This window comes from Lemur catta, chromosome 7, assembly GCF_020740605.2.
Source record: "Lemur catta isolate mLemCat1 chromosome 7, mLemCat1.pri, whole genome shotgun sequence".
In the NCBI taxonomy this organism is placed as follows: domain Eukaryota; kingdom Metazoa; phylum Chordata; class Mammalia; order Primates; family Lemuridae; genus Lemur; species Lemur catta.
Genome location: NC_059134.1, coordinates 96,643,874 through 96,783,989, shown reverse-complemented (window position 1 = coordinate 96,783,989; position 140,116 = coordinate 96,643,874). Strand labels below are relative to the sequence as shown.

Genomic DNA, 140,116 nt, shown 5'->3' with positions numbered 1-140,116 from the left:
TGCTCCCTGCTCCTCCATGCCCAGGAGGCTCTCCTCGGGGATTGAGGCTGGGGCTGGGATGTAAAGTGGGCCCCCCAAGTCTGGCACACATGTCCAGAGGATGGTATGCATGTACTTTTGTACATGTATGTGATTATGAGTATATATATTTGAAATGCCTCTATCAGTGTGCGTGTACATATGTGTACATATGTCTGTTGTGTATACTTACATGTCTGAGTGCGCCTGTGTGCTAAATTGCTAGTGAAGAGAAAGACTAAATAGGGTATGAAATGAGAATACTTAACATGCTAGACTTTTGTCTAGGTCACTTGAGGCAGACTCTCAGTTTCTGAGAAGTCGCTTGACTAGCCCCTCTCAGTTATGCAAATGGTAGGCAGCCCCTGCTCTGGGAGAGGAATAATAGAAGCCTCCATGCTTCCGTGGAAGCTGCCACTCCCTGAGGTCCCTGGTAGCCTAAGCAGATCAGGAGTGAGGAGAAGAGTTTTTGGTTTTTTTTTTATACCTTTTGGAATGAGGGCAATCCATATTTCCCCAACATTTCTTACTAAAATTCAAAATTATGGGGTGTTTTTTGGACCAATGAGTGTAATTTCAACCAAGGCTTAGGACAGGAAACATCAGTAAGTTCTCTAAAGTAAAATCACCTTGTGAGAAATGGAATCCTGGTTGCTGAGCACAAATTCTTGAGCCAGACACTGTGGTCTACTCCCAACTCCACTGCTTATCAGCTCTGAGACCTTGAATAAGTAGACTAATTGCTTTCTAAGGCTTCATTTTGCACCTATAAGAAGGGAATAATAATGGCATTGTGCTATTGTATATTATGTAAACTTGAATTAGATAAATTTGAAAAACTATACGTCTCTCTAAATTAAAAAAAATCAAGGGTTGCATAATTCCAAAACTGATCCTCTGAGTTGATTGTAAACTGTACTCATAACTAATGCTACAAGACGGTGGTACTTGAGCTGGTAAAAGTAAATAACTGCCACCAATGAGCATATTATATGAATTAGCTGTTGTTTCTGTATGTCATAACTTCTAATAGTGACATTAATGACTAATGTGCTGTTATTTTAACGCTCAGCATTATAATTTAAAATATTTTCTGTATCCTAGAATGATGTTATCTCAGAGTTCATTAAGTGATGGCATTAGTGCTAAAAACACTCTCCAAAATCAATAACTTTATAATGGAAGTTAGATATGATAAAATGCTATGACAAAAGCCCAAATAACTGTCATGACATGACAAGCAGTTAATTTAGGAGTGCTTGCTCTGCGAAACGTTAGAGATTTTGTGTTTAGTAAATAAAAAACAGCAAGAAGACAAAACTGTTCTATAACAGTTGGAGATTTCTCTCCCTACCTGTTACAGTTATTCTTCTGGAAAGCATAGTGTCAAATTATCTAAGTTTTGAATTATCCAGTGTCTTCAGTTACATATCCTATTCATAAGGTGTGATCTCCCCTTAAATAAAATGATGTAATCCATGTAAAATTCTTAGCACAGTGCCTGACAGCATGGTAAATGCTTATTACTTGTTATGGAGTTGTGCTTCTATTGAGGGTATAAACCATGGCAAAAGACAAAGCCCTAAAGATTTGTAGGGACCAGGCTGGTTCTGACACAGCCTATGGGTTCAGGTAAGAAGCCATCCAGAATCCAGGCAGAATCTCAAAGTATTGGTCTTTGAGAAACAGTGGCTGAGTGCAAACGTTAACTTTAGAATCAAAGTTTAAGTCCCCACGTTAGCTGATTAAGAATCTGGAATAGCAAAAACACTGGCACTTGAAAAGGCAAGTGTCCACGAGGCTGTGCAGGACAAAGCTTCAACAGGGCCACCAACTGGAAGCAGATCACTGGAACTGTGGCACTGGGTCTGTGGTCGAACAGGCCTTTGCCTATTCCAGAGTGGAACTGCAGGGCAGGGCGGGAGGGCGGGAGTCTTAGTGCATGTCTGTGAGCGTCTGACCCTCTGTCCGTCCTTCTGTCCTTCTCGAGTAACACATGCAGGCAGAGGGGCGGGGGTTGTTAAATATGCCACAGAGATAGCAATAGAAGAAGAGTAAATTTATATGCAAGCAACTTGAAACGTCATGTAATAAATTGTTTCTAACATTATAATGTTATCAACAAGAAGCACTTGATTCTTTAGGGAAAAACTCAGAGCAGCAAGCTGCTGAGGAAAGTTGCTGATAGTTTCTTTGAGACTATGTAAGACCACTTATGGTAGATTTGGAAAAGTGGCTAGAATTATTCATGCCTTCTTAAATCCAAGCCCTTGGCACAATGACTTTGCAGGTTTTTTCTTTAAGAGGAGGAGATTCTTTCCTCACTCCTTGAATCGGAGCTGGTCTGGTGACTTGCTTTGGCCAATAGAATGAGGCAAAAGTGATGTTATATCATTTCCTACCTTCAGATTCAGAGGCCTCTGCTGGCTTTCTTCAATTTTTGCGATCTCCATGGTGAATAATGCCAGACCAGCCTCCTGGAAGCTGAGAGATCAAATGGAGTAGAGTTGGTCAGCTGACTTATCCCAGCCGAGGTCTAAGACATGCGAAAATTGCCTATACAAGCTCAGCAAAGTCAAACCTTCCAGCCACCCCCAGATGACTGCAGCAGGTACATAACCGAGGCTACCCTGGGCCTCCCAGGCCCACAGTGACTCAATGTCTCATTAGCTAAATAAATGTTTATTGTTTTAAGGTGACACACACCCTCTTATAAGAAAAGCCTCAGAACATAAAATATTTAAATTCTCTTCACTTTCAGATTTTCTATGGTTTCCAGATGAGTAAGAATATCCTCTTTCCCCCTACCTGGATGTGATGATTCATTCATTTGTTTAGTAGATTTTTTTTTTAATAGTATAAGGTACTTTGATAGACTCTTTGGAGGCACATAGCTCTGGGCTTAAGCAGACACAGATCTGATTTACCTCTATCTTTTTATGCCCTGCATCATGCCATAGGTTTGGGCAGAAAGGAAATAAGTCTGGGCAAATAAGTCACTTACTGCATTCGAATGCAGACAACATGGGATCAATTTATGGCTGTGTGACCTTTGGATAGTTAACGTCTCTAAGTCTTGGCTTCCTCATTTCACAAACAGTAATAATATTCCCTGGCTCTCAGCATGATTGGGAGGGTCAAAGAGATTTGCAAAGTACTGGGCCCACCATGGGTCAGAATCACGTTCCATTTCCTGACTTTGATTGTTCACATTTCAGATTGGCGCTGGGCATCGTCTTCATTTTGTCAGAATCTTCCCAAGGAGGGGGAGTGTTTCTGAATTGGGAGATGGCTTTGCTTTCAACAGTTCCTCACATAAGGATCAGAGTAGGATATGCCCAGACAGGAATTTGGGATCTTCCCAGCAGCCAGAGAGATTGACTTTTGGGAGGCTGTGAAGGGAAGGTTTGACAGTTAAATTTATGTGTCGACTTGACTGGGCTAAGGTATGCCCAGATAGCTGGTAAACATTATTTCTGGGTGTATCTGTGACGGAGTTTCCATAAGAGATTGGCTCTTGAATTAGTAGACTGAGTAATGAAGATTGCTCTCACCTGTGTGGGTGCACACCGTCCAATCTGTCGAGGGCCTGAAGAGAACAAAAAGGTGCAGGATGGGCAAATTTGCTCTCTTTGCTTGAGCTGAGACATCCATCTGCTCCTGTCCTGGGATGTCAGTATTCCTGGTTCTTGGGCCCTTGGACTCAGAACAGAACTTATTGGCTGGTTCTCAGGCCTTCAGGCTCGGACTGGAACTACACCACTGGCTTTCCTGGGCCTCTAGCTTGCAGACAGCAGAGCATGGGACTTATCTCCCATAACTGCACAAGCTAATCTCTCATAATAAATCTCCTTCTATATATATAGATATATAGAAAGAGATTTCTTAGTTTGGTGTCTCTGGAGAACCCTGACTTATCAGAAGGGCATGCAGAGATCACTCCGCAAATCAAGACTGGTGTGGAGCAGTGATCTCTCCATGGCCTCAGAGCTACAATCAAGTCTGGGTAACTCTTTTTTGGTTCTCGGCCTCCGCTGGGAGACTGAGCTGCAAAGAAGGCCTGTGACCCAGGACTGGCATCCTGAGGTTTTGCCCAGCTAGCTTGTCCTGGAACCGTCCACACAGGGAGCCAGGACCTGAAGACAGTCTGAGAACCGGGAACAAGCAGCAATATGTAAATGACAAGGTAAGGGGTAAGCCATGAATACCCTCTAGGTCATCTTTCTTCCTCCTTCAGAACCCCCTGACTTCAATCAGAACATGCATGAAGCAGAAAGAACACCAGGACCAAAGTTTGGGCTATGGGGGATGAACCTGCTCAGTGACCAGAATCTATGATGCACCCACCTTGCCAAGGCTTATTAGAAGCCTAAGGGACCTCAGACCCTGCATTCAGCCCTGAGCTTGGCAGCCCTGGCCCAGGGCCATAGAGAATGGGACCAACCCAAAGCGCTGAGAGCTGCAGGCCTGGCTGTGGTGCCCGTTTAGGTCAGTTACCACACTGCCCCCCATCAGGGCATTCTGCGAGAGAGGGCTGGGGACGCCAGGTTTTGACGCCGCAGGAGTTCCTAGGGTATGGGGCAGCAGTGACATGAGCATATATCCTATTGGCTTTCATGGCCTTAAGGGAAACACCGACCCTACAGAAACATCTCAGGCAGGACTAGCTTGACGTGAATTGAAACCTTATTTGAAAATCAGATCTTCTCCATGTCAGGCAGATGCTCAGTCAATGTGTGTGGACCGATGGCTGAATCTCCGTGTGCAGCCACGGGGGAGTACACATAGCTCTGGGCTGTTTGTGGTTGGGAACCTGAATGTCTGAAGTGTGGTCACGTGAGAGAGCTAGGGGAAGGGCAAGGATGACAGGACGAGAGGGTCTGACCTGTTACCTTATCAGCTCGAGAAGCCAAAGGGCTAAATCCAGAAATGACAGTTCGCTTGTTTGGGCTGACAATGCTACAACAAGGAGAGAAGGGAAGGAAGAGAGAGGAGACCAAGAGACACAGTGAGGGGATGGACAGAAATAGGGACAGAGAGGTGAGGACAGAGACATAGGGATGGGATGAGGAGGCAGAAAGGGACAGAGGGAGATAGGAGAGAGGGATAAAAGCTGGAGTATTAGCCAGGCCTATTGGTGCACGCCTGTAATACCAGTTACTTGGGAGGCTGAGGCATGAGAAGGATCACTGGAACCCAGGGGTTTGAGGCTAGCCTGGGCAACATAGCAAGATCCTTTCTCTAAAAAAAAAAAAGCTGGAGTATCAGGGATTCTAAACTAGAAATGAGAAAAACACATTCAGAGACATCTTCAGACATGAAAAAAACTCTGTGTTAGAATTTATCTTCCTGTCTGCCTCTCCCATCAGGAGGTAAGTTTTGAAAGCAGGCAGTAGGTTTAAGTCATGTTTACATTGTCAGTGCTTAGCACAGTGCCTGAATGCTAGGCACTCGATAGCAAGTTTTTTAAACAAGCCAGGCATGGTGGCACACACTTGTAGTCCCAGCTACTCAGGAGGCTGAGGCAAGAGGATTGCTTGAGGCCAGGAATTCGAGGCTGCAGTGTGCTATGATTGGGCCTATGAATAGCCGCTGCACTTGCCTGAGCAAAGTGGCCAGACTCCGTTTCTTAAAAAAAAAGTTTTTTAAACAAATAACATATTAATAAAAGGCATAATTTTAAGATAAAAGAATGGTAAAGACATAGAAGATAGCAGCTATGAGCTTAGACTTAGGAGTCATGGAGAGGTGCAATCAAACCCGATTTCCATCATTTCCTAACTACAGGCCTTTGAACAGGATTGAGCCTCTCGAAGTTTACCATACAAAGTTGTTGTGAGGATTAAATGTTTGCAAAGCTCTTAGCAGACTGCCTGCGTAAGTTCCCAACAGTGTTGGCTACCGTTATTAGTGCCGTCACAGTTGTTGCAGGCAAGTAAGCAAGGTAGGGACTGCGATAAATGGATTGCATAAACAGCCCCCAATTAATGGCTCTCTGCCCCATAACTTCATAGTGCCTCTCCCTCTAAGTCTAGGTTTGGCTGTGTGACTTGCTTTGGCCGAGGGGACAACGGTAAACTTGATGCAAGCAGAGATGTGAAAAAGAGACTGCCCGTTTATGACTTCTTTCCACTACAGGCTAGCCTGCTGGGAGGATGTGGGGGACCCGTGGAGGACCAAGGTGTCCCAGCTGAGGCCATCGAAGACCAGTCATCCCCCAACCAACCCACCAATTATTACAGATGTATGAGTGAGCCAGGCAAGACCAGCCAGGCCCAGCCCAGATCACCCAGCCAACCTTGAGACTTAGGTGAAGTAACAAACGGCTGCTGTTTTAAGCCACCAAGTTCAAGTGAGCTATTACACAGCAGCAGCTAGCTGGTATAGGAGCCATGGTAGGTCTTGTCCTCTAATATTGAAGCAGCTGATAACAAAAGGCAAAGGACAGAGGAAGTCATGGTCTGCCAGGTTTTATTTTGTAGAGTCTGATGAACTTGAGCCAGAGAAAGCTGCAAAAAGTGGCTTGGAGAGCGTGGCAGAGCCATGGGGAAGGGCTGATAGAAGCAGGTCCCTTTGTCAGACCCTCAGGGAGCCCTTTAGGTGGAGGGCAGAGGACACTGGAGGCAGGAGGTAGCCGGGGGCAGGTCCAGGCAGGCAGCAGCAGGGCTGCCACTGGGAGAGCTGAGGCTCACCCTAACCTGGCCCCTGCGGCCATCAAGCCCTGGGGTCATATATCCGCCCCATGAAGACAGGGAACTTGTGCTGCTGGTCCCAGAGCAGGAAGAGGAAGGGCTGCTGCACGTCAAAGACCAGCAAGGTGCGGGCCACGGAGACGGCAGAGGCTGCAGCCGCCTCCACCCCGGTCTCTGTCAGCTCCAGCACCGTCTGGTGCTGCATCGCAGAAACTGCAAGATCCGGGTCCTTCGTCAGCCCACACAGGTCGAGGTCATAAGAAAAGTCGAAGAATTCTAGGGCAAAACCAGGGGAAAACAGAGTCAGAGACCACTACAAAACCCTTAGCTGACAGAGACCTTTGTCCTGAATTTTCTGGGTTTGTCCTGAGTCCCAGTACTCTCTTCCTCCTCCTCCCTTGTCAGATTATATACCGGATCTTCTGGCCCAGTGCGTAGGATACTCTACTAGTGGGCCCAACTGCCTCTACCTCTCAAGAGGGGAGAAGCCTTGCCCCCAACCCTAAGAAAAGCCGGAAAAATAATGTCATTGCTTCCTTGCTTACTGGGGCCTTGGAGACAGATCATGTATTATAAAATGAGATTATATAGAAGGCTGTTATGCTGTGAAGTAAAGAGAAATGAATATATCCGTCTCTGTCCCAATTCTAGAGCTCCTAAAACCCTCGTAATTTCCTGAGCAATGGGGCTGCTAGGAGTATCTTTTGTTCTAATATTTGGTTTTTGATCCCCGTTCCTGACACAGAGCTCCTAAAACACTTGTAATTTTCAAAGAGCTAGGGGTCCTGAGAGCATCTTTTGCTCTAATATTTGGTCTTTTACCCCAGTTCTTGACACAGAGCTCCTAAATCCCTGGGAATTACCTGGATGATAGGAGCACCTTTTGTGCTAATGAGTTGACTCCTGCTGGCTCCTGGATGGGGGCTGGTCACCACAAAGACCAAGCCACGGTTAGAAGCTTGGAACTTTTAGCCCCACCTCCTATCCTCTGGGGAGGAGAGAGGAGCTGGAGATTGAGTTAATAATCCGTCATGCCTACAAGATGCAGCCGCCATATAAATCCCTAACATACAGGCTTCTGAGAGCTTCTGGGTTGGTCAACACAGACACATGACAGGAGGGTGGCACATCCCCACTCCACAGGACAGAAGCTCCTGTGCCCAGCTTCCTTCCAGTGTATCTCTTCATCTGGCTGTTCATCTGTGTCTTTTATCACATTCTTTATATAATAAACCAATAAACGTAAGTATTCCTTGAGTTTTGTCAGCCATTGTAGCAAACAGTCACGCCCCAGCAGGGAGTTGTGGGGACCTCTGATTTATAGCCCATTGGTCAGAAGCGCAGGTGACAACCTGGTCTTGTAACTGATTCTGAAGTGGGGGGCAGCCTTGTGGGACTGAGCTCTTGACCTGTGGGATCTGATGCTATCGGGGGAGACGGTGTCAGAACGGAATTGAACTGTAGGGCACCCAGTTGGTGTCCACAGAAAACTGGAGAACTGTTCGGTGTGGAGAAAACACCCCACATATTTTGGTGGCCAGAAATGTTGAATGAAATATAGAGAAAAACAGTCTGTTCTTCCTCCTCAGATGCCATTATACTGGGAAATGAGGTCATGCGTTAGGGGGTCAAGTTCTCTAACAGGACATTAAGTGGCAAAGCTGGACGTGAGGTTGGTGGTTAGGAAATGGAGTCTCTGTGGCCTCTCAACTCAGAAGCCTCCAGACATTCAGATCCAGATAGCTTCTTGCATATTCCATGGGGTGGCTGACGGTTGTGAAACATCGCTGGGGAAGGAGTATCCATAACTGTAACCGACCTTGGTCACTTGTCCCACTGCCTGCGTCACCATGAACCACAGTGGAAACCGTCGAGAGAGCTGGAGACCTGGACTGGTATTTTGGTTTGCCTCTAACTAGCTTAAGGGTAAGTCACAGAAACTTTGGGTAAATCATATAAAGTTTCCAAGTCTTGGTTTCCTCAGTGTTCCAACAGGATAATAGCACTTGCCCGTCTAACTCACAGGGTTGAAGAACAACCTGAGATTATGGATGTAAAAAATACTCTAGAGAATGCTGACCACATTTTAGGGGGCCCCCCCTCTCTTTTTTTCTCCTCTGATGGCCTGAGAGTAACCCCACGCTGCTGGAGCTCACCCAGTTTCTCCATGATTGACAGCATGTCCTGGCTGGTCTTCACTTTGATGCGGGGCATCATTAGGAGAGTGGGATTGAATTTGGACATCTCCAGCTTCTTCATGGTGGCCCTGAAGACAGTGGGGCTGAGAGCCTGCTCCACATCTTCGAGACGGTGTTTCAGGGTCTGGGGCACCAGGATCACCAAGCTCAGGTTGTGGGAGAGCTGCAGCTGCCCCACCTAGAGAATAAGAGATGCACCTTATCAGTCTTCCCGCCCCAGCTGTCTCCTGGCTCCCATCCTTTGTGTCCCAAGGCTGTCCTCCAGTCTGCTGTGACAGTCTGTACTATTTCAACAAGCAGCAGGCAGACCTAGGCTCCCAGGCTTTGCCAGCAAATGGGGACACCCAACTGGGTGAACAGTGCTGGTCTGCCTCCGTGCTGGTGAGGGGCAGAGGAGGGAGCACAAGTTTCTGATTACACCCTGACTCTACCACTGACTAATTATGTAATGTGGACAAGTGCTCTGATTTCTCTGAGCCCTGTTCCTTCCCTCCCAAGTGTGTTGCACAGACAGTATATAACATGCACGATGCACCACCAGAGTTAACAGGTCAGTCCCTTTAAAGACTATAGATGGCTCTTCGCTACCTATGAGATTAAGTACAAGTTTCTTAGCGTGGCATTGAAGATTGTTCACAAGCTGGTCTTAGCTACCCTTCCATATTGCTATTATTAATAGAAGGTCTTTCAACTGAAGACCAGACAAAAGTATGTGAGAAGTGCAAGACCCACAAGTTGAATACAGGGGTTCTCAACTCAGGGACATTTGGCAGCGGACATTTGGTAACATCTAGGGACATTTTGGTTGTCACAGCTGGGTGGTGGGTAGGGTGGATGTGCACACAGTGCTGCCGGCTTCTATCAAGTAGACGCCAAGAATAATGCTAAATCCTACAGTGCACAGGACAGCCCCCCCACCCAAAATGTCAACAGTGCCAAGGCTTAGAAACCCTAATAGGATATGAGACTATCATTAAATGGCATTATGGTTGGGGTTGAAAGATGAACAAGAAGAATCTAGAAGAATGCAGAATTCAATTGGACAATAAAGAAAGTTAACTGAAAGCAATCAATTGTTGAAACCCGAAAAAATCGCCCAGAAGAAGGAGGCTGCAAACCAGTATCAACAGAAGAGGGTGGACATGGGGTCCCTGTTGACATAGGCCCCAAAAACAAAGTGCTTGTCTGGCAGCATGTGCCCCTCATGTCCTATGTATGGACCTTGACTCTCTGACCATAAATTTACCATAATGTGGTCTTGAATTTTCAAGCCATTAACCTCAGCATATGTGAGCTGGTAAATCTAACTCCCTTACTAAGGTAAATACCCTTAAGTCCCAGGAAGATTTAGAATTTAGTATGGGAATGACAAAGTAAACTAACACCATAATATTAACACCAAGCATTAAGTTCAGGGTAATCCATGTGTTTGTTATTTAAAATAGTGTGTGTAATTTTTAAGAGAATCTGACATGCTGGTTTTATGTTTTTAAGCAAAAAGTTATAGGATAACTTAATTAAGTGTGAGAATGATATTAGAATGTTGGCTAGAAGTTGATTGACTCTTCAAATTTAATTTTTAGTTCACAAACAGGCTTTAGGTGCTAGGATGATATGGCCAGAGTTGTAATTCCGTCCTGTAAGGTATTTGACATGTTTTTTTGTTTTGGTTTAGTTTGGGGGGTGTTTTTAGATATAGGGTCTTGCTCTGTCTCCCAGGCTAGAGTGCAGTAGTGCGATCATAGCTCACTGTAACCTTGAACTCCTGGGCTCAAGTGGTCCTCCTGCCTCAGCCTCCCAAATAGCTAGGACTACAGGCACATGCCACCACACCTGCCTATTTTTTTTATTTTTTTGTAGAGATGGGGTCTCACTTAGGTTGCCCAGTCTGGTCTCGAACTCCTGGCCACAAGTGATCCTCCCACCTTGGCCTCCCAAAGTGCTGGGATTATAGGTGCGAGCCACCACACCTGGCCTTTGACATGTTTAAAAAGAAAATCAAGTATGTTAAATTTATAAAGGGAGCTTGAAATGTTTATGGGAATATTAACTATGTTTGTAAACAAGACAAATGATTTAAAGGAGTTTAATCTGTTCAATATGGCTTCATTAATTAAAGAACAAATGAAAGTTAGCTTAGTTTTTTATATAAAAATTATTATAAATAATGTAGCAAGTTCAGCTTAAAATTAAAAAGGACTAAGTAAAACTTTGATTTTACATTTATAATGTGAATACATTAAATTAAGTATCTCTTTAAAACCCAAGGAATTGTAAATAATGGTTTTTGTGTACAAAACTCCTCCTCCTCCTCTGGCATTAAAAAAAAACTTATGTTGATGCCTCCCCCATATATCCTGACTCAGAGTGATGCTCTAAATGCGTCGTATCTATTCACTCTTCTGTGTCTTACACATGCTGTTCTGGTTCTGTTAAACGAGTCATGAATGGTCAAATACGTTGGACAGGGACGGATGGATGGGTGGATAAGTGCATGAGTGGATAAGTAAATGAGCAAAGAATGGTTAAAGTAACCTCCATGAAGTCTTCTAGCCACTCACACTAAGTGAGCAGCTCCCTTTGGCACCCTCTGTTTCATTCATTCATGTATTCAGCAAGCACTGAATGAGCACCTATTATACATGGCGTTGTTCTAGGTGCTGCACATATAGAAGGAACAAGACAGGTTCTTTACCCAAGGAGAGAGACAATATCTCAGGGAGATAGACAATACTGTCATCCAATAAGCAAATAGATGGCAATTTCAGATGATGATGAGTATCATGAATATCATAAAATAAGGCAATGGTACAGGGTAAGGAGGAAGCGACTTTAAGGGGGAGAAGACCTCTCCACCAAGGTAATCTTTGAGCTGATACCCACATGACCAGTAGGAACAAGCTATGAGATGATCTGAGTGAAGAAGGATCCAGGCTAAGGAGAACTCCAGGGTGGAAACAAGCCTGGCATGTTCCAGGAGCAGAGTGTTTACGTGTCAGCTCGGTAATGAGATCCCTTGTTTCCCATCTCATAGGTCTATGTCTTGCTGTCCTAACAAAGGAGAACTATCTGATCACTGGGCACAAAATAGTTTACTAATTAGAATACTCTGGGCTCCCTATTCTATGTGCCCTCCGTCTCCACTCATTCAAATTATATTTGTTCAATTTCTCCTAAGGAATGTAAGCCATTTAACATGTGTGCAACTCACGCACTTATCACATGTATGCATATACACGAATATAGCTGCACACATGTACATGTGTATGCATGCTGTACACAGGTACACACAAACACGCAGGACTTGCTAAGCCACCAGGGTCTCCTGGTGGGTTTACTAGAAACAGAAACAGATGCACCGAATAGGAACATGACTCACTTTTTGCCATTTGATGCAGTAGAGATGCATGAAAAAACTTTAGAATCCTGTCTTCCAGCCTAAAACACACAATGCCTGCCTCGGCCAAGGCTGGAGAAAGGAGAAGGAGAAGAGAGACAGGGTGGAAATACATATGGGAGGAGTAGAAACGATGAATTCATAAAGAGTTTTCCCAAAAATGATGGGACCATAACAGAAAAGAAATCAGGAGACTCAGGTGGGTCTGAAACAGGAGTGGGAAGTGCCAAAAACTTACCTTGGCCTTCAAAGTTGGGTCAATGAAATGGGCCACAGGGTACTTCTTGCTAGTCATCATGGGCACTTTTATAACAGAGTCTTGGAAGTAAAAGGGCTCCACCCTGGTTTTACTGCGAGAAAATGCTGTCTTCCACTTGGCTGGAAGGAAGAAGTGGGGAGAGGATTGCTCGAGAAAGGATGAAGAAGAGCTAAAAGCCCTGTTAGCAAAGGGGGCACAGATATACTGGGATCTGGTGGTGGAACTTTGAAGCCAGGAGGGAAGGAAGAACCCAGAATGGGAGGGAAGACCACCTAGTCAAGGGCCCCCTTACCACTCAGGTAGATAGCATTGAGGAGGACAAGGCGGGTGTCCGAAGGCAGGCTGTCTAGCAGGTCCTTGATCTTCTGGTTGGTGTTCTCGGCCACCCAGGTGTTGATGAGCTTCAAATTGGCATCACTGTTATTGCCCAGGACTCTGGGGCTGCTGCCATACAGGCTCTGAGAGGTGTTCACAAAGGTGTCCCTTATGGCCAGGTCTGGGGGAGGTAGGTTGAGAGAGGGAGGCATGAGTTCCCTGAACACCTCATCCCCTTCCACAAGCAAGCATTGAGAGTGAGCATGCCTCCCGGGGCTCTTTCCGCTCACTCGACTGCACACAGCATGTCGCAGCAAGGGGCCAGTCCACTCCTCTTCCAGGTGCGGCACAGGAGGCCCAAAAAAGGCAAACCCCGAACTAAGAGCAGGTGAAATAGTCCTAGGGCCTCGCTGCCTCTGCTTGCCACGTGGCCATGGCTTGGAGAGATAACACTTCTGCGATATTAACTTCCATTTGCCTGTATTTTCCCTCTTTCTTCCCTTAATTCAGCAGAGAACAGACTTTGCTTCCTGGCCTCAGTAGAAGCTTGTGACAAAACTTCCTGGCTTTTGCTCTCCAAGAGACTTCAGTCCCCTCAAGAAAATAGTATTTGAAAGAAAAATCTGTCCTGTACTAAATAGATTAAAGGTATTTCCCCAGGCTTTGCTGATGATGCTTAGGTACAGCATGAGACCAAGAACTCTGGCACAAGCCCAGGGTAGGCCTGAGAGGGGGACAAAAGCCCTAATACATTGAATGCAAGTGGTATTTTCCACCGACCTAGTAAGGCAGAGGATAAGGCAGACTTACAGCTGTATATGTAATAAGTAAATGCAACATTTCTTGAGCACATCTGAGCTGTATTTTCTCTATATCTAAAAAGAGACTGTTTCTTAGATGATGGGACAATAGGTGATTTTTCTTGCTTTTCTCGTTTTTTTTTTTCTTTTTCTCTGTGTTTTCTCAGTTTTCTACAATGACTGAGAATTGCTTTTATAGTCTTAAAAAAAACCTGATGGGAAAAAGTTTTGCTTTTTTTAAAAAGGGGGTTAGGCAGGGTGTGGCTCACACCGGTAATCAGTAATCCTAGCACTGTGGGAGGCCAAGGCGGGAGGATTGCTTGAGGTCAGGAGTTTGAGTTCAGCCTGAGCAAGAGCGAGACCCTGTCTCTACTAAAAATAGAAAAATTAGCCAGGCATGGTGATGCGTGCCTGTAGTCCCAGCTACTCGGGAGGCTGAGGCAGGAGAATCGCTTGAGTCCAGGAGTTTGAGGTTGCTGTGGGCTAGGCTGATGCCACAGCACTCTAGCCTAGGTGACAGAGCAAGACTCTGTCTCAGAAAAAAAAAAGGGGGTGTGGTGGTTAGACTAGAACTGTGATTTTTAACCTTTTAAAGCAGCAGAACTATGTTTTCAAATAAAGTCACGTCTGAAGCCCACAGTATGAAAAGGCCTTGGTTGAGGGTAGGTGAGCAGTCCGAGCCCAGCCGGCCACTCTCCCTCCCACAGGAAGTGGTGTCCCACTCCGTACCTCTCAGCCCCCCCAACACCCCAATCCCACCCTGACTCCTGAAGCAGCTCTGCAGAACCCTGGGGCTCTGAGGAACAAAGTTTGGAAACAACTGCATTAGATCATTTTGTAAATTTATTATTACGATTTATTGCCATTATTACCTAGGTTATGACATAACACATGTCAACGATAACAAATTCACATAACACAAAAATACAAAGAACAGGAGTCCCAAGATTCCTTTGACCCAAAAATTAGCAAAAAAGAATATTAATGGCTATTTTATGTCTATAGTTCTCTAGCTCTCTAGCCCTATTTATTAATGCATAAGGATAGTTTTATTCTAAAAGGAGCTGATGAATGCAAATGGTGTGACTAAGGAATAGTCCAGCCCTTGGGGTGACCCTCACCTGCTCTGCTCTCCCTCCCTGATGTTCTAGCTCCAACATTCCCTCCCCAGTGCTGGGTCCCCCTGCCCCAGAATCCCTTCAGGACCCTTCTCTGCAGCTGCTGCTCCTCCCTGGGCACTCACCTGGGCTGTGGAAGATCTGAGAGACCGAGGTGACTCCTTTGGACGTGAAGGCCTTCAGCGCCTGGTGGACACAGGCAAAGTCCTCGGGGTAGGAGAGGACACTCTCCAGGTTCCTTCTGGTGATGTTCCCAGCCCCTACAACAAAGGCACTTGCAGGCAGAGTGGGGGACCCACCATTTGGGACTGGAGTTGAGGGACCAGGCTGGAATGGAAGGTGTTCCTGGCTATGCAGGGGGTCAAAGGTGGAAGCCATTCTTTTGGAAGACAATACAAATGTCAGAAAGGTAGGGAGGTAGGCATTATGAATAATCACAGAGTTAGGCTTCTGCAGGGCTTTGAATACTCTCCTCCCCCTTTTCTCTACCTATTTAAATCCTACTCATCCTTCAAAGCCACGTCCAACCAATCACTGGCTGTTCCACATTCACTATTATTTAGTTGGTTTGGGTTTACAAAGATGCACCCTAAGGCCAGGGGCACTAGACTACTATTTGGAGAAGAAATCAGAAAATCATAAAAGAGGATGGATGTTCAATATCCCTTCAGTTATTGGTCATTATTAAATATTTATTGTACATGTCTTCTGCCCAATCATAGCTAAAATCTGTTGAGCACTTACTTGGTTCCAGGTCTCCTAAGTGCTTCTCCCAGACTATCTCATTGAATCTTCACCGTAACCTTTTACATAAGGACACTTACTATTCTGTTATACAGGTGAGGATACTGAGGTTTAAGAGATAGGCCGGGCGAGGTGGCTCACGCTTGTAATCCTAGCACTCTGGGAGGCCGAGGCGGGCGGATCGTTTGAGCTCAGGAGTTCGAGACCAGCCTGAGCAACAGCGAGACTCCGTCTCTACTAAAAATAGAAAGAAATTATCTGGCCAACTAAAATATATATAGAAAAAAAATTAGCCGGGCATGGTGGCGCATGCCTGTAGTCCCAGCTACTCGGGAGGCTGAGGCAGGAGGATTGCTTAAGCCCAGGAGTTTGAGGTTGCTGTGAGCTAGGCTGATGCCATGGCACTCACTCTAGCCGGGCAACAGAGTGAGACTCTGTCTCAAAAAAAAAAAAAAAAAAAAGAGATGAAGCACTCCATTCATTTAAGGGCACAGAGCTAATAAGTGGAGGATGGAGGCAGGATTTAAGCTGTATTTTGGGGGGCAATAAAGAAAGTAACTGAGATCAGTTAACCGGAATGTGTCTCCCAGGAGACATTTGGCAACATCTGGAGATAATTTGGTTTCCATAACGGGGGAGTAGGGTACCACTGGCATCTCGTGGAATACTGGGATTCTGGGACTCTAGAATAATGGTTCTGATATGCTCACAGTATTGTCTCCAGGAGCCTTCTTTGAATCCCCTTTGGGAATGACAGCACTGTCTCCACTGCTTGTAGTAATTTGTTTGTGCCATTCCTGGAGTAATTACCACATGGGACTTGACAGTAACCTCTCAAGATGACAGAGGAATTAACAATTTTTTGACCACCCACCAAGTCAGGCACTAGGCTACCTACTTCTTAATCTTTTGCGGTAGATATCACCTTCACCACTTTACACATGAGGACTCAAGGCTCAGAGAGTTTAAGTGATCTGCCTAAGGACACAGCTAGAAAGCAGCATTACCATGATCCACTCTAGGTCTATCTCTGATGATTTCATGTCCCTTATCACCTTACCTTGCCTTGAACCATGCCTGGTGGCTGAGACCTTGTTTTATATGTTCTTGTATAAGCTACAGGGTTTTACAAACAATCACGCATTTGATCATTGTTAAATAAAGGAATGTTCAAGAATGAGAAGATATAGCCCCTCCCTCTCCCTCTCCCCAAATATAGCCCACATTTACAGCTTCCTCACAGAGGCCTAGCCTTGTACAAAGTGTCTGGGTTGGTGACCCTCACAGGAGTGCCCAACATGTGACACAGAGAGAATTCAATCAGGGCCTTACCAAGCAGGACATGGGTGAGGAGGCTGGCAATGCTGAATGGGGAAAAGGCCATGTTGGTCTCAGCCTCCTTCACTGCTGAGAAGGCATGGTAGAGCTTCAGGGAGAAATCGATCAACGCGTCCCCCAGCACAGCTTCTGCTAAGTGACTCTCCAGGTCAGAGCAGGGAGTGGCAGGCCCTGGGCAGAAGGGCTCAGAAGTGGGCTGGGTAGGAGGATCTGTCAGGGACTGGGTAGTTGGTTGGGTGGTGGGCTCATCAGCGGTACTAGCTGTTACTTGGGTGGCTGAGTTGGTTGTTGAGTTGGTTGCTGGGTTGGAAGTTGGCAACGAAGACTCTTCAACGTGCTGAACGGTTGGAATCTCGGGGCTATCTCCCTCCACGATGTTCCCTTGGCTTTTCCCTTGCAAACTCTTTGGATCCCTGGAGCTGGAGCTGGCAGTATTTGGATTTGAGGAGGCTCCATTCTGTGGTTCAAGAAACTGAGTTTCATTTTTCTTACTATGAGGCACAGTCCCCTCAAACACTCAAAGCAGGAAGAGAAGGTGGGGATGTGGAAAACATGGTGCAGTACCAGGGAGTTATTTCTGAAACAGCCTGGTGGGTAAGGAACCCGCCCTGGAGCCACCACCACTAACTCCTTCAGAGGGGGCGATGCAGGGTGGGGCAGAGTGCGGCAGGAATGTTCCCTGCAGACCACGAGGGGTCATCAAGGACTCTGTTCTCGCTGATCAATTACTGCCATGTAGGAAACTGTTTTCCAAAAACTGAAGCTGAGTGTCAACTGTCATTTATCTGTGTTCTCACAATTTGTTATTAATATCTGCCTGTCTTGACTCACTTGCCTGGCCAACACAGACATTTGAACTTTTGTGGCCCTTGCTTTAAAAGAGTGGATTTTCAAATTGTGGGTTGTAATCCTTTAGTTCAGCATTCTGGCAGGAAGGAACAAAGGGAAGGAGGAAGAGAAGAAAGGAGGAGATGGGAAGAGAGGGAAGGAGGGAGAGAGGGAGAGAGAAATAGTATAAATCAATAGCTCTGTGACAATTTTGACTCCCAAGGGATATTTAGCAAAGTCTGAAAGCATTTTTGGTTGTCATAAGGGAGGAAGCGGGAAAGATGCTATTGGAATCCAGTGGACAGAGGCTAGAGATACAGCAAAACATCCTACAATGCACAGGACAGCACCTGAACAATGAATTATCCAGCCCAAATGTCAGTAGGTGCTCAGCTGAAAAACCATATATTGTCCCCATTTCACAGATACAGAAACTGATGCTGACACATATTAAGTGACTAGCCCAAGGTCTCACAAGAGTCACAACAAGTTCTCTGAAGTTCTCTGATTCTAAATTCCTTGCCTCATCATCTGCTGAGTCTCAAAGGGCACTGTGGATGCCAACTTCCACACACACAACACACACACACATGGACACCCATGTACACATACCCCAAAGTAAGCAGTCACCTTTCTCCTGGGCTCCCCCACTTCCTGAGCTCATTTCCCCAGGCCACTGGGACCTCCCACTGCTGTTAACCCCCACCCAGGCCCACATATGTTTGCTACTCTTCCTCCCCGTTTCCACAGGCCCCAGCCTGGGACAGCCTGTGACATGTCCCAGCAGCCAGACCCCCACTCCGCAGAGGTTTTCTGCAACCACCTCCTGCTTTGATATCACAAAATGCTCCCCATCTCCTTGTACTCTGTGACCCTCCTACCAAGCCTGCCTGGTGGACAGAGTGGGGTCTATTTATTCAACATTTTATAAATCAGGACTGAGCAGGCAGGGAGAAGTGACTTGCTCAAGGCCATCCGGCTAGTGAGCGCATAGCCCGCCAAGGCTGCGTCTGTCGGTGTCCCCAGCTCTTCCCCCACTGATACCACGGGGGGTGCCAGGATCACACTTGCTGATCCAAGAGGAGCTCCCCTCATTCCCTGGAGCCTGAAGGGTTAATCCTCAGCCCCCCCACCCCCACCCCACCCCGGCCCTGTCCCACCCCCCATCCCTGGCAGGGGCCACGTACCCCAGCCAGCAGCAGCAGCAGCAGGAGGGTCAGCGGGGTCAGCCCTGAGGCCATCTGGGCGGAGATGTCAGCCGGACCTGCAGAGCCAGCCAGCATCAGAGCCAGCCCCGAGCCTGGGAGCCCAGGGGGCTCCCACCCCACCCCAGGGCCCCGCCCCCCTTCCGTCGTCCCAGGCTCCAGCCCCTCTCTGTGAGTTCCCTCCTCCTCCCTCCCGGGGCCAACCTCTCCCTAGCTCCTCCCTCTGTTTTGTTTTCCCCAAACCGCTTTCCATTCCCGGCACCAGCTGGCCCTTCCTCTCCCCCGGGCCGGGTCTCCGTCCATCTGTTCAACTGGGGGGTTTGGAGGGGGAGAGTCCTGCTTTAGCCAAACAATGGGGCCAGAGGCAGGGGATGGAGGGAGGTGGGGGCGGGGGGAGCTGGGCACAGCAGTCCTGGGCAGGAGGGGGTAGGGGTGAGGAGCAGGAGGAGGCAGAAGTCTCCAGTGGAAGCCTGTGGAGACCGCAGAGATAAAAGGGGCAGGAAGCCCGGGGAGGGACGGACAGAGGTGAGAACACCCCCCTCCCCAGACCTCTTCACTCCATACTCCCACCCCACCTCCCCACCCCCGCCCAGCGGCAAACCTGCTCCAAACTCCTGGTCACTGGGCAGCTTCCGTGCAGACTGAGTGGAGAGTCCCGCAGGGTCAGGGAGGGGGCGTGGGGGGGTTAGCCTTAGCTATTGGCTGGCCCAGGACACTGCCCAGTTACAAATTAAGGATGATTGATCGCCGGTATGATTTCCCGTAAATCAGGGTGGGACGGACCACTTGGTCCGCCTTGTGGGCCCGGCCAGGAATTTAGTCTGGAGCCCCTTGGGGGTGGCGGGTGAAGTTGGGTGCAGCTATCAGCTCTACACAACCAAAGCTTCCTCCTCCATCTTCACGGGTCATGATAAAAACAGCATGTGCACAAACTTTTCATGTGAGTTTGAAAGGAATGAGCTTTTCAGAAATTGCTCATCTCAGTCGATCCTTAAAGTGACCCTTTGGCACTAAGCCCGGTTGTTCCTATTTGATAGTTAGGAAACTGAGCCTTAGAGCAGTTAAATGTCTGGCCCATGGTCACCGTCACTTGGAGAAGTGTCCTAACCACCACTCCCACCTCCCCTGTGCTCTGCGGCTGTTCTTCTGTTTTTGCTCTTAGAGACCCATAATCAGTGGTTCTGCCTTTGTATAACAGCCAAGGCATGAGGCACCCAGCTCAGCAAGCATTCACCTTAATTAAAAAACTGAAAAATCGGAAAGCTGGGGTGTATGTGTTTGTGGCTGGGGCAACACAATAGACCTGGCTGGCTGTGTGACCCCAGCAGGTTGCTTTTCCCCTTGGCACCTAGCTGTCCTCTCAGAGTTGCCAGATAAAATACAGAAAGCCACGTTAAATTTGAATTTCTGATAAACAAATAAAAAAACATTTCTTATAAGTATATCCCGTGCAGTATTGGGACATACTTAATGCTAAAAAAATTGTTTTCGTTGTGTATCTGAAATTCAGATTTAACTGGGCATGGTATATTTTACTTGCTAACTCTGGCAACCCCACCTCCTCTGCAAATCAAGGTTGTTTCTGATGACCTAATCCAGCACTAATGTTCTGTGATCACCTCACTGCAGGCCTGGTCCTCTAGTTGTGTTTGGGACATTCAGGAAAGTTCACTGCTAGCACTAGAACCACTACTCTAAGGGACTGACCAAGGACAGAAACACAACAATTTTGTACCTCCTTGGAGGTCCTTGGAAAAGACCCAGAAAGAGTTTTCCCCAGCTTTGCATTTCGTTCCCTGCAGCTGCTTAGGAGCCTCCTAAACCATGGGGAAATTATACAACATCAGAACCATCATTTGAACAGCTACACACAAAACACCACTTCTCCATCCCCAGTGCTCAAGCTGGTGGCCTCAAAAGGCACCATGAGCTTGTGGATTCTGGGAAATGGGTCAGCCAGACGGAAAGACAGTGGCGGAAAGCAGTCTCATTCACTGAGTTCTTACCATGCATCTACATTCATCCTCTCATTAACTGTCATGGCACCTAGGAAGTGGGCGTTAATATTTATCCCATCTTAAAGGAGTAAAAAAAAAAATAATAAGGCTCAGAGAAATCAACTGATCCACTGAAGATCACACAGCTGGTAAGTCACAGAACCAGGATGTGGACCAAGTCTATTCAACACCGAAATTCTTTATTAACCCTTATACATTACCGACACACACCAGGGGCTAATCTGAAACGGGTGGCAAAGTGAGCTTTCTGGGCCCCGCTGCAGAAGTCCGACGCTTTGTGGGCTGAAGTTACAGGGTGGACGAGGCCCAGTGGAGAGGTTTTCCCAACCTGTTAGTTTACCTCCTCCAGCATTTTGGCTCTCTGGCCAAAGCCATCGCTGCACTCTGGATATGTAGAGGGTGTTTGCTTTGTGGAGACCCCCCTGCCTGATGAAGCTGGAGCTAAAACTGACTTCATCGTGGTGTTTGCAGAATTTGTCGCTTTGTGGGGACTGAGATATTCGATCAGTACAGGGTTGCGAATTCAGTCTTTCTCCCACTGGGGGCAGGTCTAGGGTTTCTCTGCTATGAGGACCTTTCCTTGCGGTGGGTGAGGAGGCGTGAGCCCACAGAAACCCTCTTCTTATATGTTTAGGCTCACATGGCTTCCTTCCCCTGTGGGTTTCCTGGTGTTGGATGAGGTTCATGTTCTCACTAAAGTTCTTTCTGTACTCGGAGCATTTTATCAGATTTTTCTTCCAGGTGGGTCCTCACATACTGAAGGGTACAACTTGCTGCAGTTAAACTCTTTCTCACACCCTATACACTTTTAGTTTCTCCTCTTAAGAAAAATTATCCAAAACTCGGAAACTGGGCAGAATAATCTGAGTCACCTGATTCTCTGAACGCAGAAAATCGTTTGAGTGACAATTTTCTCAGTTCTCCCGTAGATAGTACATAACTAGCACCAGCACTGCTCTAGCTGCAGAGAAGAGTTGGTGGATTACCCACAAACAATGCCTTGGACACTAGGGCGCAATCGTCTCTTTGGAACCCTTGTTGAGAAATACCATTTTAGGGGAATAAAGTCTTCTTTGACTTTTTATTTACTATGGATCAGGGCCCAGAGTTTGTAATGTCAGATGTTGACCTGCCAAAAATGGATAAGATGCAAATAGTTTTTGTCTGGTGGAGATATGAGTGAAATGGAAACATTTGGAAGAGATGATAATGATAAGGTAACGGTCTTATTGCCCTGTAGGGCAGTAGCCAGTTTTGTAGCTAACTTAGCTATGTTATTCCAGCATTCTCTTTTTCACTGAGTACACACACACACTCGCACACACTCCAGTTTCTCCCATCATTCTTTGAACCCACTTTGTTATTCTGATGGTTGTCGCATGAATGTTCTCATCGTGTAGTTGTACAAGAATGATGTGTCTACCTTTTTGAGAATTATGTGTTGGCACGCCCTTTTGTGGGGCTATTGATGCTCTGTACGTAAAGGTGGACCACTGACTGAACTTGGTCTTTTTTTCCTACAATGTAATAGTTCTCTCTGGGGAAGGGCACAGGTTTGGCAGCCATGGGTGAGGGGGCAGTGGGGGCTTCTACTTCCACTTGTACCTCCAATATCTTCACCCATTGCCTTGTCACCAGCCGTGACTCACATGGGCTCTTTCCTGCTCAACTCTCCAGGGACAGAACCTTCCTGGGAACCTCATGAGAGAGTGCTCATTCATAGCATTCTTCTGCTAAGGACCTTCTCTTTATCTTCCCAAAGACGTGGATGGGAATGAGAGACAAAGACAGGAATCATATCCAAATAAGTGTTGAGGCACAAACACTCGAGCCCCAGACTCACACTCCCTTTAAAGACCCTGGAAGACCTAGGAATACAAAGCTTTTCAGAGTAACAGACATATTTGATGACTTCTTATAGATGTTCTAAATTGGTTCCTGTAGTTATTTATCTAAGGACATCATAAATTATTCTTTCACAGTTATCACTACAATGTCAAACTTTGTAAAATTATAAAATTTTATAAGCTTTGTAAAATTTTTCAAACAATTACAACATTTACAACATTAAGTTACTGCAGACACAACTGTTGTTAATAATCCCAAGTGTGTGCTTCCAGATTCTCTTTTCTATTTATAAAATCATATATACCTTACCCCCAGCCCACACATAATTATTACTCTTCCATAATATATTTTCTTACTTAATAAATTATCACAAACATTGTTCCATGTCATTGCAAGCAGCCCTGTCTCATTCTTCCTAACAGCTGCATGGTATTCCACTGTATGGATGTATCACAAACTATTTCTTTGATCTCACACTGAAAGGCATTTGGGTTGATTCCCAAACCAACCTCCCTTACTGCATGCTGGTTCCAGAAGTTTCCCTCTTGCTTGCCCACTTGTACTCTCTTTGCATGGCAGCTTACCTGTTTTCTCTGCCACCTTTACATTTCTAACCTTTGTCTCCAGCTCTCTGTTGCTACCTCTTTGGATAGAAAACCAGCTGCGATTTGGTCCCCTTCAGATGGTGATCTCTTGTTTCCACCGGCTGCTTCCGCATCCATGGGCTGCTCCGGAGGGTAAAAGTGCCTGCCCCACTTCCAGGAAAGCCAACTAACCTGATTCATCCTTCATTCATCAGTGCCTGATGGGGCAGAGAGCCACCACCCTAGCCCCACCCAACTGGAACACGAAACCCCCGTGGTCACTTATCCAGTTACAGACTTTTCTTTGCTTCAACTTCTAAAATGGAATTACCCTTCCCCTACAAACCACGTACATACCACATCATCCAAATATTTATCTGCCACAAATGGTAATCCCCCCGCCCCACCCCCACCAGCATCATGTGTGATTAGATGCAGTGCGGATGGGGCCAAGGGCATGTGCCTCAGAGTCACAGGGACTCCCTCTTCTCTACTTATCAACTGCCCAAGGGACCTTAAGCTCTCTGTGGAGACAGGCTTTCAAAATCCATATGGGGGTTCTGCAGTCTACTCTACAGGCTCATGTGGTTTTTTTTTTTTTTTTTTTTGGAGACAGGGTCTCACCCTGCCTCCCTGGCTGGTGTGCAGTGGCTATTCAGAGGCTCAATCAATCGTAGCTCACTGCAGCCTCCCACCTCAACCTCTCGAGTGGCTGAGAATACAGGTGCGTGTCACCTCGCCCGGCGCCAGGGTCATTTTTGAGGATTGAGTAAGACGGGTTTGAAAGTCACCAAAAAGGTGCTTGAAAATGGTAGCAGTTGTGATTAGATCCTCGCTAATAGTTTTTTGGAGGTGATGACTACTTTCCCATAATTCTCCAGAAAAAGCCACTGCTTTTGTTTCTCATGAAAGTCGTCTTAAACTGATTGTCCAAGGGTGGAGTTTGCATGAAGGACAGGGTGGGTGAGTTTGTGTCTTGAGCCAAGTATGTTTGTAGGCCCACTTAGGCTTTTAGGTTCATTTTCTGATGATCTATCTATCTATCTATCTATATAAATAAAATGCAAAAAGAATCTGTAACAGCTGCCTAGAGTCTTTGTGTTTCTATCATTAAAAGAACAATTTATAATTAGACATAATTTAGAAGGAAAATTACATAAGAATAAGTATACAATTTAACAATATATCATAAAGCTAACATCCATATAATTATCACCTGGTTCAAGAAATGGACTATTATTGGCACTCTAGAAGTACCCTGTGTCCCCTCCTCAGTCACAACTCCATTCCTCTGGAGGAAATCATGATGCTAATGTTATTGAAATCACTTCCTTACTTTCCCTGACATACTTGCCACATATGTTACCATCCCTTTTGGAGTTGGTGTCATAGTGCGTATCCATTCATACCTATCTGGCTTCACCTACTCAACATTGTGCTTTTAAGATTTATCAATAGTGTTGCATGTGGCTGTGGTTTATCTTCGTGGCTGCACAGTTTTCAATTATGTTAATCTGCCACAATTTTATCTCTTGTATGGTTGACGGACACAGGTTGTTTCCAGTTTCTAGCTCTTCTGTACCATGCTGCTGTGAACATACCTGTGCGTGCAGCCTGTTTCTCTAGGGTTTGTGCCCGGAAGTATCATTGCTGAGTTAAAAAGATGTGAGCAGCTTCAATGTTTCTACCATTTGCCAAAGTGGCTTTACCAATTTACACTTCCACTACAGTTTATTTTATTTTATTTATTGATTTTTTGGGACAGGGTCTCGCTCTGTCACCCAGGCGGGAGTGCAGTGGTGTCATCATAGCTCATTGCAACCTCGAATTCCTGGGCTCAAGCGATCCTCCTGCCTCAGCCTCCCGAGTAGCTGCGACTACAGGTGCGCACCACTACACTTGGCTAATTTTAACATTTTTATTTTATAGAGACAGTGTCTGGCTATGTTGCCCAGGCTGGTCTCAAACTCCTGGCCTCAAGCAATCCTCCCACCTCGGCCTCCCAAAGTGCTCTCAAAGGATTACAGGTGTGAACCACAGCACCCGATCTCGATGCAGTTTATAAAAGTGTATTGTGTAAGATCTTGTGATTGTTAATTTTATATGTCAACTTGGCTGGGCCACGGTGCCCTGATATTTGCTCAAACGGTATTCTGGATGTTTCTGTGAGGGTGAGATTAACATATAAAGCAGTGGACTTTGAATAATGCAGGTCGCCCTGCATAAAGTGGATGGGTCTTATTCAATTAGCTGAAGGACTTAACAGAACAAAGACTGACTTCCCCATTTTGCCATCAGACTGTCTTTGGACTCTTCTGGGAGTTTCCAGTGTGCGGGCCTACTCCATCAAATTTTGGACTCACCAAGCCTCCACAGTCACATGAGCCAATTCCTCAAAATAAATTTCTCTCTCTATATATATACACACATCCTGTTGGTTCTGTTTCTCTGGAGAGCCCTGACTAATACAGAACTAAAATTAAGGCTTAATATTATATGTGGCCTTGATATCTGAGAAGGCCTTCAAATGGCCTAACTGCAAGTTCTCCTCCCCACTCTGCTCGCTTGGATAAGGTTCCCAAGCCAAAAAACCCTCCTTTTCAAGGGGACCAGGTGCAATTCCTGCTTATCTATAAGCAGGGGTTTCAGTTCCCTGCAGCCTGTGGCATTATCCAAACAAGCCGATCACATCCTCCCCTGGGAACCAGGGGCACCCTTTCCTCTTGATACTACAAAGCCTGCATCCCACAGCCTCTTGCTGTTTGCTCTGTTCCCGAGCGCAACCCCTTGTGGGCCAGCGTGGCATGTGATGTCCCCCCTGGTGATGACAGTCTATGTGACCAATAAACTGCTGTTGGTCTCATCTGTCCAGTGTCAGGTGTTGTGTGTTAGGCCATCCCCCTAACCCCAGGGTGGGACTCCCTCTCGCACTGACAGGGTAAATAGGCGGTGATTAAAATAAAGTTACTATTCCTCAAATTCTCACCAACTCCTGGTTTGCCATAATTTAATCTTCTAGCCAATCTATCGATATCTCATTGTGGTCTGGATTTTTTATATCCTTGATTTACTAACGAGATTGAGCATTTTTGCATGTGTATTATCCATTTGGATCTTTTCTTTTGTCAAATACCTTGCGGCAGAAACTGATTGATTAGCTGTCTATCAAAGCTGTTTCCTTCCTCTCCCCGCCTCACAACTGGGCTACATTTCCCTGCTTCCCTTACCATCCTGTGATCCATATGACTGAGATCTGGCTAATGGAAGGCTGGCGGAAGTGACATGAGGATTTCTAGGCCTGGCCTTGAGAGATCCACACATGAAACTCTCTCTTTTTCCCCATCTGCTGGCTGGACGTCAGTGTCCAGGGTGACTTTGGAGGCCACACATTGAAGACAGCTGAGTGTCAGCCGGGTGTCTGAATGGTTTTGTGGAGCAGAGCCTCCTGTGACCAGACACGTCAGTGCTAGGCATTACCGGAACAAGAAATAAATTTCTACAACTTCTATTGCACAAGGCGCCGAGATTTGAGGGTTGGTTGTCATCGCTGTTAGTCCCCCTTCAGTTGTTTGTCCATTTTTCTATAGGAACATAGACGTTTTTTGTCTATGGACATTTTTTGTTCGATTTAGTTCTTTCTGCTTACAAACCTCTGTCACTTATGTTATGTTGCAAATGTAATCTATCCTGCGGCTTGTTTTTTCATTCCAGCAATACTGTCTTTTGAAGAACAAAAACAATTCATTGCAATTTGGTTACATTAATCACTCTTTTCCTTTATGGTTAGCATGATTTTGTATTTGTTCATATAATAACTTTCCTATCTATGATCAAAAATGTGTTCTCCTGTCTTGTTATCTAATTTTTTTTTGGGGGGGAAGGCTTTACATTTAGGTTTACAATCTACCTGAAACTGATTCCTTTTTTTGGCTATGGTATGAAGTAGGGGTACAACTTCATTTTTTCCTACATGGATATTAAATTGTGACAGCACTATTTATAAGTTTTGATATCAAGTAGACCAAGTCCTCCTGCTTTTTTCTTCAAGAAGGTCTCTGCTCTTCTTAATCCCTGAATTTCTATATCTATTTAGAATCAGCTTGTCACGTTCCACAAAATAAAATGAAAAAAATATGTGGGGATTTTGACTGGTGTTACTTTACATCTATAGGTCATTTTGAGGGTGAATTGACAACTTTACAATTGTGAGTCTTCTAAGTCATGAACATTTTATAACTTTCCAATTCTTTGGGTTGTCCTTAATGTTTTTCAACATAGTTATATAGTTTTCTCTGTAGATGTATTTCACCTGTTTTTGTTTCTTTATTTTATTTTTCTAGGATCTTGATTTTTTTTTTAAGAGACGAGGTCTCACTCTATTGCCCAGGCTGGAGTGGAGTGGCACGATCATAGCTCACTGCAGCCTTGAACTCCTGGGCTCAAGCGATCCTCCTGCCTTAGCCTCCCATGTAGCTGGTATCTTAATTTTTTTATGCTATCACACATGATTTATATTTTAGTTTGATCTGTATCATTAAAAATTGTTTTTGCGCCCAGTTTCCTCTTTCTTCTGTTTATGGTAACAAGGCCTAGTTTTATCACTGGCCTGTAAGTCTTAGATTTTATATTTTCTTTTCAGCTCTAGGGTCATTGAATTTGGTTGGGTTTAGGTCTTCAATCTTGGGTCCTAATTTGACCCCTCTGTCCCCAACTCAGGTCAGCATATGAATATCGGAGGTGGTAGAAGACTGATTAACCTACCCAGAGGGAGGAAGGGCTGATCTTTTCCTCCACCCAGCCCATGGGCAGACCTTTCAGCCGTGTCTCCAGAATATATCCTGAATCCACTCACTTCTTTCCATCTCTGGGGCCATGATCCCAGTCTAGCCACAATCATCTCCCACTTGGACCGCTGAATAGCCTCCTAACTGGTTTCCATGCTTCCACTCTCCCCCTTCCAGACATCCTCCATTCCACAGCCAGTATTATCAAAAATATAAATTGATTTTTCATGGAAGTCCATTCTGATGGGAAACCACTTGTGAGGCTTTCTCTTCACACTTATGCTAAAATCTAAACTCTCTAGCTTGGCCTATGAGACTGGGTCTAAGCTGAACTCTCCAACCTCCTCCTCTTGTATTATTCAACCCCTTATTCCATCTAGCACCTGGCCTTCTGGAAGTTTCTAGAATATGCCTTTCCTGTTCTCTGTGTTAGGATTGCTTGTTCACCAACTTCCTGCACGGCTGGTCCACCCTTCTGGTTGGGATCTTTAAATTCTCCTCCTCAACAGAAGCCTCCTTGTGACCTCTCTCGTTCTACCATAGCATCCCTTTGGTTTTCCTCATCACACTTACCATATAGGGGACGATCATTTTGTTTGCTCTTTGTTTATTGATGATTATTCATCTTCCCCACTGCACTGTGAACCACACGAGAGCAGGACCCTGTTGGTCTTTTCACCATTGTGTCCCTGGCACATGGTACTGTGCTCACCATCTAAAAGATATTTCATAAATGCTTGTTGAATACATGAACACATCTTGCCTAAGCTAGGAGACAGACATCCGAGGGCAGGGAGCCCTGAGGAGGACCAGAACAAACTGCCGAAAATCTCAAGGAACTGTGCATAATGATTAGTAATGACGCTTGTCTGGGAGAGGGGATGGGTGAATTAATTGGGAATCAACTCAACCCAGGACAAAAGTTCTTCGCCTAGTTAGAGGCAAGTTGAGGGTCCCATCTGTTGGCCCTCTAATAATTCCATCTTTCTGATCCATCTCCATCCTTCATCTGAATAAGTGAAAGGAAGAAGAATACCGACAAACAGGAAGAGTGGGGTGTTAAAAGAAGCAGGCTGATTGCACACTGGTGCCACCTGCTAACTTCGGCTGCGGCTGGGGGGCTACTGTGGGGCACTCATGGGGCTGTCCATTGTGGTTCAGGGTCAGAATTCTTGCCTGCCTTGTGGGAGGCTCAGATTCCATTTCTGGTCTGTGCAACTTCCTTTCAGTCCACCACCTGGCACACAGCAGAAACTCAATAGATATTTGTTGAATGATTGAATGAGCAAGGTCCTTTGATATCGGCTATCAAGGACACAGATTAAATTGTCCAACTGTGCCTCCTAGCAGTTGTTTTCTCCATACCCCCATTTCCACAGGCTCTTCTGGCAGCTGCTACCAGGAGGCTGGTGGTGCTTGTTACCTCCCCTGAGTAACTGATAAGAATAAGAGAGACACAAAGATGTTGCATGGAGGTGGGGGTGGGGAGGGGAGAGCAAGACACTCCCCCCAAATTCCAGAGAAACAGCTGCACCAGGAGAACATTAACATTTCAGGGCTAAGGCATGTGTTGTACTCCGCAGCCCCCACCCCAGTAAGCTTCAGTCAAGCTTGCATTACGACTTCTACTCCTCGCTTATTCTCATTTTCCTACTAAAAACCCCACTTCATTAAGTAGATAGAAAATTTAAACATTAACATTTGTTGCCTACATTTACATATGTGCTACAAAAAATAATCCTTTGGCAAAAAAATTTTTTTTTTAAATTACAAACGGTGCCGGACGGATGCTTTCTATCCCTGCCTAAATGTATTCTATCATTGTTTAACTTCATCCCGGGTTCACTTGCTCAGCTTGCTGTCAGGTCAGGATTCAAACCCAGCTGAGTCTAAAATTTTTAGTCAGAAGCTTCCTAGGGCCTTTCTGGGCCCTGCTTCTTCGGGCCACAGAACAACTCGGACTAGTGGCAAAAGCTCCTAACTCGCAAACCTCTTCGTCCCTCCGCCATTTCAAAGATGCCACTTTTGTCTCCCACCGACATCCTAATTTGCCTTCCGGAAAGCTGCCCTGGGAAGCTGACCCACTGGTGGATTCCGGCTCTCCTGCTCGGCCTCTGCCCTTTCTCTTCCGCCTCTTAGACTCCATTAGGTTAAAATAGAAAAGTAGGCGACAACAAAAACCCCGGGGGGATGGGGTACCCACGGGCCCTGCTTTCTACCTCAGGATGTGTCCTCTGATCAGGATGTGGTTACCTGGGTGACAGCAGTGCCTTCAGGCCTTTGAAGAAGCCCCTTGGTCAGAATGCTAATTTACTCTTCTTCAAAGCTCCCTCTTTTTTTTTTTTTTTTCTAAACAAGGTGCAGGCAGCCTGGATTTAAAAGGGACTTCTTTTGTTGGCCTTTCTGATCAGTTTTAAACGCATGTTCTGATGAAAACAAAACCCAGTTTTGAAGCAGTTTCCTCCTAGGGTCCTCTGGGAAGCCAACTCCCCAGGCCCCAGGGCTTGGCCAGAGCAGGCTGTGGGGTAACTCGGGAAGTTCCCGCATCCCTGTGGACAGGGGCCAAGGCCCGTGGAGAGGGCTCGTCCCCTTGCCGGTAGTGTGCTGGGGCAGCTGAGGTGCCTCATCGCAGAATGTCGTCAAGGACCTGGAAAGCCTGGGAACCTCTGTCCCGGCTCCACAAGGTGTTAAATCCCCAGACCTCAGTCTTCTCTCCTCTGGACAATGAAGGGCTTTCATTTTTGCCCCATCCTCACACCCCCTGTACTATTATCTCCTTCCATATTGTTTAACAAACTCATTTCGTTTACTTGAATACACTTGTATGAAAAGGGAACTTGCCATCTCCTCTATAAATGGAAAATCGTAGCGCTCTCTGCAAACAGAATGAACCAGGGCCGACCACCCACAGGGCCCTGAGTCCATGATACCTTTAGGGGTCAATGAAAATGCTTTAAATCTTAATTTCTTTTAAAATCAGAAGAAAAAAATAAACATTATAATAATGAATATACAATAATGAATCTAGCCGAGATTATATTGTTATTTATACCAATGTAATTGTAAAATACAATTTTCTAAAAAATTTCTTTAAATGGAGGAAGAGACACACCAAGGCAAAAGTGCTTAGGGCCTATGAAAGTCAGAATGCGGCCCTGGACTGAATATAACTCTAAAGTAAACGCAGTGAAAACAGAACAGTGTTACGAAATTCTAGCTGATTCTGCCTGGTGAAATCTCCAGGTGAAATCTCTAACGAAGCTTCCTCCTTCCCTGTTAAAAATAGGGTTAGCATGTGTTAGGTCTTAAAGACTGAAGAGTGTTAAACTGATACGTTGTCCTTGAGAAATCAAGAAGGAACAAAAGAAACTGAAAAGGAAAAGCTTTCTCAATCTGTGATTTTTTATTCAATACTTCAATTGTTTGATACCCCTTGGGTGGGTTCATTCTGTACTTGGGAGACACTGAATTTGATGATGATGATGACGACGATAATGTTGGTTGTTATTTATTGTGGTCCAGGTTTGTTGGCTCTTTTCTGTATGCCAGGCTCTGGGCTAAAAATTTTCATATTCAAATCTCATTTAATCCTCACAGTGATATTAGAAACAGGGTCTCATTATATCCATTTAACAGATAAACTAAGGCTTAAAGGGGTTAAGTAACTTGCCCAAAGTCACTTAGAAAATGTCAGAGCTTTAAATCCACATCTGGCTGACTTTATATCCCGTGTTCTACATCACTAGGTTTCACTTCCTATTTTTATTTCCCTCTTTTCAAATTAATTTTCATTAAATACACTGTATTTGTTTATAGTTTTGAATGAATAGTTATTCTATTGAAATTTCTATTCAAATTTTATAGTATGAAAATTTTAAAGTACAAAACTACTCAAAATAAGTCTCCTTCCCATCTCAACCCTAGACACTCGGCTTTCCTTTCCAAACTGATAAATCACTCTTATCCACTTTTTTTTTTTTTTTTTTTGAGACAGTCTCACTCTCTTGCCGGGGCTAGAGTGCAGCAGTGTCAGCCTAGCCCACAGCAACCTCAAACTCCTGGGCTCAAGCAATCCTCCTGCCTCAGCCTCCCGAGTAGCTGGGACTACAGGCACGGTAGAGACTGGGGTCTTGCTCTTGCTCAGGCTGGTCTTGAACTCCTAACCTCAAGGGATCCTCCTGCCTAGGCCTCCCAGAGCGCTAGGATTGCAGGCAAGAGGCATCTCGCTCGACCCATTTCTTAAGCATCCTTCCAGGTTAGTCCATAATTGTTCAAAGATAAGTTTCAGAAAAAGGTAAAATCATGACTCTCATACAGATATAATATGGACACATGTTAAAGATTTCATTCTACTCATGAATCAATGAGAGAACCAGGCAGCTGTTAGAATCAAAGAGATGTTAGAATCAAAAGAGAATCTGAAAACAGACACATTTATAGATCAAGGGTATTGAAATGAATACATAAATAAAAGCAAACTGGTTTTCCCATGGGGTGAGGGGAAGGAAGTCTATTAAGCCTCTATAATAATTTAGAGACAGTGAAAGGCAAACAACTTGAAGAAGTATGCTGTATGTAGACAAAATTTTTTTCCTCCCAAACAGATAACCACTCTACCAGGTTTTTAAATATCCTTCCAGATTAGTCTGTAACATGCAAACATAAAAGTATATACTGTAGTCCTTAAACACACAGTTCTGCTGCCATACTCTATGGTGTTTGAAAAGTCTTTTTTTCCCCATTTATTAATATATTTCTTAACTGTTTTTTAGATGGTATCTAAGATCCCTTCCAGTTCTGTCATTGGGCCTCCTCCAACCTAGATAGAGCCATCAAAATAGAAGTTTCTATCTGGGCGTGGTGGTGGACATCTGTACTCCCAGCTACTCTGGAGGCTGAGGCTGGAGGATCAGGATCACTTGAGGTTAGGAGTTCGAGGCTGCAGTGTGCTACAATCACATTTGTGAACAGCCACTGCACTCCGGCCTGGGCAGCACAGTGAAACCCTGTCTCTAAAAAAAAAAAAAGTTTCTGCCTCATCCAAGGGTGGTAGTTGACAACAATTCTCTCCCATGAAGTCCCAGGAAGGGTCTTGAACAGGGACCAGTCACTGTCACATCTCCTAGGACAGGTACACATCTGTCTGCACAGGTCATAGCCATCATAGGGCATGAGAAACCCTGACCCTGGAGAAGAAAGGAAAAGAGAATCAGAGATAGGAGGTTAACAAGTGCAAAGCGACTCCGGAGGGGGAGTTCCTCACAGGGCCAAACAGCTTAAAAAGCAGTGAAGCTGGCCAGGCCGGGAGACACAGGGGTTGGTGAGGAGTGTGGCAAACAGGGGCATGCATTCCTGGTCTGCCCCTGCTGGGATGCAGCCAACCACTGCCATGAGGGCATGTGGGCTTCTTATTGCCAAGAGCCGCATTCTCCAAGAGAACCCACAAACACACACTTTAATGAAAAAATCTTTGGGTTTGAAAAAGAGAGAATCTTTATTTTTTAGTTGAAGTGGTATTCATTCATTCTGGAAGAGGCAGTTCATTCACATTGTTCAAAAAATTAAAAGGAAATGGAGTTTATAGTGAAAAAGTCCACCCCCCACCCCACCCCTGAGACCTAGTCACCAAGTTCCCCTCCCTGGAGATCATCATCGTCTCCAGTGTCTTGTATCCTTCCAGAGATGTTCTCAGCACAGGAGGCAAATGTTATTTTTCCTTTATTGACACAAATTACAACGTACTTTTGACAGTGTACTACATTTTGCTTTTTTTCTTAAAATTTATCTTAAAGGAGCCTTCTCTATACATAAACAGATTCCTCATTCTTGTTCACAGGTGTCTGGTATATTTTTGTATGGATGTACCACTATTTTTCAACCAGATCCCTTTTGATAGACATAGAGATTGATTCCAAAGTCTTGCTGTAATAAATAAGCCTGTATTTATATTATCTCACACATTGATAAATATATCTATAGGATAAAATGCCTCGAAGCAGAACTGATGGATCAAATGAATGCATATTGATGATTTTGATAAGTTACTTACGATTTGCTCATCATAGAGATTGTACAAATTTACATTTTTACCAGCAATATACCAGAGTGCCTGCTTTCCTACGCTCTCCCAAAGATGTGTACTATCAAACTTTTAAATCATTTTGTCAATCTGATAGATGAAAAGTGATATCTTGGTGTGGTTTACAAATACATTGCTTCTATTATGAGCATAGTTGATGAACTTTTCACATGTTTAAGAACAATTTGTGTGTCCTTTTTGTTGAATTATCTTTTCATACCCTTTGTTTTCAACTAGAGTTATGATAGTTTTTATTCATTTGTAAATGCTCTTTATATATTAGGGAAATGACCCTTTGCTTGGAAAAAAATTTTCCTAGTTTGGCACTTATGTCTCTCATTTTTAAAAACGTTGCATTGATGGGGTTAAGAACATGCTACATCAAAATATGACTTTAGGAGATCAGAATATGTCACCCCAAAACATGCCTCTTTGGCATAAGGATTATTTTGAGTTGATTAAGAAACAGCAGACACAGGAGAAGCTCTGAAAACAGAGTAGTCTTTTTATAAAAGAAATTTACCATCTATAAAGGAAATCTCTATTGTAAGTCTCTCCTTCTGTGTAACAGGAAGAGAAGTATGATTCTAAATCACTGGAAACGTTTATCAAGGGAAAAGACACTGACTTAAATCTGTGTAAAAACCCTTATCCTTGTTTTTGGTGCTTGTCCTGCCCGCTTCACCCTTCTTTCTTTGTTTCAGCAGACAATGGTATTTAAGCTACCTCTTGGAGATTGACTCACGTCCCTGGGTATCTCCCATGTAGACATGAGGTATACATGTTAACAAACTTGTTTGTTTTTCTCTGTTAATCTGTCTTTTGTTACAGAGGTCTGTCCCAAACAAGAACTATGAAAGACAGAGAAAAAATTATTTTTTCTCCTCTACAGCATCATATTTAAAAACATATACAAGCCATACAAATCCTGCAAAATTCATCTTGTTTCTGAGCCACAAGTTTGCCACCTGTACTTACTAATCTTAAGAAAATGGATGGGGAAACCAAGGTAGGGAGTCTATAAATTGCATTGACCAGAGTCATGCAGCTATAAGCATGGACCTCACTGTATCTTGGTTCAGGACAAGGGGACACTTCCTAAATACTAGCTGTGCCTGATGGCAATCTAGGCATCGGCTCTCTGATAAAGGCTCTTTTCCAGGCTTGCAGACAGCCACCTTCTCGCTATGTCCTCACATAGCCTTTCCTCAGGTGCTTGTGGAGGCCGTGATGGGTGTCTCTTCTCATACAAACACTAATCCTATCAGATCCAGTGCAACCCCTTTGCTCCCACCAAAAGGCCCAATTCAGAAAAATTCATGGACAAGGCTGAGGTTGAGCCAATTGAGGGAAACGTGCAAAGCTGTAACCAGACCAGGCCTAGGGAGACCTGGGTTCTCTAATCCATGACCTGGGCAAGCCATTTCTCCTGTCTGGGCCTGTGGTTTCTCATCCACACAGAGGGATGTGGAGGAAGGTAGGGTGGTTAGATGGTTAGACAACACTAGAGGATCTCAAAACTCCCTTCCAGCTCTGGGATTAAGAGAACCTGGGGCCAATTTGAACATCCCAGGACAGCCCAATTTTAGAGGCTGTTGCTTGTTAAGGAAGACAACTTACATGTGCACATCACATTTCAGGAATCAAAGTCTTCCAAGCAAAATTGCATGAAGCAGACAGAGCAGAGTGTCTCACCCTCTTTTTTTTTTTTTGAGCCAAAGTCTATGTTGCCCAGGCTGGTTTCACACTCCTGGGCTCAAGTGATCCTCCCACCTTAGCCTCCCAAGTAGTTGGAACTACACGCTCACACATGTGGGCCTCCGGACCGTGGGCCGGGGGGTGGGGTGGAGGACCCAGGACGGGGAGGCTGGGGCTAAATCCATGACTTTGACTTCAGACATGCGTCGTCTCTGCAAGAGAAGGGAAGGAGAACCAAGAAGCATGGACAGAGGCTTTCGCTCCGCATCCAGTTTCCATACACACTGCCACCCTGCCTTTGCTGCTGCTGCTCGCTCTTCTTGGAACACCGTCATCCCACGCTCTTACTCTAGCCAACTCATGCTTCATAATACACTTGGATTCTTCTCTCTTCCGGGAAACCTCTGCCGCTCTCTGAAGCTGGATCAAGTGACCCTCCTCCATGCTCCCATGATATCAGGTGATTCTCTGATCATTATCATTAAAAATGCAGGGGCTGGCCAGGGACGGTGGCTCACGCCTGTAATCCCAGCACAGGAGGGAGGATCACTTGAGGATAGGAGTTCGAGACCAACCTGGGCAACGTAGCTCTGGGTTGGGGTCTCTCTGCCTTTGCACGGAGGGGTGGAGACTCCTAGCCGTGTATGGGGGCACGTAATGGGCAGGGGGTAAAATAAGGGAGGCTCTTGAAGTCCATTCTGGGGCTTCCCCCCGCTAACTGCTCCCCAAATCGGCATATACTGGGCACTTACTAAATATCAATATTAAGCCTAGTAAAGGACTGGATGATGGTCGCCCGAACCCCCAAAGCGAAAGAGAATGGGTCTAAAGCACCCCCTTGCGGTGCTCTGCACCAAGCAGCCTGGGAGAACGTCGTTGCAGGTCGGCCGCCGAATGCTGGACAGCACAAAGGACCCCACACTGCCCAAGGCAGCGGTCCTTGGAGGGCGTGTGGTCTACGCCGTCCCCCACGCATTTTTAGAGGTGGGCCCTGGGCTCACGGAGGGAACAGACCTGCCCGGGGGCTCCGGGGATGCGCTATGGGGAGGGTTAGGGCTGCGGTGTGATGGAGGGGCCGCCGAGCCACGCGTCGCGGAGCTGCGTTTGCACAGCAAGCAGCCCTTACTCAGGGCGAGTATTTAGGGTGGAGCGGAGGGGCTGACGGAGACCTCGGCTCTCGCGAGCGGCCGCCCACCGCGGAGCGGGGACTGGAACCCGGATGGGCGGACCCCAGCACCGCCCCCTGCGCGCTCGCAGCCTGGTGCACGGCGCCCCCCGGCGGGCCGCAGGGACCCGGCGACGCCGCGCGCTCCAGGGCCCGCCAGGGTCTCCCGACAAAGAGCGCGAGTTCCCAGGACCGAGTCCCCAGCGAGCCCTCTCCTCGGCGGCCTTCTAGTCTCAGCCGAGCGCTGGGGAGAGGGTCTACCCAGCGATCGCGCGGGTGGCGCGGGGCGTGGGCTGGGCTTCCGGACGTACGGTCCCCGGGGCGGGGCTCACCGTGTCCGCGTGTCGTGCTCTGTCCAGCTGGAGTCCGTCTGTGCCACACACTCGGTCCCGAGATGACGGCCAGCAAGCGGGTGGCCAAGGTAACCGCGAGTGGGATGCGCCCTTTCTCGTGCCGCCTTCCCTGTCCCCTCCTCCCTCCATCTCCTCCGCGGTTCTCCGAGCGCATTTATTTATTTTTCTGGGCACCGGGGCTGGCTGAATCCCTATCATCCCCGCCCCCTCCCCAGGGGAGGACTGGGTCTGCTAGAGGGGCAAGAGCTGCAGTTTTGGGGCCGGAGATGTCGCTAGCTCCTTGAGCTGTGCTGGGGGTGAAGATGAGCCGGCTCCCCCAAACTGGTTTCAGTTTCATTTCTCCTGCAGGAAACTTATGATAACAATTGAACGTGTCTCAAGTGCAGGAAGGGTTCCTTGGCATTTTGGTGCCAGGCGTTCTGCTGCTGGTGGTGGGTGGGTGGGTTATGGAAAGAGATGACCAGGGCAAGGTCCTTGCCTTGGAATAACCCATGGCCTATCCCATAATTTGATGCCTTCATCACTAGAGTCCTGAGAAGCACGGGATGCTGATTAGAATTTGGGGGCAAAATTGCCTGGGTATTCTCTGAAGGAAAAGATGCCGAGGTTGACCTGGAAGACTTCCTGGAGTAGGTGGCTTGTATTCATTGGTTCAATAAATGTTGAATGTCTACATGGGCTGGCCCTGTTCTAGGAAGTAGGGGAGACAGAGATGACCAAAAATCCTGCGTTCTTTGAGCCTTCATTCCAATTAGGGGCATAATTTGAAATAAGGTCTGGAAGGATGGGGAGGGGCAATTTCCCCCAGGAGGTGGGAAAACCCGGGGTGTAGCAGGAAATGGAGATAGATGGGGAGGAAGAGAAATCCCGGCGAGGTGGTACTGGCACCCCGCAGGCTTTGTGTGTCTCAGAAGTACGCCTCTGATCTTCAGAGAAAGGGTTCCCCTTCAATCTGCAGATAGGAAGGGCAGGCTCGCGGGGTGAAGGGGGTGCCTGCTACTCTCAGCCTCTGAGAAGAAAATGGTCTCAGACTGGGCCACCCAGAGCGGGCTTGACCCAGAACTGAAATCTGCAGGTTGGCAGAAACATGGGCCAGAGGGTCTTTCCAGCCAAGTGGGAAAGAGGGGGAGGCAGTATTTATCGTACTGGCTCCATTAAATGCCAGGCAGTTTTCATCAATTATTTTTCATCTAATGGTCACAGCAACTCTATGCTATGAGATAAGTGATGTACCCCCATTTTACAGATGAGGAAATTGAGGCACAGAGAAGATAACTTGGTTGTCTGGCGTCACTCAGTAGAGAGAGATGGGGCTGAAATTTGAGCCCCATGGGGCTCCTGGGGCTCTAGCCTGCAGGCTCTTTTAATGGCCTCTCTCCTTTCATTTTCTGTTCATCGAAGTCAGGTGATTTCCTAAGAGGCCTTAGGAAAGAGCTGTGTGTCCTGGCTTGGGTTTCAACTTCCTCAGGCTTTGGGAAAGTTTTGGCAGAACTCAACTATCACAGATAAAGTCCAAGTGTTCCTGGTTATAGTAAAGTCAGGAAAATGTCTATTCCAGATCTTCTTTGTTCTACCTTGGGCTTCATTCTTGTCAAAGAGTCACAGATAATCCTGAAATCAGGAATTCCAATAGCAGATGCTTCTAGTTTGGGGTAAAGATAAATGAGGGGCCATAGACTCTGGGCAGAAGGCACCAGAAGGAATTTGTTGGCTAACAGAAATGGAATATAAGCTGAGAGATAGGAGGAGGCAATGAGGTGTCCTTATATGTTGGGTGGGGACAGAGGAAATTCAGATGGTCCACAGTGTTGAAGGGCCCCTCCCCAACTGTGGACTGGGTTTGGGGAGCTTTCTCTCTGCCTCTCTTTACACAAGGGTTTCTCAACCTTGTCACTATTGACATTTTGGGCCAGATAATTTTTTGCAAGATGTTTATCAGTGTCTCTGGCCTCTACTCACTAGACGTCAGTAGCACTCCCCCCATTTGTGACAATGAAAAGTGTTTCTAGACATTGCCAAATGTTTCCTGGTGGGTAAAGATGCCCCCAGTTGAGAACCACTGGCTTACACCCATTGACTGTTCCAGAGGAATGTGATCTGCCCTTGAATGTCTTTTTATCTGCCTCCCACAAAGAAGGTCTGTAGTCCTTCAAGATGGACCCCAAAAGAGGAGCAGGTTTCCTTGGTCACATACATTTGAGGAGTACTGCATGCTGTGGGCTCACGTCTTGAAGAGGCCCCATACACAATAGCATATCAGAGGCTCTGGGAAGTCCTACAGTGAAGAAACCTCTTTAGCCTAGTTTTCCCAAACATACTTGAGCATGGAACTCTTTTCCTGTAATAACTATTAACTTTGCACAGGTCACACTGTACGCATTTGCCCTAACTAGGCCCCCTGCCTTGGTGTCTCTCCCCTTCTCTGCGTGGTAGACTCCTATTCATTCTGCATGGCCCCGCTCACAGTGCACACCTGTGAAACCTTCCTGCTCCCTTCTGGTCTCCTTCCCTACTGTGTATCCACACATGTTATTTATATAATCACATTCACATTTGCTCTGTTACTCCAATGAAGTTCTTGGGGGCTGGGTCCTGTCCTAACCAGTGTCAGTAGAGGATGCTCAGTAAATGGCTGTTGGGAGAATTCAGTGATGTGCAGGTGAATGGGCCACATTTCTAGGAAGGGGAGTCACTCTTGTTCCCTTGTTTCTTTGCTTGGTGTGTAGAGTTCTTCTCCAGTATGGTCTTCCTGAGTAATTTCCCTTCCCCAGCCCTGGTCTGCTAGAGTTTGAAGGTGTGGGGTGATGTCTTTGCTGTGGATTCTCAATGGATGCATATGGAAGGAAGAGAGGGAGGAAGAAAGGGAGGTAATTAGGACCTAGTGACTTTCTAGGAAGAAGGCAAGAGAACAGAGGTTAAATATTTTGCTTTCAGGAGAAAAAAAGTTCCTAAGAGAGTTTACTCCCAACTTTTAACATCTGGAGTAATATCTCTTCCCTACATCTAGCACCTACAGAGTTGTGGTGTGACCAAAATCAGGTAATTTACTTAAAGCGCCTAGCGCTGTGCCAGATTTACACTAAGTGCACAGTGAATGGGGGCCTTGACTTTGCCAGCTGCTGGCCCTGGGCTGTCCTGTTTTAGACCTGGGACAGCTTGTGACTGGTGCAAGGGGGAGGACCTAAGGCCAACTGCCACTTGCTGTGCCCTCTGCAGGAGCTGGAAGATCTTCAGAAGAAGCCTCCCCAATACCTGCGGAACCTGTTCAGCGATGACGCCAATGTCCTGGTGTGGCACGCTCTCCTCCTGCCCGTGAGTGTCCTCCACTGGGATCATGGCTTTGGATTGGGGATGACTTGGGCCAGGGGCGTGGGTAGAGAGGGTTAGGACTAGGCAAGAATTTTTCCTGCCTTAGGGTCCTTTTATTGAAGGTTATCATTGGTGGAAGGGGTCTCTCTGGATTGATTGCTTCGGAGGTCCTGGCAGACTGAGGAAGATGCTAAAAGACTTTTGGACTTAGTAGTACACCCCTTCCTCAAACCAGTAGCCACTAAGCCCACCATAGAGGCTTCAGCAGACAAACAGCATCAAAGAGAAGAAGAAATAAAGATCTCTTGGATCTTTGTCAAAGCCAGGGATAAACTTCCAGGTTTCCACAGTTAGTAGAATTTGCTCCCCTAAACCCAAAATGTATTTTGTTTTCTTTTAAAGATCTTATTTCAGAAAATTACTGTTACATATGATAACACAGTTAGCTCGTCTCTATTGTTCTCATTTTTCTCCATTTGTTATTTGATATCATCTTGATAAAAATCTCCCTTTGAAAGCAGTATTCCTGCCTATCAAAATGTAGGATCTCTCCTTTGTCATACAATTATTAGTGACTAAAGATGCCTTCTTTGAGAAATTCATGTATTGAATTTCATATATTCAACTTTTAGTTACTTGGAAATAAAAATTAAGACACTTGAGCTTTTTGTTAGTCAAAGCTCTTTGGAACATCAAGAGAGCAATTCATCTTACTATTTAGGATTTGGACTTCTCACTGACAGTGCAGTGGCCTCGGTTGTGTCACCTTCTCTTCCACCTGAACTGTAGTCCAGAAACATGGAGAAAGGCTTGAGTCAGGTCAGCACTGGGGACTCTGTCAAGTTCCTTGGCCTACTGTGTTAAAGCAATCCACTTACCTGGCTTGGAGTGAGGATATCTGTTCTGGGCTAGAAGGAGCTACAGGGACTGATTAGATCTCCAGTGAGACCAGCTTTGAGATGATGAAGTGGTGGGAGGAGCAGGTCAGAAGGAAGAAAGTGGGTGGTAGGAAAATCTAGGAAAAGTCACATTTGGGAGAATACTATGAAATCAGGGGATCTCAATGGTTGTCAAGGGCAAGATGGCGAGGTGTGCCCCCAGAACTGGCTCAGCCATACAGGGGTCCTGAAGAAGCATGCTAGCTGGGAAGAATCCCAGGGCTGGAGGACCAAAGCTTGGTGCAGAATAACCAGCTAAGGGCACCTGAAGGTGCCTGGTGAAGCCATAAAGGAGAGGATGATTTGGCCAGCAGGGGAAGGAGAACCAAAAAGTGTCCTTAGGGTGAGGAGAAAAATTGTCCCTCAAAGGCTGTCTCAATTCACTGAGGTGGCCCCACTTGTCACATCTGGATCATGGAAGGTTTCAGCTGGATGAGGCTTTTGGGGTTCATAGTAAGAGTTCCCATCTCTTGAGAGTCCCCTGTGGACCGAGCACCGTTTTGAGTACATGACACATGAGATCATATTGAATCCTTTCAACCAGCCGATGAGGAAGGTCATCTTCCCTTTATGGTTGGGGAGAAGGAAACTGAGGAGGTTAAGTAACTTGTCTGTGGTAACCCAGAATAAGGCGGCAGGGCTAGAATTCAGCTGACTCCAGAGTCTTCTCTCTTAACCACTCCATGAAAAATGAATGGTTTTCAAACTTGTTTTTAATAGCAAAATACTTTATGTAACCCAGAACTTAGAAGGCAGTAGGAGTTTCTCAGCTGACCTAAAGTACAGTATGAAATCCTCTGTCCAGTCTGTCCGATGTCTTCATTTTGCAGATGAGGAAACTGAGCCCTAGAGAAGCCCAAAGTCACACAGCAGGCTGGAGGCAGAGCAGGGCCAGGTCCCCGGAGCTCTCGGGTCCATGATTCTGCTGTCTGCCTTCCTCTGTTAAGAAGCCCCTGCAGACAGGACACACAGATACCCTCTGTCTTAGTCCACTTAGTGTTGCCATAAAGGATTACCTGAGGCTGGGTAATTTCAAAAGCAGAGAGGTTTATTTGGCTCATGGTTGAGGCATGGTGCCAGCATCTGCCTCTGGTGAGGACTCAGGTGCTTCCACTCATTGAAGGGGAGCAGCATCACATGGTAGGAGAGGAGGGAAGAGAAAGAGGGGAGGCACCAGGCTCTTTTTAACAACCAGTTCTCCTGGGAACTGATAGAGTGAGAACTCATTACTGTGAGGACCAAGCCATTCATAAGGGATCCGCCCCGTGACCCAAACACCGCCCATCAGCCCCCACCTCCAACGCTGAGGGTCAAATTTCAACGTGAGGTTTGGGGGGACAAACATCCAAACTGAAACACCCTCCCATCCTGCTCTGAGGCCTCAGCCGTTGGCCTTGTCTTAGCTCACAGGTCCAGCCCTTTCTTATCATTGAGACCATAAAAGCTGAGACAGTATCTGCCCGGTAGTTATCCATGTCTTAGCTCAACACGCCCAAGATCACTGTGGTCTCCGGTTTGTCTTCTGCGAAGGAGGAAGAACTGTTGAAAACCTTGACTCTGTGCTTAACGACACATGCCATTCTCACTCTCCTTGCCCTGTCTTATTAGTAACAAAGGTTCTGAAAGGATTTGGTGCTTTGCAACCAGCCTGAAGGCCCCTGTGCTGCATTGGGGTCATCCAGGTTCTGGGGTTCTTCCTTCTAGGGGTGCAGACTAGTGGTCACATGTGGAGACGTGGAGATGCAGAGTCCACAGTGCTGGGCTCCCACCCCAGTGAGGCCGCTGAGGCCCTGGGCAAGTTACTTACACACACTGAGCTTGAGTTTTCTCATCTGTAAATAGAGCTGCTAATAGTCATGAGTTTCATACTTACCGTAATAGCTCACACATGCAGTGCTTGCCATGTGCCAGGCCCTGTTCTAGGCCCTTGTCATGAGATAAGTCATTTAATCCTCACATAAGCCCTATGAGGAAATTTGCTATTATCCCCATATGGAAGCACAGAGAGGTTAAGTTACTTGCCCAATATCACACAGCTATTGAGCGTCAGAGCCAAGATTCAGACCCAGGCAGAGTACCTCCAGGGTCTGTGGAACCCCCACCCTCTGCTGCACAGGCTAATGCATGTCAAGCCCTTAGCACAGGGCGGCACAGATAGGTGCTCAGCGAAGTCTTTAGTTCGCTTGAAGTCTGGAGGGTCTTCTAATGGCTCCTGGCAGCTCCCAACCCCTCAGTCACTGCAGCCCCTGAATTTGTTTTTTTTTTAACCATGGTAAAACACACATAACAGAATTTACCATCCCAGCCATTTTTGAGTGTACAGTGCAGTGGCATTAACTACATTTACATTGTTGTGCAACCTGCACCATCATCCACCTCCAGAACTTTTCATGTCCTTATACTGAAACTCTACCCATTCAACAGTAACTCCCCATTCCTCCCTCTCCCCAGCACCTGGTAACTACTTTTCTATTTTATATTATGAATTTCACTATTCTAGGTACCTCACGTAAGTGGCATCATACAGTGTGTCTTTTGTTTTGGTCTGGCTTCCTGCGTTAGCATAATGTCTTCAAGGTTCATCCATGTTGTAGCATGTGTCAGAATTCATTCCTTTTTAAGGCTAAATAATATTTCATTGTATATAGATGCTACACTTTGTTTATCCATTAATCCACTGATGGGACACTTGGTTTGCTTTCACGACAGAGTCTCGCTTTGTTGCCCGGGCTAGAGTGAGTGCAGTGGTGTCAGCCTAGCTCACAGCAACCTCAAACTCCTGGCTCAAGTGATCCTCCTGCCTCAGCCTCCTGAGTAGCTGGGACTACAGGCCTGTGCCACCATGCCTGGCTAATATTTTCTATATATTTTTAGTTGTCCAGCTAGTTTCTTTCTATTTTTAGTGGAGATGGGGGTCTCGCTCTTGCTCAGGCTGGTTTCGAACTCCTGACCTCAAGCGATCCTCCCGCCTCGGCTTCCCAGAGTGCTAGGATTACAGGCGTGAGCCACCGCGCCCGCCCTGCTTTCACCTTTTGGCTGTTGTGAATAATGATGCTGTGATCACTGGCGTACGGATACCTGTTTGTGTCGCTGCTTTCAGGCTTTCGGGTGTCTCCCAGAGTGGGAATGCTGGATCATATGATAATTCTGTGTTTAATTTTCTGAGAAACTTCTATATAGTTTTCCATAGTGGTTTCACCATTTGACTTTCCCAAGCCCCTGCATTCTCAGGATTTCCTTGTTTTCTCCATTTCTTTGTCCGCAACGATGATGTTCTCCTGAACTTGCTAACAGCTCTCGAAGACAGGATGTTCTGTCCTTTTCCTCTTCCAAAGTCTTTAAAGCTGGAATGGTCCTTAGAGCTCATCTAGTCCATCTTTACCCATTTTTCAAATGGGGAAACTGAGGCCCAGAGATGGGAGATGGCTCGCCCGTGGCCACACAGCAGAAGCAGGAGCGGGCTTCTCTGCTTCCTTTTGCGATTCCACCCTTCCGCTAATCCATGGCACAGGTGCCAGGAGTATCCCTGCTCCTGATTCTTCCTGACAGCAGACCAGAGGGTGCCTGGGACCCTGGGATGGGGCAGGGGGAGGAGAAGCAGATGAGAGCTTGACGCCTTCTCTCTGCGCAGGACCAACCTCCCTACCACCTTAAGGCCTTCAACCTGCGCATCAGCTTCCCGGAGGAGTATCCGTTCAAGCCCCCCAAGATAAATTTCACAACCAAGATCTACCACCCCAATGTGGACGAGAACGGCCAAGTTTGCCTGCCCATCATCAGCAATGAGAACTGGAAGCCATGCACCAAGACCTGCCAAGGTGCGGCTGGGCCTTGCCTGGGGGCAGGGGCTGATCCTGGGCGGGGCTTACAGGATGGAGGTTATGGGGCTTATGTTGAGTTGGAAAAGCCCAAAAGAGAGGAGATAAAAATTGCAAGTCTCAGCTGAACTTACCATCAGATAGAAGGATGCTTCCTGTGATCCTAGAGGGGCTGACTTGCTCCTGCCTCTTTCCTACACCTGGGCAGGTGTGACAGAGAAACTCTGACATAGTTCATGGGAAACAGAGGCAGTTTGGCTGCCAGGGGGAAGGGCTTGGCCCACTGCTCCATCTGTGGACTTTGGGCAAGTCTCTGTTCCTTTCTGGGACTCAGTGCCCTAAATGGCCGAGGAGGGGGTTGGCCTAATAATGATAACACCCATCACGTAATTGAGCACTTGGCACTGTGCCAAGAGCATCACATGCCAACTTCATTTTTATCCCCTCAGCAACCCCACGAGGTAATGCTATCATGAGCCTCGTTTCATAGGTGGGGACACTGAGGCATATGACAGGTGAGGTGGCCGCCTAAGGTCACACGGCTGGCAGAGCTTGGCTGACGCTGGAGCGGAGCCGCCCAGCAGAACTTCCCGCAGCGGTGGGAATGCTCCGCAGCTGAACTGCAGTCGCCAGCCGCGTGTGGCTAGTGCAACTGAGGCACCGAATTCTTCATTGAATTTAATTTTAATTAATTTAGCTTTAGGTGACCACATGTGGCTAGAGGCTGCCATACTGGACACAGCAGCTCTAGAGCCTATGGCATCATCAGCATGCTGCCCTGCGTGTGGACCAAGGCAGGAGCTCAAAGCCCCTGAGACAAGGATCCCTGGGGTGGCACGGGGAGAGGGCAGAGGAGTGGTCCTTGGATGAGCTTCGGGGGTCTGTGAAGCACTGTCACTCGGAGCTGTGCATGTGTGCGTGTGTACACGTGCCTAGGGGCATGGGCTGCTGCCTTCACTGGGTTCCCAGAGGCGTCTGTGAAAGATGAGGGGCCATCAGGTATAGTGGTTTTCAGTCTTCAGCCTTAGAACCCTTCTGTCCAAATACGAGTTCATTTGGATGACTCTAAAATGGCTCTGGAGGACAGCTCGTGGAAAAAAAGTTTATTTGGAATCTCAGTATAACAGAGAAAAACAGAGTGGTTCTTGTTGAAATGGGGGTGAGACTCAGAAACCCCACTTATCTCAGTTACTTCCAGGGTAAGAAGCTTCTCTGAAGCCATGGAACTAGGTGTTTGAGAACCACTGATATAACCAAGGCCTTGGGTATTGTCAGCCAAGAATGGGAGGGACATTTGACTTGGTTGTAGAGTTAGCCTAAGAGATGGAGCCTTTTCGGGCCCCCCCCACAAGGAGCGATTGCAGAGTATGGGGGGATCTGGGAATGGGCAGTCATCTCCTCCTTCTGGGGCTTTCCCCTCTGCCCTGACGTCCTGATGTGGCCTCTCTCCCCAGTCTTGGAGGCCCTCAACATGCTGGTGAACAAACCGAACCTGGGGGAGCCCCTGCGGGTGGAACTCGCCGACCTGCTGACGCAGAACCCAGAGCTGTTCAGAAGGAACGCTGAAGAGTTCACCCTCCGATTTGGAGTGGACCGGCCCAAATAACTCCAGTCCTGACCCCTCGCTGGATCCTCTGCATGGTGGATGGACACACCTCGTGGACTGGGGCGAGAGCCCTTTATGGCCCATTCCCTGTGCATTTTTCCTCCTTAAGTTGTTAATTGTGCGTTTGTGTGTGGCGGAGGGAGGGGGCTGTGGGTATGTGTGTTGTGGGTGGACTCCCTCTCAGGTTCACCTGGCCACAGGTGCACCCTCCCACTCCTTTTGCCTTCCCCAGAGCCAGGGGAGTTAGGTTTGCAGAGGTACAGGCCGTTCCCCAGCTCCCCATCTTAGAGGGGCAGGCCCCCTCCCGGCCAGCTTGCAGGGGATGCAGCCCGGCAGCCACGCAGAATCCCCCCAGGGCCAGACACGGAGGGGCCGGGGGCAGTGGGGGATGTTGAGGGGGAGGCACCTGGAGGGTCCCATATTGATGACTGAGTGATTGAAATCAGCCAAACTACTGATAGGCATGTTTGGATGTAGGTGCTAAACCTTTTATTTTCCACTGATGAATTGTAGTGTGAAGAATCTAACTTCCATCTCAGAACTCTGACCACCTGTTTCGAAATCACTCTCTGTCTCTCCGGTTGGGTTGCCAGTCCCTGGGGACTGTGCCTCAGGCTGTCAGGTGTGTGCGTCCATTCTGGGGTGGGGCACACGAACTGTGTGCTTGCCTGCCATTAAAGTCACCGATGGATTCTGGAGTTCAGCGGAGTCCTCCATGAGGGGATGGGCTGGGGATTGCGTGGCTATCTGATAATAAAAGATGTGACCCTGCTTCCCCTGGACGATGCCCAGACACTGTAGGCCCGTGAGAGAACGGCCATCCCTGGCCAGAGGAGCCTTCAGAAGGTCCACAGGGGGAACATCCCCATTTTGTAGATGAGACTGCTGAGGCACAGATTGCTCCGGTGGATTGCTGGGTCCACCCTGCCAAGCAGGGCGGAGTCCACACCTCCTGCAGGTGAGCTACGCTGCCTGGGATGTGTTTTGTGTTTTGTTTTTTTATGAGCTGCTCTCATCAACACACATGCCCCAAATGGCTGATAAAGCTAGACGGGTGTTAGCAGGAATCAGCCCAGGGGTTCATCTCTAATGAGCAAGAGAAAAACAAAAACAGCCACGTCTTCAGCCGGAGTTGGAGGGATTGACCTCACCTGAAGGAAGAACTTTCTGATTGCGATTGTTGGAAGCCATTGAAAAGCCACTGGCTGGGTGGCATCTCTGAGTCAAGGGAGTCAGCCAGTTTGGGTGAGATTTCTAGAGAATCTTCTACTCCGGCTCCTGCCCTTGAGTTCCCTAATCTGGAAAGAGGAGAAGATAACTGGGAAAAGTGCCAGTGGCTTTAAATTTAAGTTTGTTTTTTCTGTTTGGCAACCACTTATTGAACACTCAATGTGGAAGGCACTGGGTGAAGCTTTTTGCCCATTTCTTTGTCTTATTTAACTCTCACAACACCTCTATGAGGTTGGAACTACCATTATTCCTGTTCAGACTATGAACTGAGGCTCAGAGAGGTTAGCTGTGTGGCCCAACATCACACAGCTGGTTAGCGAGGTGACCTGGGCTATTGTCCTCCCCCGAACACCTTGCACAGTTATTGAGAAGTCCCATCAGGTGAGGAAACCCTTGTGGCCAGGGTTTATTATCCCAGAGTACAGCGTTTCTGGGGCAGAGAACACTGAGGGACCAGACGGGATTTTACAAAAGTACTTTTAATGCAGTTAAGACTGGTGCCACCTGCCCTTGGCCGAGCCCTGGCTCCGCGGCCACTGTGGAGCAGAAGCGAGGCTCCAGGCAGTGGCTGGTGATCTGGACACCCTGCCCACAGGGTCAGTCAGCTCCCTATTTCTTCTTGGTCTTCACCAGTCCTTTCTGCACGAGGCTGCGGTACAGCTCCTGGATGTAGGTGTAGACACACTTGGAGTCGGGCACTGCCAGCCGCACCATGTCATCCACCTCCAGCAGCTGGGCACAGTCGGCCAGTTTCCTGTGGGGCAGAGTGGGGTGGGGAGCAGAGGGTCAAAGGTGAAGGCTATGGGAACCAAGGGCATGGGCGGGGGCAGCCCAGCAAGGATGAAGCCCACAGAGTCGTGTGTTGAGGCTGGGAGATCATCTGAGCCAACCATCCTGTTGTACAGATGAGATAACTGAGGCTCCAGCAGAGTTAAGACCCAAACCCAGCTGGGTCTGATTCCGTAGCCCATGTTTTCACTACACCGTGTGTCCTCACATGGGAGCAGGACCCTCTGGTCTCTAGTTCTACATTAACCCGCCCCTTTCACATGCACATAGGTCTGTCCTCTGGGACCAGGGAGCTCCTGTTAGGCCAAGCCCCTAAGGAAGAATTTAAAGGACAGAAACCGAATCCTGGCCAGAGTGCTGGTTTGCAGCTACAGCTCCAAAAGCATCGTTCATTCCGTCTCCGTGTGTTTATTGAAAGCTGCTATGTGCCAGGTACTTTTCTAGGCTCTGGGAATGCAGCAGTGAACAAAACCAAAACTTCCCCACTCCCATGGCACCGAGACAGATAGTAGTCAACGCAAAAAGTAGATGGTGCATCAGATGGTGAGAGGTGCTAAGGAGAAAACCAAGGCAGGGAAGGGAGACAGGGTATGTGCCTATGTTGGAGGAGGGACCTGGTATTTTTCAATAGGGTGCTCAGGGAAGGCCTCTTAGAGAAAGTAAGTCATGTGCATGTCTGGGGGAAAGGAGTCCAGGAAGAGGAAACAACATGTGCAAAGGCCCCAGGGCAGGAGTGCTTGGTGTGTCTGAGGAGCGGCATGGCATTTAGCAGCAAGTCCTCATCTTCAGCTTCCCAGCTGCCCTCTGGGGCTGGGTGCCACTCTTGGCTTTGCTGAGGCTGATAATCTGGCTGATCGCTGCTGGAGCCTCACTGCCACATGCCAGGTGCTTCATCAGAGGCTTCCCCTCGGATGGTCTCATGTACCCCTCCCATCCTCCGCCAGCAGAAAAGGAACTGGCGACTCAAAGGGTTTTGGTGGTTTGCCCAAGGTCAGAGTGGGTGACACAGCTGACGCCCCTGGTGTCCTTGCACTCAAGCCAGGTCTCAGCAGTCCCAGCCCACCAACGCTGGTGGTGGTGTGTGAATGGGCGAAACCAGGGCCCCAGTGGAAATCCTCTGTTGGGGCTGAGATGGCTGGGTGGAAACCCAAGCTGGGCCGGCCTGGGAGCCAGGCACAGACTGAGGACTTGGGAGAATGGGGCAAACTCCCTGCAGCCACGGCAGTGATCTCAGCCCACGGGTCAGGGTGCTGTCCCCAACGTGGGACAGGCAAACCCTTCATGCCCATTGAGCCCAGGGAGTGGAGGAGGCCTCCCCGGAGCATCACCAAGGAGCCCACTGGGGGCTCCGGCATTGGCCACTCCCTTCCTTCATCCCAGGACTCTGTGGGAATCAGAGGAGAATTCTAGAATGGGGTAGTGGAGTGTGATGGCTGCAGCAGACACCCCTTACTTTTCACACTTAATCGTCACACCAAACCCCTTCCAGAGAGGTTAATTCGGCTGCTGATGGTCACAGGGCTAGGAAGGAGGAGACGGGATTTGAACCCAAGCACCTTACTTCTATTCTCCGCCTCCATCTCCATGCATCCCCACTACCTCCTTCCCTTTTCACTGCCCGATGGCGCCTGTCAGCCTGTCCTCCTCCCACCTTCCTGTGGCTCTGCCGCGCTTGGAACCAGAGGCCAGGCAGCCACAGAAGCACGACAGTGGCCAGTGCCCTACAGGCCAGGGACACGTGGTCAGGGCAGAGCTGCATGTCCTTACAACCTTCACTTAGAGCTTTACGTCTAGACTAGGAGTTTCACCTCCACACCCTGGTCCTGCCACAGCCCTCCTCTATGAACCTGGAAAATAACGTGACCTCTCTGCTTGTGTCCACACTGTGGGACTGTTGTGAGAATGGAATGAGGTGATTTGAGAAACGCTCTTAGCAGAACGCCCACACTGAGTCACTGGAGTGGTGGGCTTGCCATCAGCACAGGTGTTTCTGAGCCCACAGCAGGACAGGTGCTCCCGAGCCCTTGTCCCCCTGCAGGGCGCTCACCCCACCCCTTGGGAGGATAATGCGAAACTGGAAGGGACCCTGTGAGGCATTGAGCCTGATGGTTCATGGCATCCTTGGTGCCCTAGGCCCTGTGGACACGCCTCAGGGGCCATCCTGGGAAGGGGGCCTTGGGCGCTGAGCTCCTCCCAATCTGAAAAGATCTCTCTTTAATCTGTTTCATATGTTGCACATTCACTTCATGTTTTTTTTTTGTCTTTTTTTTGACACAGAGTCTTACTCTGCTGCCCGGGCTAGAGTGTTGTGGCGTCAGCCTAGCTCACAGCAACCTCAAACTCCTGGGCTCAAGCAATCCTCCTGCCTCAGCCTCCCGAGTAGCTGGGGCTACAGGCATGCGCCACCATGCCCGGCTAATTTTTTCTATACATTTTTAGTTGGCCCGCTAATTTCTTTCTAGTTGTAGTAGAGACGGGGGTCTCGCTCTTGCTCAGGCTGGTCTCAAACTGCTGACCTCAAGTGATCCACCCGCCTCGGCCTCCCAGAGTGCTAGGATTACAGGCGTGAGCCATGATGCCTGGCCTCACTTCATGTTTTGTTTGAGGAAATCTGCTGAAAAAACGTGTGAAAAGCTTGGATCAATGCTAATCTCTCATTTTGCCAGTGTGGACATGCAGGCTTCCCTGCAGGTTGCTGGCCAGACCTGGACTAGACCAGAGGGCTGGGCCTGCCAGACCGGGGTGCCCTAACATCCCCGTGGACTGGTTCCCTGTCCCAGGGCTGTGGAACTGCGCTCAGCTGTCCCTCCCAGGGCCTCAGAGCTACTCTCATTGGCCACACCCTCTGTACAGCCCTGCCTACCAGGCAGCTCAGAAGCCTCTCTGGGTCCCTCCCCAAGCTGGAGAGAAAGCCTGCTGCTAGGCTGAGCCCCTTGTGATTCCTCGGGCCATCAGGGGACATTCGCCGCAGAGAGCCTCCAAGGAGGGTGGAGATGGAGACCTCTGGCTGAGGCTGGCTTTGGAGCTTTGGCGTGGAAGCACCTCCCCCTCAGTCACCGCCCAGGCAGCCACATCTTTGCCTCTCAGGTTTCTCCTTGGGCCAGAGGTCTGGGAGGAAATGAGGAACCCACACTCTTCCTCACACCCCTCCTGCCTTTCTATAATAGTATACCGCCCTTTCTCCAGCTGCCACCGCCCCTGAGCCCCAGCTGCGTGAACCTCAGCAGTAACTCCCCTCCAGGCTGCAAAGGGAATAATAACTATCGTTACAACCGTGATAGCATTCATTTTAATATAGTAACAGCAGCTAAGAGTTTTTGAAGTGCCTACCGTGGGCTAGTTCCTAGATATAGGCACTTAATTATTGTACTTAATTCTCACAGTAACCCAGCAAAAGAGGAAACACCATGCCCATTTTAGAGATCAGAATATGGAGGCTCAGAGAGGTAAAGGAGCCCATCAAGATCACACAGCTGACAAATGGCAGGATCAGAGTCTGAGCCCAAATCTCTGCAGCCCCCCTGTCTAAAACGGCAGGCGTGTCTCTCCTCTGTCCCTTACCCTGCCTGTGCTTTCCTTGTGATCCTATCACCACCTGGCATTACATGTCACATCTGTGTGTTTATGATCAGTCTCCCCCTTTGGGACGTGAGCCATGGGTGAGCAGGGGTTTTTGTCTGTTTCACTTCTGTATCCCCAAGGGGTGAAACAGTGCCTGGTGCTCAAAAAATATCTGTTGGATACATTCGTGTGGCGCCAGCATCCATGTGACTACCCCACTCTCCGTTCCCTGCGAATCCCACACTCATCCTAGGGGGCCCCCAGCTCCCATCTGGCTCTGCCAGCCCATGGCTGCAGCTTACTCTGCTGTGGCGAAGGCCAGGGTGAAGTTGTGCCGACGCTTCGTGGGGTCCAGCTCAGCATAGTCAAAGGCGTCCGGGAAGAACTTGTGGATGAGGGCACAGAAGGCCATGCCGCTGCTCCAGCTGGAGGAGAAGTTCTGGATGTCCACGTGCTGCGGCAGGCGGGGCACAGAGGAGACCTCGGTGAGCCTCAGCCCGCGGCCTGGGCTTGGCCCCCTTCCCGCCCTGTCACCCATTGGGGTTTGCACCACTCAGCCCCTCCCCAGTGCTGCCACGCTGGATCCCTGCCCCACCCACGCGTCCCTGTCCCATGCCCACCTCGTAGTTTCTTGTCATGGCCCGGCACCACTCCAAGAGCATGTTCTTGACACCGCCAATGGCCGCCCCGGCTGCCTTAGTGTTCCGGAACAGGGCCGTGGGGCCCGAGGCTGCCCTGTGGGGGGAGAGGGTTACAGGGCCGGGCCAGACGGGCAGGAGGCCACGAAGGGCCCTGCTGGGTGGAGCCCCAGCCCCCAGATGTCAGTCCTCCTGCCCGTGGGCTGTCCCCACGGCCCCTCAGGCCACCCTCCCACCAACCCGCGGTTCCTAGGGAGAGCCCAGCCCAGCTCCTCGCCTGCGTCCTACCCGCCAAACTTGTCCACGATGGCTTTGCGGTTCTGTGCACGGGGCCCCAGCCCCCGGGGCCGGGCGGGGGCTGACACCCTGCGCTCTGGTGCCTTCTCCTTCTTCTTCTCCGCAGGAGGGGGCTCCGGGGGGCTCTGGGGCACGTCACTGGGTGAAGATTCACTATGTGGAGAGGTCCAGAGAAGTGTAAGAGGGGCTGGGACCAGCACCATAGGACGTGGGGGTGGGCCTGGGGCATCACTGCAGCTGTGGCACCTATAGTGCATACATTTATTCTGTGCCCAGCACTGGGAGCGGGTTGAGGAGGCACAGTGGGGCCCCGTCTAGCTTTGGGGAGCATGTGGTCTGGTGAGGACATGTGGGCAGGGCTAGGACATATCTGGGGTCTGACCTGAATCTGGATCCTGGCTTTGCCTCTTATTTGCTGTGTGATCTTGGGACTGTCACATCACTTCTCTGAGCCTCAGCTTCCTTATCTGTAAAATGGGGACAAGAGTACCCACCTGACAAGGTGGTTCTAAGGTCTGGTAAGAAAGTGAGTGTAAAGCACCCAGCTGTGCCTGCCACACAGCTCTGTGGATGCTCAGTGAATATTCACTCGTTATCTTTCCCTAAGAAAGGGACAAGGAGGTGGATTTCAGCTCAATATAAAGGAAGATTCTTCCAATGACTAAAGCTGTGCAATGGCAAGGATAAGGCTACCAGTTTAACCAGCACCCACCAGGCACCACCAGGCACCACCAGGCACCATGCTGAAGTGCTCTGCATTCATTACATCACTTGAGCCTCGTAATAATCCTAGGAGGTAGAAACGGTTGTTATGCCCACTTCGCAGATAAGAAGAGGTTAAGTGAGATGGCCAAGGTCACACAGCTGGTAAGTGGCAGAGCCATTGTCCAAACTCAGGCTTTCTGATCATGCTCTTGTGGATGACACTGGCACCATGGCAACATGCCGAGCTGCAAGATGAGGAGCTCCCGTGAAGGGCCAGGGATGGTGAAAAGGAGACCAGCCAGCCATGGCATGGGACGGGGACCAGCTGTCCTCCACGCTCCCTTCTACCTGTGGCTCCTTTGGTTTCCTGGCTCTGACCTGGGATAGGAGGCTGAATGCCAGGAATCCTGGAATACCTTGAAATCAGGTGCTGGGGGAGGCGCAGGCTGAGGTGTGGTAGACTTTGAAGGGAGCAGGAGGTAGGGGAGGTGAGGCTGGAGCCCCAGAGTTTGACATTACCTGGCTGAAGGACTGGTCTCTCCAGAAGCTGTGGAGCCTGGACCCAGCCCATCTGGAGGAGGAACAGGAAGGTGGGGAGTGGGGCTGTCCGTGACGTGCTCCTTGAGCCCCCTCCCCCAGGGTAGCCCCTGCAGCATCTCACTCACCTGGGCTGAGGCCAGGGCCCTCCTCCGTGGGGCTCTCAGGCCACTCCTCTGGGGAGCTGGGAGTCACCCCCGCCCCTCCCTCTGGCTCTTTGTCCGTGTCCTGCTCCTGCTCCTGCTCTTCGCTGGGACTGCCTGGCTCCTGGAATGAATGCGGTCTGTGTAGGTTCATAATCTCACAACTACCTGCCCTGGCTTTGTGAGGACGTCAGAAAGATCTGGAAGGCAGCCTGGGGTCACAGTGCAGCATTCCCTGGTGCCCACCTCCCCCACACCAGGCTCCTGATCTCAGCGTGTTGAAGACTAGACTTTCCCAAGGAATAAAGCAGGGAGGGCTTGCTTCCCGGGAACGGGAGACACTAGAGCTCTTCACGGGGGTCCTCTTTCCCTTCTTCTGCCCCACTCACCACGTCCTCTTTGGCATCGCTTTCAGCCTCCTCTTCCCCACCGGCCTCCTGAGGTTCGGCCTTAGCCTCGTCGTTCACAGCAGCCTCCTGAGATTCAGCCGTGGCCTCTTTGTCGGCAGCTTTCTCCTGGGGTTTGACCGTGGGCTCCTCTGTCTTGCGATTGTCCTCCTGAGAGGCCGCCTTGGCCGCCTCCTCCCTGCCAGCCTCCGTGGGTTCGGGCCTGTCTTTCTCACTGGCACTGGCTTTCTCCCCAGATTCAGGCATGGCCTCTTTCCCATCAGCCTTCTGCTTCTCAGATGCCAGCGCGCTCTCCTCTTTTTCCTCAGCCTCCTTGGCTTCAGATTTGGTCTCTTCTTTCCTGTCTGTCATCTGAGAAGCCGTTGTGGGCTCTTCCCTCGCACCATCCTCCCTTGTAAGTTCAGCCTCAGCATCCTCTCTCCCTCCAGCCTCCCTTTGGGCTTCCACCTTGACCTCATCTAACCCGTTTGCTTCCGCTGAAATGCCGTCCTCCACTGGGGCTTTTTCCTGCTTTTCTGTCCCGTCTGGAGGCTCCTCGTTGATGGTCTTCCCAGCTGTGCCCTTGGTCTCCTCTGCAGGGGCTCCAGCTCCTGGCGTCCCGGGGCTCTCTGTGGTGGGGGAGACAGAGGTCCTGTCCTCAGAGGGCTTCGCTTCCTTCTGCTCCATCTCTAGAGGAAGACAAGCAGGCCTGGTCATGCCCCAGCCCAGCAAGCGGTGAGGACCCACCTTCCGAGAGCTTGGGCCCGGGACTCAGGAGGTCCGTGGTCCAGTCCTGGTTCCCCCACTACGTGGACGTGGGACCCAAGCATCCGCTTTCCCTGTGGTAGAATGAAGGGTAGAAAACAGCTTCCCTAAAGGTGGGGTGGTTGGGCTGTGTTGACTTGATGTTGGATGGTGTCCACCTAACGTCCCTCTGTGGATTCTGGCTTTGGCTTTAAAGAACATTGAATCACAGAATGCCTTTTCCATGATTTTGCCTCTTTTGGATTAAGCCAACGAGGCAGTCACAATTCGATACTAGCATCCTGAGCGCCTGTGGAACCATTGCTCCTCTCCACTTAGAGCCTAAAGCAGGCAGGACTATCTACCTAGAATTGAATGACGCTGTTTGTTTCCATCCTATTTATATTTACAGTTACTTTCTGTTTCTGGCAAGCGATATTGAATTTCCATTTCCAACAGTGATATAGTGTCTTCTAAAAATACATTTATTGAATTTAAAAATAAGTTAATTCAAAGGAAGGCTTTCAGGAAAGTAGAGTACAGGTGATACAGATGTAGCTAAATCACAGAGGTGGTGTAAAAATGCCTGAAATTTGGGAATCCCTGGGCCAGCTGTTCTCTGGATCCCCACCAGCTCTGCCAGCCTGTGCTTCTCAGAAAAGGTGGCCCTGGGCAAGGAAGAGTGTCCTCCGGTGAAGAATAGAACCATACTCTCCCTTGACTCTCTCTGCCAGGCAATCTGATCCTCCCACTGCCCCTGGGGGCCGCGGGGGGAGATTATGACACCTTAACTTGGAGTTTCCTATTTAAGTAGTGTATATACTGTAGGATCTACAAAACAGGTGGGTGGGGGGACGCGGCCAGCTCCTTTATCCTCCTGCCCTTCTTGGGGGTCTAGTTACAAAGAAAACAATCCCCAAATAGGGCTCACGGGGTATGAGTCAGATAGTAAGAAAAGTGGACGCCACTGGCTAAAAATACCTCCTGCCCTTGGCAGCACCATCTTTCTTGATGATAGTACCCAGGGCACCTGGGTAATTGGGACAGAGGATGGGAGGAGGAAGATAGGCAGACAAGGGACAGGGCTCTGTTCCTGCCACCGACTCAGGTCTACTGCCCCCAGACCAGAGTCCTGGCATCCCTGGATTTAGTGCCCCCACCATTGCCTAAGAAGCAGACTGGGATTTTAAAGATGCTCACAGTGTCCTCCAATTCCATGCCTCCTGCCAGAGCCCCTTCGTGGTCCAGCGGCTCCAGTGATGTAGAAAAGTAAGGGGGGAAACGAGTCTGAGGGGTGGATGGAATGCACATCAGCAGACAGCGGGAGGTCGTGGAGCTGGCCTTGCCCCAGCTTCGAGTCCCACTCTGAGACCTAAACAAGTCTCTTTCCCTCTCTGGGCCTCAGTCCCCAGTGACAATGACAGAGTTCATCCAGATCAGGCTTCCCCACTGTGTTCTATGGAAAACTGGGGTCTCCTATGACATGAATAGGGGTTCTTGTAGGGGAAAGAGGAAGATATATTCTCTGGCCAAGGTTGTTCTAAAAACAGCCTACTCTTTAGCCTCTTACAGACATATAAAGTCATTAGCACTTAAGTAGGTTTCAGATACCACTTGGTAAAGAAACCTCAACTTTGCTTGAACTTCGTTTAACTCACTTTTCCCCAAACATATTTGACTATGGATTTTTTCCCTCCCTTTGCTTTCTTTTCTTTTTGCTTTATTTTTCCTGAGAAGCGTCTGCTGCCCTCTATAGAAATACCAGGTTCAGCAGAAGAAAGCATGGCAAATGTGGGCTAAATGATCCATGTAACTTCTCCCCTTCCTGCTCTCCACTCTTACTTGGAAGTTGGCGTGGAACAGCGGTGAAGATCATTGATTCTGGGGTCTTCCTGCGATGGGATCCCAGCTCCCACTGTTTACTGACTGTGTAACCTTGAGCAAGCTACCTACGCCTCTGTTTTGATTTCTGCAGATAAATATAGGTCCTACCCCATAGGGACAGTGCAGGGTTAAAGAAGCCCATGCATAGGAAGTATCTGGAGGCATGCCGGGCACAGAGGCAGCTCTCAGTACTCTTCAGCTCGTGTCGTGGGGATTGGCTGTGCCCAGCCCCATGCCAGGCTAAGGCCGTGACCCGGCCTTGAGCACATGTATTGGTGAGACAAGGCAGAGGGAACCGAATGCCAGTGTCATGATAGCAAGACCTTTTTATACCTCAAAATGTGGCTGTATTTGGCTAAGGCATAGCTCAGTGCTCCAACCGTCTTTCCCCCCGCCCCCCCACCTACGCACCACACACTTAGGGTAGTGGAGGGGCAGGGCAGGTGCCTACATGCGCACACACTCACACACGACACCCTCCAGGCTTGTCACAAATAGACAAGGAGTGAGGAAGCTCAGAATGCTGAGAAACCAGGGCGCTGCTACCCGGCCCCCAGCATTCACAATGCCACAGCGTTTACAGTGTACACTGCAGCGCCTGCTTGGTCTTGGTAGTTCCTTGCGCTGACCCTTTGGAATAGGTGTCATTGAGGCTCAGGGAGTGGAGATCCCTTGATTAAAGTTATAGGACAAATGGCCCAGCTGTATCTAGAAGCCAGGTCTCCTGACTCCCAAAGGTATGCTCCCACTCGCTCCTTAGCCCAGTGTCCCTCCCCAGGCCCCAGACCAGAGCGGGGCCACCGCACTGGGCGGGAAGGGCAGTCAGACATGGCTGAGGAGTTCCTCTTTCTTTCTTCTAGGTGCACAGTAGGCCCTTCAGCAAAGTTTCTCCACCCCCACCTTCCTTTCTTGCTCTCTGCTTTCCTTCCTCCTTCCTTCCCCAGGAAGCTGCCATACCATCCCTGTTTTATGTCCAAAGCAGCACTGCAGACAGCTCTCCTCTCTCTTTCTTCCTGTTTTTCCTGGCAGACCGGGAGGAAAAGGACCCAGGCCCAAGTTTCAAGCCCCGAATAGCACAGACTATGCTCGATGCTTCTGTGATGCCTCCCCCACCCCCTGCTGCCTGGTCTGTCTTCCCCCTACCCCAGCCAGGGACCCTGCCTTGGAGAAGCCACTCTCCAGGGGTGGGGAACGTGTGGCCTCCTGATTTCAAGATTGTTCTTTTTTAAGCACCAAAGGAGGCAAGAAAAGCCTCATCTTTCTCTGTTGCACCCTTTCTCTCTCTCTCTCTCTCTTTTTTTTTTTTTTTTTTTGAGACAGAGCAATGTCCCTCCTCAGCCTCCAGCCTCCTAGAGTGCTAGGATTACAGGTGTGAGCCAAAGAGTCCTGCCAGCCTCTTTTAATAAATGGATTTGTTGTTTAAAATTTGGATTCAGTCAAAAGGCCGCACTTAAGGACCTAGAAGGCCACGTGTGGCCTTAAGGCCGAGAGTCTACCTACCAACCCAACTGGACTTTCGAGACTCCCAAGGGCCCCTCTCCCCCTGTGCCATCCTCCTCATGGATGGCCACCTGCAGGCTTCTCTGTAGGGGATCTCAAGTTTGCCCAGCGCCCCAGGCCTGAGAACCCTGGCATCTAATGAGGGTTGACATAGTGGTGGAGAAAATTAGGAAGGAGCCTGGATTTCTCCAATTGGGGGTCCCTCCTTGGAGGCTCTTGCCCTTGGGTGGTGAGAGTGGGGTTGGCAAATGGGGAGGGGACTCTTAGAACAGGGCCCAGGGCTTCTCCTACCTGTGGGGCCTCAGAGGCCTGGGGCTCGGGGAGCTGTCTTCTTCCTCCAGCTAAGCGGGCCTTACTCCCAGCTGCCTTTAAGCCCCAGCAGCCTCTAGCCCCCAGCTCTTTGGTCCCGCCTCCCCGCTTCCCTCCCCCTCCCACCCTCCCCACCCCTCAAGAGGCTTGGGCGCCTGAAGAGCATTGTTTACTGCCCAGTTGGTACAACACTTTCCCCAAGACTGGGAGGCTCGGATTTCCCGGGAAGATCTGACAGGTGGCACCTTTCAATCATAGCACGTCCCTCCCGCCCTGACCCTAGCAGCATCTGTCCTGTGGTCACCTTTCTTCCCAATGTGCTCTCCTGACCCTGGGGACCCCAACAACCATCTTCAGGGGCCCTTTGGAGCATGTCCCAGTGCTCTGGCCTTTCCTGCCCATGCAGAGCCCAGGCGAAGCCTCCTGTGTTCCCTTCATGCCACCCCTGCCATGATCCTTTACTCGTCCCTTTTCTTCTTCCTCAGACAAAAGCAGCTGCTTAAGGGTGGGCTAAGGAGGGGGTGAATGGGGCAGCTGCCAGCACAGGGGTTGTGCCTCGGGGCTCACACTGGACAGAGAGGTTTGGAGAGGGGAGGGGCACAGAGGACAAGAGTGATGGGGCAAGCTGATGAGCCACTGCACTGGGAGTCTGGAAAATACAAAACTCCTAAGTTCTATTTTGAGCCAAAGTGATGAGTACACAGTAGGTTCTGAACACATTTTTGTACCAAATTGAAATTTTGCTCAGGAAAAAAGCTAAGCCCAGGGCCTAGCAAATTGCCTGCTTCATATTAGGTGCTCAATAAATATATATTGAATTAACTAATTAATTAATTAACAGAAATATGTAATAGGATCTTGGGGACCTATGCCTGGGATGACTTGAGAGACCTTTTTGTGCAGCCAGGTTTAGGGACCAGTGGTCCAACAGTCTGATATTAATTAATGGTTGCCGGCTGCCTCTAGTATTATGTCTCCTTCGCCCATCTGGAGTTTATCTCCCCAAGATTGGTGAGTTCTTCCACATATTTCTCTGGCTTGCTGTCCTTTTATTTCTTTAAATTCATTTCTCCTCTTGTCCTACCGTCATTAGATATTGAAAACTGCAAACCAGCAGCAGGTCATGGCATCACTTATTAAAAATTCTCTCAGACAATCCATTTGTTCATCGATCGAGTGGTTTTGGAACACCCAGTATGTGCTGGGGACACAGTACTGCACACAAGAGAAAATAGGTAAAGCCAGATCATGGAGCTTCTATTTTAGTGCAGGGAGATAGACAGTTAGCAGGCCAATGAATGCAATACATAGATAAGATAGTGATAGGTTCTATAGAGAAAAATGATGCAGGGCAGAGGATGGGGAGGTGGTTTTTCTTGGAGAGGGGAGTATATGCTTTTAGATAGAGTGGCCAAGGAAGGCATTACTGAAAGGTGATATTGTTGTAAAAACTGAAGAGTGAGAGTGAGACGGGCAGCTCTCTGGGGAAAGAGTATCCCAGGCACAGGGAACAGGAAAGGCGGGAGTGTGCTTGGCATCACTGATGGTTAGACGGGAGCCCAGCACGGCTGGGGCAGAGTAATGGCACAGGAGAATAATGGGAGACAAGAGGAATTTGGGGGGTGAATCTTGTGGGGCCTGTTAGACCATTGTGAGGACTGGCTTTTGCTCTGTGATTGGAAGTCATTGGAGTATTTTAGGTTCTCAAGAGACATGATCTAACTTTAGTCTTTGACAGCATCATTCTGGCTGCTGTTTTGAGATGAGAGTGTTCACTCTTTCACAACAGAAGTCAAGAGAGCAGTCAAGAGACTAACTCACATGCAAGGTGGTGGTGGCTCAGACCGGAATGTCAGCAGTGGAGGTGAGGAGAAGTGTTGAGGAACAGGAATAGTGGAGACAGTCATTAAGCCTGGGTCAGCTTTCTCTTCAAGCTAATGGAGGGACACAAGCCTTATTGTCTCATCTCCTGCTGATCACAGGCAGTCTGGGGAGACACTTGTCATTGTATTCTCTGCATCTCTCATGAGTGGTCAGGGCCCATATGAAGATATCCTGTGTGACAACTCTGCATCCCTTTGTCTGGAGTGAGAGTGGCATCCAAGAGGACAATACTGACCCATGGTTAGTGACAAATACACAACTCCCCTGTGTGAAGCTTGGAAAGTAGAGAACACAGGGTTGAGTGAGGGGCTAGAATTTCAACATGGTGCTGACAGAGATCAGCAATTTTAGATGACATATCTGGAGTCCAGTGATATCTTCAATGGCTAAGGCTCTCTAAGCTGTCTTTTACAAGAAGCAACGCAACAGGGACAATTAGAGATTCCTACCTGCAGGTCTCCAAATACCCAACTGTAGGAGAAAGACATGATCTCATGGTAGATAATAATAATAACAATAACATCATCATCAATACGAACAATGACTTTCCAGGGGCTGAAAGGAGAGGGAAATGGGGAGTTAGTGTTCAATAGGTATAAAGTTTCAGTTATGCAAGATGAATAAGTTCTAGAGATCTGTTTTACATTTTGGTGCATATAGTTAACAATACTGTATTGTGCACTTAAAAATTTGTTAAGTAAGTAGATCTCATGTTAGGTTTTCTTACCACAGTTAAAAAAAAGACATTTTTTAAATATTGCAGAAAATTGAGTATGTGCATTAGATTACTTTAATTTTGAGTGTAATTTTGAGTGTATCAAAATGGCATGTGAGCCAGGAGCAGTAGTTTATACCTAAAATCCCAGCACTTTGGGAGGCTGAGATGAGAGGATTGCTTGAGGCTGGGAGTTCCAGACTAGCCTATGCAACATAATGAGACCACATCCCTACAAAAAATTTAAAAATTAGCTGGGTGTGGTGGTGCATGCCTGTAGTTCTAGCTATTTAGGAGCTGAGGCAGGAGGATCACTTGAGCCCAGGAGTTCAAGTTTCCAGTGAGCTGTGATAGAGCCACTGTACTCCAGCCTGGGTAACAGAATGAGACACTGTCTCTAAAAAAGAAAAAAAAAATTGAAAGAAACAAAATGGCACTGTGGAAAAAGAAAAGTCTTTATCTGTAGGATGAAGAAAATATGGCCATGTGTTAACAATTGTCCTAGTGATGGACATATGGAAGTTGAATATACTGTGCTTTCTACTTCTCTGAATGTTTTAAATTTGCCCTCATAAAAGTCTGAAAATAAAAAAGAATAAGAACAATGATTTCTTTTTATTGAACATCTACCAGGGACTAGGTGCTTTACTTACATAATCTTTTTGAGTTGTTTTCCTTTGTAGCGACTTTTTTAAACTTTTTATTTTGAAATAATTATAGGTTCACAGAAAAGTCGCATAAGTAGTGCAGAGAGGACCTGTATATCCTTCACCCAGCTTCTACCAAAGGTTAGATCTTGTATAAATATATACAATATCAAAACCAGGCAACTGACATTGCTACAATGTGTGTATAGGTTTATGACATCTTATCCCATGTGTAGATCCTTGTAACTATAACCACATTTAGGATACAGAACCATTGCAGCACCACAAAGACTTCTTTTGTGCTACCCTTCCATCAACCCTAACTCGAGACAACCATTAATCTTTTCTCCATCTCTATAATTTTGTCATTTTGAGAATGTTATTTAAATGGAATTATACAGTATGTAACCTTTCATAATATCCCATTTAGGAAGTATATACCTCTTATAAGGACCCATCTCCTTTCCCATGCAGTTCCATAATATGTTGACCATATTTTGAAAAGCAAAAACCAGGGCAAGATATGTCCACAAAAACATCTGTACAATAATATAATAGCAGCATTATTCATAATATCCCCAAACTAGAAACAAACCAAATGTCCATCAACAGGAGAATGGATGAATGAATTATAGTATACTCATACAATCAAACACTAGGCAACAATAAAACAGAATGAATAGCAGATACACACGATGTGGAAGAAATCTTACAGACACTATGTTGAATTAAAGAAGTCAGGCACAAAACAGAAAATAATGAATAAGTCTATTTACATGAAATTCAAGAACAGGCAAAACGAATTGATGATGATAGAAGTCGGAATAGTGGTTAACTTCAAGAAAGGAGGTATTGACTGGGAGAGAACATGACATAACTTTTTGGGGTGCAGGAAATACTTTATATCTTGATCTAGGTGGTGGTTATATGAATGTATATATATATATATTTAAGCTTAAGATTTTGTGTTTTACACATTTTACTGCATATAATGTTAGACCTCAATCTTAAAAAATCAGGGCACAGGATTTGACAAAAAAGGGACTTTAGAGCAGTAATGAGTCCAGTTGTTTAAAATCAAGACTGTCTTAGACAATTAGGGAATCTCATGATGACCACGCAAACGTCTAAGGCTGGGCGCGTTGGTTCAGGCCTGTAATCCCAGTGCTTTGGGAAGCTGAGGCGGGAGGGTCATTTGAGGCCAGGAGTTCCAGACCGGCCTGAGCAACACAGAAGCCCATCGTCTCCACCAAAAAAAAGTATTATTTTTTTTTTTTTTAATTAGGCCGTCGTGTGCCGTCGTGTAGTTCCAGCTACTCAGAAGGCTGAGGCAGGAGGATTTTGAGCCCAGGAGTTAGAGATTGCTGTGAGCTATGATCCTGCCCCAGCACTCCAGCCTGGGTAACAGAGGGAGACCCCGTCTCAAAAAAAAAAAAAAGCCTCGCCACCTTCTCCAAGAAGCAATGTATCCTTGTGTCATTAACTTACGTGTTGTACATTTATTTTACTGGGAAATTCTGTGAAAAATCAAGGGATTTAGAGTTGTTTTGAGAGTTGTTTCTTTTGGGTGAAGAAGTGGTGAATGGTGCAGATCGAGGAACACAGTCTTGAAAGTTGAAAAGTTCACCAGCACTGCCTTCTCCCTCCCCCAAACGCGTCTGATTAGCTCTGGTGGCATCCCAAATTGTTCTTATTCCTTTCATTACGGTTCAGGGCGTCTAACAGAAGGCGAATAAAACATGCTGTAAACATGTCTCATCTTCCTCTGAGCAGGAACCGTGTCTCGCTTATCTTTGCAAACCCAGAGGGGACTTCGTGTGACCTACACAGCGGTGATCGCACAACCTCCCGCGCGCAGCACTGCTTCTCAAATTTGGCTGCACATAGGAATCACTTTGGGAATATTAAATTTTATTGCTTCCTAGCTCCTACTCCCATAGATTCTGATTTAATTGGTATGAGGCGAGTCCTTAGCATCGAGATTTTTAAAAGCGTTAGGTTTTTATGTGCAACGAAAGCCGAGGACCGCCGTTTGGAGGGCGGTTCCTTTTCTGCTCGCCTGATTTGTGCTCAGGAGTCTGCCCTCCAGGATGGAGGTGCGGTTCAACGATCTCCGTCGTCACGCCCCTTCCTACAGAACCAATAAACTCAAACCTCCCCGTGACATCCCAAGGGACTTGAATTGTAATCAGGCTGCGGGCGCTCTGCACCCCGCCCACGCCTCTATGGTATTTTGGCGTCCCCTCTAGCATTTAAAAGGCGCCTTCCCCGTTGGCCTGGGCGGCCGCTCCCTCTCTATGGTCGCCGATCCCTAGCACCGCCTTTTTGGTATTTCATTCCGGAAGCGAGTCCGGATCAAAGAGAAGGAGGGACTTCGCTCTCGGAAGTGATACACGTGCTTCCGCTCTAGCCGGCCAGGGCACAGGAGTAGATTATAGTATATGCGGGAAGTTGGGGTCGCCGTGCACATTGTGATCTGTCCCAGGCTGTGGTGAGTGATCCGTGACCTCGGACCTCAGTGTGACCCTGATGAAATGGTGTTGCCATTTCAGAGGTGCAGCCTTTGGGCCGGCTCCCGGGCGCCTCGGTTCAGCGTAGAATCTATTTCCCACGGCCCGGGACTTCGGGCCCGCGGTTTGGGGTATTCTGCCCGGATCTCTCGATCATTTCTTGAATAGAAGTGATCTCGAGCGACTGGGGCATCGGGGCTCCGGGGCTCGATTTCCAGACCTGCCGTTGACGTCCTGTGTGACCTTGGGCTAGGCAGTGTACCCCTTAGGGCTTCAGTTTCCACATCTGTGAAATGGGGTGGTTAAGCTCACTGAGGTCAGTGGCCCCTGCTGGTCTGACGCCCCACGATTCTTTGGCATCCTCTAGCCTCTGGGATGGGAGAGTGAACTGGAGGGGTTGGTGCTGACAGTGATGTCTGCTCCCAGGATTAGGAGACCAGAAGGAGATCCCTTCCACGGAGTACGGCTGAGATGGATCCCCTCAGGGCCCAACAGCTGGCTGCGGAGCTGGAGGTGGAGATGATGGCCGATATGTACAACAGGTAAGGAGAACCTACTCTGTACTAGCCTGTCTTGGAAAATTAGCTTTGGTCACCCTTACCGACGGGGGATGACTTCTAACACATTCCTTCCTGAATGTTGGGGAGCCTGAGGGAGGCCCATGCTTACTGTCCCCACACCCACCCCGGTGGTTGAACACTAAAGCACGTTGCAGTATAGGGTCACTAGAATGAGTTGAGCATTTAGATGGGGATGAAACTGATGCCGAAAAAGCCGAGCAGGAAGAGAAGTTCCAATCCAGGCCCTGGTTAGATTCCAACAACAGTTGGGCATTTGCCTTTTGACAAATAGCACATAGCCCATTTAGTAGTTAACATTTTTTAAACCCTTACCCTGTGTCAGGCACTTGCTGAGCATTTTACACGTGTTATCTTTTTTTAATCTTCAGAATAATCCAGTGGGTTAATTTTATTAGTCCCATTTTAAGATAAGGAAATTAAGGCTTCGAAAGGTTTAAATGACTTCCTCAGGGTCCACAGCTGGTCAGTAACAACGTCAGGACTAGTACTTCAGTCTGATTCTACAACTAGTACTCATAACCATTTGGCAAATTTGGGACCAAATCCTGGGTCCCCTAATAACCATCATTATACTTAGTTACCTGGACCCTATGACAATTGGTTTCCTCATCTATAAAATGGACATAATGATAGTACCTACCTCATAGAAACATAAATACTAAATGTAAAAGAAATGCCCTTAGCATCAAGCCTAACACATAGTAAACAAATGGTTGCTATTTTTATTGGTTTAAGTTCTCTTGACTGGTTGATATATCTTGGAGACTATAAATTAGAATGATTTTTAAACGTAGGCTTTGAAGTCAGACTACCTGGGTTGATAACCCAGCTTTGTGTGATCCTTAGTAAATTACTAAGCCTCTCTGTGACTTCATTTCCACATCTATAAAATGGGAATAATGATTGTACCTATCTCATAGGGTTATTGTAAGAATTGCATAACAGAATCCAGGTAAAGCACTTAGCATGATGCCTGGCACATAGCTAGTACTCAGCAAATGGTTTCTATTTAATTAGTCATACATGTGGTTTCAGACAAAGTTCCTATTCACAAAGACATTCCAAGATGATTGAGGTGCAAACTGAGGATTTATAGTGCTTTCTTGGGGAAGGTGAAATCAGTATAGCAGGGCTGGAAATGGTTGAGGGTTCCTGTGATGTTACAAGATGCTGCTAACACAACCTTGCCTGTCACTTCCTCCAGAATGACCAGTGCCTGCCACCGGAAGTGCGTGCCTCCCCATTACAAGGAAGCAGAGCTGTCCAAGGGCGAGTCGGTGTGCCTGGACCGGTGTGTCTCCAAGTACCTGGACATCCATGAGCGGATGGGCAAAAAGTTGACAGAATTGTCTATGCAGGATGAAGAGCTGATGAAGAGGGTGCAGCAGAGCTCTGGACCCGCATGAGGCTTCAGACAGCATACACCCTGGGGTGTACCCTGCTCCTTCCCACTCTAATAAAAGTGCCCCTGCTTGGGTGTCATCTGTGAAGACTGCCAGGCCTAGGCTCTCTCTAGAGTCTCCAGGAGCCCAGAGTGTGGCAGAGCTCTCTCCTGGTTGAAGAAGGGGTATTTTTCACACTGGAATGTGACTGTGTATGTGTGCGTATATGTATATGTATATATATATTAAAACAAGTTTGTTGACACGTGCTGTGTGCAAAGCAGTGTGCTTGGCATTTGAGAGTAAAGGAAACAGAGCTTCTACCAGCAGAGGGAGTCTAACCTAGTGTTTATGCTAAGGTTTGCACTCTGGGTCTGCCACTTTCTCTGGCCCTTAACATGTCACTTCTATGTGCCTTAGCTTCCTTGTCTGTAAGGTGGGGATGGTCATAGGGCTATTGTGAAGATTTAATGAGTTAGTGTACGTAAGGCACGTCATAATGCTTTACCAGGTATAGCATATTGACTGGGTGTAGGAAGTGCTCAATAAATATTTTAAGAACAACTTGAACTCGAGTGGAGGCAAGCGTGCATTTGCACAAATGATACGAAGGAAAGATTTAGGGGAGAGGGTGAAAAGTGGCTGGGATTTAAGAGGTGAGTTGCCTGCCAGAGGTCACACAAGTGGAGCAGTAACGGAGACCAGGGCTGACTGCTGCATTTGCTGTCTCGCTGGGGAGAGACCAAGCCTAATTGTTTTCTTTTTTCCTTTATTTATTTACATTTTTTTCCTTTTTATATATTATAATTTTGTTTTTTGTTAGTCAAGCGTGGTTGTGAGGGGAGACAACCAAGCCTAATTTTGATCTGAGTAGTGTCCTCAGAGTACTGCAGCTTTCAGAATGTGTGGGTCTCCAGGTGGGATTTGGGTCGACACCAATGCCACAGTGCCTTCAAAGTGCGCCTTCATGGTGGAATGTTCTGGGATATAACTATATAGGTCACTGGAGACAGAATAGAGGCAGTGAGTTTTGGGGTTATGAGTGCAGGGTCAAGCCAGATTGCTTGAGTTTGAGTCGACTGAAATTTTTTAGCTGTGTGATGTTGGGTGAGGCATTTAACTGCTCTGCACCTCAACTACCCCATCCATAAAATGGCAATAAAGGTACCTACTTCACTGGGCGGTTGTGAAAATTAAATGTGTTAATAACCAAAGCACTTAGGAGAGTGCCTGGCATACATTAAGTACCAATAACGTTAGCTCTTTTCATTGCAAAGTTTGGGGTGAGGTGAAGAACCTCATGCACCCCTGACAAACTTCAAAACCATTAGGGGTGAAGCGGAGACCAATAACGCTTCTCTCTAGGTATTGAAGTACAAATTTGGGTCAACAGGTGGCGCTGTCTGCTCGCGGTCAGCGCCGCTGTGGACAATTCCACAAATGTTTATCACTTACCTATTCTCCGCCAGCATCGCGCTTGGAACAGAGGAGCGGTGAGGAAATTAGATACTGTATCTGCCCTCAGATTTAGCAAGAAACATCAAGGATTCTCTGACAGCACAGAGCTGGAACATCTAGAACGAGTGGTAGGAGTGGGGAGAAGAGGTTCCAGCTGGAGGGAATAGCACTTGCAAAGGCTTGAAGTGGCAGAAGGCGTGGAGCACTCAGGAAGTGAGAGCCTCAGCGTGGCTGGAGTGTGGGGTGCGCAGCGAGGCAGAGAGGCGAGGAAAGGCTTGGAGGCTGGGCAGGCACAGCTCCAGAAGATCCTGGTGAGCTGTGGTGAGGAGTTTGGACTTTCTCCTACTAAATGCATCAGCAAACTGTCAAAAGATTTATGTCTTTCAGTGTCAATGACAGGTCTGCATTTTGGAGGCTCACTCAAGCTGCCAGCCAGGGAGACAGTGGTAGAAGATAGTAGATAATGGATTAAGGAGGGGTGAGGCAGGGAGCCAGTGAGGAGAGAAGGGGGCGGATGCGAGTCAGAATAACTCACATTTATAGAGTTGCTACACTGTGCTAAGCTCTGTGCTAAATTCCTTAAATGTGTTACTTCAGTTAATCCTTATAACAACCCTGTAAGGCAGGTAAGATTATACAGGTGAAGAAGCTGAGGCTCTCAAAAGCTATAAATTGCTTAAGGTCATGCAGCAAGCAAGTGGCAGAGCCAGGATTCCAACTTAGATGCCAGAGGCCACTTTTAACCGCTGCTCTCGGATTGGGGGAAATGGTCCCTAGTGAGATATGTGTCAGCAGTTTCATATTTCATTCAACAATATTTATTGTTGGCCTGCTACATGCAGCGAGCTGTGCAAAGTGCCCAAGGTGAATTAGCTGGGTCCCCGCCCTCCATGAGCAAGTGGGGTAGAAGCAAGTGGGGAGGAGACAGAACACGCATACAAATGACATGAGAAAGAAGAACGAGGTAGGCCCTTTCTGCCATAGGGAGGTGTCATAAACTGCTAATCCTCAGATGTATTTTTGCTTGATTACCACAGTTTTAAGAATCAGGCGGTGTCTGCAAAAAATCCAGACTTTGGCTTCTTTTGAAAATTTGGAGGATTTAACCACAGTTGACCTTGGCAGCAGCCTAATTGAGAATAGACAGAGGCTCAATTGTCCACCAAACCTCCCACCACTAACTTCTTCCCTCCTTGTCATTAGCTGCTTGACCTGTAGGCATTTGGTCTGTGCCTTCTGCTCTGGGTGTTCAGATGAACTGGATGCTATATGAGAAAATATGTTGTAAATGTTTGTGCTAGGCAGCCTCAAAGATCGCCGGGGTTCCCAATGGTCCCTCCTTCCTGGGATTCATGCCCTTACCTAATCCCCTTCCCTTGAGTATATACTAGACCTAGAGACTTGCTTCTAATAAACACAACACTGCAAAGGTGTGGGATTGTACTGTCTTTTTCTTTTCTTTTTTTGAGACAGGGTCTCACTCTGTTGCCCAGGCTAACATGCAGTGGTGTGATCATAGCTCGTTGCAACCTCAAATTGCTGGGCTCAAGTGATCCTCCTGCCTCAGCCTCCTGTGTAGCTGAGACTACAAGTGCATGCGTCTTTGCCCAGCTAAGTTTTCTATTTTTTGTAGAGATAGGGTCTTGCTGTGTTGTTCAGGCTGTTCTCAAACTCCTGGCCTCAAGCAAACCTCCTGCCTCAGCCTCCTGAGTAGCTAGGACTACAGGCATGAGCCACCAAGGCTGGCTGTAATGTCTGTCTTGTTAGTTTCTCTCTCTTGTTCTTCCTTCTTATTGACTGTGATGAACCAAGCTTCCATGTTGTGAGCTGACCTTTGAAGAGGCCCATGTGGTAGTCAGGAACTCAGGGCATCCTCCAGCCAGCAGGAACTGAATCACTTACCACAAGTGAGCTTGGAAGCAGATCCTTCCCCAGTTGAGCTTTCAGATGACTGCAGCCCTACCTGACACTTTGCAGCCTTATGAGAGACCCCAAAGCAGAGGACCCAGCTAAGCTGCACCCTCTCTCCTGATCTAGAGAAACTGGAATAATAAATGTAGTTTTAATACACTATGTTTCAGGATAATTTGCTGTGTGGCAATAGATAACCAATACACATATGGCCTACATAACTTTTGCAAATGTCTGAGATGGTGCTTGGTCATTTTATACCCACACATAGAATGTGCCAGGCCCCATGCTAGGCACTTGGGATACATCAATGAACAAAATGCGTGAAGATCCTTGCCCTCTTGGAACTTATATTCTAGGTGGGGGACATAGTTTCTAAAAGTATTAATGGAAGTCTGGGTTGGCAGTGCTGTTTTGAAGGCAAGACAGTTCCTTCAGCACTTGGGGAAAGGTTCTTAACCTCTTTTAGGTCTTTGACCCCTTTGAAAACCTGACAAAAGTTATGGACTGTTTCCCCAAATTTGCATCCAATTTTAGAGATTTTTGTTAAGATCTCTGTGGGCTGACCTGGGAGGAGTCTTGTGTTCAAGCGTTGTTTTATGTGCTGGGGCAAAGAGGAACAAGATAGAAAATGTGGTGTTGGAGACAGGTATTAAAACCGGTTGCTTTCACAGTTGTGGTAAGTGTTATAAGAGATGTTCAAGGAGCAGTATAAAGGAATGTGTCCCCTAGTCTGGGTGCTTAGGGAAGGCTGACACTCATTAAGTGACAGATGAATAAGATCTAAAGGTAGGAATGTGCCAGGCAGGAGACATGGTGGGTGGAGGCTCCTGTGTTAGTGGTGGGCAGACAGTAGTAAGGACGGTGGGCGCAGGTCCCTGTGATCTGACTCATCAGAGGAACGGACACATCATGATGAGTTTTATCAAAAGGAAAATCAGGTGTTATATAGGTCACACAGCAAAAGGCTTTATTGCTGGAGTCAGGCAGGTTATCGCAAGTCAGGCCCTTAAAGGAGGAGACCTTTCAGTCAAGATCTAAAGAGTTAGTTAGCTAGGCCAGCACAGGGGAGTGTTCCAGGTTTAGGAAGAAACTTGAGGTGGGAGAGAGCATGGAGTGTAAATGTGTGTGCAGGAAGTCACCAGGGCGACAACGTGAAGGGCAGAGAGGCTAAGAGGGAGGCTGACAGCAGCAGGTGGGACCAGATGACACAGGACTCAGGGGGCATGTTCAGGGGTGGGGTTGGGAAGGCCAGGCTGGAAGGGTTGCAAGAGTCCAGACCCGAGCAGATGGTGATCTGGGCTTGGGGGACAGCAGTGGCTGGAGATGAGAGGCCTTCAGAAGGCAGAAACCACAGGCTCACTGGCAGATTGCACGGGGTGAGTGAGGCAGGGAGCGAAGTCTGGGATAACTCCAGTTTTGTGGCTTACATGACCGGGTGGAGGGTGGTGCTATTACTGACACCAGTAACAATGCAGGAGGGGCCGGTTAGGGAGAAGGGAGGTCATTTCTGATCACTTGAGATTACTGGGCACTCCTTATTGTCTCAGAAAATCCAAGGTAGTCAGCCTCTGTCTACCATTCCAGCTGCAACCTCGCCGCCACCCTCATGCTATGTGCTTTGTCCATATCGGCCTTTGTTCAGCTCCCCGAATGTCTCTTTCAAGCATCCTCCTGTTGTAGGATCTTTCATGTACCATTTCCTCCTTTTGGATATTGATAAATCCACTGATTCTGACACGGAAAGCTATCTTCAGATCTTAGCACATGCATCACCCTTAGAGATTCCTTCCTGACCTCCAGACTAGATCAAAGCCCCTTCCCCAATCGCATGTTCTCATAGAACTACATGTCTCTCCTTCACGGAACTTCCTATAGATGAAATTACACTTAATATTTGATTATTTGATTCCTTTATGCCTCTCTCCCACTGGACTTTGTGTCCTCTGAGGATAGGGTCAGTGTCTTATTCACCATCAAAAATCCTTTTTTTTTTTTGAGACAGAGTCTCGCTGTGTTGCCTGGGCTAGAGTGAGCGCCATGGCGTCAGGATAGCTCACAGCAACCTCAAACTCCTGGGCTTAAGCAATCCTACTGCCTCAGCCTCCGAGTAGCTGGGACTACAGGCATGCGCCACTATGCCCAGCTAATTTTTTTTATATATATATTTTAGTTGGCCAGATAATTTCTTTCTATTTTTAGTAGAGACGGGGTCTCGCTCTTGCTGAGGCTGGTCTCGAACTCCTGACCTGTAGCGATCCACCCGCCTCGGCCTCCCAGAGTGCTAGGATTACAGGCGTGAGCCACCGCGCCTGGCCTTGTTTTTTTTTTTAAATTGAGATATAATCCATACACCATAAAATTCACCCTTTTAAAGTATACAATTCAGTGTATTACGTATTCACAGAGTTGTACAACCATCACCACTATCTAATTGCACAACATTTTCATCACCCCAAGATGAAACCCCATACCCATTAGCAGTCATTTTCCTTCCCAGCCCCCATGCCCCCACCCCAGTCTCTGGCAACCAGTAATTGATTTTCTGCTTCTATAAATTTGCCCATCCTGGTCATTCCATATAAACACAATCATACAACATGTGACCTTTTGTGTCTGGCTTCTTTCACTTAGCATAATGTTTTCAAGGTTCATACATATTGTAACATTTAATATTAGTACTTCATTACTTTTTATAGCCAAATAATATTATATCGCATGGATATACCACATTTTGTTTCTCCATTCATCAGCTGATGGGACTATTGGGTTGTTTGCACTTTTTGGCTTTCATGAATAATATGGCTATGAACATTCATGTATAATTTTTATGTCAACATATGTTCTCAGTTCTCTTGGGTACGGTATATCTAGGAGTGGAATTGCTGGGTTATAATGGTAACTCTGTGTTTAACTATGTGAGGAACTGCCAAACTGTTTTCCAAAGTGGCTGCACCATTTTATTTATATTTTTTCATGCAAAGATTTATAATAACTATTAGTTAGGCTGAATAAAGAATTTCTTACACAATGAATTGAAACAGATACTATTATTTTCAGCACTTAGCAGACTACAAAGCGAGGCTCAAGAGATTAAGTGACTTGGGCAAAATCACACAACTCACTAATCAGCTGCAAAGAAAGGATCTGGACCCAGCCTGTCTGCCTCCTGAGCCAGTGCTCTTGTCTACTAAGCTGGGACTCAGTCTCCAGCCAGGAGCCCAGTGGACAGCCAGTGTGATAAGGCTGCTATACTTACTCCAAGGGTGGAGTCACAACGAAGTCTTAGGAAGGGATTACTTTTGGAGGAAGGGGAGATTGATAAATCCTGTTGGTTCAGACAGGGAAGTGTGTCTTAAGTCTCTCTCCTCCCTTCTACTTTTTTTAAAATTGATTTTTACTTATTTATTTAGAGACAAGGTCTCACTCTGTCACCCAGGCTGGCGTGCAGTGGCACAATCATAGCTCACTGCAGCCTTGAACCCCTGGGCTCAAGTGATCCTCCTGCCTCAGCCTCCTGAATAGCTGGGACTACAAGTATGCACCACCACACAAGGCCAATTTAAAAAAAATTTTTTTAGGGATGTAGTCTTGCTATGTTGCCCAGGTTGGTCTGGAACTCCTAGCCTCAAGTTATCCTCCTGCGTTGGCCTCTGAAATAGCTAGGATTACAGGTACAAGCCAAAAAGACATTTTTGAGAAATTGGGGAAAATTGAGTATGTGCATTATATTACATTAAGAAATTACTATAGGCCAGGTATGGTGGCTCATGCCTGTAATCCTAGCACTCTGAGAGGCCGAGGTGGGAGGATCAATTGAGCTCAGGAGTTCGAGACCAGTCTGAGCAAGAGCAAGACCTGTAGTCCCAGCTACTCAGGAGGCTGTGGCAGGAGGATCACTTGAGCTTGCTGTGAGCTAGGCTGATGCCACAGCACTCTAGCCTGGGTGACAGAGGGAGACTCTGTCTCAAAAAAAAAAAAAAAACAAAAACAAAAAACAGCATTGTGGACCAGGAGCCTATAATCCCAGCCCTTTGGGAGACTGAGGTGGGAGGATCACTTAAGGCCAGGAGTTGGAGACCCTGTCTCTACAAAAAACAGAAAAAAAGAATTGGCTAGGAGTGATGACTTGCGCCTTTAGTCCTAGCTCCTTGGGAGGCTGAGACAGGAGGACTGCTTGAGCCCAGGAGTTCAAGGCTGCAGAGAGCTATGATTATACCACTGCAGTCCAGCAGCCTGGGCAACAGAGCAAGACTCTGTTAAAAAAAAAAAAGAAAAAAAAAAGAAAGAAAGAAAGAAAGAAAGAAAGCAAAATCCAGGAGGTTCCTATCACCTACCTCACAACATTGGAAGTCCTTGTCCTCACAGAGGTCATTCCAAACTGACCACCCTAGCCTACGTTTTCAGCTTCATTTCCCATCACTCTTTTCATTTATTCAACAAATGTTTGCCATGGGCTTGTTACATGCCAGGTCTTGTAATGGGCATACAAATTACCTACAATGTGGTGGTTCCTGCCCCCAAGAGATTTATATCTCGGGGCCGGGGGTGGGCAGTGCAGGGAACTAAGCTGATAATTCTAGATCAGTGTGGGGGCCTCAACAGAGGTAAGCTCAGTGTTCGGGGGCAATATGTGGGCAAGGCCCTTAACCCAGCCTAGAAGATCAGACACAGCTTCCAGAGAGAGGTAGAACATGAGCGGAGTTGTGAAGGATGAGTACATTAGACGTGAACAAGGGAATCTGTCATTCCCACAGGAAGGAACAGCAGGGGCAAAGGCAGGGAAGTGTGAAACCAGCTCTTCGTTGAACATTTGCTTACTGAGTGCCCACTAGGTGCCAGGTGCCGTTCTCGGTGCTGAGAGGCAGCAGTGAATAAGCATACCAGATGAGCCTTTGCCCTCATGGAGCTGACAGTGCATGAAGAGAAAAAATGGAAATGCGGGTTAAGATGAGAAAGTGTCCCAGCTACAGCAGGAGGCGGCGTGGGGGCGGGGGAGATAGACTGCTAGAGTCTTGTGGAGAGGTACATAAAGACCCTGAAATTTGAATGTAAACATGTGTGTATTTTTGCATGAGCATTTCCATAGACAGTGGATTACTAACATCTTTTGTATTCTCAAAGGGTTCCATGACGCTCTTGGGTTAGGACCTTCAGGACTCTTGTGCTGAGTTAAGGAGTTTGGCCTTGATCTGGCTTTTGGGAGCCACTACTGCATTTTAAGAAGTGAAATCATCAGAGCCTGATATGTGCTTTCGCCAGCAAGAACTCCTTGTGTCTTTCCCACTGCTAAGCCTTTGCTCTTGCTGTTACTCCAGGCTTGACAAATGGAAAGTGTAATACTTAAAAGCTAGACAGACCTGTTTCATCCTGCGTCCAACCACCATGTTCCAGCTGCAAGCCTAGTTTTCTCCCTCTGTGAAAAATTGTGAGGTTTAAAGGAGACCATGATGTCTTCAGGATTTAATAACAGTATTTTGGGGGGCAAGTGCCCAGCATATAGTAGCCACTCAGCAAATGTTAGTTCTTCTCTTGGGTTGGTGGCTCAACTGTTCTGGGGTCCCCTCTTATCTGAGGCCTTCTTGGAGCTTTCTGTGCAGTCGCTCACGTTCCCAAAGAGCTTTGTGGGTATCTCAACACACTGGATTAAACTCACATGCAATGAGATCACACCATAGTCCAAGTAGGGGCACCTTCCCTCTATTTTACAGATGAGGAAACTAAGGGCCAGGAAGGCTAAGAGATTTACGTGGAATCAATCGATTAGTATGGGTCTGGAAGCAACTGATCACCACGTCTTCTAAAATAGTGGCAGCAACAATAATTGACATTTATTGTGGTTACTATGCCAAATGCTGTACTCAGCATTTTACCTGCATGATAATCCGTAATTCCTTCGGAGCAGGTAGTAGATTCCCTCGTTTACGGGGGAGAACACTGAGCGCAGAGAGGTTAAGGAACTTGCCCAAGGTAACCCAGGCTAGTATGTTTCCAAGTTGACACTCAGACCTCAGTCTGACTAACTCCAAAGAAAACCGTGTCACTCTGCTATTCTGAAAACACTACTCCCAACCGTACAGTTCAAAACCCCACCCAAGCCTGCCCTGCATCGCGGTCGGTCTCCTCCAGCCGAGTCGTTCTTTGTTTCGACCAAGGATACAGAGGGCAGCTAACTGCCTGACGTCAGAGGGGGCTGAGGGAGAAAGTGGGGGTCCAGGGTGGAAATTTAGGCGCTGGGGCGTGTGTCAGAGGGAAAGTGTCAGGGGACTAGCAGGCGAGTCACGTGCGTGTGAAACTCGACCTAGGGGGAGGGGAAGGGAAGGGAGCCCCCGCCCCCACCTCGGGTCGCAGCTCCGGACGCGTGTAAATACAACCATCAACTCGGGAGATCCACTTCGTCCGTGCCCCGCTTGGCGGACCTCGGCGTCGGGCGGATTCCTAGTCCCCCGACTTCTGACGGGGCAGAGGAGGGGAGATCGCCCGGCCGTGGCGCTGAAGCTCCGAGGCCGCCGGGACCCGGCATGCAGAGGGGACCCCAGCGCGGGTGAGGCTCGGGGCTGGGCCGCCGGACCCCGGACGCCCAGTGTGGACGCGCCGCGGAGGCGCAGCGCTCGCCGAGGCGTCCGCAGCTGCGGGAGGCGCGTTTGCCCCCGACCCGAGGTGAGCAGCGGGTGGGGTCCCGGCCGTGCGTAGCTGGAAGCCACCCCGGGCGGCTCCTGCCGCCACTCCCAGGCTCCCCGGGGGAAAGCCCGTTACCTGAGCCCGTGAGTCCCGCGGCAAATTGTCCCGGCCCTCGTCCTCCCCACCCCTTTCTTTCCTCCAGCCCCTCCTACTCTTCTCTTACTCTCAGGCCCCCTCTTGCTGCACTTCCTCTGCTTAGAGCAACACTTGTCACAGTTCGAACGAACCTCCGGGGCGCCTGAACCCAAAGCCCCATTTCACAGATGGGGGTACTGAGGCCCCCAGGGAGAAGTGACTCGTGCTTTCCTCCCCTCACTCTTGGTCTTTCTTTCTTGTCTTTCCCGGTCCTTCTGCTCGGCTCACCCTGCTTCTTGCTCCCCGCCCCCGCGCCGCCCGCATCCAGTCTCCTCCCGCGGTGGCGGCCGCGGCCGCGGCGGGGGCGGCTCGCTCTGCTTCCCTCCCTCTGGTAAACACGCCCGCCCGCCCGCCAGCCCAGCCGCCGCCACTGCCCTTATAAAGTCAGCAGCGGCCGGACTTCCTGCCGAAGTCCGAGCCCCTCCCGGGGCCAGAGGGGGCAGGCGGTCCCCCCAGGGGCGCAGCGTGGTGTCCTGCGCCCCGCGGAGTGAGTGGGGCGCGCGCGGGCGGAGCGGGCGCCGGCGGGCCCGCCCTGGGTCTCCTCCATCCACGTGGCAGCTGTTGGTTTGGCCCGCGAGACTATCTGAACTTGGGTCGCCTGTGTGGAAAGGGGGAGGGCTTGCTCTCGCCCGGCCCCAGCAGGAAGGAGTGGTCCTAGAGGGGCAACGGGAAGCGGGGTCTCTTAGGCGGCCTCAGACTTCCCCTTCCTCCTGCCTGGTTCTGGGGGGTCCCTCCTGGTGCTAGAGGCCAGACGTGGGCCAGCGGTGCTTCAGAGCGCATTCTGTCCCTAGCTGACCTCTGGGGACTCGCATTTTTGGCCCCCAGGAGCCGGGTTCTGCGCGCCCTGGCCTGGGTGGGAGAGCCCGGCAGCGCGCCAGGAAGCTGCAGCACGCAGACAGGACTTTCGTTGTGTCTGATAGTGGCCCGGCGGGAGCCCAGCGCCGCGTGCGTCCCTAGCACTGCTAGTGCCCTCGGAGCTAGCTCGGTGGCACCGACTGGAAAGCTCAGGGCTCTATGGGGCCTCCATGAAGGCCCCTTCGCAGGTTGGCCCGAGGGATCTCAGGAGCCACCAAGATGCAGGACCCCTCCCAGGGGCCGCTGGGGCGCCCTTCGCTCAGCGTTCTGTTTCTGAGCAGGCTCACGGCCAGCATGGCCCCCACGCTGCAGCAGGCGTACCGGAGGCGCTGGTGGATGGCCTGCACAGCCGCGCTGGAGAACCTCTTCTTCTCCGCCGTGCTTCTGGGCTGGGGCTCCCTGCTGATCATGCTCAAGAAGGAGGGCTTCTATTCCAGCATGTGCGCAGGTATGCCTGAGAACGGGCCAGGTGGCCTGGGGGAGGGACGGCGGAGGGGGTCGGTGGAAGCCAGAAAAGGACAGGTGGCTCGGTGGACAGAAAGCAGGGCTGCTCAAGGCCGAGCACTGGGCTGGGAGCTGGACAGCCTCACTTATTGACCTCTTCAAACTTCATTGGGAGGACAGGTGGCATTCTGCCCACTCTACCTCCTTTATCTAATCCGTTTGTGACTGCATGCCAGGTATCCTGCTGGGATCCAGATCTTGGGACTAATCGCAGAGCTCTAAGCCTCTGAGAGCCTCAGGTCTCCAGTTCTGTGAGGGAGAAGAAGTGCTGCACCTGGCTGCGTGAGGAATTTCTTAATAGGGCTATTGTGAGGCTAAATAAGACAAACGAGTGCTGCCCAAGGTGGGGTTTGAATGTAAAGGGCCAGCATTCTCCCCTTTTTAGGACCTTGGACCCCCCCAGTTTTCAAATCACTCATTGCACAAAGTTGCCTTATTTCATCTAGGACAGACATTGTGAGTGTGTGTGTGTGTGTGTGTGTGTGTGTGTGTGTAGGGGTTTTCTGTTTTTCATTTCAATCACCTTGGCCTCTTGTGAGTGGCCCAGAACAGGGAGAGGAATAACGGCTGCCACTGGGCTATCTGCAGCTGCCTCAGGGCAGGAAATCACCCCTCCTGGTGTGTGAGACTTGAGTCTGATGTGTATCTTCCTTTTCTGGGAAGGAGAATGCTGTGCGGACAAGCTCAGCCTGAGCAGCTGTGTGGATGTGGAGTTTGGCTCCCCGCCTTCCTCCTATCCCCTTCCTCCTACCCACTTCCCCACCCTCTGTGCTGTGGAGCAGGCTTGGACGGAAGGCCAGCTTGCATTTGCATTTGAATCCCAGCTTCCACCCCTGTTACCAGCTGGTGACACGGGTGAGTTCCTTAAACACTGAGCTTCAGTTGCCTGGTCTGCAGAATGGGAATAATAATAATTTCTATCCCGTGGGAGTGCTGTGAGAGTCCACAGTGCTTGATAAATGCTAGTGTCCTTCTGGCTTCTCCTGGCTCCTCAACTCAACTCCCTGCCTCACAGCACTTGCCGTGGCTGTGGGAGAAACCCAATCTCTTGGGGCTGGAGGTGGGAGGTCTTAACATCTACTCCGAACAGAACAGCAGCCAGTCCACCCTGGGGGCTGTCTTACCCCAGCCAATGCTATAAAGAAGCAGCAGGTGATACTGAGAGATGATGACTTGCCCTAGCTTCCTGGCCCCAGTTACAAAGCATTGGAAGGGAGGAGGTAGAGTTGGCAGCTGCCCTGGGAAGGCAGGGGGTGGTCAGAGGAGGAGGCCTGAAATGAAATGATGGGCGTTCCCGGGTGGCTGTGAGAACCAAGTGGTGAGTTACTAGGGGACCCACACTATATCTTAAGTCCCTTCTGAGTTTACCCTCCAGACTGGAGAGAACCTTCTGGTCTTTTGCTGCCCAGTGGCCTTGATACCTGCCACTGCCCATCCGGTAGCTTCTTCCTGCCTTCTCCACCCGTGGTGATGATGTCTTTTAAATCAACTTTATTGAAGATTAATTTACATCATATATTTTGATGAGTTCTAACAAATTTATACACTTCAGTAACCAGCACACAATCAATATTTAGAACATTTCCATCACCCCCAAAGCTCCTGCTTCCCCTTTGAAGGCCCATACCTCCACTGATGCCTTTAAAAAATATGTAAAACAGCTTTATTAAGATAAAATTCACGGCTGTGCACGGTGGCTCATGCCTGTAATCCTAGCACTCTGGGAGGCTGAGGCGGGTGAATCGCTCGAGGTCAGGAGTTTGAGACCAGCCTGAGCAAGAGCAAGACCCTGTCTCTACTAAAAATAGAAAGAAATTATCTGCCCCTTAGCCGGGCATGGTGGCGCATGCCTGTAGTCCCAGCTACTGGGGAGGCTGAGGCAGGAGGATCGCTTAAGCCCAGGAGTCTGAGGTTGCTGTGAGCTAGGCTGACGCCACGGCACCCACTCTAGCCCGGGCAACAGAGCGAGACTCTGTCTCAAAAAAAACACAAAAAACGATAAAATTCACATATGTTACTAGTCACCCATTTAAAGTATACAATTTAACGGTTTTTAGTATATTCAGAGTTGTGCAACCATCACCACAGTCAATTTTAGAACATATTCTTTACCCCCTAAAGTAACTCTGTACCCATCAGCAGTGCCCACTCCTCTCACACCTCTTTCCACCCCCGAGCACTGGACAACCACTTATCTGCTTTCTGTCATAGGTTTGCCTATGACAAAAGTTAGATTTACCTATTCTGAATGTTTCAGAATGGAAATGGAATCTTATAATATGTGGCCTTCTGAGATTGGCTTCTTTCATTTAGTATAACATTTTCAAGGTTTACCCTTGTAGCAAGTATCAGCACTCCTTTTCTTTTTATTGGAGAATAGTACTCCATTGCATGGATTAACCACATTTTATTTATGCATTTGTCAGTTGATGGCCCTTTGAGTTGTTTCCGTTTTTTGGCTCTTATGAATAATGGTGCTATGAGCATTTGTGTAAAAGTTTTTATGTGGACATACATTTTCATTTTTCTTTGGTGTATGTCTAGGAGTGGAATTGCTGGGTCATAAGGGTTCATTCACTATGTTTAACATTTTGTTTTCCAAAGTTGCTGCACCATTTTACTTTACTATCAGCAGTGTATGAGGGTTCTATGTTTTCTACATCCTCAACATTTGTTATTGCCCGTCTTTTTTATTATAGCCGTTCTAGTGCTGCGGTCCCCAACCCCTGGTCCGTGAAACAGTACAGGTCTGTGGCCTGTTAGGAAACGGGCTGTGTATCACCGCTTGAGCTCCATACCGCCTCCCCCCAAACCAAGACACCCCCCACCTTGGTCCTTGGAAAAATTGTCTTCCATGAAACGGGTCCCTGGTGCCAAAAAGGTTGGGGGCCACTGTTCTAGTAGATGTAAACTGGTATCTCTTTGTGGTTTTGATTTGCGTTTCTCCGATGGCTAATAATGTTGAGCATCTTTTCATTTGCTTATTAGCCATTGGTATATCTCTGGAGAAATGTCTATTCATTTTAAACTGGATTATTTGTCTTTTTATTAGTAAATTGTAGGAGTTCTTTATATTCTAGATATAAGACCCTTATCCAATGTATGATTTACAAAATTTTTCTTCCATTGTGGGTTGTCTTTTCACCTTCCTCATGGTGTCCTTTGGTGTACAACAATTGTAACCATTGATGAAATCCAATTATCTCTTTTTTCTTTTGCCGCTTGTGTTTTGGTGTCATGTTTAAGGAACCATTGCCTAATCTAAAGTCATAAAGATTTACACCTGTGTTTTCCTGGCTGTTTGGGATTAGTAGAGGTGACCAAAGTGAATCCCTCTCCTTTTCTCAGAACTCATTTGTCCATTCTTGGAAAGCAGGTACAACATGCCTCTTTCCCTTCCACGTCTCTTCCCTTCAAGGTACTCCAGCCTAAATCCTTGAGGCTGTCAGACTGACTGGAGATGCTGTTCCCTCTTCTGCCTCGGTCATGCCGCCTCACTGGAAGTGCCCACTTTCTGCTTCTTAGAGCCTTATTCACTGTGGGTCTCAGACTCCCTCTCCAGTGTCCCAAGAACACAAAATAAGACCAGGAATCTTATTAAGACCAGGAAAGAGGCAGGCAGCATGGCTTCCAGCTCTGCTATGTGCTGGTTGGCTGATTTGAGCCAGTTACTGACTTTCTTGATATCTCGGTTGCCCTGTATGTAAAATGGGACCAGTAATCCCAACCTCATGGGGCTGTTGTGAAAATGAAATGAGAGCAAACAGACACAATTTCAGACTGCAGGTGGGACTGTTACTATGTTCTGGATGCAGCTTTGCCATCATTTGCTGTGTGACCTTAGGCAAGTCACTTGGCCCCTCTGGATCTTCATCTCTTTCCAAGTCTATAAAATGGAGTGAAAAATTGCCAACCCTCCTGCCATACAGCAATGATGTAAAGATTAAATGATGCCATTTAACAAATGTTTAATGAGCTCAACAAATGCGGTGGAACTCATTTTTAAGGTATTCATTAATACTTTGGGGCTTCCTGGCCATACTGATTGTCCTCTCAGTGACTTCTGCTCCCTATACCCTGGGGTGGGTAACCCCCGTATCTATGTAGGGGGATCAGCTAGAGGAGGCTCTGTGACTCAGAATCTAGGCAGGGGCGGTTCAATTTGTCTTACACTATGGTATATCCAGCATAAATGCCCAAATAATAAAACAGTCTCTCAAGTTCTTTAAGCATTTACTATTTGTTAGTTAGATCTTTAGTCCTCACTACAAATCTGTGATACAGGTATTATTATTACCTCCATTTTACAGAAGAGAAATCTGAAGCTCAGAGATGCTAAGTAACTTGCCCAAGGTCACACAGCTAATAAATAAGGAGCAGAGTAAGGATTCAACTTCAGGTCTGGCACCAGGACCTTTCTGCTGGCCCTCGGAATGGTGTAGATGTCCCAGATCTGCAATGGCTAAGGGTTCTCCTAGGGGAGTACAGCCATAGACAAGACACCACCTAGAGCCCAATCCTTAGGTGTTTTTGATGAATGCAACTGTGTCAATGGCAGGAAAGTGAAGCATCAGGAAGTTAGGAAAAGAACACTGACGAGGGAGGCAAAAAAAATGGGATCATTCTGTGAGTGTGTGCTGTGTGTTCATGGCAGTCCTCAGAGCCAGCCTCCACTGTCTCCCTTTCACAGATGAGATAACGGAGCCTCAGAGAGTTTCAGCAGCACAGCGAGTAGTCAGGATTTGAACCTGGCTCTGTCAGACTCCAGTGGTGAATGCTTCACCATGATCTTGTTTTCCAGTGTTTCCCAGACCTAGTCATTGGCAGTCCATTGTCATGATCTTACATTTCTGTGTGCCATAGGTACTGTTATTTACTTAATAATTCCTTTTTTTTTTTTTTTTTTGAGACAGAGTTTCACTCTGTTGCCTGGGCTAGAGTGCAGTGGTGTCATCGTAGCTCACTGCAACCTCAAACTGCTGGGCTCAAGTGATCCTCCTGCCTCAGCCTCCTGAGTAGCTGGGACTACAGGTGCACATCAGCATGCCTGGCTAATTTCTTCTATTTTTAGCAGAGACAGCGTTTCGCTCCTGCTCAGGCTGGTCTCAAATGCCTGACCTCAAGCCATCCTCCTGCCTCAGCCTCCCAGAGTGTTGGGATTATAGGCATGAGACACTGCACCTGGCAAATAATTCCTTTTTAATCAACCTACTTTTTTAAAAACTTAGCCTTAAAGTGTAATATCTTTGGAATTTTGGGTTTGATGTTACTCCCCACACACATCATGCAAAATACATGTATATGTGTCTAATACATAGTAATACACATTTACATATATTTGTATATTTCTAATACGCATTCAAATAACTAATAACTGTGAAACCTCCAAAACTATTCCATGTACTGCCGAAACCCATCTTGAGTACTCACATGCTGTGCATACCAAATGTTGGAAAACAGAGTTTTCTGTGGCTTCTAAGCCCAGCTCTGTCACTGGCTTACTGAATACATCTCCCTGTTCCATCCCATGGCTCCCTTTACTTCTCTATAAAAGTAGATGGGTCGATGCCAAAGACCTGTTCTGTTGTCATTAACATAGATACCAGACTAAGAGGTCTTGGGCTGGCTCCCTTCTTGGTTTAGAAGTTGGGTTTTATCCAATGACTCAGAGTGACCCGGCCTCACGAACTAGCTCATATTAGTCAAGCTTATGCACAGCTGATCCATAAAACAGGAACGAATGAATTAAGTGACCTTGAGTCCGTAGCAGTCCACTGGGCTGGATTCTCCATCAGCGGAAGAACGCATGTCCTTGCCAGCACTGGCATGTGCTTGGGAAACTTACCAAGCTGGCCATGCAGAACAGAGAGGCCCTCTAGGCCAGTGGAAAACTCTTGGCGTGGAGATTCTCTTGAGTTCGAATCTGAGTCTGCCCCTAAGAAGCTGGATGACTGTGAGTTGCTTTGTTTCTTGGAATCTCATCATCTATAACATAGGGACCATGATACTCACTTTTTAGGGTTGTAGTAAGGATTAAATGAGATTCTATATAGAAAATCCCGGCACAAAGTAAGTGTTAATTAATTGCAAGCTAGTGGGATTGTTTGTGAGGGAAAATGTCATTTGATTGTGAAAGATTTAGGAAGAGGAACAGTGTCTGATTCAGGGGCTACAAATTGAAATGCCAGTTGGGGCCAAGCAAGTGATAATAGTTGGGTAAAGCAGGGCAAATGTAAGATGGCAGATGTCTGGGAACTAAAAGAATGATGAGGACTTGTGTGACCTGAGAAGGCAAGCCCTGTTGAAAACGAGTGTCTTCCACTCAGCTCCAATAATGGCCAGAACTTCTGACTTTTTCAAAAAAACCAGAAATCTGGATTTTTTACGTGGTAACTCCTGATTTTAAACTGGCCCCTCATTGTAATTTACAACACTGTAAGGGTCAATACTGCCAGTCAAGCAAAACATGAGCGTGGGGCCAATGCTGGTCACCAGTTTGCAGCCGCTGGTGTGTGTTATCTTTGTATTTCTTTTTGCTTTACCCATTGTCCCAACACAGTGCTGACATACAGGAAATACCTAGTAAGTCGGTATAGAATGAAGAAACTGGTGCAGACAAACTTGGTAGAGAAATGAACAGTGATCATAAAGATCACTAAATTATAGGGCTTACCTGAACCCCAAAGGCTGTGTGATCTAACTCCCTGACCGCTTCCTCCAGGTGCCAGAGCATTTTCCCCTGCCTCCTTGGCAGCTGGTACCAATGAGGAACTCCCCATTGCCCAAGGTGGTTTCCTCCCTGCTTGGCCAGCACTCAGGATGTGACAGTTGTTTATGGTCTTCCTTTTGGTTACACATAGATCACTTTACCCTTCTGCTGCCTGCATTCCCTTTGGATACCTAAAGTCAGGGGTCATTGTCACCACTGAGGGCAGATGTCCCACTACCCCAGCATCCAGGCACTACCACATCCCCATTTTGGTCTCTGCACAGCACCTGTCACTCTTTAAATCAGCATCTATTTCCTTATTATCTAATTAAGCCCCAGGAGAGCTGAGAGCTTCCTGTCTCATTCTTTTGGGATCTCCAGCTCCTAGAGTATGGCCTTACCACATCGTGACCCACCAGGAGGGCTGTTGTCTGCCCCTTCATCAGCTATTTCAGGAGCATCTCCTCTGGGCCAGGCACTCTGCAAAGCTCTTTGTTCAAGTGAATCTTTTTTTTTTTTTTTTTTTTTTTGAGACAGAGTCTCACTTTGTTGCCCAGGCTAGAGTGAGTGCCGTGGCGTCAGCCTAGCTCACAGCAACCTCACACTCCTGGGCTTAAGCGATCCTACTGCCTCAGCCTCCCGAGTAGCTGGGACTACAGGCATGTGCCACCATGCCCGGCTAATTTTTTTTGTTATATATATTTTTAGTTGGCCAGATAATTTCTTTCTATTTTTAGTAGAGACGGGGTCTCACTCAGGCTGGTCTCGAACTCCTGACCTCAAGCAATCCACCCGCCTCGGCCTCCCAGAGTGCTAGGATTACAGGCGTGAGCCACCACGCCTGGCCCAAGTGAATCTTTCTAAAGAGCATTCTCTTTACAGACAAGGAGCCTGAGGCTCAAAGAGAGGAAGTTACTTGTCCAAGGTTGCACAGCCAGTAAGGCTGGTGGTGGGAGTTCAGAGCCTGGGCTCTCTGCCTCCCAGGTGCACCCTGAGTTTGCCCTTGGCAATGCCGCCTAGTAACAAATTGGAAGCCAAGGAGCAGCCAGCTCATGACTCACTGAGCATTGAGTAAAGTGAAGTCACCCTCTGCCCCCTACCACTAGCCTTTCTCCTTGTCACAGCTCCAGGCTGGCAGTTACCTTGAGGAGGAGTCCTCCAGGTAGACTTCTGGAGGGTAGAGGGCAGTGCTGTGGTCCTGATTCTGTGCTTCAGTTTCTTCCTCTGGAGAACAGAGGTACTGTATTAACTGACTCGTGGGGCTGCTGTGAGTTAATATATAGTGACTATTTACAACAATGCCCGGAACATAGTTAAGTGCTCAGTAAACATTAGCTATTATTATTTTATCAGAATGTTACTTACCGAGAATGCTTCCTCTAAGTTTTTTTCTTTTCTATTTCCTCGGACATAAGGAAACAAACCTCTAGGCAAATTCTTATTATGGCCATTACAGCACACTCACCACCGTTGCCCTAGATTTGGAGGTGCTTTCTGGTGTGGAGTCCATAAAACCCCCTGAGCTGGGACGTTGAATAAATATCACAACTTGGTAAACGCTTTGATGTCCATTATCTCATTTGAACTAGTTGAGGCCTTAGGTTTGGTGTGTGTGTGACTCTCCCAGGGTCACATAGTAATTGCTGCTATTTATGGAGCCCCCCGCCCCAGGAGACATGACTCTAGGCTACCCCCAGGGTCACCTGGCATGGGACTTGAACGCAGGCCCCTGACCCCAGGCTGCTCCCTTCTGTGCCGGGCGGCTACTGCTGTCATGTGCTAAGCCCCCCTTTCCCCCTCCTCAGTTGAGAACATCACCAACACCACCCAGGATGAGCAGCGCCAGTGGCTGAGCTGTGACCGGCAGGACGAGATGCTCAACGTGGGCTTCACCATCGGCTCCTTCGTGCTCAGCGCCACCACCTTGCCTCTGGGGGTCTTCATGGACCGCTTCGGCCCCCGGCCTGTGCGGCTGGTTGGCAGGTGAGGTGGCTGGGCTGTGGGGTGCTGCAGGGGCAGGGGTGCTCAGAGGGCTCACAGGTCAAGGCCTCCCCCTTCCCTGTGTACCCCGCAGTGCCTGCTTTGCTTCGTCCTGCACCCTCATGGCCCTGGCGTCTTGGGACACTGAAGGTGAGCTGTCCTCTCATGCCCCCACAAGAAAAGAATGGGTGGGATGAAGGCAGATGTTCACCCCAGCTCTGCCCTTGACCTCCCACTGCTCCTCATATCCCCTCATCCACCGCCTTTCCTCTTCCCAGTTCTGTCTCCATTGATATTCCTGGCACTGTCTCTGAATGGCTTTGGTGGAATCTGCCTAACGTTCTCTTCACTCACTGTGAGTATGACATGCCTGTCTTGGCAGCAGGACTTCCGGTGGGGGGGGCGATGGGGCGCGTGTGAAACCATGCAGGTGGCGGCTAGGGGTGGGGGTGAGGCTGTGTGTGTGTGTGTGTGTGTGTGCACAGAATGTCTACTGAGCTCTGTTCTAGGGGCTGGGGCCACAGCACAAACAGGACTTGACAACGTCCTCCCCTTCTGGAGCTTACATTTGGGGTAAACTAATAAATTATGTCAGTAGTCTTAAGTGCTGGGAAGAAAATAAAACTGAGTAATCTGATAGTGAGTGGGAGGGAGAGTGTGTACGTTTGCCACGTTGTGGGAGAGTGGCCTGTCCGTGTCAGAGGGCTTGAGACTGCAAATGTAGTTGTGAGTGTATGAGGTTGAACTACGCGGAATTGTTAATATCTGGCAGGGCTTGACCTATAAAAACGCCTTTTTCACGCAGCTCGACCTATTGCATGTGTGTGTGTGTTTTTCTAAGTGTGTATGTTTATGTATGTGAGTACAAGGGTTGAAGGCGTAGTGTGGTGGTGGGGGGAGGGTTCCTGGCTGAGCCGGCTTGGGGCGGGCTGTTTATCTGGGACGAGGGCCTCCTGACAGCCAAACTGGGTGTTTTTGGCTGAATTTCATCTTACCCCAGCAGCTGCCTTTAATTCCAACCGGGGACATTTCACAACTCTCTAAGGAAGTGGATCCCTTCCTCCCCGCCCCGCTCCACAGCCCCTTCTCCGCCCTGTGTAGCTTGGCTCGCCGCCCTAAATCCCTTTCCTCCCCGGGCGCGGGGCCTGACCTCCGACCCTGCCCTGGCCGCCTGCGGGGCTCGGCGGGCGCTCGCCGCCGTCTCCCGGCCGCCTGCAATCTGCAGCCAATCGCAGGGCCCGGCGCCGCCCCCGCCCCCTCCCCTCCCCCGGGCAGGCCCCTCCCCTCCCCCGGAAGGCCCCGCCCCCGCCGCCGCGCGCAGTGCTCTGCCTGGCCCGGCGTCCACTGCTGCGGCCGCCAGCCCGGGGTTAGCGGGTTAGCGGCCGCCCTCGCCCTACGCGGTGCTGGGCGGAGACAGCCCCCGCGAACCCTTGTGGGGAGGGCGCCCTGCCGCCCCCCCAGGCCCTGGCTCCTTCTCTGGCGTCCTTGGCAGCGTGCCTCACTGATCCAGGATGCCAGGGAAACCTCTGCCCGAGTGGGGCCCAAGCTGGCCCCGCTCCCTCTCCTGAGCCACGTGTAGGGGATAGGACGAATCGGTTCTCTTGTGTTTAAACACCTTCTTTCCCAGAGCTGATTGAGGTCTCCCTTCAGAGCCTCAGTTTCCCCTTCTGTGGAGAGGGTTTAGTTTTGTGTGGCTTCTAAGGTCTTTCTCAGTTACAGGATCTGGTGACCTGGGGAGGATGGTGGGGCCAGAGGGGGGTGTGTGCAAAGGACGTCATGACTTTGCCTTCTCTTCCCCTGAGGGCCTGGCTGGCTCATGCTGTTGACAGAACATACAATCAATTAATTCTCCACTGGTAGGGGTTCTGGGCCAGCTCTGCGTCAAAGTCACCTCCTCTGGACACCTGGCCTGTCCCTGCTCCCTGCCTGATTCCCACCGTCACCTCTCTGGCCCTCACCAGGATCTGTCCTGATCCAACAGAAACTGTGGGCTGGGACGTTTGGGGCCGCCAAGAGGGTTAAGAGGCACCATCGTGGTACAGGGTCAGCCACAGTCACAGCCTTGTGTTAGGGCTGGGATGGCCCCAACAGGAGAGAAAGTCGTTAACATGCTTTGTGAACCTGAGTATCGTTCTTCACTTCTTTCCCTCTCTGGGCCTCAATTTTCTCATCTAAAATGAGTTGGACTAGGTCAGTGTTTTCTTAAACACCTTTTCCATGGGTTGTTCAGAGCTATCATGTGATAAAGGGGTTCCCTAAACAACAAACTTGGGAAACCCTGGGTTTAAACAAAATCAACAAAATTTCTCTTTGCGGGCGCTCCTGGGAGGCTTTTAGATGTGGAAGTGCATCATGAGTTTGTAGGAGGGGAAAGAGTACAGTTTCCAGGTTGATTTTGCCTTGGGGCTTTTCTGTCACATCTCTTGGGGGCTGTTGTTTCTGGAGCTCAATTTTCCGCAGCTGGGCTGGGAACCCTGGGTGTGTGTCACGGGAACCTGCTCACGGGTACCACTCTCCCCCCTCAGCTGCCCAACATGTTTGGGAACCTGCGCTCCACGTTCATGGCCCTCATGTTCGGCTCCTATGCCTCCTCTGCCATCACGTTCCCCGGAATCAAGGTATGGAGCTGCCTGGGGGGCAGTGAGGTCCCTGGGGTTTTATTTTGCCTTGACAAGAACTGGGTGGGGCCAGGTGAGTAGTGGCTGGTGCTGCCCCCTGGGTCTGACTTCTCTGCTTCTTTGGCCTCCTTCTTTCCTGCGCTGATGTCCCAGTGAAGGCGTTCCTCCTCTCTCCTGGGCTGGTCTCCCTGCCTCTGATCTTTGCTCTCTCTAATCTGTCATTCTCATAACTTCCAGAATGATCTTAGATGGAGAACTGGCCCACACACCTGCTCAAAAACCTTCAGTGGTCTTGTTTCACCTACAGAATCAAGTCCAGCCCCTTCACGTGCATTCGAGGTCCCTGACTCTCTGGCCTCATCCAACCTGTTGGGGCACATCTTTTTCCACACCTTCCAAAGAAGCTGAGTGACTTGCTCCAGGGTCAAAAGCCTAGTCCACGCCAGGCTAGATCCTGGACAGGTCAGCTTGGTGGACCTGGGAGCCAGGAGGCCTGGTTTTAGCTTGGACAAGGTAGGGGGCCTCTGTTTCTTCGTCTGTCAAATGATATCATAGCACACATTGGGTCATGATGTGCTCCTCAGACTCCACCTTGGGCAGTTAATTTGTTAGTGTAGAGTGCACTTTTGCTCAGACTCTCCAAAGGAGTTTGAGAGTGTGCATGGGTAGGGTGGCCATCAGTTTTTCGGGTGGGCAGGCCTAGAGGGTGAGTGGTTTTCCCCTGTCTTCAACTAAGGGAGTAGGGTTTGAGGAGCCAGATTTCATCTCCACACATTTGGCGGTGTGGCCCTTTGAAACTCTGTCCTGCCACGGGAAGGAAAGGACCCCAAGGCCCAAGGCTGTGAAGGAGCAAAGTTTTTCCCAGGCTGTGAGTGGAGCTCTGGGCAGGAGCCTGAGGGGAGAGCAGACATCAGTCATCCAGGCGGAGGGGACGGGGAGGACAAGAGGAGGACATCATCCCTGTGCACCAGCCTCTCCCATGAGAGGGGCTGACCCATCTGCACAGAATCCCAGTCAGTTCAGAACCTACCTGTCCTGGGCTCAGGAGGCCTTAGGCAGAGCACTTGCACTTCCCCACAAAGCACCCAGTTGTGGCACCTGGGAGCACCTGTGAAAGGTGAGATGAGGCTTCACAGACTGGGTTTACCTCTCCCCCAGGGAACGTGCCGGGAAGGTGCAGGATAAACCGGTGAGGCCTGGTAAACCTTGAGCGTTAATTTTTCCTTTGCATATAACACGAAGTGGACATTTTTGTGTGAAAATGAACATGATTATTGGTGGAATCATAGGCAAAATGCATATACCTTTTTTAAGATAATAATTGAGATTTCAATGACATTTTGAGCAAGTGGCCAGCCACTTCAGCACTCTGTGGGGACTACTTCACACCTCTTTAGGGAGACTTGGGTGGAAAAGGAAGAGGAATGGTGAGTCTTCTGAATCGCTTTACTTCTGGCCTTGATTTTCTCATCTGCAAATTGGGCACAAGGAGTTGGATAGAAGAGACTTTCTTTTAAGGCCTCTGAGGCCTGGGTTCTACCTCAGTGGCGTCTAGGGCCAAGTGGCCTCCCCCACGAGCCTGCCCCCTCCTCCCGCAGCTGATCTATGATGCTGGTGTGGCCTTCGTGGTCATCATGTTCACCTGGTCCGGCCTGGCCTGCCTTATCTTTCTGAACTGTGCCCTCAACTGGCCTATCGAAGCCTTTCCTGCCCCTGAGGAAGTCAATTACACGTGAGTGGCTGGAGTGGGCAGGGATTCCCCAGCTGTGGTGACAGGATGGACAGAATCAGCTTTGGAGCCAGAGAGACCTCAGCTGAGATCTCAGCCTGGCAAATTGAGCTCTTAGAGCTCTGCTTTCTCATCTGTGCAATGGGCCTGTTCCTACCTATCCACAGGTGTTTTTAAGTAATAGAGCTGGCACATAACAGGTGATCAAAATATAGTAGCTATATTATTGTTATTGTCCTTTGTGGGTTTGGAGGAGGAGATCAGAGTAGGCGGGACCCCAGCAATAGCACCAGATACCATATGAACACAAAAGGGGGGATACAAAATAACCAAGCACCCCACCTTTTGTGGGGCAACCTGAATGCCAACTTTTCCCTGCTGCATATCAGTTCATCAGGGGTAGGGGGTGATGCTCCACGACAAGTACATAGGGTGACAGTCATATAGCTGACATTTATCTAGTGCCTACTGTATGCCAAGCACTGTACTTAGCCCCCATACCATTCTCAAACAGCTGTATGATATAGATTCTATTATTAACTCCATTAATAACAAAAGTGCAGGAAATGAAGCGACTTGCCGAAGATCATACCATTGAAATGGGGGTGAATCTAAGTTTGGAATCAGGCTGTCTGCCTCCTGTCTGAGGTTTTAGTGCAGCCTCCTCCATGGGAACAGCCCAGGTGAAAAGCACCTGATGGACTCTTCATTACTGGGCACCTGTGCTAAGCTGGTCCCTGGGCCAGGCTCTGAGCAACACAGACAGGAGCCCAGCATTTGGGAGCTTATTATTGGGCATGTTGGTGCTGGGTAGAGGGGTGCTGCAGCCACTGGGACAGACTGGGGCGGCTGCCTAGCAGTAGACTATTGAGGGTGGGCTCTGTGTGGCTGGTTCCCACACACACTCTGTGGCCTGGCTGCTGGCAGGAAGAAGATCAAGCTCAGCGGGCTGGCCCTGGATCACAAGGTGACTGGCGACCGCTTCTATACCCACGTGACCATCGTGGGCCAGCGGCTGAGCCAGAAGGCCCCTAGCCTGGAGGAGGGGGCTGATGTCTTCATCTCATCCCAGGATGTTCGTGGCACCTCAGAAAAACTTTCTGAGAGTGAGTGTCTGGTCAAGGTGCCAGCCTTGGGTGGGAAGGTGGGTCCTCATGCTTAGTGAGCACTCGTGTTTCTCTCAGTCCTTACAACACCCCATGATGTAGGCGGTGCATGCTCCCCGTTACAGGTGGGGAAATCAAAGCTCAAACAAAGCTGGAAAGTTCAGATTCAGGGGTACCTTGCTGGATTTTCAGGATGGGGGAGGGAGGAGCTTCCAGAGTGGGGGCAGGGTCTCTGGGCCTGTGGGGCAGCTGGTTTCCTGGCGGGGGTGGGGGGGCCTGCAACCTGTGAGCCTACTGCATCAGGTGCAGCCAAGCCAGCGAGCCTCCTGGCAGGGGCCCTCCAGCACCTGGCTGGCCAGTGACCCCTGCTGGCTGCAGGAGGAGCTGCACCCACCTGCCCGGCCCACTTCCCAACGTACCTGAGACCTCTGGACTGTCGCTCCTGATTAGTGGAAAGAGTTCCTCAGGATCAAAAGATGGGGGGCTTAAGCGCTGCTCCCCAGTTATGGGCCATGTGACTTGGTAGATCACCTGATCTTGCTCTTGATTTCCTCATTTCTTAGACTGGCACTAATAACGTCCACCAAACAGGGAAGTTTAAAGTGCAGAATGGTGTGCGGTTATGAGGGTGGTTACCCCACTGCCGATCCTCGGAGGTCTGAGTGGTCAAGGGTGTGAGCCGGAGTCAGGCTGACTTGTACTTCCAGGCCCTGTGAGCTCGGGCAAGTCATACAACTCTCTGAGCTGCAGTTTCCTCATCTGTAAAATGCGGTAAAGATAGGGTTGTTGTCAGATTTGATTAAACAGGATAATACGTGTCAAGTGTGTAGCCTGTAGAGCTATTACCACATGAAGCATAGGTGGTCAGCTACAAATGTTTTGGGGGCAAGGGAACCTCAACCTTTGAAGAAATCTGTCCCTCCCCAAAGTCACGCAGTGACAGAGCTCCTGCTAGAACTGCATGAGCTGGGACAATCAGAGGGCCGTGGAGGGCCTGGGGCTCAGGGGCACCCCCTGCTGTCTCCCCAGGGTCTGTCCCCTTCCGCAAGAGCCTATGCGCCCCCATTTTCCTGTGGAGCCTCCTCACCATGGGCATGACCCAGCTGCGGGTCATCTTCTACATGGCTGCCATGAACAAGATGCTGGAGTACGTTGTGACCGGCGGCCAGGAGCAGGGTGAGGCGCTGCGGAGGCCCCTGGGGGGTGGCGGGCAGAGGAGGGTCACCCTGGCTGAGCTCTTCTCACCATGCCTTCCCCCCGCCCCACAGAGACGAATGAACAGAGAGAAAAGGTGGCAGAGACAGGTAGGGAGAGAAGAGCAGGGCTGTGGCCCACAGCTACCTGCCCTTGCCCACCCTGCAGGGGGCAGGACTCCTCTGGGCCTGGGCCCACCCTGGTGACCCTATGCATTGGGGGATGTAAGAGTCTGGGGTCAGAGGAAGGCTGTTTTGGCACTCTCTGGTCTCACCTGTGCCAGCTCTTGATCTCATTTTCCTTCCCGTCCTACCCAGTTGGGTTCTACACCTCCATCTTTGGGGCCATGCAGTTGTTGTGCCTTCTCACCTGCCCCCTCATTGGCTACGTCATGGACTGGCGGATCAAGGACTGTGTGGATGCCCCGGCTGACAGCACTGCCCCAAGAGATGCCAGGTGACCTGCACAGGGATGGTGACAGCAAGTGGTCAGACAGTGCTTTCCATTTTCTCTGTGCTTTTATAACCAGCGTCATATTTCATTCTCCCAAGAGCATTGGGAGAGCAAGGGTGCCTACCCATTTTACAGATGAGGAAACCGAGGCTAAGAAAGGCCACGCCTTGCCTGGTAATAAGAATAGCTAATACCGAGTGCTGCCTGTGGGCTAGGCCCCCTGCATTGTCCATTCAGTCCCACAGCAGCCCTCTGAGGTAGGCACATTTTGGTTTTTGGGTTTTTTCTTTTTTTCAGTGGAGATGGAGTCTCACTATGTTGCCCAGGCTGGTCTCAAACTCCTGGGCTCAAGCAAAAAAAAATTTATTTTTATTTTTTATGAAGTACTCTCATTGTACAGGTAAGAAAGGTAAGACACAGGTTACACAGTTAAGTAACTTACCCAAGATCGCACAGCTTTTAATAGCAGGCTCCAAAACCCATGTTATAAAGACTACATTCAGAAGCCTTCTTAAGATGCCGGGTGTGGCTGTGCGCACCTGTAGTCCCAGCTACTCAGGAGGCTGAGGTGGGAGGATCACTTGAGCCCAGGAGTTTGAGACCAGCCTGGGCGACATAGCGAGACTCCATCTCTTAAGAAAATTACTTATTAAAAAATAATAATAATAAAATAAAGCCTTCTTAAGTCTAGGAAAAGATAGAGTTGGTATGTTAGATATCTATTGCTGTATAATAAATTACCCCAACGCTTGGCATCATTAAACAAGAAACATTTATCATCTCATACAGTTTCTGGGAGTGACAGGCTCAGGGTCTCTCATAAAGCTGTAGTCAGGAGGTTGGCCAGGGCTGCCATCATTGAAAGCCTTGCCGGGGTTGGAGAATTGGCTTTGGTCCAGTTCCGCCCACGTGGGCCTCTCCACAGGGCTGCTCTGGACACGGCAGCTGGCTTCCACCTGAGCAAGAGAGCTAAGAGAGAGAGCAAGATGGAAGCCGCAGTGTCTCCTATAACATAATCTTAGAGGTAGCATACCATTGCTTCTGTAATATTCTGTTGGTCACATAGAGTAACCCTGGTATAGAGGGGGGCGGGGGGGACTGCACAAAAGGGGAAATACCAGGAGGCAGGGGTCAGTGGGGGCCATCTTGTTAGCTGGAAACCACCATTGGGCCTTGAACCCAGGCTTTCTGACTGCTTTTGTTCTTTTTGTGTTAATCCAAATAGTCCTCGTTTGTCCTGAGAGGATAGGAGGAGGAAAATAGGAGAGACAGCATCCAAGGAGCAATCCAGTGGCCTCCCTCCTTGCAAAAGTGCCTGGCCCTGGCACCCAGCCTTCCTCCGCCACCCTCTGCTCCTCATGGCCAGGGTCCACCAGCAGGGACCTTCTGTCCAGGACAGATGGGCCGCCCGCCCTCATCCCAGCCTACTGACCTCTCCCCTAGGCTGGCTTCAGAGCCCTTGATCACAGCAGAGAGAGAAGCTAGCTGAGCAGTCAGGGACTAAGCTGCTGTCCTCTGAATGGCATCTGCTTTTGTCCAGGCTGGTGGGCAGAGACACCTTCCTGGGGCTTCTGATGAGAGACAATGTGAGAATTCTCCATTCTCTACCTTCCTTCCCGTCGCTGGTTCTCAAACTTCAGTGTGCATGAGAAACAGGGAGTGGTGGAGATATTTGTCAACATGCAGATTCCTGGGCCTTGCCCCTGGGATTCTGAGGCCTGGGGTTAGGCCTGTGAATCTGCTGTTAAGAAAGCCCCTCGCTGATGCTTGTGTAGTTGGGTAGGGAAGCACAGCTGGAGAAATGGTTTTCTACCTTTTCTGCTGCCCCAGCAGCGGAGGCACATCACAAGGGGGCCTGGCCCGAGAACCAGGGAGCTGCTGGAGAGGTAGAGGCAGCGGCCAGTGACTCCCTTTTCTCCTCAGGGATGGGGTTGCTGCCAAGTCCCTCAGACCGCGCTACTGCAAGATCCAGAAGCTCACCAATGCCATCAATGCCTTCACGCTGACCAACTTTCTGCTTGTGGGTTTTGGCATCACCTGCCTCATCAACAACCTGCACCTCCAGGTTCCTGCTTCCCTCCTTCTCCTCTCCCTGCCCCCCAGGACTCCTCCAAAGGGACGTTTCACCCAGCGCCTGCCTTCCAGGAAGCATGGTTCCCATCCTGTGGTCTGGGTCTGACTATTTCTGGGTTCTCCAGGAAGTGTTTCCAGTAGACTGGGTTGGCGAGGGGGGTAAGAACATGGAGATGGGCTCAGTGCAGTCCCGGTTCCCTGCTCACCCCACCCCTCCTCCTGCCTCGACACTCTCTCTTAACCTCTACACTCTCTTTGGTTGCAGTTCGTGACGTTTATCCTGCACACCATGGTCCGAGGTTTCTTCCACTCTGCCTGTGGAAGCCTCTACGCTGCAGTGTGAGTCCCCCTGGCTAACTGCTTTCCTGAGCTTTGCCCCCATAACCAGGGAATCCCAGAGCAGAGTTAGAAGGGCCCAGACATCCCCCAGTGCACCCCTCCCACACCCACCTCCCTCGAATGCTGACATCTCAGAGTTGTTGGGGATCTTGGAATCTGTCTAGTCCACTGCCCTCTCTGAGCCCCTCACTTCAAAGGCAGCCCACCCCGCTGCAGTGTGACTTCCACCGTGGGAAAGTCTTCCCTTAGAGGAAGCTGAAATACTTGGCTTGAAGACACTTTGTTCCTATGTCTGTTGTCTGGAATGGCCCCCAAAGTGGCCTCCACTGTGCCCCATGCCTGCCCGGCAGAAATTTCCCAAAGATAGTCTTGTTTGCCTTATAATTTTCCTCCTTAATGTTGAGCCATTTGGTTTCATCACTATCTCAGCACTTAGAACAGTGCTTGGCACATAGTAGGAGCTGGATAAATATTTGTTGAAAGAATAAAGAAAACAGCAAGCGTCTCTGGTTTCCACTGCCAGGGACTGTAGTGACTCCACCTGCATGGGTGATGGAGTAACATAGGACATTACAATAGTGATGACAAAATCATGACTGTTATTGAGGGTGTCCTGCACACCAGGCACAGGGTGGCCCTTGACCACCACTCCCTGATCTCAGCCATCTTGGCAGAGGGCAGCTCCTTTCCCTCCATCTGCTCAAGCCCAAACCTTGGAGTCCTCCTTGATTCTTCTCTTCCTCACGCTCCACATTCAGCCCATCCACGGTGCTGCCAGCTCCTCCTCCCACATATCCCAAATTCGACCCCTTCTTGTCCCCTCCGCTTCTGCCACCCCAGTCTGAGCTGCCGTCATCCCTAGCCTGGATTATTGTGGCAGCCCCCAAGCGGTGTCCCCACCTCTGCCCTGATCCTCCCTCAGTCTATTTTTAGCAAAAGGGCTGGAGTCACCTGTTAGACATAAGTCTCTTCACGTCACGCTGTGGCTTCCCATCTTATCTCACTCGGGGTAAAAGCCAAAGACTTTATCGTGGGCTGAAAGGCTCCACGAGACCCAGCCCTGGGACCTCCCTGCCCTCTCGCTCCCTTCTCCTCCCCTCCTCACTCCGCCCTAGCGACAGTGGCCTCCTTGTGCCTCGATATCCCCAAGCCAAGCACATTCCCTGTCGAGGGCATTTGCACTTACTAGTCTCTGTTTCTAGAACATTCTCCAGATAGCTGCAAGGCTCCCAGTCTCACCTTCTCCCCTTAGTCAGGTCCTTCCCCAGCTGCCCCCTTCTCAGTGAGGCCTTCCCTGGCCGTCCCATCTACACTTGCCACCCCCCACCCTCCTCTGCTTGGCTTTTCTCACGAGCACGCATTGCTGTCTAACAGCGCGCATTTCTCTTGCTTATTGGCGGACCCCGCCTGCACCGTGGGAATGCCACCTCCACGAGGGCAGGAATCTTCATCTGGTTGGTTCACTGCTCTATCTCAGCACCTAGAGCAGTGCCTGGCACATAGCAGGAGCTCTATAAACACTTGTTGAAGGAATAAAGTGAACAGCCTGCGAGGTTGGTGCTGTCCCTGCTGTTAGCGGAGGAAGTGGGGCTCAGAGATGTTGGGCTGCTAGTTGTTATCACACAGACAGGAGGGGTCAGAACCCAGCTCTGTGGCCCTGAGGTCACGGCATGTGCCCTCCCTCGAGGCCAGGGACGAACTCGTGCTGAGAGCCTGAACTCTCAAGCACTACCCTGCCTGGCCGGTGGAAGCAATGTCTGGGGGAAGGGACCCGAGGGGTCCTGGGCTGGGCTGGAGACGGCTACACACCCCTGCCCTGCCCCTCTCCTGGACAGGTTCCCATCCAACCACTTCGGGACGCTGACCGGCCTGCAGTCCCTCATCAGCGCCGTGTTCGCCCTGCTCCAGCAGCCACTCTTCATGGCCATGGTGGGACCCCTGAAAGGAGAGCCCTTCTGGGTGAGAGTGGGGGTTAGCGTGGGGGTGGGCAGGGGGAAAGGCAGGGATGGGGACAGGGGCAGGGGGCCTGTATGTGAAGGAATCCGTCACTCATCTCAGCCAGACACACCTTGGAGGACTCTAATCTGGGGGTTCCCAAGCTGGCTGCCCCTCACAACCCCTCACACAGTGTTAAAAATACGGATTCCCCAGGCTATTGAATCAGCATCTCTCAGCCTGACCCTAGGAGTCTGTTTTTAATAAGCTCCCAGGTGATTTGTGAAGTGGCCCATTCCTGATTCCTGGGCCTGTGTTCAGGAACCACTGGTCTGATCTAGTTCCACCCAGAGCGGGCTTCGTCTCTCCAGCACCCCTGAAAGGGAGTTCCTCCCCTCTTGGCTCACATACCCTCAGTGCTCCGTGGCGGGGCCCCACTCCTGCATGAGGCAGCACCCCTGTTGTTAGAAAGGCTTTTCCTTACACTGAGCTGAAATCTGCCTCCCCGAAGCTGATCTTCCATCTGCCCCGTGGGGCCACCCACACGTAAACCCTTCTTCCACAAGAACTGGGATGAAATAGCTACTGCCATTTACTGAGCATGCACTATGTGCTAAGCGTGCTGTGTATATTTTTTCACTTAATCTTTGTCACAGCAGCCCTGAGAAGGAGACACTTATAGTTGTGATTACTCGCCCAAAGTCACACAGTGAATAATGCAGGGTGGGATGTGAACCGGGTTGGAGCCCATGTGAGGGCCACTGTCCTGGGCCTTCCAAGCTGCCTGTCCTCCGGGCTGTGCATCCCAGCTCCTTGAACTGGTCCTGAGAGCCTCTTCTCACCACCCTGAACAGGGTCCTATTGGTCAGCATCTCCAGTGGTCAAAGCTGCCAGTCCAGAAGGGCCGATTTCCAGAGCAGCCTGACCAGCCCAGTCTCCTACGGTGCTGTGGCCTTCTTCATACCTACCCAGAGAGTACCATAGAGTGTGGGCAGTGCCCAGGCTCTGCCACTTATTAGACCCAAGCAGTCTCGTCGCAGCCACTTTGCAAGGTTGCTGAGCATTAAATGAGATATTGGTGGAGCAGTGACTGCACACAATGAGTACTAACTCTATTTTTCATTCTGGCCCAGGGCCTGCAGCAAAGATGCCTGGGCATTTTTGGGCTTGTCCTATTGGTGGCGTACTCCTTCCAGAGCTGGGCATGGGGTGTCTGGGCATGTCCCTGCCTCTTCCCCTGCCTACCCACTGTGTCAATCCTCTTGGAAGCCAAGGAGGGTCCCTGAGGATGATGAGGGCAAAGGGGTACTTGCTTGACTCTGTTTCTCCTTGCCCCAAAGGTGAATCTGGGCCTCCTGCTGTTCTCGCTCCTGGGATTCCTGCTACCTTGCTACCTCTTCTACTACCGTACCTGGCTCCAGAAGGAGTACGTGGCCAACGGGGTGGGCCCACTGAAGGTGCTCAGCGGCCCTGAGGCAACGACATAGACTTCTGAGGCCGAGAGACCTGGACAATAGGCACCTAAGGCCTGAGCAACCAAAGGGAATGCCCCATAAGGCTTTTCTACCTGTAACATTCGCATAGAGTCAGGGGCCATGGATTTATAAATACCAAGAGTTCTATTTTTGTAAGGACTTGCAAAAAGGAAAAAAAAAAAAAAACCCTCAAAAAAAAAAATCCCCCAAAGCAACGCTCCATTGACTGAAGATAGTCTCTGTGCTAGAGGGATTGGGCCTTCTTCTTCCTTGCACTGGAGGACAGCAGGGTGCGGGGTGCCCTTTCTCCAGCTCTTCGCCCCAGGGGCCTCCTCCTGGTACTCATGGAGCTTGTGGGATCAGCGAACAGGCTACCCCTCCAAGGTCACAGCTGCCAAGAGTGTGCACGTATGCATGTGTATGCCTGTGTGCGTGTGTGTGATGCAACTTTCCTCAGAAAGAAAAGGGGCCTGCGGTGCTGGCTGTGCCCTGGGTGGGCTGTGGGGGGTAGGCCCCTTCCAGAGGCTGGAGGGCAGGTTCCCTCCCTGGTGCTGCTTCTTGCAGGTCTTAGAGGAAATAAAAACAGAAGTGAGAGACTGGCTGGTGTGCACCTGTCTTTAGTGGTGGTGGTGGGGGTACACCCTCATCCCTCTTCCTCACCCAGGCTCAGCTGGGCATTAAGTAGGCCGGTTGGCGCGCTAGCCTGACTGCCTCTGGCTGTCTGGCTCATTGCCCTGATCCCAGCCCTACCCTGCCTTTAGTGCCTGGAGGGAGTCCAGATCCTGCCCCCCACTTCCTAGGGTTTAGGGTACATCTGGGAAGCTGGCCTTTCTCCATACAGGGGATCAGGGGAGAATGCTTTAGAAAGAATGCTAAGGGATAACTCAAACTTTCCCACCAAAGCATCCCCAGACCTGCTGAAAGTAACACTTTTTTTGTAGTCTCCTATTTTATCTTAAAACTTCATGTAAATTTTGGGTTTCACTCTATATTTACATTTACTTTTAACATTAAAGTATGGCTTTGAAGTAAATAAATAAATAAAGTGAGGCTTTAAAATAATCTGCATCAAAAGTAGACACCATCTCTGAGGACGAGAGACCTTCCAGAAAGACACACCTGATTTATCCCAGCCCCACACCTGCTTGTGCCCCTGGGACATAAGCCTTAGAGGTTAGAAGGAGTCCTAGAATGAATGGACAGACAGCTAAGATTGGTGGAGGATCTGTCCATTCTACACTGGTATCTCATTTCACCCGCACTGTAGCCCAAGAAATCAATATTGTCATCCTGTTTCATAGATTGAGGAAACAAGCCCAGAAAGGTTAAGGCACAAGCCCAAGGGCACACAGTGGTAGGTGGTGGCGCTGAGCTTGGAACCCCAGCAGTCTGACTGCAGAGTCCAAGCCACAGGTCTTCCCTGGGCAACTGGGCAGAAATGAAGTCCCAGGCTTCTTCCCAGGGCTGAGAGTGACCTCAGAAGCCTGACCCCTTCTCCCCAGAAAATCCCCTGGGGGACCTCCACAGGTTAGCCCTGGAAGACAGCATTCAGATAAGCCATTTTCTCTCCCTTTGTCTTAGGTTCTCTTGAGAAGTCAATAAAAGACTGACTTACCCATTTTCAGATAAGAAAACATGTTCAGAGAGGTCTGGAGACCTGGCTGCTCTGAGCCCAGGCTCCTGACTTACAACACTGCCTTTTCGCAAACTCAAGACCAGAGTTGGACAGCACCCAGGCACGGCTTCGGCGGCTCCCGGAGGGCCTGCCCGGGTCTCACCGCGCTCGGCCCCGCACCCTTCCTTGCTGGCCGAACAGTCCTGCGGGGCTGACCGACGCGATGACCCGGCCGGGGTGAGGGCGTGCGCGCCAGGCGCGGTGTGCCCGGCAGGCGGCGCTGCGTGGCTGCGGCCGGCACAGCCTGGGACGGGGTGCGAGGGGGCGGCGAGCCGGGAAGGGAACCCCAACCGGAGCCGCCCGTCCGCCCTTCCCGGGCCTCGGCCTCCAGAGCCCCTACCCTGGGCCCGCTCTGTCCGTCCTCTGAGCTCGCCCTGCCTTTCCGGACCCCCACCCTTTCAAACGTTACCTTCGGCCCCACCGACCCTCGCAACGGAAGGAGGGGTCTCGACGCTTGCCCCTGGCCAGCTGAGCCTCGGGCCCCGGTGGGAGACGGAGGCAGAAATTTTGGCCTCCCAGGAGAAGGGCGTCTCCCCGTGGGAGTTTGGGGAGGGGGCTGGGCAGGGGCGGAAGCGAGCTAGAGCCAGAGCCGTGTTTGTCGCGGCGCTGCCGAGTGGAACAGATGGCTGGGGAGGGGAGAGGGTGCGTGGCGGGGAGGAGGAGGGGTGCGGGGGCTGGAGGACGAGGAACGAGGAATTTCGACGCCCCGAGTCTCCCAGGAGAAGCCCCCCTCCCCATCTCTTCCCAGAAAGAGGGGCGGGCAAGTGCCCGCCTTTCCCCGGGGAGCCTGGCCTCTGGCCCGCGGACAGCCCCGCGCCCCAGGGCGCGCCCCTCGCCCTGCAGGCCCCCGCGGCGGGGTAGGCTGGCGGGGTCCAGGCCGCGGGGAGTGGCCCGGGTCGCAAGGGTTAATGGGCCGCGGTCCCAGGGGCGAGGGGGCGGCGGCGGGAAGCGGGCTCCCGGGCTGGGAGCGAGTTCTGGGATCGCAAATAGCTGAGGAAAAACGTGTTAATTGGAACTTTATGCAGATGGGCTGGGGCTGGGGGCTGGGGGGCCGCGGGAGGGAGAAGGTCAGCCGGGTTGGACCCGAGCTGAGTTCTGAGCGGAGGGGTGGGCGGCTGCGGCCGGGGCAGGACGCACGGGCATCCACACATCCCTGCCTCGAACCTCCGGGGAGCGCCGCGGGTCCCAGGGGATGAGAAGCTTCCCCTTTGACCCTCCGCCCCGGAAACGGGCCATGGGGGTCTTCCAGGGTCTCCACACCCCGGGTCCAGCAGTTTAGCGTCTCAGATCGCCACGAAGGGAGGGCGGGGCGTACCCCGCGAGCGTCCGCTTCCGTTCTGAGGGCTTACCAGTCTCCCCTTGGCTGCGGGCCGCCACCTCCCCCGTCTGGCTTGGCGTCCTCTCACTTTGCCTCCCCCGTCCTTCCTTCCCCATCGCTGGCATCACCCTCCGCATGCAGGAGCCTTGTCTGTGACTGCCACCAAGAGTAACTTCTCTCCCTTTGCATTCTCCTGTCTGCCCCCAACAGACCACCCCACAAACTTGAGTGCTTCATAACCCACCTCCACTCGTTAAAATGCAGATTCCAGGGCCCCCTTAGCAATCTGATTCAGCAGATCCGAGCCGAGGGAGGGGAGAGAAAGGGAGGTAAGGGAGGAATGGGTCTGCCCCGGCTCTTCTCTCTCTGAGCAGGGTCTTCCCTTCCTTTAACTGCTGCCCACTGCGCTCCCCTCTATTTTGGCTTCACCATCTATCTTCCCCTCTCACCCCACCAGCCCTGCCTACTCTCTTAGCTCCCTGCCCCCTGGTCATCTGAGGTTCCTAGGAAGGCCAAAGGCTCCTGAGGTGGGCAGTTTGGGCCTCACGGGGGATGGCAGAGCCAACCAAAGTCCCCACCTTCAAAAAAAGAACCAGAGACACCTCTGGGGTTGGAAGAAAACCAGAGGAGGGAGGCAGAACTTGAGGAAATATAATAACCACAAACATGCAGGTCGCCTTTCCACAGGCAATTGTACTTATTCCCCACAACAACTCCTTCTAGGCAGGCACTATTGCCCCCAGCTTACAAAAGAAAAAAAAAAAGAAAAGAAAACAAACTCCCAAAAACTGATGTTCAGAGAGGTTAAGTAACTTATCCAAGGTCACACAGCTAATAAATGGAAGAATAATTAGGTCATTCCCCCATCTACTGCCCGCAAACCGTTTATCCAGAGGCCACTGGATAGCTGTCCCAAGCCTGTCCTCCCTGCCACCCCCCCCCCCAGGGGCAATGGGGATGGGAAGGGCATGATGTACAGAGATGAAAGGAGATGCTCAGGTTTCGGAACATCTGACAGGTCTGGCTAGAAGCATTAAAAATTCATATAGAAACCTGATACCAGCTGGACCTTGGGCCTGCCACCTGGACTATCCCTGGCCTTGTGGCTTCTCGGAGTCCGATGGGCACATTTCCCTTCTGCTGTGTTCTGGGAGCCCCAAGTCTTTGTATTTCATAGCAGAGGAGTTCTCTCATGGATTAGGGATTTAAAGTTGGGAGACAGCAGCTCAGAAAGCAGGGCCGAGAACCCTGCCCCCAATCTGGGTGTAAGAACCTTAGAGGCTTAAGGGCTTATAAACCTTGTCATCTGGCATCCTTCTATTCCTCTCTGCAGGCGGTTAGATGCTCACTCTCAGTTCAGCAGGACTGCAGCCTGGCTGTGCTTCCCAAGGTGGCCAGTTGGGGGCGGCCATCTGCTTTGGGGGAGCCAGAGCCTGAGCCTCTATCTGAAGCTTGGAAGGGCAGTGAAAGAACCCCCATGTATGGTCAGAAAGGGGCAGTCTTGGCCTTGGGGAAGGGCTCTGGAGCCTGTGATCTGAGGAAAGAAGAGGTTTCCTAGTTTGGGGGAGATTGAGGAATTTTAGGGAGCATTTGAAATAGGTTTGTGGGTTTCAAGTGCATGATAACTAAGACAAACATTCTAACTGGCATGAAGGTTTGAGATGAAGCCATGAGAGAAAAGGCTAGAAAAGCAGTTGGTACCGGATTCTGAAGGATTTTGGATGTTTTGCTAAGGAATTTTGATCTTTAACCTGTAGGCAATAGGGAGCCTTTATAGGTTCCTGAGCAACATAATGCAAATTTTGATCAGTTAAATCTGGTCACCATGGACAGGCTGGGTGGGAGGGAGAGATTGAATGTAGGAAAACCAGTGAGAGGTTATTGCTATTTTCTTTTATATTCTAGGCATGAGGTAATGAGTAGCTGGAGCGGGGAGGTGGTGGGGGAATGGGAAGGAAGGGATGGATTGGGGCCAGGCGGGGGACTGGGTAACTGAATAGATATAGGAGATTAGAGAAAGGGAAGCGTTTAACTACAACTAGGCTGGGTGTCTGGCAGACAAAAAGAATGCAGAATGGGGGTACACTCACAGGATGTGGGAGGTGAATGAATTTTGTTTCTTTCAGGGGGTGGGGAAGTCTCGGACAAGTCCCTTTCCTTCTGTGGTCTCAGTTTCCCCATCGGAACATTGGTGGGGGTCGGACTGGATGGCCTTGAATGTCCCCCATACTCCAGGATGTGTGGCTCAAGGCTGCAAATCTGGGTCGTTTGGAGAGCCTGGGGGTCTGTGCATGCCAGATCTCTGGGGGTGGTCTCTATGCCGGGTCCTAGTTGAGCAGGTGTGCAGTGATGCCACTATTTGGGGTGATGTGCCTGTTCGTGGGACCCGTGGGTGGTTGGCGTGCCTGCACGTGCTGCGTAGCTCTGCTTTGGGCGAGTGCGTGTGAGGGAGAGCTCGAGAGTGTGGGTGTGCATGTGATGGGCGTCCGTGGGTCTGTCTGGGCTGGCGGTGGTAGAGGTGGGGGTTGGTGGAGAGTGGCGTTGCTTTAGGCTTCTTCCTGAGGCTCACACACTCCTCCTGCTTTCACTGTTCTGAAATAGCATCTGGACCGAAGGCCCATGAATATTTCACAACGATAATTCTGTGACCTGGACAGCCTGCCTCTGATTTACCAGCATCCCTCCTCCCCCTGCCCAGGCCTGGCAGCCCCTCCTCCATCACAGCTCTTCCTGGCTGGCCCCCCAGTCTGACTCATTAGCCTCCTCAGAGCCAGCCTGACACAGGCCCCTGTAAGACCCCAGACTGGGAGCTCCCCCGTTCCTGACCAGCTGTTCTTACTGTCCCCTCACCCAGCCCACTCCCTTATCGGGAGTTCCCCTGCCTCAGGACTTAGTCGTTAACCCCTTCCCATTTCTCCTTCCTCTCCTCGCCATCCTCTAACTACCCCACCAGAGTCACAGAATCTCAGCTTGCCTCCTCAAGCACCAGCATCCAGGCCCCTTTTGTCTTTCCATTCCCACCTCCCAAGCTAGATGCTTAACTCTCAGTTCAAACTACCAGACTTCTCTCCAGTTGCTTCTGTTTGAGACTCACCTCTAACCCTCACCCCAAGTCTTCTTTGCTTGGGTTCTTCCCTGTCCACAGCCTCTCCTCCACACTTCAGAAAGATGAAGTTTCTGATCCCACCTCCCAGGAAAGCACCCCAGCTTGGGATTCGTGTCCCTCTGATCACTCTTGGTCTCTCTTCTAGCCTGCTTGGAGCTAACTTCTGCTACTCTGACCTGGTCCATCTCTCATGGCATGTACCGCACAGGAGCCAAGGGAGAGAGACGGCATGTCTACAGGGTTGCTGTGCACTGCTGTGCAGGCTGTACACTGTACAAGGGAACTTGGCCAAGGGGGCAAGCGTGAGCTGAAATCCAGCCTGAGCCTCTGCTCGCTAAGGTGTTTGCTCTGACATTCTCACATTTACCCAAAACCCATGTTTGGGCTGGCTGTGACTGTGGATGTCCAAGTGACTCCTCCTTGCAGGGGAAGGTGGGAACTGCTCTTCTTTCCCAGGAACAGGACCTGGGAGGGAGCCAATAGCCAGGATGTGGGCCTTTCCCCAGCTTAGTTCCCCAGGTGCTGGAAAACTCAGGATTGACTATAGCTGCTTCACCTGGACAAATGAGATGAGGTGCCATCAGCACCCACCTTGGCTGTCACCCCACCTGTGATGCAGGGTCCCACCACTCTTCCTCTGGCTTTAGTCCTTGTCATGGGGGAGAGCACACACCAGCTCCAACCAGCAGGAAGCTCTTTGAGGGCATGGAATGGCCCACCCTTCTCTAACCCTTCTGCCCTTGAAATCCTTACAGTTCTAAGACCTCTTCCCACTCTTGAGGTCCTGAGCCAACAAATCTTACAGGAGATAAAATAATAGAATTTTTTAATAAATTTTTTTTTCCCAAACAACTTCTTTTGATCTTCACCACACCGGGGCCACAGTGGAGAGGAAAGTTCTCTCCAGGCACCCTAAAAAGTGTCCAGGGTAGACTTAGGAGAAAAGTATTCCTCCAGTGTCAGGAGGTCGAGGGGCTAGGATAAGCAGCGACCCAGGGTCAGCCTGGCCCTGACTGAGGCATCCCTCCGAAGGGTCCTGGGTGGGGCTCCCCTGGGGGAGCTTCCGAAGGCTCTGCTGGTGGAAGATGCTCTGCAGGCGAAAGCCCCTCTAGCGTCCACTGTGGGCCCTGGGAGAGGGGTCGGCGGCTGCCTGGGGTGCCCCACCCCAGCCTTGGGATGGGGAAGACTTAATGGCCAGAGTTGGGGAGAACAGGGCTGAGCCGCCATACACGCCCCCTTGGGGCTGCCAAAAGTCAGGACAGCCGAGGAGGTAGGGAGAGGCGGCCTGGTCTCAGAGGAGGAGGGGAGCAGGGGTGGAGTGGGCAGGAAGGCAGCAAGTCGGCAGGGGGAGGGGAGGAGGGACTGGGGCCAGAGCCGCAGCTCCGGGGTGAGAGGTGTGTTGGGGGGGAGTGGACACGGGCCTCTTCAGCCTCAGCACCGCAGTCAGAGGTGGTGGGGCGCCAGGAGCAAGAGGCAAAGCAAAGGGCTGGGGAGCCCGGCCGCGAGCGCGGGGCCGCGGGAGTCCGCGGGCGCCTGGCAGGCCGCGCCGGGGCACGTCTGCTCCCCACGCTGGTCCTCGCCCCCGTAGCTCCCCCAGTAGTCGTCCTCGGTGGGCGCGTCCCCGCCCTGGCGCCCCCGCGAGTCTTCGGCGGGCAGGTCTCGGTAGAGGGTGGAGGGGTCGGCCGGGGGCGCCCCGGCCTCGGCCACCCCGTACAGGTGGTTGGAGGAGCTGTTGCCGCGCGCGCGGCTGCCGGGCCGCGTGGGCGCCGCCGGCGGGCACGCCTGGAAGTCGGCCTCGCGGAGCGCGCGCAGGTCTCGGCCCTGGCGCTCCGGGGGGGTGGCGCAGGTCACGTCGGAGCTGGACACGCGCGCGCGCTGGAACCAGGCCCAGAGCGGCCGCGCGCGGCAGTCGCACGCCCAGGGGTTGGCGTTGAGCCGCAGGAACTCCAGCGCGGGCAGGTCGGCCAGCGCCTCGCCGGGCAGCGAGGCCAGGCTGTTGTTGAACAGGTAGAGGATGGTGAGGCGGCTGAGGCCGCGGAAGGCCGCGCGGTGCACGCCCTGCAGCCGGTTCCCGTGCAGCAGCAGCCGGTCCAGGCTGCCCAGGCCGCGGAACACGTGCTCCGTGAGCAGCCGCAGGCGGTTCCCGTGGAGGAAGAGGTGGCTCAGGTTGGCCAGGTCCACGAACAGGTCATCCTGGCGGGTGGGGGAAGGAGGGAGCGAAGAAGAGAGTGGTTCTGAGGCAGGGTGAGGACTCCTCTCCTGGGCATGGGTGAGGGGAAGGAAGGGGGGCGTCATGGCAGAATAGAAAGGGTTTGACCTTTTGATCATAGAGTCCTGGATTCTAATCCAGCCCTCGATAACCTATTTGCTGTGGAAAGATCAGTATAGTTGAGGTCAGTGGTTCTTACACTTCAGGTGTGTATCAGAATCCCTGAGCATGGCCCCAGAGCTTCTGATTCAGCAGGTCTGGGGTGGAGCCCGAGAATCTGCATGTCTGTACCCAGGTGCTGCTGGAGAACCACACCTTCAGAAGAGGAACCTCCAGTTTGGTTAAGTATGCAGACTGGGGAGCCGACCTTTCTGATTTTAAATCCTGGATCTTTCATCAACTGACTGTACCACCTTGGGCAAGTCACTCAGGATCTCTGTGACTCCATTTCCTCATCTGTAAATTGTGGAGATTAAATGAGGAGGCCTGTTTTAAGGTGCTTAGAACGAGGTTTCCGTGTGGGCATTCTATGAGTTAGCCATTAACTTAGCCAAGCCAGTAAACTCTGTGCCTGTTTCCTTGTCTACAAAATGGAGACCAGCTTACCTACTTCACGGGTTTGTTCTGATGATTCAAGAAGACAGTTCACATAAAGACCATCTGAGCGAAGTGCTGGGCATGTGCCTGGCAAACAGGGATTTGGTCCAATGATGAAGCCCACAGGCTCAGGAGTTAGAGCCCTGGTTCAAAATCCAGCTTGTTTTTTCCCTAGCTGCGTTATTTTGGGCAAGTTATTTAACCTCATGGAGTCTCAGTTTCCTCTGTATATATAATGGAGAAAAACCCCTCAGCAGGCTAAATGAGGGGTAGATGACATCATGCTGTTAAGGGTACAGTACCTGGCAGGTGCATAGTCACCCATCAGTAAATGATGGTTATTATGACAATAGGGGCTCATTTAGAATTAGGTCCCATCCTTTTCCCTCTGAAAGAGGAGCTCCCTGGGCACCAAGAGTTCTGCTGCTCCGTGGCTGAGTATTGAGGGGACCAGGCATCAGCTCCACCCCCGGGAGACAGCAGGGGAGGAGGAAGCAGAGTTGCTGCTGCCTGACACTTTGTATTACTATCCCCTACCTGCCTGGGTGGGGTTGGGGTGTGTGTGGAGGGGGAGAGTCACTGAATCGGGCCATGTTAGTGCTGAAAGGACCTTGGAACTACGAGTTTGGAGCTAACAGGGATGAGTATGACCCACAGTGGCAGTGGGGACCGCTGGACTCTGCATTTTAACCAGTTCACCAGGGAATTATGATCAGCTGACTTGGGAGCTAGTGCTTCGGCACCCACCGGCCCAGCCCGCTTTTCACAAAGGAGAGCACCGAGGCCCAGAGAGATGAAGGGCTTGCCAGAGAGGGGTCCCCAGACCACTGACCTCCCTGCCTTGAGGCCCTTCCCTCTTGTTCCCACGGTGAGGGCATCACTGTGGTCAGTAGGCCCCAGGAGGTCTGGCTCTCAAGGACATGAGCATCCTTTGTGCTCAGGTCAGCTCTCGCTAGGGTCCTGTTTCCTAACTGTGGCTCTCCCTCCCTTCTCTGCCTAGGGAGATGGCCCCCTCCCTGTGCCACCCAGGAGCCTGGTCAGAGGCCTCAGTTGGGAGGAGGGCGTTGACTCCCCACCCACACCCACAGCCCCCACCTTCCTGTGCTCCTGCCTGTTCTCGCCCCCTCCCATCTGGCTTCCGCCCTCTCTGCTACAGGAACTGAGCCTGCCAAGAGCCCTCCTCTTGGCCACATTGAGATCCGAACCGTCCCCCTCAACCTTCTCGGCTGCCTCTGACACCAGCGTTCTCCACCCCCTGCTGCCACCACCCCAAATCCCCACTCAGGTCTCCAGCTGGCTCCCTGGACCCCCACCCCCCATGGCCTGGTGCCCTTGTTCTCTTCCCAGCCCACCTGGGGAGTGGGCTCTGAATCCCTTCCGCTCAAACAGCTAATTAGAGTTCCTCTTTTCCATGGAGTGCCAGCAAGAGTAGGGCACACCCAGAGATGTATGGTCAGAGGATCAATATGGGAGGTGGGAGAGGGAGCAGGGGTAATTGGCACTTTGGGGACTTCAGGAGGTCAGGAAGGAAAGATGGAAGGTTCAGAGATTCCAGAGAATTCAGTTGCCTTTGACCCAAAGCCCCAACTTTTGGACTACAGAATTTCTTGGTTCTAGCCTCCTCTGCTTCCTTTTGTTTCTCTGCAAAAGTCCTGCCCCTCCCCTCTCTGAGCCTCAGCCTTGGGGTCCATTTCCCCCTCCCCCTATCCAAGCTGTTGCCAAATCCCATTGCCACTTCCTCGACTATAGCTCTCAAATCCGGTCCTTCCTCTCTCCATGGTTAAAACTGTTCTCTGTGCATTAATAAGCTCTTGACTTTCACAGCCCTAGCCCTCCCCCACCACCCTCCCGATTGCCCCCTCCCTCTGGGCGGCTGAGAGCGTCTGCTAAAGTCATCCTCTTCCATTTCAAAAACCACATTTCCCTCGCCTCTCCCCTGGCCAGTTCACAGCTCTCTGCATCCATTTGGAATCTTAACACGGCATCCCTGCCCCCCTTTCCTGACAGCATCCTGTTCTTAACCTTGCCTTCCTCCAACCACCTAGCTCCAGGCTTTGGCACTAATCAAATCAGCCGCCGGGCTGTGTGACCTTGGACAGCTCCAAGCACGTCTCTGGGCCTCAGTTTTTTCATCTGTGAAACAAGGGACATGGGATCTTTGAGATCCCATCCTCATCTGATATTTATGAGTCGGCGAGTCCTGGGATGTACCTCATTCATTCAACAAAGCTGTATTGAGTGTCTGCTCTGTGCCAGGCACCCCCGCTCAGTGCTCACCAGTTGTTGATGGGTATCGCCGTCATCATCCACGTCAGCACGGGCAAGCAGGTAACTTACTGAGCGCTTACCCTGTGCCAAGCTCTGTGCTCCGCAGATCCTACATAGTAACTTAATCATCACAACCCTGTAAGGTGGATACTATTATTATCTCCCTTTCAGAGATTAGGAGAAGGAGGCTCAGAGAAGTGAGGTGACTTGCCTGGGATCCAACAGCTAATATGTAGTGAAATGTGGCTGTGAACTCTAAAGACAGGACTCTGAACAGCTGAACTCTGAAGTCAGGCAGACCTGGGCCAATTCTAGGCTGTGTCTCTTATTAGCTTGGTGACCTTGGACTGGTGCCTTAACGTGGCTGAGCCTGAGCGTCCTCACTGTTACGTGTTAACCGATACATACTATTCATTGGATACTTACTCTGTGCCAGACATCGGGCTGAGCCTTTTCAAGGAGTATCTCCTTTAATCCTCACAACTCCGCCTAGCCCCCACCCCAGGTACAGGTTATTATCTCCATTTCACAGATGGGTCCATTGAGGCTCACAGTACTTAAGTAACTTGCCCAAAGCCCTAGAGCAAATTGGAGGTGGAGCTGGGATTCAAACTCAGATCTGATCTGCCCGAGTGCAGAGACTGCCTCTAACCCATACAGACCACTGCAGTGATTCAAAGAGAAAATGGGTGTCTTTATCATCTGGCTACACTTGAGTAGGAAATATGCTCCAGGAGAGTAAGGACACTGCTTCTGTTCACCCCGAATCCCTGGCACCTAGAACACTGCCTGGCATATAATAGTAAATACGTGCTGATGAATGAACTCACCTGGCACAGTGCCTGTATACAGCAGACAGTCCATGAGAACCTTCACCCCACCCCATTTCCATTCTACCTTCCACATCCTGAAAAGCTATGGTCCCCTTTTGGAGCTTCCTCCAAAGCTCCCCTTGCAGGGCAGGACTGGCTTCCTCTTGGGTCACACCCGCATCCTGTGGATCTCACTCCAGCCCACGTGTTTCCTCACCTGCCTGTGGCATCTCCCAGCCTAGTTCCACCAGGCAGTTCACAGGCAGAGGCTGTCTCTTTCCTCCTCCTCTAGAAAGGGCCAGGTGTGAAGATGCTTTCTTCCCATGATGCCCAGTACCATTCATGCCAGGTGTGTGCTGGACAAACACTTCCCATTTCAGAAGACCCCAATGTCCACCTGAGGTCCTCTCTACCCAGGCCTTTGCTGACCCCAGGCACTGACTGGTGCTTTTGGCCCAAGTATTGATGGAGGATTGGGTCATAATAACATAATTTATTCAGTACTGAACTATGTGCTTTATATACACTAACTCATTTATTATTTACACACATTCCTTGTGGAAGGTATTCTTTTTATTATTCCCAGTTTACAGAGGAGGAAACTGAGGTTCAGAGAGGGGTCCCAACTTGCCTAAAGTTAAATAAGTCAGAAAATAGCATAGCTGGGGTTCAAACTCAGGTCCTCTGACTCCAGATTCCTCCTGAACAACTAATATGTATTGATAAGGAGGTCAGGATCCTAGCAGTAGTAGTTTAGTACCAATAGTCATAGTAATATTAATAATAATTGTAGTGCATGCCCATATCTTGAGGGTGTGGCCTTGTGCTACATGCCTTACATGTTAATCCCTACAGAACTTCTTAGATAAGCATTATTATTAAGTATGGTCATAACTGCCATTTGATAAATTAGGAAATGGAAGTTATCTGGTTTTTTTTAGAGACAGGGTCTTGCTCTGTTGCCCAGGCTGGTGTGTAGTGGTGCAATCGTAGGGAAATGGAGATTGAGAAAGGTTAGGTAATTTGTCCAAAGTCATATAAGAGCCAGGATTGGAACTTAGGTCTGGTTGACTCCAAAGCATGTGCTTTCAAAAGTGAGCCCACTCAGCTGTGCTTCGGAGTGCCACCGGCTGAAATGCAGTCAGAGCAAGCAGGCTTAAGCACCAGCTCTTCCTGGCTATGGCCTCAGGAACTTCCATTCCATGTCCTTACTAGCCCTAACTGTCCCTACCGCCAGGCTGTTGTGAGTCTCTACATGATAGTGAGAAGACACAAGCCCCTAGTCACACAGACAGTGGTTTAAGTAAGAGATTTATGTTTAGAGACCACTGTATCCCTGCAAAGTCGTTGGGGGCCCCAGCCTCAGCTTCCCCATTGTTAACAAGGAGGTGAAAATAACCTCCTAACACGGCTATAGAAATGAGATGAGGTGGCTGAGTGCATTTCATAAACCATGAGGTGCTAGGCAAATGTAGGAAGAAAAGAAAGGAGAGTGTGTTCTGGGACCCACCCATGACCTCTGTATAATCCTTGAAGTGGACCCCAATCTCCAGGATGGGGTCCAAGCTGGGCCCCTCCACCAAGCCCAGTGTTAAATAAGGCTCATTTCTTTTTTTAAAATAGTACTTTAACAAGCATTTATATAGTGCTTAGCGTATGCCAAGCACTATTCTAAGTGCTTTACAAATTATTCATGCATTTAATGCTTACAGAATCCCTAGGAGATGGGTGTTCTTGCTATCCCTATCTTCAGATGGGCAAACTGAGGCCCTAGGAGGTTAAAAAATGCCACACACTTGTAAATGGCAGAGTTGATAGCTGTAAAGTTCTCAGCACAGTGCCTGACACTGCCCATTAAGTGATAGTGGCTGCTATTATTACAATTACTATTTATGCAATAATAATATTAACATAGGACATATTTTTCCAACATACAAAGCATTTTACTTCTTTCCTTCTCCATTAGAATGCTGTCTCCGTGAAGGCAGAGTTTGGTCTGTTTTGTTCACTACGGCTGCTGTGTGCTTAGCATCTAACGCAAGGTGGATGCTCAATAAATGTTTGTCAATTGTTATTGCTATTGTTATTATCATTAGTGTCATCCACACTGACCTGATTTCCCACCAGCAGACTGGTAACTAGTTAGGCACCAGCACTGGATGGGGAGCAGGAAGCAGCTTCCAGGTTTAAGTGGGGAGAGGGGAGAATTTGGATATCCTTGCCCCCACCAGCCAGAGGCTGTGTAGCCAGGGGAAGATTTTTCTCCCAGCGTGGTTTGGAGGGTGTGTTATTGCTTCCTGGGGAAAGGGAATAGGAGGAATTGACTGTCAAATAGTCAGCATAACAACAACAATAAACAATAATTGGATCAATAATAATAACAATAAATAACAATTACTGTTATTCCTTCCATTTTCAGAGCATCCATTTCCTCCTGCATAACAGAAATTTACCGTTCTTTTCCCCCTTCTTCCCTTGCACTAAGATGACAGGTTTGGGGAATGGGAATCTAGAAAGGGTGTGGGTTTCCCTTGCCCCATTACCCAGTGAGTTGGAGAGAAGCGGAACCTTCTATGGGCACCAGGGGTGTGGGCAGACGTGGGGGTGGATGAGAAAAGCAGCCACAGAGGCCTTTGGGCACGAGAGCCCAGGGAAGGCAGAGTCCCCCAAAGGCAAACACGGGAAAGGAGAGATCACGGAAAGAGCCACACACCCAGACGGACATGGGGGTGTGCGCGGAGTGGGTGTGTGAAGGGAGACAGACAGAAGAGGCAGAAGACAGATGGGGGAGGCAAGTCAGTGAGAGAGGCAGAGAGGGACAGAAAGGGATAGGCAGACAGGCAGAGGCAGACAGAGGAAGGCTGGGGAGGTCGTGAGACAGAGCAAGAGAGAGGCAGAGAGGGGCAGACAGACAGACAGAGGAAGACGGGCAAAAGAGACAAAGTAAAGAAGAGCCCCTGGAGAAAGTAAGAGGGACAGAAACTTAGGAAAGAGACAGAGAAATAGAGAGATGGAGATGGTGCGGCAGGAAGGATGGTCTGGGGGAGAGGAGGGACGTACATGGGACGGTGGCAGAGAGGCCTGGCAGATGGGCGGGGGCAGGCTCACCTGCAGGTGGAGCAGGCTGTTCTCCTGGAGGTAGAGGTACTGCAGGCTGACCAGGCCCCGGAAGATGTTGCCCGGCAGGCTGCTCAGCTGGCAGCGGTACAGATGCAGGGACTGCAGCCGCTCCAGGCCCTGGAAGGTGTCAGGCTCCAGGGAGCGCAGGTGCCGGTTGTCACCGAGGTCGAGCTCCTCCAGAGCTTGCAGGTGGCGGAAGGTGCCCGGGTAGATGGTGGAGAGGTTGTTGGAGAAGAGCCACAGGGTGAGTAGGTTGGGCCCGAAGGTGCCCGGCCGCAGCGTGCGGATGAGGTTGTTCTGCAGGAAGAGTCGCTGCGTGCTGGGCGGCAGGGACAGCGGCACGGAGGAGAAGTTGTTGGCCTGGCAGCTCACGGTGGGCGGGGACGAGTAGCAGGTACAGAGCATGGGGCAGCTGGCAGCTGCTGGGGGCAGCGCCAGGAGCATGAGCAGGAGGCAGGCCGAGGCGGGAGCTGTGGGGAGGGGAAGCGAACCCCCATGGGGGGGCTGTCAGGGCAGAATGCCAGCCAGGGGCCTGCCCACTCGCCCGCTAAGCCCCGGAGCCCTGGCGCTGTGTGTCCAGGGGTTCTGGGTGCAACCTTGCAGTCCCAAGTGGCCTGGGCACTTCCACTCTCTGAGGCTCCCAGTATATTAAAAAATAACACCAAGAGGACATCGTAGAACGTGCTGTGATACATTTCAAGTCGTTTGATGAATGATCGTCTTTTCATGCCCGTTTTCACTATGGTACGTTTGACCTTGTTTGGAGATTAATGTCAAAAGACTAACGTCAGGGTTTCTCTGCCTGGTGCTGACAGTTGGGCCCATAGCTCCTTGCTGTGGGGGCAGCCCTATCTAGGGCGTTTAGCAGCATCTCTGTCTCCTGCCTACTAGCTGCCAGCAGCACCCTGCCCCCGGCTGTGACAACCAAAATGTCTCCAGACATTGCCAAATGAACCCTGGGGAGCGAAGTCACCCCACTGGAGAATGACTGGAACTAACTTGAGACCCTCTGTGAATTTAAGGCCCATGGGAAATGGCCTACTGTCCACCCAGGGGTCTGGCCTTGCCAAACCCACCGGTGACCAATGCCCTCCGTCTCTCACCTTCCTGCAGTTTTCACCTTTGCAGAGCCAGAGCCTCTCCATGCTGGGAGGGGCCGTAGGCACGAGGGCTCAGTGGGTCTCTAAGTGGGGCCACCAGACACAGGCAGCAGAATCAGCTAGTCCTGGAAAGAATGCAGCTTCCTTGGCCCCAAAATTGAAATTCCAGGGGGACAGCCTGGGAATCTGCATTTTACCCCTCAGGCTCTCCTCATTCAAAGACATATAAAAAATAGTTTTTCAAAGTAACTTTTGAAGGTTGGACATGGCCCATCCTTACGAATCAGATGGAGAAGCAGGCCCAGGGGGCCCAAGGGCCTGGGGGGCTAGACAGTCGAGTGTCGGCGCCCGTACTCCTGTGCTGTAGCAAAGGGTGCAGGGCCTGTCATCATCCCTGTCCCCCTGTCTTCCTGCCCTCATTGTAGCTGATAAAGTTCTGGGCTGGAACCAGCTTGACCTCTACACTTTATCATGATTTCCAGGTGAGCCCTGGGATTCTCTTCCAGCAGCTTTGCCTGGGGAGAAGGGGAGCCTGTACCCCCAAAGCCAGGCAGTCATTCTCTGGGCACGCAGTGACTGAACACCTTCTGTTTTAAGCAACATACGAGGCCTTTGAAGGCAGAGGAGAGGAAGACCTCGTTCTTGGACCGGGAGATCGTGGGGTTCCCTGTGGTTCAGAGACCCCGGGAGAGACTGAGGGGTCAGCGATTTTGAGTGCAGGATCCCCAAGGCTGCGAATCGCACATCCTTAGGTGGTCGTTTTGTGTGTAGTGTCTCATGCTCCTGAAGTTGCTGTATGTGTGAATGTGTGAATGTGTGTATGTGTGTGTGATTTACTGCCGAGCCAGGTGTACGCACATGGCACCTACAGGCCCCGAGTGTGGGGTTGGCGTCACAGGCTCTCCGATGCGCTGCCTCCAGGGAGGGGAACACACAGGTAGAGGGTGGGGGACCCCAGGCCCCGCCCCAGCGCCAGCCCGGGGCCCCACCGTGGTGGCCCCGGCCCCTCCCGACGCTGCGCCAGTGCGGTGCGTGCAAGCGTGTGCTGGCTGTCCTCCGCGTGTGTGTGAGTGCCGGGCCCCGTGCGTGTGTAGGCTGGGTGTGATGTAATACTCGGTGACACAGCGGCTGCTGTTCCATTCGTTCACACCACCTCCGCGTTTCTCGGCCCTTCTCACCCCTCCCCCGTGCAGCGTTTCACGATTACTTTCTCCTCCTGAGTTTTTCAGAGCCACGTGGGGTGGAGGAGCATGTCTCTCACCCCTCATCTGAACCAGGCAGAGGTGGGAGGTGGGAGCACAGTGGGGGACCCTGGGTGGGTTTCATGAGGGCTGAGGTTTGGGGCTTAGAACTTAGAGCTGGAAACGTCCCCCAGGTTCATCTTATTCAAGCATCTGTTCTATCTACTGAGGTGACAACTGGGGCTCAGAGAGGGCAAGCAACTTGCCCACGGTTACACAGCAAAGTGGTGGCAGGGCAAGGACCACAAAAGAATCCCTTGATGTCCAGCCAGGGCACTTCCCTTGCTGTCAGAGTCACCCTCTGAGCCCCACCTCCCCAAGGACTTGACACCAAAAGAAGCCAAATCCTCCTCTGATCCCTTAATCCCACCCTTTATCCACAAGCTCACAGGAGTGTGAGCTCTGATGGCCGCCAGCCCTCTGGAGGATTAGGGAGCTCTTCCTCCGGCCTCCAGGACTGGCTGCTACCCAGGAGAGACAGAGGGAAGGAGGCCCAATCCCAGAGAGCCCCAGAGTCAGGGGCCACTCCACACCCCCGAGCTCGGTGGGGGCTGGCAAAGGCCCTACTCACCCTTCTTCCCCACCTGCCCACATCAGAACACTCCTTCCTCTTTCCCCACACCCTTCCCTCCTGTCCCCATCTCTCCCCACCCCCCCCAGCCATGGCACACCCACCCCAGCGCAGGATGGTACTCCCAGCAGGCCCCATAGTGAGGAGGGACCCTGAGCTGGGGGCCCCTGTGTGACAGCTGCTGCGTAACAGTGACTCTGTTGCCATTTCTGGCCCTCGCCACCACCGCCGTGCAAAGCAGCTGTAACCCAAGGAGCCTCATCCATAATTCAGGCTGCAGCTCTCACTGGAGGCGAGGAGGAGGAGGGGAAAGTGAGGGGCTCTGGGCTTCTCTGCCCCCAGGCCCACTGGGGGTGGGCTGGCGTGAGCAGTGAGCACTCCAGGGCAGAGGCCACGGGCCTGGCACTGCGCCTTTCTCTCCCTCCCCTGCCTTCTTCCTTGCCCTGGTGAGCACGTGCCCTTTTGCTTCTCATGCCCTTTTCCTTCTCGCAAGTCCCCTCCCCACCCCCTGCTTCTCACCCTTTTTGCCACCCCTTCCCCCAGGCCTGTCTGTCCTCTCCCTCCCCAGGACCACAGCTCTACTCCTGGTCCTTGTTTTGTGAATCGCTGGTAGAGACAGGGGCAAGATGCACAGAGTGGCAGAGCTGGAATGGGGGGTACAGTGGCCCCCTGGGAGCATTTCACCTCATTTCCCAGGTAGCACCACTGAGGGCTGAGCCAGCAGCCCAGGCCTCCTGACTCTGGTCTTGATCTGCCTGCAGTGTCTTTCTGGGAAGCCTTCATTTCATCCCTCCATGGTTATGGGCAGAGGAGAGCCCTTTGTAGCAGCTTCCCCCACCCTCTCTGCTCAGCCCTCCTCTGAAGTCAGCAGGAGACGGCTAGAGTTGCAGGGAAGTGTAGAGAAGGGTATGGAGGAAGCCATCTGTTACTAAGCACCTACTGAGTGCCGGGCACTGCATTTGTTCATGTTAACTTCTTTAACCGTAGAGTACAACACAGCATACCCCCTGGGAAATCAATACTATGGCTCCCAATTTTTCAGGTGAAGGAAGGGAGGCCCAGAAACATGAAATAAGTTGCCTCAGGACATGCAGCTAGTTCAAGGCGGAACCCAGATTGGAAAGGAGGGGTGTTAAGCCCATGTCAGAAGGGACTCTCTGACCTTTCTTTGGGAAGCCTGCACATCATGCACGAAACAACCCCTGAATGTGAAAGATGCTGCCCTTGAGGTAAAGGGAGGACAGAAATTGCACCCACGTGCCTATGGCAGGGCCAACCACAGTGCTGGGTCTGTTTGGTTGTTCAGGGTCAAGGCAAGGAAGGGACTTGGGCTCTCCCTGCAACTTTCATCTCCTGCCTTCAAGCTGTGGTTGCTCCGGAGTAGTGGCTGGATTTGGGAGTCAAGAGGAGATGACCAGTGTCCAGAGATATGGCCAGAACTGACAGGGGAGGAAGCAGACAGAGGCCAGAACAGGGTATTGATCCGGGAGGCTGACCTGCCCAGAGCCAAAAAGTCTCTATTCACCAGGGGCCATTGTCAAGAACTCTTGGAGTGCCAAGGCTCAGAAACAAAATTCTCACCCCAGGAGCCACTCTTTAGGCCAGAGGCCCCTGTGGAAGAAGGGGCTTAAGGAGGCCGCAACTGGACCCAGGGAAGATGGCAGGAACCAGGGTCCCAACCCACAGGGCAGAGTTGCTGGTGCAGAGTGTTCCCAGGAAAGGGAGCTCCCTGGAAAAGGAGCCGAGGCCTCTGGCTCTGGAAGGGTGGGCACAGGGTCCCAGATGAGCAGCAACAGCTCCACACCCAACAGGCTGCCTCAGGGAAGGGCTGGGGCCTGCGGGCAGATGCTGAGGGGGCAGAGGCTGAGGAGGTGGGACCTGAGGAGTGGGATGGAGGTGGTGGTGATGCCAGTGACGCAGGGGCCTGGGGAGGCACTGACGCGGGTGACGGGGGTTTAGAGCTGCTGCAAACAGCTTCTCACTCTGCCAGAATGTAACACCCCAAAATAAGCAGCCACCATGGTGGTGGTGGTGGTGGCGGCAGGATCCGAGGGGCTGGAGATATAAATGGCAGCAGGGAGCCAGCCAGGTTGCCCACCCTCGGACGCTGCCACCCCACTCAAAAGTCCTCAGTCTCCCTCACAGCCACTCCCAAGGTCCTGAGCTCAGAGCCCCGCATCTGGCCCACCAGCCACTCCCAGAGAGAAGGGATGTGACAGGCAGGCTCTTTGGGAATGGAGGGCTTCCCACGTGGAGTGGTTACCAGAAGCCTCTTTGTCTCATCCCTGGGCAGCACCCCCAGGCCCTCTCTCCCAGCCTTTCTCTTCCTCCTCCCCTCCCCTCCTCTGCAGCCCCCTCCCCATCCTGGCCCACCCCATCCCCTCCCACCAGTGGCTCCCCTTCCTCAACCTTAGTGCTCATCCTTGGCCCTCCTCCCCTGTCCCTGACACCCCACCTCCATCCACCATCGCCATCCTTCTCTGGTTTCTGATCTTCCCATTCCCCTTTTCCATTCCAGTGCCCAGGGTCCCAGTCCTCCATTCTCTAGGTCCCGGTCCCTAGGCTTCTCTCCACCCCTCCCTTGCTCTGGACACCTCTCCCCTTCCTTGGTCTTCACCTGGGTCCCACTTCCCTCCTCACTCTTCTTCCACCTAACCTTTATTCCTCCTCCTCCTAGTCCTCCTCCTTGTCCTCCCCCTCCTCCTCCCATCTCCCCCCTCCTCCCTGCTGCCCTAACCACTTTCCCCATCTTTTACTTCCCCTCCTATCCTGCTCCCTCCGACCCCTTCCCCACCCCACCCCCAATCCCTGGCCCACACCCTTGCCTGTCACTCAGTCCGTGGAACTATCCTCTTTCTAGCGCCCTCCATCTGTCTTACCGACAAGGGCCATTTGGATTTCCCTCTGCGCCCCCTACCCTCCCCAACAGCCCCCTACCCACATCTCTTGTCCTCCCAGGTGGCTGGAAAGTGCTGAGGCACCGGGCACGAGGAGTTGCTGAGTCGGCGCTTCCCCAGCCGGCCCGAGTCCTCGGCGTCCCCTGGAGCAGGTGGAGCCGGGGCAGCGGAACCTGAGCCTCCCTCCCCGTTCCCGGCCGGGTCCGCCCGCCCCTGCGTCCCCCCTCGGTCACGAGCTCCCCGCACACCCCGGCCGGCTCCAAGCCAGGTGCCCTCCTCCTGAGAGCAGCCCTGGGGGCTGGGGCGCGGCCCCAGCGCTGAGCTTTCCCCCCCTCTCCAGGCCACCCCACCCCCTCGACTGCCCCACCCTCAAGCCCTGGGAGAAGGGGAGCCCGGCTCCCCTCCCCAGGATGCCCTCCGCTCTCCCGCCGGCCCGGGTCCTTACCTTGCAGCAGGCGCCTGAGCCCGGGCAGCATCTTGTCTCGACGCTCGGGGGAGGGGGCGGCGGGGGGAGGGCGCTCCCACTCGCTCCCCGAGCCCGCCGGACGCACGGCGGGGACCCCGCGGGGCTCCGGGAGGGCCCGGGAGTCCCCGAGCTTCGTGGCCCGGCCGCGGCGCTCTACCCTGCGCCCCCCGGGCTGCGGACTTCGGGAGGAGCCATGGGCCCCGACGGGACGGGGCGGGGCGCGACGGGGCGGGGAGGGCTGGGGCTGGCAGTCAACACCCAGTGCCCGCGCCACCCAGCAGCGCGGTCCACGCGAGAGTCCGGCAGTCCGGCAGTCCGTGCGCCCCGGCTGCTCGCCGAGGGAGTGCGGGGACAGCGAGGAAGCTCTTTCTAACCACCCCCACCCCTTCCCGCACCCGCTGGCTCCTCCCTCGCTTGCTGGCTTGCCGACTTAACCATTTCCTGGCCACTAGGAGGCGGGAGCGGCTCTCCAGCCCCCTCCATCCCCGCCCCCTCCCCTCCTTGGGGGACCCGGAGGACGCAGTTCGATCGCCTTAGCGGCGCCACTCTTCTAGAGAAATCCCCTCCTGAGGGAGTGCGGTAGTGTAAGGGAACCCTGTGGACTTTTCCTGTCCCCTCCTCCCAACTTTCCTGGAGAAGATGCGCTTCTGGGTCACTGCTCCCACCACCATCTCCAAGCCGCGTCCCCCCTGCGCCAATGTCCAGGCCTCCAGCGTTTCTTTCCCTTGGGGGAGCTCCAAGATTCCATTTTCCCTTCCATGTCTAGACCCCAATCCGGGTGTGTGCGACTATAAGAATAGTATACGTGCAAGAGTTTGTGTGCAAGATCAAGTCTATATGAGCGTGCACGCGCGCGCAAGGATGCCTGTGCAGGTGTGACTGGGTGCTTGCACGCAACCTTTTACTCGGGTCCAGGGAAGCGCGGGGCACGTGAGTGTGCGCACTGGCGAGCAGCCGCGCTCCCGCCAGCGTGCGTGTCCGGGCTGGTGGGAAAAGTGAGGCTGTGCAACGTTTTGCCCTCGCGATCTTGGGAGTGCGTGGCGAGGCATATGTCCCGGTGTGTGTATGCCCCTTAATGCATTTTTGAGTGGGTGCAAGTTTGAGCGCGTGCGCAAGTGTGTGTGTTTTTATGGTATGTGTGATGTGTCCGGGAGTGGGTATCTCATCCTCTGCGGGGCCTGGGGTGGGGGTGCAGGAGCGGACCTAAAGGTGAGGAGGAGACTGTTGGCTTCACGCGAACTTCCTGTAACCCCTTTTGACAAGGGATGGATTCTGGTCTCGCTGGGGCCCCTCGAGGCCCTCGTGGCCTGGTTCCTAAGCGCCTTCCCACAAAGGCGGTGATGCCGTTCTACCCTGGTCTCGACTCGGCCTGGGAGGGAGCCGGCGTGAGACAGGCGCTGGGCCCTCGGGGCGGCCGCTTCGCGGACGGTGGCCACGCGGCGCGGGCGGGGTCGGGGCTGCTGGAGGCGGGGTTCGGCGGGTGCCAGGGCCGTCTGCGCACAGCCGGACCGGCCCGCGAAAGTGAAGCAGCCCCGGGATGCCGCTCCCGCGAGCAAAGCAGAGAGACCCCTCGCCCCGCCTCCCGTTCCCTGGCTTCTCCTTCTCTGTCTGTTCCAGGGTCCAGCGAAGTGCCTGGCATACAGTCGGCGCTCCATAAATGCTGGTCTCATTCTTCCCATTGATTCTCTGCTGCTTCCACGGTCTCTTGTTCTTCCCGGGTTCTCGTTCGATTTCTCCTTTCCTCCCCCTACTCTTATTCATAGTTCGTGGTCTCGGTCTCACTGCCGCCCCCCTCTCTCCTTCCCTTCCTCGGTCTCTCCCTGTCCTTTCCTCCTGTGCATCTGTCTCTTTCTGCGTTGTCTTCTCTCTCTCACTGTGTCTCCGTGTCTCTCTGTCTCTTCCCTTGTCCTCGGGGGGGCTCCCTGCCTTTCTGTCTCTCCGTCTCTGCGTGTGTCTCGGTGTCTCTTTCTCTGGGCACCATCTCCCTTTTCCCTTGTCACCGTCTCCTTCGCAGGCTCCCCGCCCTCCTGCACCTGGACGCTCGGGCGCCCCCTGCTGGTCCCACATCTAACCTCGGGGTCCCCGCCCCTCTCTCTGCCCCTGAGTTTCCTCGCGGGCCCCTCTCTTCTTCGGGCCAGGTAGAAACAGAAGGGACGCCTCCGGGGCTCCGTACCCGTCCCCTCTCCAGAGGGCAGGAGCAGGTCCCTGCGTTTTCCCAGGACCCACCCTGACAAGGGCCCGCGCCTAGGGGGAGGACCCGGAGAGGGCGGCGGGGAGGGAGTGTTGGGGGTAGCAGGGTGGGATTTGGCGTCCTTCCCCGGAATGAGCGGCGGCACAATCTGTCGCTGGGTTTGTTTGCCGAGCTGCCTCCGGAGCGCAGTGGGGCTGGCTCCCGGGGAGCGAAATATCACAAGATGCGGAGACAGACGCTGAGGGGCGGGTGGGCGGCGGGCTGACTCAGGTGTGCTGTCATCGGCTCCCGGGCCCGCGCTCTTCTGAGAGGGGTGGGAGGGAACCCCGGGCCCCCCACATAGACGGGCCCCCGAAGCTAGGAGGGGAGCCCCCATTCCGGGACGAGCTGAGCTGCAGGGAAGGAGGTGCCCCGTTCAATAATCCCTGGCTCCAGGCTGTCACAGCCCCTCTGCGCAGACCCCATTATACAGGTGTCGCGGTTTCCTATAATTATCTGCTGACTCACCACTTCCCCCCCCACTAGACTGCCAGCTTTTTGAGGGCAGGGAACTCCTCTTATGCATTGTGTCACCAGCAGGTGCTACGTGAACACTTTTGGATGACTGGCTGGTGGGTGGGTGGGTGGCTGGTCTCAGTTTACAGGAAATGCCACCATGCATTTGGTCTTCTCCGCAAAGCACTCTCACCCCATCCCCTGCCCACCTTGGCAGTCTCCACTGCGCCACCTCCATTGAGGGCGGGGCGGGGAACTGGAGACAGCTCTCCTTTGAGTCTACAGACCCGGGTTCTCTAGGAGACCCTAAACAATTTCCTTGTGCCTCAGTTTTCCTCATTTGTACAGTGGAAATGTACCCCTCACTCATGAGGCTGCATTAAATCTCCAGCCACTCCAGGTATGAGAAGGTGCTTGGTGCCATGAAGTGTGTGGTGGTAGCCGTTGTCATTACTATTTTGGTGGTGATCCTTTGGTGATGATGGCTGTCCCAGTAGAACCAGACACCATGTCTGAACATGAGTTGGGCTTCTGCGGTTAGACATTTGGAGACCCGAGGGAGTCAGCTGACGACAAAGTGCAATCGAGGACCGTGCGGTAGGGTATTGGGCCCATCTCTGGCTGGACACTGGCGGGGCTGTGGGGTACGTCGTGCTCAGGCCTTGGCCGCAGAGCTGGCCCGCCCTCTTGCGGCAGTAGGTGGATCTGCAGCCCCGCGGGAAGCCAAAGATCTCCGGAAATGGGCAGATGAATGGATTTTCCCTGAGAAGGGGGAGGACTCACTGGAGAACAGTGGGCTTTGGAAAGGAAGCCATGTAGAAGATGAATATTGGCACACACTAGATGCGCCCGGACTTCCTCTGTGAGTTCCCACTTATTAAAGGTGCCACCTCTCTTAGTGTGCCACCTGAGGCCCCTCTTCCCTCTGGGGGACCCAGTCTAGTGAGTCCACAGAACCTCCCTGGCCCTTTCCTGCACCTATGTGCTGCCTTCTCTCTGTAGAACACTTGGCAGTGAGTGTATGAAGTGCGGTGGTTCAGCCGCTAAGAGCACAGGCTTAGGTGGGTTCATGCCCTGCCTCTGCGGCTCACTAGCTAGATGCGTGACTTGAACAAGTTGCTTAACGTCTCTAAGCCCGTTTGCTTATCTAGAAGTTGAGAGGGGCATGCTAGTTCCCAGCTCGTAGAGTTGTTTGAGGATTAAGAGAGATAAAGCATGAAAGAAACTAACAGAGTACTTGACCCTGTGCTCAATAAATGCTAATAATATTATTTCACTTTTAGCCTAATGACACCCTGGAGAAAGAGGCATTGCAGACTAGTGGCAGAAAGAGACATTATGACCTGTGGCCTCAATAAGGAGTGAGTGACAGAGCTAGGTCTGGGAGTCGGTTCTTGGGGTGTGACTTCCTACCCATGTGTCTGACCTCTTGGGGGGCCTTGACCTCTCCACCCTCTCTGGAACATGCCAGGGCTGCCCAGTGTGATGAAAGGAATCCTGGTCTGAATTAAAAGTCCTGAGTTCTATCCCAGACGCTGCCTCCAAATGGCTGTGTAACCTGGGACAGACCTCTGTCTCTCTGAGCTTCCGGCTCCCATCACAGAAGGGAACATCTCGGACTTGATGCTCTTGAAAGTCCCACAAACCTACGGCTTTGTGCCATCCTGGTTTCTCCGTGGCTGCTGAGCTAGAAGCTGCCAAAAATGGAGCCTCTCAGCTGGATCCCACGCCACCTCCACCTTCCATTTCTGGGGGTGTGACGTGGGCCTTGGGGGAAAATCAGAATTTCTAGGGATTCTCCCAGACCCCAGTCTGGGCTCCCCAGCCTCCCACTGACCACGAGGCCTGCCCCGGAGCAGGCCAGTGACCACATACGCTGCACACTCTGGAGGAAGGGGAGGGGGCTGGGCCTGCACCTGTCACCCAGAACCCTTCCCACAGTGAGTTCCATGCCCTGCTCTGCCCCGCCTGAAGGGGACAGGGCTCCTTTCCAGGTCTTTTCTAAAACAGGGAAGAAAGCCTAAAAGAGATTAGTTTAAAGGACAAGATTGTCAGAATGTGGTTTTCTCTTTCCATGCCTGGCTTCTGGGGTCCCTGTCCATTTGTATTATTTATAATAATAACTGGCATTTATTAAGCATTTACTTCATGTCATGAACTTATGCATGTTGGCTGATTTAGAGTAACTCTATGGAGGAGGGTCTATTCATATCTCCTTTTTTTTTTTTTTTTTTTTTGAGACAGAGTGTCGCTTTGTTGCCCTGGCTAGAGTGAGTGCCGTGGTGTCAGCCTAGCTCACACTCCTGATCTTAAGCAATCCTACTGCCTCAGTCTCCCGAGTAGCTGGGACTACAGGCATGCGCCACCATGCCCAGCTAATTTTTTTTTCTATATATATTTTAGTTGGCCAGATAATTTCTTTCTATTTTTAGTAGAGATGGGGTCTCGCTGTTGCTCAGGCTGGTCTCAAACTCCTGACCTTGAGCGATCCACCCACCTCGGCCTCCCAGAGTGCTAGGATTACAGGCGTGAGCCACTGTGCCCGGCCCATATTTCCTTTTTATGGATGTGGAAACAAGCTCAGAGAGGTTGCTCTTAGATATGGGCAAGAAGGGTCCTGCCCTGAGCCCCATGTTTTAGAGGGCTCTTCTCTGGTCCTCCTCCAGCCCCTGTTCCACCGTGGGGCAAGGAGTCCCTAAGACCAAGGGGATGTGCCCTTCTAGAGGCTGTATCCCCCTTCTAGAGCACACTTTGGGTATAGGAGGTCCCAGAATTTCTTGCTCGAATGTCCCAATTCTACTTCCAGGATCTGTGTGAGCCTCTTCTCTGATCTACCTTTCTGCCAGTGCACGAACCCATGGCCAAAGGGTGGCCAAGGTGCAGCTGTTTGGACAGGGTGTGGTTGGGTTTTAGACACTTGGGTGGTATAGTCACATGCATGTATGTGAGGGCCCTTGTGGTTCGAGATGGAGCTATGATTGGGAAGAGAAGAGGAGCTGGTTGTATTTCCACATAGAACTCCAAAGGTCTATGAACCTGGCTTTCCAAGGTCATGTTCCTTTGTGGAATGCAAGAGTGATGCTTGTGGTGGGAGGGTAGCTCTACTTCGTGGGCAGAGGTTGCCTGTCTCGGACTAGTCGGGTGAGGAGAAACCTCCCAGCCTATAGCACCAGTGCTTCCATTTGCACTCCTGCCCTGTCCTTGCAAGTGGTAGGGACAGCCTTGCCTAAAGGTCACATAACTAAATCCAAGGTGACATGAATTAGAAGCTGTGGAGCCAGGCTGTGAATTCAAATCTGTGTGAATCTTTCCTTCTTTCATGAAGCACCATACCAGTCTGGACCAAAAGTGAGAATTTTGGGCTCCTTGGAGGTCTACTGGTTAAAAAGTTGAGTCCCACTGTGTTCCCTTCCAGGTGAAGAAAGCCTTCCTTTCTCACTAGACTCTGAACTTGCCGAGTGCAGGGTCCATGTTTTCTTTGACTTTGTTTATTTCCTGCACCTGGCACAGCCCCGGCCCAGAGTAGGCACTCAGCAAATGGTGCTGACCTATCAGAAACACGGTTTCCTGGGGGAGATGCTAATCAAATAATCATGGTGCAAGGTGCTGTGTGTCACATTCACGTTCAGCAGAGGGGTAAAGTCTAGGGTGGAGGGTGGGAGTGGCTGTTAGCTAAGTTGCCTTAGACTCTCTTAGTCCAGGAACCCCCATATCATGGGCAAAATACTCTGACGATTCCCCCTTCTCTTCTGCACTAACTCTCCAACCCTCTCTCACCTCCTTAAAGGCACCAGTTGAGGATGGCATCCCCTCACTATGTGACCTCCTGGGGGCAACACTCTTCTCATTTATATAGTAAGTGGACAGGACAGAACAATCCCTCTTGCCTCTACTTCTGTGGGCTGAAGCTACTGGATTTGCAAGGGAGAGTGAGTACATGTGTGGGGCATTGTAGGAGGTGGCAAAGAAGAGAGTCATAAGCTCTAGTATGGGGGCCATGGAGCCTCCTGCTACCGGTAGAGGGCCCTGGGCCACTGCCCCATTTCAGGCACCGCTGCAGGATCAAATACAGCAGCCTACCAGTAGCCTGCTGACTGATGTCTCCGCCTCTTGGCCCATTTACCTCAATTAATCTAAAAATTAATCTTCCCAGGGTGTAGTTTTGGTCATGCATCCTCCTCCTGAGAAGCTTCAGTGGCCAAATTTGGCGGGCAAGTGATTAATATCTACCGACTCTGAGTGCCCACTCGAATTTACAACACAAGCCTCAAGACTTCAACAGATAAACAGGTGAAGGAAGTGGATAACTACTTCACCCAAGGGGATAAAGCAGACAGTAAACAAATACTTGGAAAATAGTTCAACCTGTTAGTGATCAAAGAGATGGAAATGAAAGCTGTATGAGGATAGCATTTCATACTTATTAAATTAGCAGAGTTTTACAAAGTCCATCACCCAGCAGCAGCAAGGTTTGATGATGTCTGTGCTCCTACATCTCTGGAAGCAGCATGCAAAACTCTGAACAACAATCTAGTAAAATGTAACAAGAGCCTTGAAAATATTATTACCTTTTGACACACTAATCTCATTTGATTTTCAGAACATAATTCAATGGACCAGAAAAAGCTCCAGGCAGGCCCCTGGCATTATCCTCTTTCATTTCTCTAGGCAGTGAGACGGTTAAGAAAACCGTGGTTAATCTATTCAATGCAGCCGCAAAAATAATAATTATAAAGAATATGCAGAAAGATGGAAACTGTTTATAATACCATCTTTGTTGAGAAAAGGCAGGATAAAAAAATTTGCATGAACACTGTGATTGTGACCATGCAAAATAAGTATTCATGGTGACAAAGTCTCAAGGAGAATATGCAAAAATGAAAATTACTGAAGTTTGGGAGAATGTTGGGTGGTTTTCCTTTTTGTTAAAGAATATTCTTTGTTAATGTTGTTGAAATATTATTTTCACAACAGAATGAGTTCTGCAAAAACAAATCCTCTTTTATTTCTTACAGAATAAAGTCAGGATGCTTTAGCCTATGCCCACTGTAATAATTACCATGATCACATTTATTAGGTGTTTACCACATTCCAGACCGTGAAATGAGCACATCGCACACGTGATTTTTACTGATTCTTCACAAGAACCCTGTGAGATAAAAACTAATCTATCCCCAACTTACAGATTAGGAACCTGAGATCCAGCAGTTTAGCCCTCTTGCCTGACTGTGCACAGTAAGCATCAGAGCTACGTTTCAAACCCAGACCTTCTGATTACAGAACTTCTGCTGAACTCTAGAATTGGCTCTGCGTGTCAGTGTTTAAAGAACTTCAGTCATTAACATACTGCCATTGTGATTTTTGGGGATAATTGTGGCTCACACATTATGTACTACGGTTTACTCATGTTAAAATTTTAATCAACTCACTTTTTTAGACATTTAAATGCCCACTGCACAATTTTCTTAAGCAAGAATCCTTTTGGAATCACCCGTTATAAGTGTTGGTTTTATTTTACAATGCACAATAAAAGAAAAATAGTAACAGTGTAAAAGATTCACACAAGATCATCTTGTACACCCCTCTTTGGGGAAGACTGACCCACCTTATGCTGTGGTCTGCCCCAGCCTCCCGCGCTGGTCTTACTTCCTCCACACTCCCTCTCCCTTTATGCTATGGCCATTCCTGAGGCCAGAGTCAGCCTCTGTCCCTGTCTCCCTAAGCTTTCCCAGCTGGGTGCATTCAGACTCACCCTACACCTTGTACCCGCTCCCAAGCTCAGCACTTCCCCAGTGCTTCTGCCTGGGCGAAGTCCCTACCAAGGCCATTAATAGACAAAGAGGAAACTCAGGTTCAGAAGTTTGCCCACTACAATAATTAATTCCCATTTATGAAGTTCCTACTGGGTCTCAAGCATTATACTAGAAGTTTTATGTACATTACCTCTCCTGGCTCTTTACAAAGAGTCTTGAAGTGGATGAGATTTTTTATTTCTACTTTTCTATGTTAGGAAACCGAGGCCCACAGAGGTTAAGGCATGTGCTTATGTCACACGTGGGTAAGGAAGAGAGCAGGATTCAGGTCTGGTACTGGTGGGCCCCCAAAGTCCTTGATCTTACCACTCTGCTCCTTGGTCTCTTTTTTAAAATGGATGCATAATATTTGTACATATTTGCAGGGTACATGTCATATTTTGTTGCACCCATAGAATGTGTAATGATCAAGTCACGGTATTTAGGATATTCAGCACTGAGCACTTATCATTTCTATGTGTTAGAAACATTTCAAGACCTCTCTTCTAGCTATTTTGAAATATGTAATACATTGTTGTTAACTACAGTCACCCTACTCTGCTATCCAACGTTAGAACTTATTCCTTCTAACTGTATGTTTGTACCTATTAACCAATGTCTCTTCTTCCCCCCATCCCTCAGTCTTGTTAGCAATGAGGGTTCTGTAACAGCCCAGCAGCTCCCTCCCCCACACACTCCAAAGTGGGCCCATGAATTTCTTGTCGCTTCAGGGTGTGAGGCAAAGAGGCACTCTCAGGTTAAGAGTCGGTGTTAATTGATATGACTGCCTTGGAAGACAATTTGACAAATAGCTGTTAAATTTTAAATGCACGTACTCTTTGACCCAGAAATTCACTTTTTAGGAAATTATCCTGCAGTTATTCTCGGAAATGTGTACAAAGATATCTATAGATTGTTGGTCACTGCAGCCTTGTTTGCATTAATAGTAGCATATCATGCAGAAGACATAACCTAAATATTATCAACAGGAGATTGGTTACATAAATTTTAATACATTTATCTGTAGCCATCAAATAGAATGAAGAAGGTCTATATGTTCTTATATGGAACAGTATCAAAGATACCAAGCTAACAAAACAAGATGAAGAACAATACCATAGTATGCTACCATTTGTCTCAAAAGCCCTGTGGGGAGGAAATATAGATACAATAATTATACACACATATGCTGACACATGTACAGATATCTCTGGAATGACAGAGAGGAAACAGGTAATGGTCGCTGCCCGGAAGTTTGTATTGGAAAGACTTTGGTTGAGAGGGGAGTTCTAGGGACTGGTCATGTTGCAGGGTTTGCCCAGCAGACTATACTCGAGTCTCAGGCTAATTTGAGGGGTTTGGGGATTTGAGTAATGGACACCACGGAAACTCTAACTCTCCTGATGTCGCCTCCCGCCCACAGGCGCACACCAGCCCCCCTCGGCACTGCCCCTGATGGATGGGAGAATTATTTTTCACTGTGTAACCTTTTGTACTGCTTTTTTTTTTTTTTTTGTAAAAAACGAAAACAAAAAACCTGTGGATGTACTACCTCTTTAATAATTTAAATTTTAAAATTAAAAAAAGAAGGATTTCCCACCCGAGGCAAGACCCACCTAAGCAATGGGGAACATCCAGGCACAGCATGAGTGGCCCCCGGTGGGAGGGGAGGAGGTGGACCGAGGGAGCCTCTGTGTCTGTGTCTTTCCCATAGAAGATGGTATCTTCTCCTTCCTCTGGCCAGTAGTTGGTGATGGTTTCAGAGGGAGGGTTTTGGTCAAGGCATATTTCAGTAGCTTCACTGAGCCCAATTCCCTCACCTTTCTAGGCCTGTATTTCCTTATTTCTCAGATGAGGATAATGCAGGCTTGATAAGGTGGTCATGAGAGCTAGGGAGCTGGTACCGTGTGGTATGTAAGGATAGGACTGAGCAATGGGGAGATGACCCTATGACCTTGGCAAAAAGCACAAAGCTGACCTGCGAGGGTTGCACTTATCAAATCAGCACACAGTGGGAGTAGAAGGATGTCCCTCAACAGTTTGAATATTTTGGGGGTACAAGTTATAGAAAACCCACCCTAACTGGCTTCAACAATAAGATGACCTATTGTATGATCTATCTCACACAGCAAGTCCTGACAGAGGTAGGCGACTCCAAGGTGGTGGATTTAGCGGCTTAATGACATCATCAAGGACCCAGGTTCTTTCTGTCTCGGATCTTCTGTCTGCAGTGCCAGCTTCATCCTACGCCAGATCGCTCCTGTCTTGATGATAAGTTGGCTGCTGGGACAGCCAAGGCTGCATGCCTTCTTGTTCATCTTGGGGAGGAAAAAGCAGCCCTTCCGCAGTCATGGAATGACTTGCCCTTGTCTGGGATGGCTTAGATCAAAACCCACCTGAAACCAGTAACTGTCACCAGGAAGGTCATATACACTGATTGCCTTAAGTTGGGGGTTCCCGAGCCGGTCTCTGGCAAGGAATGTGATACTGCCTTGATTGTCTTGGACCCTGCAAATGAAACAAACCCAAGTCATGTTACTGCTGAACAGTGGGGAGTGGGGAAGAGATGTCTGGTGTGTGTGGGGGTGTCAAACACAATGTCAACCACAGCCCCCAAGGTCCAGGTAACAGCATCTTGGCTAGACATTAAAAATAGGGAAAGAAAGTTCATCCAACCATTCATCCACCTATTCACCTGTTTAATAATTTATGAAATGGTTGGGAGCAGTGGCTCACACTGTAATCCCAGCACTTTGGGAGGCTGAGGCAAAAGTATTGCTTAAGGCCAGGAGTTCAAGACCAACTTGAACAATATAGTGAGACCCTTGTCTCTACAAAAAAAAAAAAAAAAAAAAATTAGCCAGGTGTGGTGGTGCACACCTGCAGTCCCAGCTACTTAGGAGGCTGAGGCAAGAAGATCACTTGAGCCCAGGAGTTCGAGGTTACTGTGAGCTATGATTGTGCTACTGTGCTCCAGCCTGGGCAACAGAGCAAGACCCTGTCTCTAAGAAAAGAAAAAATATATATATGAAATGACTACTGGTGGTCAAGCACAGGGCCAGGAGCTGGAAATTTAGCAGTCACCAATCCCTGGTCCTTGCCAAGTCTCTGCTGAGTCCTTGCCTTCCTTGAGAGTTTGCTCATACCCCTTCTCAACGCGGCCTCCCTCACCTCCTTGCTCCATGCTCCCACCTGGCACTCTGGTCTTCCCATACTTCGTTCTATTTTCCCTTCTTTTCCATAGCATTCACAACCTTCTAACATGCTACATAAGTTATTTATTTATTAGATTTATTTTTTATATCTGCCTTTCCCTACCAGAATGTAAATCCATGAGAACAGGGATTTTTGTCCTTTTATTCACCATGGTGCCTGCAGCCCCTGGAGTGTCCCTGGCACTCATAGCCACTCAATGGGCGGCTGTTGAATAGATGACTAGGGATCCCCGCCTTCATTGTATTTGTGTGTGCGTGCATGTGTGCGTGTGTGTTCATGTTGTTAAAGAAAAATCTGAGGCACAATAAACTTTATTTATTTTTGGGACAGAGTCTCGCTCTGTTGCCCTGAGTAGAGTGCCGTGACGTCAGCGTAGCTCACAGCAATTTCAAATTCCTGGGCTCAAGCGATCCTCCTGCCTCAGCCTCCTGAGTAGCTGGGACTACAGGCACTCGCCACCACGCCCAGCTAATTTTTCTATTTTTGGTAGAGACGGGGGGTGGGGGGGTGTCTCACTTTTGCTCAGGCTGGTCTCGAACTCCTGAGCTCAAACAATCCACCCGCCTCAGCCTCCCAGAGTGCTAGGATTACAGGCATGAGCCACCTTGCCTGGCCAAATAAACTTTAAAGAGTATATTTGAGTAAGAAGAAATTCACGAATTGGGGAACACCAGACTGACAGAGGCTCAGTGTTCTGATGACAAGTGTCAGAGGCAAGTATTTCTGGGGAAAATGTGGAAGCACAGTAAAGAAATTATTTGATTGGTTACAGTTATACAGTTGCTTATTTGGTCTATCTTGTTGGAAAGTTCCTTGTTCTATAATTTTAAGTTTGTTGGCTGTTTCTGATTGGTTGAGCTTAAGTTCTGTTTTCCTTTAATAGAATCATGTGCCACATAATGATGTTTCAGTCGAGGACAGACCACATATGCAACGGCGGTCCCATAAGGTCATAACGGAGCTGAAAAATTCCTATTGCTTAGTGACATAGCAGCTGCTGTGATGTCATAGCGCAACGCATGGCTCCGTGTTTGTGGTGATGCTGGTATAAACAAACCTGCACTGCCAGTCGTATAAAAGAACAGCACATATAATTATGTACAGTACATAATACTGCATAATAAATGACTATGTTACTGGTTTATGTATTTACTATACCACACTTTTTATCATTATTTTAGAGTGTACTCCTTCTACTTATAAAAAACGTTAACTGTAAAACAGTCTTAGGCAGGTCCTCCAGGAGGTGTCCAGAAGAAGGCATTATTGTCATAGGAGATGACAGTTCCATGGATGTTATTGCCCCTGAAGACCTTCCAGTGGACAAGCTGTGGCAGTGGAAGACAGCGATATTGATGATCCTGACCCTATCTATATAGGCCCAGGCTAATGTGTGTGTTTGTGTTTTAGCTTTTATCACAGAAAGTTTAAAAAGTGAAAATAAAATACAAAAATTTTTTAAATAGAAAAAAGCTTAAAGAACAAGGATATGAAAATATTTTTGTATAGCTGTACAACGTGTTTATGCTTTAAGCCAAGTGTTATTACAAAAGAGTCAAAAAACTAAAAAAACTAAAAAGTCTATAAAGTAAAAAAAGTTACGGTAAGCTAAGGTTAATTTATTATTGAAGAAAGAAAAATATTTTTGTATAAAGCTAGTGTAGCTCGGCTTCTCGGAGCTCCGCTTGTCAGTTCCTCCCTTCCCATCATTTACTTAGGACCTGTTTGTTGGGTGGCCTGCTTTATCTAAAATCTCCCTATTCGACTTCAGGTCTCTCCTTTGCGCCAGAATATGACTCAGAGGCTGACCCTGTCAGGGGAAGAAAAATCCTCTGATGAGCCGACGTCAGGTCATGAGCTGGAGGGTGAGGCGGGTCTGGCTCCAATAGCCCTCCACGGTGTCTGGAGGGAGGGCTGCCCCAGCTGCCCTGAGAGGGAGGTGCAGTACGCAGGAAGGCGTCCTTCCTCCCCCAGTCCAGGGGCTGCCCTGGCTGCCTGGCTTTGGTAGAAGGAAGAAGGGTTCAGTCACTGACTTGTCACCTGATGGCACAGTGAGATTGCACAGGAAGTACACTTAACCCATGTCTGCTCTTCCAGAAGCTTTGGGCCTCTAACTGCAACATGGAGTCTGGTTATTGCTCCCACCTGGGCCCCTCTCACCTGCTCAGATGCTGGGCCTTTGCCTAATCACTTAATGCACCTCTTAGGTGTCACTTCCCCTGAGCCCGGATGCTTATCAGATGTGGGCTGATGAACAGCCTGATAACGTTTCTGTGGTTACCCTGGAAGGTATCTGCTTTTCAGAGACCCTGAAACCAAATCAAAAGGAAGGGCAGGCCCAGCCCAAAGGACTCTGCCTGCATGACTTCAGGCTGATGGTGGAAGGTGCTCAGGGAGGGCATGTGGGAGTGCTTTGCTTTGCAAAATGCAGAGAACTGTGTAAACACTAGGATTATTCTGCCTCTTCCCTTTCCATCCAACATGAAGCAGCACCCCACACTCGTGGTTCAGCGATGAAGGATGGAAACTGAGGCTTGGGGAGGGGTATAGGGAGAAATGAGGGGGGTCTTGAGCTCACATTGGCGCCATCTTCATAGGGAGGAAAGGGGATTATGTGTACTTTGTGGAAGCCGGGGGCATTTGTGCCTAGGACCCTTATGGTCTTCATGAGCTTTCCCCAGGGAGGATGCCCTTCCCCTCAGGGCGCGGGAAGCTCCAGTCCCTCCAAGACTCAGCCTCTCAAGATGTGGGCAGCAGTTTGGGCCTTGGGCTGCGTTCTGTTCACACCAGGAGGAGGCAGGTAAGTGGCGTTTGGGATGTGGGAACATGTTATGAAAACAGAGATGCTCCAATTCCTAGGGGTTCCCAAAGGAATGGTCCTTGGAATGTGGGAAGCCATTCAGCTAGTCGGCATCTTAAAACCAAGAGTGATTCAGCCTCAGGGATTGTTAACTTACCTTGCAACGCCGTGACTGGGAAGCAGCTTTGTTTGGTTACATCCCACGCTGTGGTACCCTTTGGAACAGGAATTTGCTTGTTCAAATCCCAGAGAAGTAGGATTAAAGCTGGCTGTTCTCCATCTTTGAAAAAGTTGGTTTTTGGGTGAATTCAAGGATGAGTGACTCTACAGAATGGGGAGCAAACCCGGGAAGAGGTGAGGCACAGGTCAGAGCTCTTGCAAGAGTGGTCCCTGAACTGCGTCTGAATCATCAGGTATCTACGGGAAGAGAGCCCGGGAATCTACAATCCATTTTAAAATTCAGGTATATCACACACACTGTTAAGGGCACAAACCTTAAGTGTACAGCCCAATGCAGCTTTACACAGGCATAGAGCCGTGTCATTGACGTTCAGATCAAGACACAGAACACTTCCAGGCACCTGAAGACTCCATAATGCCCCTTCCCTCCAGAGGAAATTGACCTACCTCTTTGCCTCCAGAGGTGATTAACCACTATTCGGACTTTTATCACTGTCAATTAGCTTTGCCCACTCTTGAATGTGGCACAACTAGAATTGTACATTATATGCTTTTTTCCTGCATCTGGTTTCTTTTGCTCAACATCATGTCTGTGAAACTAATCTACATTGCGTGTACCAAAGTTTTGTTCTTTTTATTGTGGGGTAGTATCCCATTGTATGAATATAGGACAATTTGCTTATCCATATTTCTACTGATGGGCATTTGGGCTGTTTCCAGTTTGGGGCTATTATGAACATACTCTTGTATACATCTTTTGTTGAGCGTGTGCACTCATTTCTCTCATGTAAATATCTTGGGTGGAACTGCCTGATCATAGGGTAGGTGTGGTGGCTTTGCAATGTGCTGGCTTGGCTAGGCTAAATTCCCTTTCTTGTGTGTTTTCTGGTTAGAGTGGGTCACTAGGGAGATTACTGAGGGCATCTGGAGGGTGGAAGGGAAACAGCAGTCGGTCTGTAGCTCACCCATGCTGTGGCTGATCTGCTGACACTCCTGGCTGGCATGCAGCAGCAGCTGGCTCCCCCTTTGGCTTCTACTATCGTAGAGGCAGGTGTGTATGCGGTTGGCTCTATGGCAAAGGATCTGGGCTTCCGCGAAACACCCATATCACGAAAGACAGAGGCAACAAAAACTGACGTGGGGTTTCAGGCTTCAGTCCATCCCCACAGGGTTCCCCTGCGTGCTCGTGGGATTCAGCCTGCTCGGTCTCCCCCACTTTACATCCAACCTCCATTCCCAACGGCCTGGCCCGTGGAATTCAAGCTCCAACATGAGATGCCGAGACGATAGCCTTGCTAGACTGCATAACCAGCTCCCACAGCTGAGTAAGACCAAATCCTTGTAACAAATCCACAGATTCGGCTCCTGCTTCTCTGGTGGAAGTTGGCTGATTCAGTAGGTGTTTGTTCAACTCAATGTGAAACTGCCAGACACTCTTTCCAAGTGGCTGTTCCAGTTTACTCCCGCTAGTTGCTCTGTGTCCAAGTCCTACCTTGAAATTGTCATTCTTTTCCATTTTAACCCATTCTGGTGGGAGGGTACAAGGTCTCCTTTAGCTTCTTACGAAAGCCAAAGGATGAGAAACTGGTTTGAGGGAAGACCTCGGCACTCTAAGGAAGCCAGTTTGATTTTGAATTATATCTTCACCACTTACTGGCTGTACGATCTTAGTTGACTTTTTCTCTCTCTGGGCTTCAGTGTTTTCATCTAGGAAATGAATTATTAATCATCGCTAACAAGTATTGAGCGCTTACCGATGGCAGACACTGCTCTAAGCACTTTGTGTGTACTCATTCACTGAATCCTCTTGACAAACGTCGAGGTGGGTGCTGTTATGCCCAATTTAGAGCAGGGGAAACTGACTTAGGTACTTTGCCCGAGGTCTCAGAACTTATAAATAACAGAGCTTGGATTCAAACCCAGGCAGTCTGGCTTTCCATGTTTTTCACCCTCTCTGCCCCTCTGTTATAAGCCAGTGTGAGGCTAAAACAAGAACACGGAAGTGAGGGCTCTGCAAAGGGCAGTGCAGCTTGTGTATTGATCATTCTTCTTCAGTGGGTCTCAATGGAAAATTGCCTCTCAGTTCTATTAAATATGCAAAAATTAATCTAAACAAACAGGCAAACAAAAAAGCCAGCCAAGATCATGACAAATGCGGCCAGAAAGGTAGGATCTTCACAGGATCCAGAAAAATCCAGCACTCTCCAGAGGATAGGACACCTAGACGGCTCCCTGCCTTGGATATTCTGGGCCTTGGCAGGTCAGGTGCTTTAGAGAGGGATGTCCGGCTTCACCTACGTGTCAATCCATCAACTCCCTTCACTCTGACTTTGTACTGAACAAAGAACCTTCCGGTATTGATTTCCTTTCCCAAAAGCCTATCCTTCCTGAAAGAGATTGTGCTGACCAGTCAACCTCAGAATTCCCATCTGCTAGGTGGTTTCATTTCTCAGTGTAAATTAATAAATTACATTTCAGGTTTATCAATCAGTTTCTTATGAGTTTGTTTAGTGTGAGTCATTTCCCCCATGCCGAATCACAACAGCTAAGCTCCCAGGGAGGGGGTGGGGAGAAAACACTATCAGGGTCATATAATAAGAGAGATATCCAGGCTGGGCGCAGTGACTTATACATGTAATCTCAGCACTTTGGAAGGCTGAAGCAGGAGGATCGATTGAGCCCAGGAGTGCAAGACCAGCCTGGGCAACATAGCAAGACCCTGTCTCTATTTAAAAAGCGAGCGAGAGAGAAATATCCAAAGAATGGTATGAAAAGATATGTTGTGAGACCAAAGAGGACAAAGGACTTCTGTGTGGGGGAAAAGAATATCAAGGAAGGCTTCCTGGAGAAGGATGACATTGGCACAGGAAGAAAGGTACTTTAGCATAATGGTTAAAACACAGGCTCTGGAGCCTGACTACCTCTTCCTACTTACTGGCTGAGTGACTTGGCCAAGTTACTTCCTCTCTCTAGGCCTCAGGTTCCTCATATATATATATATTCCTCAATATATATATACATATATTATTATTTTTTTTTTTTTGAGACAGAGTCTTCCTCTGCTGTCCAGGCTGGAGTACCGAGGCATCAGCCTAGCTCACTGCAACCTCAGACTCCTGGGCTTAAGCGATCCTCCCGCCTCAGCCTCCCAGAGTGCTAGGATTACAGGCGTGAGCCAACAGGCCGGGTCAGGCTCCTTATCTTCAAAGTGGGCTTTATAATAGTATCCTCCTTATGGGGTGTGGCTGTGAGCATTAAATAATTATATACGTTGCATATAGATTTTAGCACAATGACTAGCCCACAAGCTACACTGAGTAAGTGGTTGTCATTACTGTCGCCATTATTAATAC

General features: G+C 50.0%; 6 protein-coding genes across 8 annotated transcripts; 3 read left to right on the top strand and 3 right to left on the bottom strand.

Moving 5' to 3' along the window:
* Nucleotides 1-6,472: 6,472 nt before the first annotated feature.
* Nucleotides 6,473-19,610, bottom strand: SERPING1 (serpin family G member 1). Its single transcript, XM_045558089.1, has 8 exons — nt 19,514-19,610; nt 18,895-18,971; nt 16,874-17,336; nt 14,923-15,057; nt 12,857-13,060; nt 12,544-12,683; nt 8,867-9,086; nt 6,473-6,986 (listed from the first exon to the last, which is right to left on the bottom strand). Exons 2-8 carry the CDS (start codon nt 18,946-18,948, stop codon nt 6,733-6,735), a joined length of 1,470 nt encoding a protein of 489 aa, XP_045414045.1. The 5' UTR covers nt 18,949-18,971; nt 19,514-19,610; the 3' UTR covers nt 6,473-6,732.
* A 17,570-nt stretch (nt 19,611-37,180) lies between these two features.
* Nucleotides 37,181-47,810, top strand: UBE2L6 (ubiquitin conjugating enzyme E2 L6). Its single transcript, XM_045558088.1, has 4 exons — nt 37,181-37,509; nt 40,658-40,753; nt 45,320-45,506; nt 46,961-47,810. The coding sequence occupies exons 1-4, from the start codon at nt 37,483-37,485 to the stop codon at nt 47,110-47,112; spliced, it is 462 nt and encodes a 153-aa protein (XP_045414044.1). The 5' UTR covers nt 37,181-37,482; the 3' UTR covers nt 47,113-47,810.
* A 1,096-nt stretch (nt 47,811-48,906) lies between these two features.
* SMTNL1 (smoothelin like 1) lies at nt 48,907-56,085 on the bottom strand. Its single transcript, XM_045558087.1, is given in 7 exon segments — nt 48,907-49,096; nt 52,995-53,146; nt 53,313-53,427; nt 53,619-53,780; nt 54,852-54,903; nt 54,998-55,152; nt 55,355-56,085. Coding segments are annotated over 7 exon segments (1,512 nt in total). The 3' UTR covers nt 48,907-48,951.
* A 9,355-nt stretch (nt 56,086-65,440) lies between these two features.
* On the top strand, nt 65,441-67,819 carry TIMM10 (translocase of inner mitochondrial membrane 10). Its single transcript, XM_045556808.1, has 3 exons — nt 65,441-65,572; nt 66,018-66,133; nt 67,377-67,819. The coding sequence occupies exons 2-3, from the start codon at nt 66,063-66,065 to the stop codon at nt 67,576-67,578; spliced, it is 273 nt and encodes a 90-aa protein (XP_045412764.1). The 5' UTR covers nt 65,441-65,572; nt 66,018-66,062; the 3' UTR covers nt 67,579-67,819.
* Nucleotides 67,820-77,290: 9,471 nt separating this feature from the next.
* Nucleotides 77,291-101,305, top strand: SLC43A1 (solute carrier family 43 member 1). 3 transcript variants are annotated; one of them, XM_045558086.1, is made up of 15 exons: nt 77,291-77,583; nt 78,876-79,042; nt 87,613-87,790; nt 87,882-87,937; nt 88,066-88,142; nt 90,313-90,405; nt 92,004-92,137; nt 93,062-93,240; nt 94,270-94,416; nt 94,509-94,544; nt 94,752-94,890; nt 96,811-96,952; nt 97,226-97,299; nt 99,135-99,258; nt 100,575-101,305. In XM_045558086.1, exons 2-15 carry the CDS (start codon nt 78,889-78,891, stop codon nt 100,719-100,721), a joined length of 1,680 nt encoding a protein of 559 aa, XP_045414042.1. In that variant the 5' UTR covers nt 77,291-77,583; nt 78,876-78,888; the 3' UTR covers nt 100,722-101,305. The 3 variants fall into 3 exon arrangements, with proteins under 3 accessions (XP_045414042.1, XP_045414041.1, XP_045414040.1); XM_045558085.1 differs by lacking the exon at nt 77,291-77,583 and adding an exon at nt 78,101-78,226; XM_045558084.1 differs by lacking the exon at nt 77,291-77,583 and having other exon boundaries at nt 78,265-79,042.
* A 6,312-nt stretch (nt 101,306-107,617) lies between these two features.
* On the bottom strand, nt 107,618-122,433 carry RTN4RL2 (reticulon 4 receptor like 2). The gene is made up of 3 exons (XM_045556807.1): nt 122,069-122,433; nt 115,803-116,284; nt 107,618-109,001 (listed from the first exon to the last, which is right to left on the bottom strand). The coding sequence occupies exons 1-3, from the start codon at nt 122,097-122,099 to the stop codon at nt 108,252-108,254; spliced, it is 1,263 nt and encodes a 420-aa protein (XP_045412763.1). The 5' UTR covers nt 122,100-122,433; the 3' UTR covers nt 107,618-108,251.
* Nucleotides 122,434-140,116: the final 17,683 nt, after the last annotated feature.

Coding starts and splice junctions, on each gene's coding strand:
- SERPING1 (XM_045558089.1), bottom strand. CDS start 18,948: ATGGCCTCAGGGCTGACCCCGCTGACCCTCCTGCTGCTGCTGCTGCTG. Junction 15,058..16,873: donor CCTCACCCATGTCCTGCTTG/GTAAGGCCCTGA, acceptor CCTTTGTTGTAG/GGGCTGGGAACATCACCAGA. Junction 6,987..8,866: donor GTCAATCATGGAGAAACTGG/GTGAGCTCCAGC, acceptor GTTTTGCCCTAG/AATTCTTCGACTTTTCTTAT.
- UBE2L6 (XM_045558088.1), top strand. CDS start 37,483: ATGACGGCCAGCAAGCGGGTGGCCAAG. Junction 37,510..40,657: donor CCAGCAAGCGGGTGGCCAAG/GTAACCGCGAGT, acceptor TGCCCTCTGCAG/GAGCTGGAAGATCTTCAGAA. Junction 40,754..45,319: donor GGCACGCTCTCCTCCTGCCC/GTGAGTGTCCTC, acceptor CTCTCTGCGCAG/GACCAACCTCCCTACCACCT.
- TIMM10 (XM_045556808.1), top strand. CDS start 66,063: ATGGATCCCCTCAGGGCCCAACAGCTGGCTGCGGAGCTGGAGGTGGAG. Junction 66,134..67,376: donor ATGGCCGATATGTACAACAG/GTAAGGAGAACC, acceptor CACTTCCTCCAG/AATGACCAGTGCCTGCCACC.
- SLC43A1 (XM_045558084.1), top strand. CDS start 78,814: ATGCAGGACCCCTCCCAGGGGCCGCTGGGGCGCCCTTCGCTCAGCGTT. Junction 79,043..87,612: donor CTATTCCAGCATGTGCGCAG/GTATGCCTGAGA, acceptor CCCCCTCCTCAG/TTGAGAACATCACCAACACC. Junction 96,953..97,225: donor TCAACAACCTGCACCTCCAG/GTTCCTGCTTCC, acceptor CTTTGGTTGCAG/TTCGTGACGTTTATCCTGCA.
- RTN4RL2 (XM_045556807.1), bottom strand. CDS start 122,099: ATGCTGCCCGGGCTCAGGCGCCTGCTGCAAG. Junction 116,285..122,068: donor GCTCAGGCGCCTGCTGCAAG/GTAAGGACCCGG, acceptor CCCTCCCCACAG/CTCCCGCCTCGGCCTGCCTC. Junction 109,002..115,802: donor ACAGCCTGCTCCACCTGCAG/GTGAGCCTGCCC, acceptor CCCACCCGCCAG/GATGACCTGTTCGTGGACCT.